At 40.4% G+C, this 144179-nt stretch overlaps 2 protein-coding genes across 16 annotated transcripts; both read left to right on the forward strand.

Moving 5' to 3' along the window:
- Nucleotides 1–53493: 53493 nt before the first annotated feature.
- On the forward strand, nt 53494–75069 carry RIPK2 (receptor interacting serine/threonine kinase 2). Of its 4 annotated transcripts, none has more exons than XM_075023549.1 (11): nt 53499–54238; nt 57588–57741; nt 58923–59078; nt 61385–61542; nt 64769–64818; nt 65170–65331; nt 68507–68592; nt 68770–68859; nt 69474–69579; nt 73060–73239; nt 74466–75069. In XM_075023549.1, the coding sequence occupies exons 1-11, from the start codon at nt 54051–54053 to the stop codon at nt 74789–74791; spliced, it is 1656 nt and encodes a 551-aa protein (XP_074879650.1). In that variant the 5' UTR covers nt 53499–54050; the 3' UTR covers nt 74792–75069. The 4 variants fall into 4 exon arrangements, with proteins under 4 accessions (XP_074879651.1, XP_074879650.1, XP_074879652.1 ...); XM_075023551.1 differs by lacking the exon at nt 53499–54238 and adding an exon at nt 54374–54686; XM_075023553.1 differs by lacking the exon at nt 53499–54238 and adding an exon at nt 54374–54591.
- An 879-nt stretch (nt 75070–75948) lies between these two features.
- On the forward strand, nt 75949–106422 carry LOC142029159 (Y+L amino acid transporter 2-like). Of its 12 annotated transcripts, none has more exons than XM_075023563.1 (14): nt 75949–76517; nt 76843–77041; nt 80114–80190; nt 81403–81577; nt 81710–81800; nt 87891–88408; nt 94154–94279; nt 97548–97692; nt 98085–98208; nt 98974–99077; nt 99390–99486; nt 100919–101068; nt 102835–103018; nt 103755–106422. In XM_075023563.1, the coding sequence occupies exons 6-14, from the start codon at nt 87907–87909 to the stop codon at nt 103844–103846; spliced, it is 1524 nt and encodes a 507-aa protein (XP_074879664.1). In that variant the 5' UTR covers nt 75949–76517; nt 76843–77041; nt 80114–80190; nt 81403–81577; nt 81710–81800; nt 87891–87906; the 3' UTR covers nt 103847–106422. The 12 variants fall into 12 exon arrangements, with proteins under 12 accessions (XP_074879664.1, XP_074879665.1, XP_074879658.1 ...); XM_075023564.1 differs by having other exon boundaries at nt 81713–81800; XM_075023557.1 differs by lacking the exon at nt 81710–81800 and having other exon boundaries at nt 75949–76198; nt 76372–76517.
- The last annotated feature ends 37757 nt before the right edge of the window (nt 106423–144179 follow it).

Genomic DNA, 144179 nt, shown 5'->3' on the forward strand with positions numbered 1-144179 from the left:
CTCTGGTGTGGGGTCCTCCAGGGGCTGCAGGTGGATATCTGCTCCACCGTGGACCTCCATGGGTTGCAGGGGAACAGCCTGCCTCACCATGGTCTTCCTCACAGACTGCAGGGGAATCTCTGCTCTGGTGCCTGGAGCACCTCCTCCCCCTCCTTCTTCACTGACCTGGGGGTCTGCACCAAGGGTTGTTTCTCTCACATATTCTCACTCCTCTCTTTGGCTGCAGTTGCCGTTGTGCAGCAACTTCTTTTTCCCTTGTTAAATATGTCATCCCAGAGGCACTACGACCATTGCTGATGGCCAGTGGCAGGTCCGTCTTGGAGCCAACTGGCGTTGGCTCTGTCGGGCATAGGGGAAGCTTCTAGCACCTTCTCACAGAACCCACCCCTGTAGCCCCTCCTCACTACCAAAACCTTGCCACACAAACCCAATACAGGATTTCTGATCACAAGTTGAGTTCTTCGTTGAAGGCTATAGAGCCAAAGTCAAATCTAAGCACTTGAATTCAAATTTCTAGCACAGAGTCTTGCCAAAGATGAAGTTTTGACGTTTCTTCAAGCATTTTTCTTGAACCAAGTTTGATGCCGCAGGTGAAAAATGACATTAAGCCAGATGGTATAGCTGCAGAAGCTGTATGAGTAAAAAGAGAGTCCTAGAAAAGGAAGTAAATTTAAATGCTAAAGAATAAAAATAGAAAAAAAAAACAACTACAAAAAGAACTAAACTACACTACAGAAAGGTTTGAGCAGTGCCCTAAGTTACAAGTAAAATTCAAGCTAGTGGCTGAGACAAGCTAAGACAACACAAGAATGCACAGGGAATGGACAGAAGGGGGTGAGGAATGCCACTGTACCATGGCTGGGGTAGAACATGGGCCTCCCCACCACTGACCATGTATGTCCTCACCCTGGGAATGTACCTACAGACAATCACTTAGATGAGAAATTTTAACTATACAGAGTATTATACTCTGGCAGGTGGATCACTTGATTGAAGCAATGCTTGTCTCTATAGTGACAGCATATAATGAAAGCAAGATAAGTATGTGAGTTGGTTGTACTTTTGAAAGGTACTTCTAATTCCTCTCCTTGAAACATAGTTATAGGTGTTTGATTTCTTAACAGAAAAGGCAATCACATCACAAAACAAAGATGAATGTGTCTCTATATTTCTAACATGCAGGTGCTGAAATATTTCTTTCTCAGTGTAAACACGCACAGTGCCTGAAGCACAGCTAGTTGCAGCAAGTTGATGGGTACCAAGCAACACAAAGTGGTAATTCGTCAGCATTGCCAGGCTGCAGACTCAAGGTGGAGCAGCAGCTGCTAACAGGTGCTTTATACTATAAACTATTATTTGTGTTCAGCCTCTTCCCATTCATTGCTGAGGAATGGAAAATTTGATGTTACCACTCCCTGCAAACTTTTCACAGTTTAAGTCCCTGCTGCGGTTCTGTTACAGTCAGCGTATGTTGGACTAGAAAGTACAACACAGAAGTACAGGTGCAGTGTTTGCTGAAGTTATGACAAAAATGGACAGAAAGTTATACAAGCTATGAGGTAGGTGTGGTTCATCTGCCACAACATGGACAGGTCAACTTTCAACAGAAAGAATGAAGGTTATGGTTTCATGCAGCCAGAGATGACTGACTGTCTGAAAACACAGACTCTAATGGTGTTTTCTGTGTAAGACAGCAGAGATGAACCTACCTTTGTCACTGGCTCTGCACCAAGAACACAAGATGAAAAGCAGGCATTACCATAAACTGCTGCAGGTTTCAGCAGTCCCATTCCTCTACAAATGAAATAGCAACAACACTCTTTAACCAACCCTAGCCTTATTTTTGACTTACAAACATTTGTCTCTGCACTAGTCTTGACTTTTAAATAAAAATAACACAAGAGAGTTAACAGATCAAAGGACCAAGGAGGACTATGATAAGTAGAAGAGCATTTTGTTATGGAGTTTTGGGTTTAGTTTTGTGGTTTGGGGTTTTTTTTGTGGTTTCAGATAGGCTATTAAGTCTTTATTTTTTTCAAAGTGAAATACTTATTGTGAAAGTTCTCTCTGTTTACACTGCCCTAAGATAGGAATGAATTTTATTCCATTAAACATTTCTTCCAGTAATATACACAGTTTTATAAAAGTAATAAAAATGGTTACTAAATAATGGTTGCTAAATAATGATTCCAGAAAAGGTTTTACAAACAGCAGTAGATGCAAGAGGTCAGGAGTGAAAAAAGAAAGAGATAATTCAGCCAAGTAGGAACAAGCTGCATGAAGAAGCAGTATAAAGTGGCCCTCATAAATGTAAAAAAATTGTTAGGTTCATATAATCTAACCAACAATTTAGTTCTAGAAAAAAAGTTTCTAAATTAATTTGTACACCACTGGAAGGAAATTTATCTTCAAAAGCACTGACATAGGACTAATCGAGTAAATGTATGACTGCCTTAAATCAACAAGTTTTTAATTCAAGTTAACAATAGCTCTTTTTCCGAATAAAATTTTTCATAGCTGTAAGCAATATTAGATCACATTTTAGGACAAACAGCCTACACCATAATGGCCATTATTGAACAATCATAATTTTACCAAAGCTTTTGATATTTTCCTTATTGTCAGAAACTTTCAAGATTCAGAGCATCAAAGTGTCTGACTACAAAAAAAAACCCAAAACCTAAGTAAATTCACATGAACATAAACTGCTTTAAAAATACCCCAAAAAGGGCATCTTTGGAATAAACTTACATTCTAATATTATTTTCTGTTCTGTTTTTCTTAGGACATAAATATCTCTTAGGTTTCAACATTTTATTTATAATGCAATTAAGATGTTAAATCTTGATAAATAATTTAATTAATTAGTTAATATTAGATGTGTAAACTTTACTGTGAACACTCAGCTAGACATCTTATCATGTAAGTCCTTTCCTATCCAAGACTAGAATTTTCCATTACTGGAAAGAAAGAGATATTTCTTGTGGATAAAATATTGTAGTTGAGTCTCTGAATATCTCAGATTCTCAGGTGCATAAATCTGTATTGAAGACTTATCAGAGTTATTCAGTTTACCTATTTCAAGTTAGGCTTCCTCCAGTGAGAGCTACCCAGGCTTTGAAATAACATTCAAGCTGCTGTGACCTCATTTATACCATCTTCATTTCCATTGCACTGAGGCAACTGAGGGAGTACCTTTGCACAATATTAAGCTGAAGTACTCTAGGAATTGTTTTCCAAAGAATTACAAGAGTCTTTCTTTGCCCTTCCTGTAATCACAATTTGGATCCATTGGATGCTAATGGAAGACTACAGGCACTAAAGTGGCATTTCAGTGCTTGTGTTAGTGCTTCATTTGTGATTAGCCTATACTATCAAAGAGTCAACAATTTTGAATTAAAAACACCGTTTTATGTGCCTGTGGGCATAGGATCTTGGACTGCACATAAACTCTTCTCGGTGGAAAAAACCTACTAGTGCAGCCTCAGGCAATTATTTAATCTCTTCATATCCCAATAACTCCATCTGAGAACTGGAAATCATAATTTCTCTCCCCAACACTTTATATGCCTGATCTGTTCCAAGTTCTTGTAAGATCAAAAATCAGCTGCTGTAAATGGAAGAAGTTTTCTAATTCAATTCAACAGTTTTTAGATCAGGTTTTGAGACACAGAGATGTGAGAAAACAGTCGAGTACACTGGGACCTGTATATTGATTCAATGTGTAGGAGCTTATGTATCATTATTAAGTAAATCATCTTTGTGAAGAGGTACAAAAAACATTTTCAAAGTATCCCTTACCTTTCTTCCCTATAACAATATGGCTGTTTCCCTATGTCCAGGAAAGAGGAACCACTGTGTCAGTTTTGGCAATGCTTAGTTCAAACTATATACATGAAAGGGACTTGATTCAGCATTGAAAACTGCTGCTACACAAAGTGTGCTACAAGAGAGCAAACTTTGTTGTGTGAGTTCAGTATCTATGCAGCTGAAAAACTGCAAGAGGGAATTAACAAGCACTGTGTAAGTGAAATAGATAATACTTTAGACCTATTTTATTCTGGATATTGGAAAAGTCATTGCTGTCACTCCCTGTAAAATATTACAAACTCAGTAAATAAGAACACTGTCTAGCATCACATCTCTATCTGTCATGCAACAACATTGTCAGATAACAGCAACTAGAGGGGAAAGTAGAGATCCAAGTCCAGAATGTACATATTATGTACATTATTAGTGGTTATTTACTCATCCACTGCCTAAATAGCTGTAGTTTGCATGATTTTATCAAAGCTACAATACACATGCAGTCAATACCCCTCAATCAATGCTACTGTTTCTCTTCTTTTCACACAATTGCAATTGAGCCATTTATCTGTAGAGCTGATGATGGCTTTTCATATCAATATTATTCAGCTCTACATGTGGGCTGGTAAGGAATTAGAGTTACTAATGATTGATACACACCTCACTGGAGTCCATGCAAGACCTGTATTGACTGTTGTGGACAAAAACATCAGGTTTTTGACTCCTCTACCAATGCCAGCTAATGAACTCCAGCCTACAGAAGAAATTCCTCTTATTAGGCTCCAAGGGCATCAGTTTGTACTTTCTGTTCATTTACTTTTGGGGACATGGCTAGATTATCTTTAAGCTCTGCTCTGTCATTATTGTGTAGTGGACTCACTTATGCTTTCCTGTGTTCTTTTTATTTATACAGCTGAATAACCTTCTGCTGTTTGTTTAATTTCCTTTTCAAAAGTCTGGCTTGGACTGACTTTTTGGCATGTCTCACATTATCCCCATACTTCTTGATCTCCTAAACATAATTGCATTGCTAAGCAGGACTTTTTCCTGTTCCTGGTAGGGTGTCTACTTACTCCTGTGATTTGCTTTGTGGTTTTTATTCATCCAGTGAGATCCGGAGCCCTATCCTAAAATTTCCCCTGGAGTTCAGAATGTAAATTCCACACAGGTTTTTGTCCTTTTTACACAATAAGATTTCAAGACTCCAGTTGCTATTCCTTGATCTTTTCAATGCAAGTGACTTCACAAATCTTAACATGCTCATTCACACCCCAGATGCCAGCCACCATGATATTTCCTCAGCAGTCAGAAAACAACTTCTGGCCACACAAGCAATCAAGAGACATAATACCTTCTAACAAAATGCATGCAGCAGCCCACCAACCAGACAGCTCATCTTCCACTGACAGCTTCTTTGCACTGCCCACTTGCCCTAGTCTTAGGTTACTTGCCTAACAATATTCGCCCCATCTACCCTGGCCTCTTTGTTCATTTTGGGCAGATGTCATGAATGTCAGCCTGTCACTGTTCAAAGAAGGATCCACAGATCCATAACCGAGGTCTGTTGTATACTCACTTAAGAATCTTCTCTAAGAAATTCACATATAATATCTCCCCTTGTGTTTAAAAAAATTTGGAACTCTCCTTTTCTATACATTTGATATTTAAAGTATCACATTCATGGTATTTATGGTTTCAATGTCCTGTGAAAACCCATAAATTTTAAGGATTAAATCATGTCATCAAGCAGAGCTTTTTCTATCCATATACATCCTACCTGGAGCCAAAGAAGACAATTCATCATGCCCACAAACCGCTGACCCATTTGCCTGACAATCCCTAGGAAATAAGTAATAGGTCACATTAACTCAGGTCATGTTAAGGAAAGAGGTCATATTAACCACCTTTGGATAACCACGCTTGGGTATCCATCACACTATGACCACTTTGCAGGCACACCCTGCCATGCATCAGGGTTGTGATGGAGGTGACTTGTTCCTTTTCAGCCAGCAGCTGCTTCCTGACCTTTCTGACAAAGAACTTGCCTAGTGAGAGCTGCTCCCTTTTGTTGATGCCATTTTCCCTGAGCACTGTTGCCTGTTCTTGGTTTGATTAATGTCTCCTTCACCTCGTCCCACTCTCTTTTCAGGCTCGCACACGGAACTTTTTATACTTTGTACATGGAGGGTCCAGTACTTGCCAGCTGACCCCCTGGCTCATTTCCATGCTCCCTGGCACCACTTCAACATCAGTTAACATTCTTTTGGCAGCTCACCCTGACATGGATATTGGTGAATCCCTCTCACTCCCAGGGAACAGTGAGGCCAGAAGTGATGCTGGCCACAGCCAAAACAATATACAGAGCAGCCAGGAGTGAATTGACCCTTGGTTGTTTCAAACAAGAGTTGATGCTTTGAAAATGGATTGCACATTGGGCCGTATGGTGAGGGACATTAGAATGACTGGAACCACTCACCTAGGAGGGTTTAACAGCAGGGGCTTCAAGGTCTGAGGGGCAACAGCAAAGGTATGTGTTTAGATGCACTGAGAGGGTTCCAGTGCTCTATAATTGCAGTGGAGGGATATAACTGCTATGATGAAGAATTAGGCTGGTAGGAGGAGCAGCAGTGGCCAGGAATGCAAACTTCACTCTACAGCCATTCTATACCTGCAAGGATATCTTGACTTCTCCAAATAAGTGAGATTAGGCTACAAACCAATAGAGTTGCTTCACTCTACAAGAGAACAGTGGAAAGAACAGCTTGAGAGGTGCCTATGGCACCAAAACAAAAAATTTACGAGGTATTTTTAAGAAGTCTTCTAGCTGTGCATACTGCTGCTTGGCAAAAGTACTGAACAAATCTTACAGCCAATCTTTGTTAAAATGTCACCATCTTTAATGCAAATAGGTTTACTTAGTACACGACCTCACAAGAAGTGCAAAAGTGGGTTATTGACTCAGAAAATAAACCTATTAAGCTTTAAAATGCAGCAAGGACATTAAAAAAAAAAAAAAAAGAAAAAAACACTGTACAAACTTCATTAGAAGCAATACCTTCTCAAAATGTAAAAAATTTTGGACAGTAAGTACTGCAAAGCTTTCATTATCAATGCCATTCGTATTGTTTATGCTGTGTAATTATGTTTAAGACTAGAAAAGTAAATGAAAACTACTCAGTGAACCCATTAAAACAGCAACATTATCTGAAAAGCAAATTCTAATAATGCATAAATTTAAATCTCATAATAATCTCATAATAGGAGAAGAACTCCTATTATTTCAGTATATACAGTGCTGGCATGGGATGTAATTTAGCCTGAATCCCACAGCTCTGTCAGACCAACCATTGCCCTGAGTACCTTGATAAACTATGAGGAGAACAGATGCATAATAAGATAACTCAGACAGCTTGCTAAAGTTTCATCTGCCAGTGGGACCCACTTGGTACAGCCAGAGCCCTTTGCCAAGTCTACTTTCTCACACTGTATAGATGTGAGATGTGTATAGGTGGCATTGCTCCAGTAGCAGCTCTCATCTTCTATCCAGCTGCTACTGGTACACACAATCTCAGAAAGAGAGCTTCTAGTATGCATTAATTACAAAGGCCTACAAAGAACAATAGGACCTACTAACTACTCCTTAGGAGGTCATTCAGCATTTTTAAAAGCCCATTTTTAAAAGCACTAGAGGTGGCAAAACTCAACTCTGCCCACCTAGTCACAGAAATGGTTGAGGGCAAAGTGAACCTTGACCTCAAAAGAATGTGAGGGCTCAACATCAGAAATCAAGCCTAGGATTTATTAAGCTCTAAATTTTTAATTGAAAACACTGACACTGTAGAAATATTGATTTTCTTATGGGTAGTTCTTGAAATCATTGGACTTCTCTGGCTGTGATATTGGAATTTTCTTTAGAAGGGGTTTTTCTACATATACATTTCCATTGCAGAAGCTTAAATCCTTGCTTGAATTGCTCCTCTAAAGCTAGCCTAACCTTGAATGAGTCATGCTGTGAGAGGGCATCTGAGCTTCAAGTGAGTTGGATCTGCTGTCCTTGGTCATGTATGTCTCTATGATTTCTAGGAAGTTCATCCCACGGTTCTGTGCACTGCAGCAAGCCAAGTTTTTCTATCATTTCTTTGCTTAAATATAGTAGGAGGATTTTCTGAAGTTTCTAGAGGGTATTTTAGCCTCCAGATTTAGCCTGGAGAAAAGAAGGCTTCAGGGAGACCTTAATGCAGCCTTTCAATATTTAAAGGAGCTTATAAGAAAGATGGAGAAAGACTTTTTACAAGGTCCTGTAGTGACAGTGCAAGGGGCAACCATTTTAAACTGAAAGAGGGTAGATTTAGATTGGATATAAGGAATAAATTCTCTATGATGAGGGTGGTGAGACACTGGAACAAGTTTCCCACAGAGGTTGTGGATGCCCAGTCCCTGGAAGTGTTCAAGGCCAGGTTGGATGGGGCTTTGAGCAACCTGGTCTAGTTGAAGATGTCCCTGCTCATTGCAGGTCCCTTCCAACCCAACCCATTCTATGATTCTGTGATTCTATGATTCTATATCCTTGTGAAAAGGCACAAAGGACTAGCAATACCAAAATACCAGCTTCACCTAAAAAGCAGAATAACTCTGCTAGAATTACTTACATTAAGATTTTACATCCTCTCTTTTTCTCCACCTCAGCTGTTGCACAAACACTCAGTGTTGCTTAGAAAACAAATTTATGGGGTCTTTGCATAGGGTAGACCTTACAAGCAGGAATCAAACCTTTCAAAAAGGATGGTCAGTCTAGACTAAATGGTACCATGAGTCTCTGTTGCAAGGGTCCTTGCAATGGCCCATTCCAATGGATTGGGTGAGACTCCCCAAACCGCTGTGCTGATGAGTTCTTATGATCCAGAGGTTTACTCTCTGCGGTGCAGTAGGCAGCCTCTCAGGGTCTGTACTGTGATGACATGATTCTGTGTGTTTCTTACTGGATCACATACCTATTTATTATGAGTCCTCCAGCTTGGTATATCCCAAAGTTGTCCTTCAGACTTAACAGTCATGTGTCTCAAAAATTTACAGATTCTTTTGATATATTTTATGCAAGTAATGCATATCTTGCATTTTTTAATATTTCTTCATTAATGCTCAGATTATTTCTGCCATCTAAGGAGAAAACATTCAGCATTTCATTAGTTTGGAGGTTTCTTTTTAGTGAAAACATAATAAATAATGTCTTAAAGTGAAGAAATAATGTAAACATTTATAAATCATGATTATTCAGAGACATTCCGACTTTATTATTTTAAAACTCCCAGGAAGTAACAGAAATTCTTTTGGTATTTTATATTAGTAAACAATTCTCTCTCTCTTACTTTGGCTACCAAATACATGTGAATAGTATAATTGTGAAATGAACTCTTTAAATGCAATACATTAACCTTCATTAACAAACAGCCTTTTGCTTAAGTAGTGAAATAGTGCCCAAATACTCCACATTTCTTACTGCAACAAATCAGCATTGTCCAGACACTCTAACTGAAGATTACACATGTATATGTACTTCTGGCTAGGCATCCTAAAAAAACCAACTCAAAATTATGTTTAGGTGTACCCTACTGAATTAAGCTGGCTGATTCCGTATTTTGGAGTTTGGGTTTTGTGAAGCTGAGATGTGATAAACTGGATATAAACTGTTTCCCTTTTATAGATCATGACTAGGGCAGGGGTTTTTGTAATATAATTTCGATCCTAAGGTGAAAGACAATGGTCCCAAGTTTAGAATGGTGGATTTAGTGAAAATTTTGCTTCTGTAGTGAGCATGGAGTCAAGATTTCTGGATTACGGTCTTGGAGGCTACTAAATTATTTGTAACTTTTTATGGTTTTTTTCAGCATTACAAGGCTGGATTATGGTGAAAATGAATGATTTTTATACCAGATCCTTCAAATCAAATACTGTTCACTTAGTCAAAACTGAGATAATTTTCAAACTATATAGTTTCTCCAGTCGGCTATCAACAGACTCCAGAAAAATAAGTTTTAGAGCCTGAATATCAATGAAGAAAAAGTTCAGAAACAGTTTGAGGAAAAAAATGTTTTAGCATGGGATTTTTTCAGCACAAAACCAGACATGTCAATGATATTTTTATGTCCTTTTTATAGTAAGTTGCAGAGCAAAGCCAACCAATCTGCAAAAATTGCACATATACCATAAGTGAGCAAATATTCCTCCTATTGCCTGTGCTGTTTGATCTCGCAGTCTAGAAAAGAAGCAGAACTATATTTAATGACTCCTGCAGCCAGAATTTCAATTTAAAAAACCATCCCTGAGCTCTATTGTTCTTTGAAATATGAAACCCCCATCTCGTTTTCCTGCTCAGAGAGCTTGAAACGGATGACGGCAGGATCCTTCCATTAAATCACTGACAGGTACCCAGCTGCCAGGATTCTAGCCGGGAGCCAAATTCACAGGGGTCAGGGGTGCAGGTGAATGTTATGCATCCACAGACAAGTATTATAATAGCCAAGTACAGAAGAGAAGGTTTTCAAGAAGCAACCTCCGCAAGGATGTCAGAAGCAGAGATTAGGGAATGGGGAAGATATGCTTCAGCCCCTTGTACTTCCACGGTAGGTGATGATGTCTATAACTGAAAGCAGTCTAAGGATACTGTTAAGAGACAAAAATACTGGGGACATTTTGTCAACATCTTGATTATCAGGTCCACAAAAATAAATTATTCATAGTTTGCTCGTGTTCCATGTCACCATCACAAAACAGTTTTGTTAGTACTGGCTTTACTATTTCATTTCTTGGACTGAATAGCAGATTCTTCACTCCCACAGAAATATTCACACTTTCTGTTTAAAAGAGAAGCTGACGTTCATCACTGTAATGCAAGTAACATAAATACTACTTCTTTTGGAGTTTCGTCTTTACCTGTGCAGAAAAAAGGAGTCTTCATGTATATTCCTATGTTGTGGGAGTAAGGGATAAGATAACACAGAAGCCAAAGCCCCTTCAGCTGCACTCACCCCAGTAAAGGCTCAGACAGGTTAATGTGGGACAGATGATAGTGGAAGACTTTGCAGAGCTGGTCAAGAAAAGAAGATAACCGAGTCCAGAACTAGAGCATTGCCAATAAAGAAAAGGTAAAATTAATAGAGTTTGTAGGCACTGAATGGGGTAATAGGGAATCTGGATATCTATGGAAGCAAAGCAGGAGAAAAGAGTAAAAGATTTCAGCAATATTCTGTGCACGACAGTGGTACTCCTGTGCTGGGGTGAAGCACAGTGACTCTGATAATAAGGAGTTTGTCTACATCTCCTATTTAGCATTCCTCCCTATTTTCCCCTGCTTCATGTTTGTGTGCTTCGAAAGATAGGTGACACCAATTTATACTAGCTTGAACTTATTCCTGCTATATGCACTCTGTGAGTAGCTTATTTAACTTGAAATGCAAAACCATTTCACATTCCAGGACCGAAATGTCTATGCAGATAGAGTAAGAAGTGAGCCATTTGCAGTTCAGATGATGGGATGTAATTTCGTAAGCGTTTAGTGATAGGAAAGAGTTTGTATATATTCCTGTCCTAGCCAGTCATCTTAACTGAATTTAAAATTTCAGTTACAATATCCTTTAAGTATGGCCATCTCTGTTTTATAAAGATAAACTTTATTTCCTGAAAGTCCCTGGTGAAGCATTGTGTTTTCATAAGTGAGGTATCTTGATTACATTTTGCAAAGAGGGATTTCTGTCTCTATCGCATTGTAACATAAATCACATATCATGTATGAATGCATCATTTAAAGTCACATAGGTTTATGGCATACTGTGACAGCTTGTTCTCTCTAGAGTCTGCTGGTAGTTTGATAATGGTCTTAGACCTTGATATTAGTGCCTTTAGGCAACTGACCTATACAGGACATATACCAGCAAATTATGTTGACTGTAAGTAAGAGAAGAAACATACATGATGAAGATAAATCTTCCTTTCTTACTGACAGAAGAAAGTGCTAAAAAGTGTCCCTGATTACTGATATACAGACAACCTGAAAAACTAAAAGGCTGCTTACAGTGAAGTGGCAAAATGCTGACGGAAAATTGCTTTTGGCAGCATGTGAGGAAATGGGGAAGCGAAAAAAAGACAAAAGAAAAAGTCATGTAAAACTTCCTGCCTGCATAAAAATCGCACATTGACCTTCCTGTCTTTACAGAAATTGCAAATTAAATATTTTATCCCTCAGATTTATCATTTCTAAGTGACTAAAATTTATAAAATGTTTCCAGAATTGAGCGGTCATTTGTGCTAAAAGGCCCACAACATGACACTAATATAAGATGGGCAATTGCAAAAGTCTCGTTGCAACAAGGCATTGGTAAAGGTCTCATTTGGAATATCATGCACTGGGCTGGTCATCTATGCTCAAGAAAGATAAAATTGAACTGAAGGAGAAGCAGAAACAATCTCTAGCATTGATGAAGTAAAGAGAAGGCCTTACAATGAGACGTTGCAGAGCTTGGGTTGTTCAGCCAAGAAAAACAAGAGATGGAAGAGGATATGAGGACTCTAAAATATGTCTTTGGATGAATATCAAGGAGACAAAGAATGGTTCAAGCTAAATAGAAGCACTAACATAAAATCAAATTACTGTAAATTAGTACTGAATAAATCTATTCTGGAAATTCCTAATATCTGAGGAGCAAAATTTTAAGAGTATCCACATAGACTATGGGAGAAAGTGAAGCTAAATTTGTTTTAAGATTAACTTCAGTACATGTATGGAAAGAGCTGTATAACAGAGTAAGAAAATGTCTGGGACTAGGATGTTGGTGGCTCACTTCAGTTCCCTAGACAGAGGCAACTAGTGCCATGTCCTTGCACACTGCTCCTGGCCTCCAGCTGCCAGTCCAGAGTTCTTCTACAAGATCTGGGCAGTATTTTCCAGACCTGTGCAGATCTTTCAGCTAGGTTACGGCATCTCAAATGGCATTAGGTGACCATGTTTATGCTTCTGTATCAGGCTGTGAGCATGGGCAATCAAACTTCAGATATGTCATGTGTTACATAGGCAGAGACGTATCCTAAGTAGCTGGATCTTTATGAGCTTGTATTGCACCTATAATATGTTCTCAAGGCCTTTTACTTGTCACATTTGGAGGCCAGGGAGAATTTCCCCAGATGAATGCTCTAGTTGCTAGGGGAGGCAGGTTTTGCTTTCAGCTTTGAAGCTGAAAAGGTTCGCCATAGCTGCAGGGAGGAAGTTTACAAAGGTATATTTCAGGGTCATAGTGCATTATATTGCTTCAGGCTGGTGCTAAGGGTTAAAGAAGATGTTGATCAAGATAGGGTTTTTCTCCCAAGTTTGACTTAAAAGGTCTTTTTTTTCTCTTGCCTTTCTGTATAGAGAGGAAAGTGGTCAGTCTTTGAGCGAGCTTTGTTTAACATAGACTATGCTAGTACAGAGGCTGGAGATGTTCTGTTTCTCACTCGTGCTTCCCATGGCACAGCCATGAAACTTAGCCTGTATAAGACTATAAATTCAGTACAGGGTGATGGAGATGCTTTTCAGTCTAGGGTATTAGGTACATGTGGCGTCTCTGCAGCCTTTTGAACTAGAGGTTTTTCCTCAGTTACCCAGAGTTCTGGATGTTCTGACCTAGAGGAACCAGACTGTCTACAGATCATGACCTAGACTGTCCCTTTCAGCCATATGCTCCTATTTTGATGTCCATATCAGCATAATAATCAATACAGAATGCTGGGAGAACTTGCATTATGCTGCCCTGAATTTTCTGTCAATTCTAGGGGTATGTATTTTTACACCAATTAGCTAGCTCCTGGACATTTTTTTCCATGTGTCAGAATAAATAATTGTTATTTTATTTTAGATGTTCAGTGTCTTTGCTGTGGACTGGCTCTTTTCAGGAAACATCTCAAGGTGAAGGATTTTTTAAAATTATTTATTTCTTTTTTAATAAAAGTCAGATACATATTGGACATACTTGAAAAAATTCTCAGAAAGGTTTGTTGCCACAAATTAATGGGAAAATGTATACCTGACTATCTTTTCCCAGCAAAATGAAAACTGGGGTCTCAAGATCTTGGTCCTTGGGTTCAAAAGTCCTGTCGGGAGAGGATATTTGGGGGGAAGAAAGACAAAGCTACTTCCTGAGACAGCAGCGGCTTCAGGAGGAGGCTGAATGTAAATCCCAGTTGTCACGGGAATGTGATGCTGAGTCAGAGCATCCTTATGGGAAATGCCCCAGTTTAGGATGGGCGTGGGTTTACCAGGGAAAGTGAGCCAGCATGTAAGCCATGACGCTGATCCACCATCCTCCTCACCTGGACTGGAGGAAACAGGTCAGGATCCCAGTGCAGAGAGCTGTAGTTATTCTTTCCTGTATCTCAGTCATTAGTCACAGCTCCCACCTGAGACCTGGTAGCTAACTTCATGTGAACCAGGCCAAAATCAACAGGCTAGCTACCATCACAGAATGTAGGAATATATTAAAGGAAGCAGGAATTACAATAGCTATCACTTCTCATATTTTGGTTTATTGCCCTGTCACTGGGAATAGAGGCTGCTGGAGCTGAAACGAGTGTACACAGGTACAACTGTTTCTCTCTGCTCTGCTGTGTTTAAAGCCACTTTCAGGGGTAGTTGAAAGCTCTCTTTGACCTTGCCCTGAAATGGGCTAGAAGTGCCCACCGGGGTCCAACAGACCTCAGTTGCTTACTTTCTGGTGCCGAGCTGAGATGGAGACCCTGACTGAATCCATATGACTGGGCTTTGTGGTCATTGACATGTCAAGTCTGGATACAAATTTAACATGTCAGCAGGTACCTTGATGATTGAGCTCAGGACTAAAGTTCAGTCATGAAACTATTGAAGCTTCCCCTGGTGCAGAAAGGCAGGGCAGAGGAAGTCTGAAGAAGACAGCTGTGTTTGGCTAACAACTGGGGAGTGCTGAATTGTGAGTAGGAAGATTACAGCGTACAGAGTAGGGATTATTTTATTGCCGTTTTCTTATGTCATGCAGTGTTACTGTGAACAGTATCTTGAAAAGGCTGTTGAGTCACCGTCTGTTCCTGCTCGCAGCTCCCAAGAGCAGAACAGCAGGTACAGAACGTAACTCAGGCTTGCTGAAGCAATCCCAGCTTAGCACACAGGCATCTGATATCCAAGCACTCTTTTAAAAGTGTAAGAGCCACCACTGGATTCAATCCCAGGCAAGTGACCTCCTCTAAAGTCACAGCCAGATTGAACAGTGGTATGAGTGGAAGGACAATATACTTTCCTTTATTTCAGAAGTCCTTTTAGCTTTGTGTTAGCAAAAGACTAGTAACATTTCTGTTAATAAAGCTAATGTCTCTTTTTTTATGGATTCATTGCATATTTATAGGCTTTGGTGCCTCTTCAAGGAAACCGATAGCACCTCCTGCTATTTTCTTCATGATAGTTATATCAGTTTTAAAAGACCTGATTAAAGAGCTTGTCTTTAGCATTGTTTCCAACTCTAAGTAGAGCTTTCCTTACTATATATCCTTTCCAGAAAAAGCAACTTTGTATCTCCTGACAATGTAAAAGGTCCAGAAAACAATATCTAATTCCAGAAGCAATGTCATTGGCCTTTTTGTGCATTCAGTCCACCAGAGCACTGCTATCAGGTGCTGCTTTGCACCATGTTCTGGTGAAAAGACGTCCAATAGAAGAGTTCCCATCCCTTCAGGAATACAGAAACAAACAAGGGAGCTCAGTAAGCACAAGCTGGAGGTAGAAATAAACTTGAATTTCTGGAGGTATTCCTTCTTTTTCACATCTGGGAAAGTGGGAATCAGAACATAGGTAGGATCTTTGTTCCTGACCTGCTCTATCAGTTAGTTCATTCTGTTTTTTCCACAGCTTGAATTTTCTTTCCCCTCTTTCATTCCCCAGGGAGGTTCAGCCTATGAACCCCAAAGTAGTGCTTACCTGATTATTACTATCCTGCTACAGTGGCACCACTCAGAAGGATAACTACTAAAAACATAGGTAAAAGAAGGGCCAGAATATAGCTCCTACTGCTCTTCCTGTACTAACTAAAGTCAGTAGAAAGACTTGCACTGACTTCCCTACATTTTGGTGAAGTTGAAGTTTTATAGCTTGAATTTGGAAACTGGGACAAAGAAAATGAACTGTAACCCAAGATCTGACCAACACAGTGTAAAACAAAAGAGGGATCAAATACAAAGCTGAAAAAAATCTTTGAAACATAAAGAATTTGCACCCTTGAATTAACTGCTTGGAATTAAACATCTTTCTAGCCATATTAGCCATCATGTGGCAAATTCTTTTTGTCCATTAATAAAAAATCAAAATCAATCATGATTTTAAAAAAAATAAGAATGAAATTTTCTTATTCCATTTGGCAGAGCACTGAGCAGCAGGCTATTTACACAGGTAACATCATCTCACGAGTCTTACCTTCTCGATTTCCACAGTTGCCCTCTACTTTAATTTTGACTTTCAGGGTACCACTTTCCTCAGACCTATGTCCCTGGCCTTACTGCTTTGCCAACAAATGGTTGCATGAATCAGTCTACGGAATAAAAGGCTGATTTCTGGAACGCAGACTTATGGAAGACAACTGATAATGAATCACTGAAGTTGGTAGGTGTTAGTCATTAAAATTTTTCTTAATGAATGAATCTCACAATGGCAAAAGCAGTACTCAGCAGACAATAAGGGAAGCGGCAGGATGTACTCACGCAATGCATGGGAATGATGTGACAAAAGACACCATCATCTAGGTTGCAGCAACATCTGCTTCTGCTCATTCTACAGAATTGCAAAGGGTTTACCTTTACCACAACATAAATGAGCACAGAGAAAAATAAGAGGTGATAAGGAATATTTGCTTCCACATGCCACAAATAAAGACCAGGTACACTAACACAAAATGAAAAGTTAGGGTGTAATGAAAGCTGAGTTCTCACAGACCTTGATGCATGCATAGGTGTTCAGGTCTCTTTTGCAAGCACCTCTTGGATCAGAGACAAATTACTGCATTTAAGTCATTTAAGCTATGTCTACCTCACCAGGTAGTGTGTTGCAAAAGGAAAGAATCTGGGAGGTAGAAGAGTTGGTGACAAGGATGTGACATCCACACCCAGTTTAAAGGTTTTGATGAAAACTATATCTAGTTTGATCCTACTCATTCAACACCCATTAGCAGTTGGAGTGCAGGTATCTTTCTGCAGCATTTCAATTAGTTTAGTTTCATAAAAAAAGAAATTCAGTCTGCATGCTCCAAGACCATTCCACAGTGTGAACTCTGAGGACAGAGAGGGAATTCATAAACTTGCTCCTGATCCAAACTAGAACAATAAGGTCCATAGATATGTCTACCTCGTGTCTATAATGTCTACCCAGCTGTATCTTTAGGGCATTCACATTTGTGAGGCTACATTCCCAGCCTCCTTCAACTGCAAAGTAAGATACCATTATTAAGGTATTATGACCCAATAGCTCTTACATTTCTTTGGCTGTGGTTTTCTTGAAGCCCATAAAACAGAGTCATATCTTCCTTTCTGCTAAGGGCCTGATTCACCACCTGCTGAACTCTGTGAAATTCTTTCTGGTGACTTCAAGCAACTGTGGAACAGCCTCCAGGTAAACTGCTCACTCAGTTGTTTTGAATTGCATTTCTAAGTGAATTTAATTGCTATTCAGTAGTGCTGCTTTGTCTCAGAACCAATGCAGGACCTATTTTGTATTGGCAGGAGCAAAGATTCTTTCTGCTGAGAAGACAGGAGATGGTACAGAGCCAACTACACTTTCTGTAGTTCCAGCGCTTTTCCAACACCAACACCTTGGCAGCTGCTGCAGCAAAGTCTGACCTTAAGCACAGTATCAGTTATTACATCTACTGTTCTCTGCAGTAACATCTTTTTTTCACTTTTGCCATGACTAGGTGTATTTTGTATTGCCCTTTTTCCTCTATTAGCCCAAGTCTGACAACAGTCTAATTTCATAGCTGGTACAAATACTGCTTACATTTAACAAAGAGTCAAATATTCACCTGTGTGGAACCCACAGTTACTCCATGCTTCATGTTGGTCTGTCTAATACTTTTCTTCCCTCTGTGCCCATATTTTTACACCGTTACATCATGAGGCACGTAACACAATAAAGTACTGCCAGCAAAAGCCACATCTCTGTCCATGGAACATATATCCCTTTCCACTGAGCAGTTTCTCTGCTGCAACAGGTTTGGTTCATATCCTCTAACTGAAAAGCAGGTCCCTGGAGGAAAGTGCCTGCTGCTCATGAAAATACACTGTCAGGCAAAAATTATGCATTCTTCAATTTTAATGTTTAATATGATTCCATGATGACCCCCAGCCCACATATCAGGAATTTCTAACCTAGATGATGTTGGGCAACAGAGGGAATTACTTAAACAAATGTTCTTTTTGTTCAGCAAGTCACGCCCTATACTTTCTGCCACTGAGCTTTTTTATTTCAGAGTAGGTTTGTTTGAAGTAAAACTGACAGGCAATTTTCTGATTAAATAATTGTTTGTCAGAAACTGTTGATGTGTCCAAATAGAAAAGTATTACTGAGAAGCACTCATGCTACTTTCAAAGGACAAGGCCTATCTGGTCAAATTCAGAAAGAAGACAGATGTTCACTGACCTTAAAAGAGTTTCAGGCAGGCACATGGGAGTAAGAATCCAACCATGACGTTCTTGCTTTGCTTATTTATTTCAGTCCATGGATCTGAACCCCACACGCCTACATACCCAGCAGGTTTTCGTCACTCTGGACTGTTAAGTCATCTTCCCTTATGCTCTCTCCAAACAGATAATGTAGTTATCCATGTGAAGTGGAGTATCTCCAATAGGAATGACTGGGAGAAACACAGAAATTTATGCAATAACTTGATTTAGGCATTTGATTAAAATCTACCATTCTGGGGTTCAGATGTCTGTTTCAGTAACAGCCTACAGAAAGGTAAACACATCGAGTGAAATGTAGACAGAAAAAAAGACAGAAGTTCAAATCCCTTGGCATGTTCAGACAAAACAGAGCCTTTAAGAGAGATCTAGACTTCTAGCGTGCCAGCTCTCAAGATATTACAAAATACGGGATAGATAGGTCTGCCCTTTTTTACTAGCTACTTTGAAGTGTCCTAACGTCATTTCAACGTATAATATCCACACAGCCCAAGACATCAAATCTGCATAAACAATCACAAGGGAAAATGGAAAAAAAAATTTCACTGAGTTCTTGTTTAATGCAACTATCCTGGTTTTGGCTAGGATAGAGTTAATTTTCTTCCTAATAGCTGGTATAGTGTTAGGTTTTGGGTTCAGTACCAGAAGAATGTTGATAACACACTGATGTTTTCAGTTGTTGCTAAGTAGTGTTTATACTAAGTCAAGGATTTTTCAGGTTCTCATGCCCAGCCAGCAAGAAGGCTGGAGGGGCACAAGAAGTTGGGAGGGGACACAGCCAGGACAGCTGATCCAAACTGGCCGGAGGAATATTCCATACCATGTGATGTCATGTGCAGTATATGAACTGAGGGGAGTTGGACTGGGAGGGATCACTGCTCGGGAACTAACTGGGCATCCATCAGCGGATGGTGAGCAATTGCACTGTGCATCACTTGTTTTGTATATTCCAATCTTTTCATTATCATTATTGTCATTTTATTATTGTTAGTAGTAGTAGTAGTTTCTTCCTTTCTGTTCTGTTAAACTGTTCTTATCTCAACCCACGAGTCTTACCTTTTTTTTTCCCAATTCTCTCCCCCATCCCACTAGGGGGTAGGGAGGGGGGAGTGAGTGAGCTGCTGCGTGATGCTTAGTTATGGGCTGGGGTTAAACCACGACAGCAACTTTCTGCAACACAGGAGTGGGAGAATGAGTAATGTTTTGTGCTCACATGATCCTTTGAGATCTCATATTCCTTTAAAAAAGTTAATAAATTCATCTCCATGGATTCCTTGAGGTAGGTATTACCCTCATTTTGAAGATGAGAAAAATCTAGTATGGAGGTAGAAAGTTCTCTGTACCAAATAAAAAGTCATTGGCAGAAGTGCAAAGAGAACCTAAATATGTAGCCCTCAGCCTTAACTATGACATTATCCTTTTCCATTAACTGTTCTTCCTTCCAAAGGTATTGCAGTCAGAGTTGAAAGGAAAGATACTCTTTCACCTCATCTATGCTGAGGTTTCTCCTTTTCTACTGTTCCACGAAATGGGTTCAGGTACTGTCTATAAAGCAAGGAAGAATTACCCAGATCATCCAGTCCTCTTTATTTAAAGTGTGTCCCTAATCAGAGGAGTTTGAAGTATTTTGGGCTTGGATCTCCTTTCCTAATGTTGAAAAGACTCTGCTGTACACTGGAGAAATTAAGGTGGGGTTTTTTTATAAAAACTTTTTGTTGTTATAAAAACATCACACTTCAACAAGCTATTTCAAGGAATCAGTTTCTTTTTTCCAATGAAAACACATTTTGCTGAGAAATTTCTGATCACTTGACTTTCTGAATAAGTTAATAATCTGGACCGAAATCCTGAATTCCTTCCTGAGGGATATTTCATCCTTTCAAGGATTTGATCTGCCAAATAAAAAAAATTGGGAGTACTAGAAATAATAACGGTTTATCATTTGTATGTTGTTAGGAAATCAGTTTTATTCACAGTGAAAATCCCCCAGGAACTTTCTTTTGACTGCAGTGACATCTACTGGTACTCAGAAAATTTTCTGAATATGAAGTAAGAATGAACATGTCAAAATGACACTGGGTATGGGGCCTAGCATCTTGATGTTTTTTTCTAAGTAGGAGAGCAGAAAAAAAGCAGTTGTTCTAGAGTTCAAGCATGTATCATCCCAAGGACTGCAGGCTTGCTCATGTTTCTTGATGTAAGAATAAATGGTTCAAGTGGAGAGAGCACAAGTTCAACAGTGTTTTAAAAGGCAAAGAAACCAGATCACCTGATACACTGGGAGCAGATGATTGCTCACTTTCTATTCTGGAGTGAATGAAAAGGAAGAAAAAGACTGTACCAGCGGGAAGGATTCAAGAATACAGAGGGGTCTACAGAAGCCGCAGTGCTGGCAGAGGTAGCAGTAGGCTGATGCCTAGAGCTGTCAGACATCTCCCTTCCCAAGGCATTGACAAGAAACACGAATACAGTGAAATAGCACAGTGGTAAGCTAAGAAACTGAAATCCTGTACAGATCACCCTTGAGCATCCAAACCCCATCTCCTGTTTTCTTTGCATGGTGCACAGTTAATTACTGCCCATCCCCTCCAGAAGACGGGATCCTCGACAGCATTGGGGATGGCTACATCCTCCTGCTCTTCACTAACACAGTCCTTGTTCTGCCTCTACCTTTCAAATAGACAGTGGACGCTTAAGAAAATACTATATAAGAGCTAAGGATTTTTAGAAGATACCCAGATAGGTATTTTTCAATGTAAATTCTCCTCTTCCATGTTTTGTTCTTATTGGATTTAACTGTAAATTTATAAGAAGAAGCATATAAGATATATTACACAGATGAAGCATCACAAAACATGCCTTTGGGGCAACACAATGTATAGTAATGCACTCAAAAGTTATTTATACATAAGGATCCCCCTCATTTTCTTTCTCAGGCAAACAAAATCTTGTATACTTTAATTGCACTCTATTTGGCAATATGCACAATGAAGAAAGTATTTAAAAATGTGTCCTTTTTTCTTAATAATGCAGAATAATGACATAAGTATTTCGAAAATCAGTACTGAATATATTCAGATATCAAATACTTACTAGGTCTTTCTTAAATGACTGAGAAATGTGTCAAGAAATATTGTCCAATTGCAATAATTTAATGCTAGTCAAAGTCAGAAAGCTGCATTGTCTCATGCATTAAATTATTCTGTTCCCCTCTGCCTTTCAGTTAAAATCAAGAAGATGCATGCTAATAAGAATAGTGGGCCATCTCCCCAGACTTTGCAACCTTCCACATTATCCATGAATCTATCCTGTAGCCATTTGGCGAAGCACTGGGAGCAAATGAGTTATGAGTCATGGGAAGAAGAAAAGGCATGTCACAAATATTGAAATTAAATGCAAAGGGAAATGACAAGTACTGGAAATATGACCTGCCTAACAAGCGACAGAGAGTAAAACAAGGCAAATACTGGAAATAGCAAATAATACAAGAAGACAAATACTGGGAAGAAAACACAATAAAATAAGAGAATGAAAAAGAAATACAGAACTAATGGTATCATTGATCCTAAGGAATTTTGAAAGGGTAACAGAAAAATATTGAAACAAGCAAAGCTCTAGGGAAGATGCTAAATTAAGGCACAGTACAAAATAAAAGATCAAAAGATTCACTTAGAGGCTTGATCAGAAGCATCAGAGTTGTCATTGATGGACTCTGACTCTGTCCACTGTTTTTTATGTAATTTCAGTATAACCTATTCTACTCTAATCTATTTCTTCCAGGCATATACATACATGCAGATACTGTTTTCAGGACTGTGGAAGGTTTTTAAGAGCTTTGGCCACTGTTTTAAATATGATCATTCAGACTTTGATTTACACCTTCAGTAGTCTTAATGACTTGCAGAAACTACACTTGCTAAGCAAGGCAGAAATTTCTCCAAGTTCATTTATTGATTCTAAAGGAAAAAGAAAGAAGAGAGCATGAAACTAAAGATGAAAGGCCACAGTCTCAGCTGAGATATATGAGTGCAGTTAGATGGGCTTCTGATTTATATTACTTAGGAAACTCACCTTGAGGTTCTGTCACTGTGAGAGAACTTCTGAGGGTGACAGTTGCTAACAAGGTAAGGTCTAAGGAGGAAACAGGTTTGTAATTAAGAGCATTATTTACTCAGCCTAACCTAAGGCACCTTCATCAGGCACCTGCTCTGAGTCACACTTGACTGGACACTCTGTGTGCACTGACTTTACATGGAACCAAGGGAAGATACACCAAAACTGAAAAGGCTTAGAAGTAGCTACACCAACACATTTATGAAAAAGGTTACTAGTGTGAAACGTGACAATATTGGAGATTTTAAGGAAAGGTAGAAATGAACTTTCCCACCTCTCATGGTAATGCCTGACTTCAGTGCAACTAATAATGGGATTAAATTGAGAGTGAAACTTCCATCCTTTAAATAACTGTTAGCAGCACTGTAAAGCCCAGCTGATTTTAGAGGACACTCATGAAGCATTCTGAGAACAGGGATCGTCCATCTTAATGCTGTGGTCACATACCTAAGTAGCTTTATATATAGGCATAAAACTAAAAATTTATATAGGTGTCTGATGGAACGAGACTAGGAATTGGAAATTCAGACTTTTTCTCACTTGCATTGAAAATATTTTACATTGTTACTTTGTATTTTCAAAGGGTCTTCAAGTGAAGAGCATCATCTACGTGAAGTAATAATCCAAAATACTTGAATACAGATAAGAATCAGCCCCTAAGCATAGCCTACAAACAAATCTATCTTTTTGCCCTTTTACTGTATTTTACAAGAAGTTTTAGTGTCTTGTCAATATGATTTGTCAGTTGAAATGTGATATTTACCTTACTAACTTTTCTGAGACTTTTTGAAAAAGTTTGGATTGGAGGACAGAGGGCTTAATATAAAATATAAAATGTTTCATATTAACAGCAACTTTCAAATTTAAAAAAAAAAGGAAAAAAAAGGTTTTGAACCCAAAGTAACTCTTTTAGTGGAAAAATATCATGACTGATTCCATATTACTGGCAAACAGGTATTATCCAGAGAAGCAGATATGACAGGATTCCAGATTTTTCCTTCAATTAAATTTATGAGCCTATTTAAAACAGAATAGAGAACAAACTTGGAATATACTTTAATTTTATTTAACAAGACACTACAGCTTGAAGCATGAAGACAGAAAAAAACCTCAAGATATTGAGTTACATCAAGTATAAATATAATTTAATAGATTAAAAATTGCTTTTAGAGCGTAAACAACAGGGAAAAAATAGTACAAAAATAGTACAAAAAATAGTGGCTATTTCTGACATAAAAGATATGTTCTGTTTAAAAGTAGCATCAGTTGAAAATGTGGTTCTCTGTACATTAGATAGGACAGAAGACATTAAATCAAACTTCTTCAAAGTAACAAAGAAATGGAAAGATTAGCTCTTCCCTCTATCATCAGCTATTATCATGTAACGCTCTTAAAACATAAGTCCAAACACTGGACAGCCCTTGGCACTAATTAACATCCTATCTATAGGCTACAAGGAACAACACAGTTAGGCACTTACATCTCTGCTTGAGTAGAGATAAACTGAAGTATTCACTTTATTTGACATAAGTTTAAGTTGATAGCCATATAGTCAAGCCCTATCCACATGTGGATATCCTTACTCATCATGTAGAGTATTTTCCTGAATCACACACACTGTAAAACAAGGTAGGAAACAACCTACAAAGCTTTGTGGGTTGGAGCTTTGGAGGTAAGCCTAAAGCCAAATTAGTTGCTTATTTCTAGTACTTTCCTGTTGGACCACATTCTGGGCTGACTCTAGGCTATTCTTCCTACTCTTTCCCAAGAAATGGGTTGATTAACAAGACCTTCAAAGGCACAATTACCCATGACAAGAACCATCTTGGAGCTCTGTAGAGTCATCTGTTCCCTATACCCCTGTGGTGACAACTTCTGACAATATGCCACCAGATCCAACAACTTCCATTCAGCAACCCAGAGGTGCTTTTGGATCACACTGACAACAGGGCAAGCAGAATTTATAAAGCCCATATAACAGACACTATGTGGGTGGCACCGCTTTCTCATTTAGGTTTCTTACAAACTGTATACACTAAAATGACTGAGTGTATACTAACCTACATTAAAAATGGAAACATTGGTGACTAAGGAAGATCTGATTATTTGATTTAATTTGATTTAATTTTTTAATTTAAAAATTCCATAAGGAGAGGAATTAGAAAACCACAAAAATGAAAATAAGTTATCAGAAAAAAAACAAAACCAAGCAAAAATAAATGGCTAAAATAAGTATTTTAACTTACGCTCACAAGCAATATATCAGATACAGGAACAAGCACGCTATATAAAGGGTTTATTACATGACATCTAAAATGCATCTAAGAGTAAAGATGAATTTAGAATATATAGAAAATTACACAACTAAAACAAATAATATAATAACCAAGAACCAGAATGACCTGTTCTAGACTTGTGATTCACGAAGTTTGACTTACTGCACCATAAAGATAAAAGTGAATAAAACAGTAAAACTCTCATCAAGACAAAAGAAACATTAAAATTATGATAATTAAGTAAGAAAGGCAACTAGAAGTAAGAAGACTACAATGATAGTTGATCTTTCTAATATTTATAGAATTTTTTGGAATACAATGATTTTCAGTAATATAATTGCTTCCTGAGTCAACAAGCCACCAAAAGGAGTTTGTTTGTAGGTTGTATCATCACAGTCAGGGACTATAATATCATGATGACATCAGATATAATAGGTCAATAGATTACTGAAAATTCAACCTTACTTTACTGAATTTTATAAATTTTGTCTCTGTCAAACTAAACTAGTCTATTCAGAGAGATTATCTTTACCACTGATTTACCTTCTATATAGAAAGAATTATCTATAATTACTTAAGAGATGCATGTAACACCAAATTGCAGCAGTTTCGACCCTGTCCAGGTTCCCTTAAGCAGCCGGGTACTGTGAGATACAATTTGTCAATACATAAAAATGAAAAACACAAAGGTTTTTGTCCCCAGAAACAGTAATGAAACATGGGCTTAATTGAATAGAGTGATTTCCAAGGCTAAATTCCAAGGCTTACAGGTTTGCATAGGGGATAAGTCATATAAAATTAATGCTCAGCTACATGATTCTTGAACATATCAAACTTTTTGTTATGTGCTGAGTTTGCACAGCCAGACTAATGTATATGGGACTACCTGCTTACACTCTGTGTTGTATTATTTGTTTATAAAAACATAAATAAACACGGCTTCAGTCACGGTTTTGTGTAATTCTTGCAACTTCCCTGCTGCACAAGCCTTTGAAAACATCCAGAAGAGAAAATGAGAATATTTAAAATGAGCTGAAAAATTACATCTGAGAACTTGCTGTAGCCTAATATGAACTTTTGCTGAATAATGATACTGATTATCTATTTCAATGACACACTTTGAAGGGGATAAGAAAAATGAATATGAAATAAATTATGGAATAAATATATATTTTAAACTCAAAGAGAAGGTTACTGTGGCATTTCAGGCCAACAATACCTTCCATATCACTACAAACATTCTCTCTCACATAAATGGTAATAAAACCAAAAAAATCACAAGCCCCTTTCTGTTTCCTTGTGGATAAATCCACCTACAGAATTAATGCCAACCAAACCAAAGATGGCATGTCAAGACAAAAGCATTTGTATTTTAGTCTTCCACTCATAAGTGCTGGAAATAACAAGTTTCCAAGTTTATACTACTATGCCTTTTGTCCAGAGATCTTGATGTGCTTCATAAACCTTAACTAAGCTTCACAGCATGACTACCAGTCAGGCAGAAATTATATCATTTTCAGAAAAAGTGTGGCATGGCCTTCATTCCTTACACCTCTGCTCTGATTACATACTGCATTTCTCCACTGTGATGTATTGTGGAAAAATATATAATAGCAAAGCAAAAGGTCCCAGTGTGCCCAACCTCTATTAGTTTAACTTTCTTTGCTTTTATTTCTTACTTTTTTGATAATACCTTACATTAACTGTTGCAATTTTTAGCTTTATTACTGAATTCATATATGTATACCTAAACTGAGGTTATGGCTAAGACACGTTTCTTTTTTTCTTCTTTTTTTTTTTTTTTTTGTTTTTAATTAGAGTTATAGTTTAAGTTGCATTTTCCCCTAGAATCAACTATGGAAAATATACATGAGAAAAGCGCACAGAGACTACATAGATTTGTAAATGAATTGCTACATGAGTTGTACTTTCCAGAGCACAGATCCTCTTTTTCTACGTTTCCATGCATGTAGAACAATATGACCACATTTTCTTTTGAGACATCTGAACACCTCCATAAAAAAAAGAGTACCATATTAATAAGTGAAGCTTTCCCTCCTTCAGAGTTTGTGCTTCATTTAAATACAGTGCTATAAAGCAAGCCACCATTTCTCCAGGACAGACTGAGGAAGTGAGAGGGGTATAATCATCAGCTTTTTGCTAATTGCAGTTGCAATTTTAGTGATCCTGTGATACATCTGACCAAAAAACACCTTCAGCTGAAAAAAGGGGTTTGGATACAAGCCATTTGAACTGAAGTTTGATATTATATCTATAAATTTATAAGAAAAACACATTTACAAAATAATTAAGAAGAAACTGCTGGATTTAAACCAAAGTGTAAATACTTTGAAAGGGACACTAAATTATGAAAGCATATGTGATCAACTGTCCTAGGTATCTATGGTTCAAAGCAACAGTTAACAAATATGGCTGAAATGTAGCATATGCAGCTTGGTCAAACAAACATAAATCAGAAGAATTTACTGTGCAGTACTAAAACTTTGTAATAAATTCTAAAACTTGTAGAGTTAAGGAGAAGATCCTCGGGACTGTTATTAAAACATGGAGATGGGAGTTATTGTGCAAAACTTAAACTGTAAAGCTCAAAAGAAAGACATTTGTGATAAAGAGGCCAAAGTATTTCACAGAAAGATTGAGAGAGCATTGTCCCAACTTATTTTAGGTACAGAAGATGTTAGTATTTAAAATTGATGAGGAAGGCAACATTTTCTGAGAAGCAACAAAAGTCAAAACAAAATCAGAACTGGTAGTGTGAAGTAGTATCTGTTGTAATAGACCAGGTTTTCTCAAAAGGACAGTATAAATAGTACTGCAACCCCAGTTAGCACAGGATCCCACCATGGGCCCTCCTGGTGGGGCACGGTCAGTACTATCAGGTTCACTTGCAGGCCAGGAGATGCCTGTATCCGTGGCCCTCACTGGTGTCGTTCAGTGATGAGTGGGAACCCAGAAAAAGCTCTTTTTCTAATCTTTTCATGGAAGTATATATATATATCAATGTTGATTAAAAAGTTATCCGTAGGAATTTTTAGCTTACATGTAGTTATTGCAGCATCTTCTGAGAAAGCATGCATATGCAGGTCTGTGTCTGTATGTTTGTCTGCTTGCATTGTTTTTTCCTTTATGAAAACTTTATGACTAATAAATTCAAGCTATAATTACTGAGTTTTATTTTAATAAAAGAGGTTATCTATAAAGCTAGATATAACTATCAATCACACATAGTTTTTTCTAGCAGGATATATTTAACTTCACTGTCATTAAAATGTAGGAATATCTATGAAGTATAAATTGCTAGCTAAGGAGTGAATCTATCTATGAATGTGTATTTATTAATCCCATTACCTACAAGGTTTACTCTATAATGGGGCTCATGGCTGTCACAAAACTTCCTTATGGCCCTTCTCCCTGCCGGGTATACCTGCACTCTGATGCTGGATGGCATGCCATCAAAAGTGTCACTTTGGGTTATGCGGCTTTGCTGACTGGCAGGAACTCACTCCAGCGTGAGACAGCCGCAGTGAAATACCGCCTAATTGGGAGCGTCACTGCACTGGGGACAGCTGATGGGCTGAGTCTTGCCCAGTGCAAGGTAAGCAGCTCCCAGCCCTGCCACTTGCCGCAGCAGCCGAATCCTGCCAGGCTAGAAACATGCCCTATTCTTCCTCTTCTGACAGGTTCGTCACGGGGATATTGACTGCTTGCTCAGCTGCTTTGCTAATGCATACGCATAAGTTCCCTGGCTTGCAGCGTGGCTGTGCCAGAAACGGGAGCGTGGGGCACTGGACTCCTGGCTGCACTCAAACTGGCCCAGCCCTGTAACTGCATCAGCACGGGGCTGTGCCCCAACACCCTTTTCCTCCACTGCTACAGGTAGCAGTGAGACTGAAACTGGAAATAAGAGAAGTGCCATTATCTCCCTTTCATTAAGACCTTCCTTCATCTTATTGCAAAAAAAGGAAAAAGTCTTCCCCAGTCTCTCAGTTCTTTAATTTTATGGCAGGAATTTTTTTTGCCTACAGGTATTTTGTGTTACATGATATGGTTTGCCAAAATATTATTTTCTATACCCGTCTTATTTTAAAATCATTTTGCATGCAAATAGAAAAACTAAGCTGATTGCTTGCAGGCCACAGAGTCTGAACTGAAAAATATGTCTCCAGATTCTAGGTATATGCTATTTACCAGCTTAGCCTCTGTACAAATTCAGTTGACCCTCCTGAGACAGTTTGGCTGCTGAAGAGATAGTAAGAAATCATTAAAATTTTTATAATCTGCAAAATTTTAAAATATTTAAGAACATGCTGTCATGGCAATAACTGTTCATGTGATAGCAGCTCCTAAAAATACTCCTGAATTCATTATATGATTAGCATATACGTGATTCCCAAAAGAACCATTTCATAGAATTGTACTTTTGAGGGCCTACTGCCAGTGCATTAACATTTTTGATGCTATAATATCACTCGAAGAAAGTCTCTGTTATGAATAGAGACATTTCCTTTGCAGTGAAGTGGATCTAACTGATTTACATCATCAAATCCTTTTTGGCCCCTGGGAAAATCTGGTACCTCATAAAATGATGTAGTATGGGCAGTGCCCCCACACTGTAGATTTTATCAGTAACAGTAAACTTTCACCTATTTCTATTAACAACGTCATTAAAATCAGGTCAGACTTATGGTTTCCAAAATGGTAGATTCAGCATTTAACTCACAATAGGACTTACTTGTAATAGTGAGGGAATTCTGCTGCTTTATTCACATATGGAATAAAGAAAAAATTTGCAATCTCATTTAAAAATTGGCCTCCAAAGGGGTATTCTGATGTTCATCTGGAACAGCATAACATAATTAAATGTGATTTTTATACACAAAGACAGAGTTTCAAAGAAAGGCATATAACTCCATATTAAATCATCATGAATGCTTCACTTGTAAAAAGTTGCTTGCCTGAGCATTGTGTCAGTAGCTTAGTTATGTTCTTCTGCCTGACATGTGGAATAATGTGTAACACTACGACACTGTTGTAGCATAAGCTTACTCAGCACTTTTCTGGTGGCAAAGTGCATGTCCTGGTTTCAGCTGGGATAGAGTTAATTGTCTTCCTAATAGCTGGTACAGTGCTATGGTTTTGAGCTAGGTATGAGAAGAATGTTGATAACACACTGATGTTTTCAGTCATTGCTAAGTAGTGTTTAGAATAAAGTCAAGGATTTTTCAGCTTCTCATGCCCAGCCAGCAAGAAGGCTGGAGGGGCACAAGAAGTTGGGAGGGTACACAGCCAGGACAGAGGACCTAAACTGGTCAACGGGGTTTTCCATACCATGTGATGTCACATCCAGTATATAAACTGGGGGGAGTGGGAGTGGGGGGATCGCCGCTCTAGGACTAACTGAGCGTCTATCGGCAGGTGGTGAGCAATTGCACCGTGCATCACTTGTATATTCCAATCCTTTTATTATTACTATTGTCATTTTATTAGTGTTACCATTATCACTATTAGTTTCTTCTTTTCTGTTCTATTAAACTGTTCTTATCTCAACCCACGAGTTTTATTTTTTTTCCGATTCCCTCCCCCATCCCACTGGGTGGGGGGTAAGTGAGTGAGCGGCTGCGTTGCTTAGTTGCTGGCTGGGGATAAAACACGACAGTGCGTTAACAGTAGAGTTGTCACAAATTACCTGAGACAAATGCATATTAATAAGAATTACCAGGTCTTGCTGGTTCATGGTGACTTTCATTTTCATTTCACAGAAGGGCAGTGATTAATGAAACCTCTGTGTGGGGGATACGATTAGGGAAGAGAAGCCCAGCTTTCCAAATACAAGCAAGATCTGTCCGTATGAGACATCAGGACTGAGCTGTGACTCACCAGACAGAGAGCAAGAAGTGAGGGATGAAAAAGGAGTGGCTCATCTGTTGGAAACAAATTGCAGGAAATCACTGCTCCAGGACTGGATCTGTCACCTACATGATGTATGAGCCTTCAGAGGCAAAGGCAGATGTCTCCCGAAGATATCTACAACCGCTATTCTAAATTAGTTTTATAATAGAAAAGCCACAATAATTCAGCTTTTCAGGACTGCCTAATCACAGTCCACCCATGTGATATCGCTTGGACAAGACCCTCAGCCTGCTTTGTTCATCCTGGGTAAATGGGTTGGAGCAGAAAAGGTCCTACCAGTTGCATACCTGCTTATGTGAAGATTGCTGGAAGACAACTACAGTGGCTATGCAAGGTCTGTCGGAGGAGGTAGTACAAGAATAATGGAGGCAGAGCCACAGAACACAGCCACTAACACTTGTACTCTGCTGTAAGACTCAGCTCTGCCTGAATTTCAAAGGGTCCTCATTTGACTTCTGAACTTAAAGCATTCATCTTTTCCAGGCATCTGGACAGGTAGAGCACAGATTTTTACCATGTGCCTCATCAGGAAGACTTACCCTTCAAGAGATGTGTTTCATCAAACCACCACAGTACTTAGCACCTTTCCCTCAGTGGCTGTTCTTGTTTTGCAAGTGTCTGTGGCTTCCAAGCTGTTCTGCCAGTGATAAAGTAAGATGGAAAATGCAGAAAAAAAAAAAAATAAAATCCCACTCTTCAGGATATGTCTTCTTTGGCAAAGGCAGCACAAGCTTTCTCATACAAGCTTTGGCTCTAAGGGGAAGAGAAGGGCAGAGCCATTTTTTCCATGGCTAAATAAGGTTCCCAGGAGTTCAAGCTATGCTGAGAGAGAACAAACTGTGCTGACAAGCAACTAGTCTTTAAGACTTTATGCATTTTCTGAAGAGGCCATAAAGAAATACTTGACTCAGAGAAATGTATATATGTCTGAAATATCTTCACCCTTTGTAGCCCATACTTCTTCAGGGCTTTAGACAATCATACCTAAATGGCACTGTCTTTCAGGCACTTGCTCCCCAGGTTTTCAGGGTTTCACCTACATGAGTACACTGAAGGAGTCATCTCTTTAATCTCTTTCTTGCCCCCTTAAGCCCTCCGTGCTGGCATGAAGTTGAGAAATATAGAATATGACCCAAGTAATACAAAAGCTGCATCCATCAGCGTTTATTTTGATTTTCCTTTCATAAACAAAGGCAAATCAGATAATACAGCAGAAAAGAAATAATATCTGAACAATTATTTAAAAATACTTTTCACATCTTCTAATCACAAATACAATTATTAATAGAAATTTTTGCCAAATAATTACCTAAGCTAAGAATAACTTTTTCCAGCTGCTCTACCAAAAAGTCAGGTGTTCTCCTCTATCACTGTAAGATGTACATGAAACTTAAAACTGCATTAAATAAACAGCTCTACGAAAAGAAAAATAATGAAAGTTCTCTTGAAATGTGCTTGTGTATCAGGGATAATCACTAAAAATATACTGATATGTAAAAACTTTTACCCATGGATTTGTAATACAGATGGCACCTTAAATTAGCTAGTTCAGATTTTAAAGGGATTCTATGAAAAATGAGAAATGCAGATTACAACATTTTATTATAATTATATTCTGCAAGTACTTGAGGAACACGCAGAAGAAAAATCTGTCCCCGAGAGTGTTTTAATAAAGCTGATCATTTATACAGCTGTTTGAAAAGATGTGTCATGCTGCTTATCTGAAATGTCACATTCACATTCTCAGTAATATCAAAACACAGCTAATAAGGCTTTTTCAAGTATGAATTCAAATGACAATAGTGACATCGAGTGGTCATTGTTGTTAATTGCTGCTGTGTATTGCCATGAAACCCCTGCTGTAATGGAAATGTCTATGTGTAGACTTCAGATAGTATACAGTGCTAAATCAACTAGCACAGCTTGTACAGCAACTACAAAGGTGAATTCATTGCAAATTGTCAACGTGCAGTTTAAATTCACAGTCAAGCATTTTAAATGTAATCCTGTGTACAACGCAGCAGAGCCCATAATGTTTTTGACGAAAGCACAAGCAGAATACAAAGGCAGAGCATCTGCCACAGGATGGGCTACACCCTTAAAAGGTTGGCCTCAAAAGCCTGAAGAACATGGCCTGAACCATACAAGCATTCACACATGTGCATAACATCAGGTGTGTGACCAGCACCAAATTCGGTGGCTAATTTTTGTCTCCAGAAGTGCTTCCCCACCACTTGGTCCTGGTGCTTGCTCTAGCATTACTCAGGCTCTGTGCTGACGGGAGACCCACTCATGCCCATGTGTCCCTGCTCCTTGAATGCTTTATAGCTGTGCAAAACAATTTGTGTGTGCAGGCTGGATGGGTACCAGAGCACACCATCCAACCAGTTCCATTGCCTGGATAATCAGAGAACCAGCACATAGGCAAGTGCTCTCATGCCTCAGAAGCCAAACTCAGTGCAGCAGATGAAGTCACCGAGACTACCTGCATAATTAAAGTTAATCATGCACATAAGCGCTCAGCTGGCTGGAGCCGTATGCTTGGCTTTTGGCATGGCTGAGAGGGCTTCACTGTACAGCAGGAGGGCAAAGATCACTCAGTAGTCAGGGATACAATGAATGCTCATGTGGTTATTTTTGGTGCTTATTGATCCACATTATGTTCCTAATAAGTTGTTTCTTTCTTCACCCCCTTCCCAATGACCATGGCCACAGTATGACAGAACTTCTACTAAAATTCCCCATCTCTTTCAGTTCTCTATTACTTTTTTTAAATAGTTTGTTACATTTCTATATTTAAAAGCACTATTTCCTTTTTATTGCCTTTGCTGCTTACATGTTAAGGTTGTAGCCTGAGCTGTAAGGACAGATATCTTCTGGCAGTGACAACCTGTCAGAAATCACTGGAGCTTTTCACAGGTTTGAGTGCACATGTGTAGCTCTCATCCAGAGCACGTTTCAGATAATTAATACACTCTTTGCTCAAATATACTTCCATATCATGCTCTGCATCTGCAGGCCATGCCTTTAACAAAAGGCTCTCCTCAGTATCTCGACATATGTTGAGGTAACATGCTAAAAGTGCAATGCAAAGATTGATCTTCAGATTTCAAGAAGGGAGTGATATTTTGCCTGTATGAAGTGCAACCGTTTCTGCATGTGGTGTGAAACTTCAGAGGAATTTGAAGAACAATGCAAAAGAGGATTTTTTTTTTATATATAATCATAGTAACAGCCCATGTGGATAAGCAACTCCTTTCTCAAAGACACACAGTATGCACAAAATGTCCTGATCATTTGTTTGTTGTTTTCCTGTCCAGATGTCCCCAAGTCATTATTCACTGATGTGCTACATTGGAAAGAAACAATTTCCATAGCATTTCTGTAAGAATGCTAATTGACAGCACTACACAAATGGAAATTTACAATGGAGCTTAAGCAGATGGAAAACACTGGTGGGCTTTGGTGTGTACACAGCAGGGTGAGGTACCAGATGTCCTTCTGCAACTGAGATGATTCTTGCATGAACCTGCAACAGTGCCCTCCCTGGAGCACCCCCAGGGGAGTGACAGAGATAACCAGCACAGGAGAGAGGGAAGAAGGCTCTCAAGCTCCCAAAGGATGTACAAGCTTGCCTTTCGTGGTGGGTTGACCCTGGCTGGATGGCAGGTGCCCACCAAGCTGCTCTATCACTCCCTCTCCTCAACTGGACAGGGGAGAGAAAACATGATGAAAGGCTTGTGGGTTGAGATAAGGACAAGAGAGATTGCTCAGCAATTACTGTCACGGGCAAACCAGGTTCGACTCAGGGAAATTAATTTAATTTATTACCAGTCAAATCAGAGTAGGATAATGAGAAATAAAACCAAATCTTAAAAAAAAAACACATTCCCCCCACCCCTCCCTTCTTCCCAGGCTCAGCTGCACTCCCGACTTCTCTCTCTCTCTCTTCACCCCAAGCAGCACAGCGGGACAGGGAATGGGGGGTGCAGTCAGTTCATCACACATTGTCTCTGCCAACTCCTTCCACCTCATCCTTTTCCCCTGCTCCAGTGTGGGGTCCCTCCCATGGGAGACAGTCCTCCACAAACTTCTCCAGTGTGAGTCCTTCCCATGGGCTACTGTTCCTCATGAACTGCTCCAGCATAGGTCTTTCCCACAGGGTGCAGTCCTTCAGGCACAGACTGCCCCAGTGCGGGTCCTCCACGGGGTCACAACTCCTGCCAGAAAACCTGCTCCAGCGTGGCCTCCTCTCTCCACGGGTCTGCAGGTCCTGCCAGGAGCCTGCTCCAGCGCGAGCTTCCCACGGGGTCACAGCCTCCTTCAGGCATCCACCTGCTCCAGCATGGGGTGCTCCAGGGGCTGCAGGTGGAGATCTGCTCCACCATGGACCTCCATGGGCTGCAGGGGGAAAGCCTATCTCACCAAGGTCTTCCCCATGGGCTGCAGGGGAATCTCTGCTCTGGCGCCTGGAACATCTCCTCCCCCTCCTTCTTCACTGACCTTGGGGTCTGCAGGGTTGTTTCTCTCACATATTCTCACTCCTCTCTCCGGCTGCTGTTGTGCAGTTTTTCACCCTTCTTAAATACATTATCACAGAGGCACTATCACCGCCATTGATGGGTTCAGCCTTGGCCAGCAGCAGGTCCATCTTTGAGGTGGCTGGCACTGACCGTATCGGACATGGGGGAAGCTTCTAGCAGCTTCTCACAGAAGCCACCACTGCAGCCCCCCTGCTACCAAAACCTTGCCACTCAAACCCAACCCAAGACAACGGCAGTTTTGTATTAAGCGTGCTACAGTTATAGTAGTTAAGTGGCAAGCTTCTGTGTGGGTCAGAGTTTTGCTGGCTGCACTGCTTATCTCTTAATGTATGTCATGTAGATGCTTACATGCCTAAAAGCATCACCACTGAACATTGGAACAATGAACAGGAGGGCAAGGCTGACAAAATTGAAGTAGCTCAGGTGGACTTGGACTGGGACTGTAAGGGTGAGCTATTTGTAGTTCGATGGGCCCACAAAACCTCGGGACATCTAGAGAAAGATGCAACTTACAGATGGGCTCGTCATCAAGGGGTGGACCTGATCACACAGGTCACTCATGAACATGAAACACGTGCCACAATCAAGCAAGCCACACGAGTAAAATCTCCCTGGAATAGAGGAATAGAAGAATTAGTGGAATAGAGAGCAGCAGCTATGTTTTTGATATGGCGAGGCCTGGTAAACTGGCTATATTGGACCACTGCCACAAACATGCCAGGGCAAGTGCTACATACTCATCATGGTGGAAGGAACTACCATTTGGCTAGAAACATACCCTGTAAACCATGCCACTGCCTGAAACACCATCTTAGGTGTTGCCTTGAAAGGCAAATTTTGTGGTGACATGGTAACCCAGAAAGAATTGAATCAGACATTGGGACTCATTTCTGAAATAACCTCATAAACTCCTGGGCCAAGAAACACAGCATAGAGTGAGTGTATCACATCCCCTAACACTCACAAGACTCTGGAAAGACTGAAAGATATAATGGACTGCTAAAAACTATGTTGAGAACGTTGGGCAATGGGGCATGGAAGCACTGGGATATAAATTTAGCAGAAACCACTTGGCTGGTTAACACCGGAGGATCTGCTAGCCGTCCTGGTCCTGCCCAAACAAAACCCCTACAAACTGTGGGAGATACGTCCCTGTAGTACACACAGGGAAGTGGCTGGGGAAGGTGGCATAGATTGTTCCTCCCTTGGGAAAAGGCAAATCAATTTGTGGGATTGTCTTCACTGAAAGACCTGGCTGTACTTAGTGGGTAGTGCAGAAGGATGGGGAGACACTCATCCTTGTGCCTCATTGGGGGAAAAATAATCTCTGATGTGAGTTATATGTTGTAGGAAGTAACGTAGCAGGAACAACCTGAACCGACAAACGGTGAGCTTCACAAAGAACCCAGCAAGTGCAACAATGAGCCAAACCAAGCCAGTGTTGATGCCCAACACTCAAACATGCTGCTTCTCCTGTCCTGAGCACCCATCTTCACAGATGGGGCCCAAGTCATAGCCTGTTCTTACAAACATTTGGAGGAGTGGAGGAAACCCATGGAATGGGAAACTAATATCTAGCTGTTAAGAGATAGGGGACAGTACTTAACGAGAATGTATAAATCTGTATGTTGGGTATAAAGATAGCTTAATTATGTCGTATAAGCTGTGTTGCTAAGACGGGAGTTCAGTAATGATAATTAGACACAAAAGGATAGTTAGTGGATGTATAAATGTATTAAATTACGTGGGACCTGAGCATGACGCAAATGCTATGAAATAAGGCATGGAGATTGTATTGGGTCTGGCTGGGATGAAGTTAGCTTTCCCATAGCAGCCCTCACAGTATTGGCTTTGTATATGTAGCTAGAAAGGTGTTGATGACACACCAGTGTTTTGGCTACTGCTGAGCAGTGCTCCCACAGCACCAAGGCTGTGTCTCAAAATCCCCCCACCCCCAAAGGCCAGTAGGCTGGGGGTGGGCAAGAGGTTGGGAGGGGACATAGCCAGGACAGCTGATCCCAACTGACCAAAGGGATATTCCACACCATACGACCTCATGCTCAGCAATAAAAGCTAAGAGAAAGGAGCAGAGGGAAGGAGGCACTCATCATTAAGGCCATATTGCCCCACCGCTCCATTGAGTGCTCAGGGCCAGGCTACACATACAAGGCCGCACTCTCGCCCACCCCCAGCCCATGGCGGAAGCTGTCTCTGCTCCTGCATGGTGAAGGCTGGCAGCGGCTGACGTGGGGTCAGGGGGCTGCCACCCCTCGCAGACCCAGGGAATACAACCAGTGGTGACTGTTGGCAGCAGCGTTCGGTGGCTGACGGCCCGCTCCCCATGCCCTCAGCCATGAGGCGGGATGGTGTGGGCGGGGGGCCGGTGGCACGCAACTGCCCCTCGCCCCGCCGGGGCCTGGCGCAGGCCCCCGGCTGCCCTGCGCAGAAGGAGGAGCACTGGCGGGACCTGGAGGAGCTGCAGGCTGAGCTGGGGGGCGAGCGTCTCCAGTCCCATGAGCTGCGACACTGGGCCCAGCCTGAAGGCCCTCCTGGGCAGCGGGGCCATCAGGAGATGCAGACATCCCGCTCCCTAGAGGGAAATGGGCCCCAGGCCCTGGCCGCAGCCAGCCGCCACACCGAGCCTTGGTCTTTCCGGTTGGCGCTACAGGAAAGACCTCCCAAAAACCACAGTGCTGGGCAGCAGACGACATGCCAGGCTGTGGTGGGTGCTCTGCTCCAGGTTTCAGAGCCTCCAGGGTAAGACTTGGTGCTCCCTGGTAATGTCTGCAGCCAGCTGCTGGAGCAGAACACCTGCCTGCAGCATGGCCTGCAAGACCTGGAGAGACAACGTGGTGACCCTGAGATGGAGAACCGTCTCCTGAGAAAGACAAGCTCTCCAGAAGCGTGCAAGGAGGCAGAGAGGCTCCAGCAGAAAAATGCCAAGCTAGCTGCCCTCACCGAGCAGCTGAAGGAAAGTTGCAGGCATCTGCAGGACACCATCGAGCACCTGATGAATGCTCCAGTGCTGCTGCCCATCCAAAGCTCTGCTGAGGAACTGGGCATGTCATTGTTTCCTCAGCAGAGGGCTGGAGAAAGGAGAGAGCCTGCCAGAGCTTTGCTGGCACAGGCGCAGCAGAATGAATTCTCACAGAAGGTGACTGAGGAGCTTCAGGCCTAGCTGGCTGCAGACAATGAAGGCTCATATTATGTGAGCACCCTCAGCCAAAGGTGTGAGGAGTTAGAGGGGCAGATCATGGAGATGATGGATGAAAACACCAGACTGGCTGAAGAAAATTCTCACCTCCGTGCACAGATGCGCTAGGCACAAAAGGTTCAAGCTGAAAATGCTGACCTAAAGGGGCAACTGACGCAAGTGGCAGAGAAGCGAAATTCTGTCATCCAAGTCATCAGCTCTCTTCAAACACGACTGGAAGATGCAGAGCACAAACTGAAAGCCATGAGAGAAATGCAGAAAGTGCTTGGGCATAAGTGAAGAGGGACCATGAAGACGCCATGCAACTGTTTCAAGCCCAGGTGAGTGAACCAGAGAATTGCTTTCAGAGCCCCTCAGAGTCAGCTTGGGCAGAGGAGTCCTGGGTCCTGCCTTCTTTCAGAGGACCCTGCAAGGGAGACAGAAGAACCGATAGCAAGCAAACAGTCCATCATCCTGCAGTCTCTGGGACAACAACCAGGAAAGCTTCAAACATTCATAGCTCAATACAAATACGATCCTTGTGATGGTCCCAGTGAGCAGCCTGAATTAGAGCTTCCTCTAACTGCTGGACAACATGTCTTTGGACAGGTGGATGAAGATGCTTGGTCTGTGGGAGAGCTGGCAGACAGCACAAGAGGATTCATCCCCTCTAATTTTGCTGAAGAAGATTCAGATGACAACCTGGAAAATGAGACTTGGAACGATCCTCCTTATTATATATTCGGTCTCTCACCTATTTTGGAGGAAGATAAAGAGGATCTAGATGTGGCTTTTGGGGGCTAAAAAGCACAGAAACAACAGACTATAAATAAACATAGTGTATATGACCTTCCAGAATTATGTACAGAAAAGAATTCGTACTTAGAAGTAATAATTATTTTTTTTAGACTTTTAGATTTTCTAGATTGGGGGGACCTCTGGAGGGCAGCAGGGGCCTCCAACAGGCTCCAGCAAAGCCCTCATAAGGCCCCAGGGCACTCTGGAGGCTAATTAGGGCCCCGCATGGGCCCCTGCAGACCCCAGCAAAAGCCCCTGGGGCAACTCTGCCGTGTCAGAGCACCACTGCTGTTGGCAGCAATGGGGACACTCCTGTCCAGGTTGGTTGCTGTGCATGTCCTCACCATGGGAAGCAGAGAAGTGAAACAGTGAGTGGCATTGCCCAAGAGACCATCAGCACAGGCATTGGCCATGGGCCAGGAAAGGATGTTTGCGGGGCAACTCAAACCCATTGCTGCCCCTGTGTTCACACCCTGGAAGTAGCTGGAATGAATGGGCTTGGCCAGGGCTTTCTAGAGCGTCCCCTCGTCCCTTCCCCAGCCTGATCTGGCCCTGCAGGCCTTTTGGCTCAGAGATGCTTCTGCTGGCTTCCTGCAAGTGTTGCCCATTAAAGCACTTCCAAGTGTGAAGTCTGATACCTGGCCATATGACTGCTAACGGAGCATCTACACATGTGTATGTGTGCAATTGCTGCTCACTCACAAAGCACCCCAAGGAGCGTGGGCTCGAGGACATCCCCTGTGCTTGTAGCTTGTGCTCCTTGGGAGCATTTCACTGGCTGCTTCTTCTACAGCCCACTTTTTTTCTGGAAAAGAGTGCTTCTTGGGTCTGTCCCTTCGGCTCTTCCTAGAACATAAAGAGCACCCAGGCTTTCCTCCTTCCTGGACCATTGCACACCACACTCCTGTGCGGTCCCCCTCCACGTCCCTTGCTAGGCCTGCCAGCTTCACCTCCAGCCCTAGGGAGGTGATGGAGCAACAGATCCTGGAAACAAATTCCAACTTGTCCTGCGAAGCACAAGAAGATGATGCAGAGCAGTCAGCATGGATTTACCGTCAAAAGCAATTCTGCCTTACGCCGTATCACATACAAGGCAGGAAAGTCAGCTTACTCATAGCAAATGAACCTTCCAGGGGCCAGTGCTCGGAGGGTGCCCCCTCCCGAGTTCCAGCTGGCCACTCATCCTGACAGAGGACTACAGCTCAAGTTTTACTGCATCCTGAACTACCATCAATTTTCTTTGGGTTTCCCAGAATTTCCACCAGCAGCAAACCTCTTTTTACCTTACCTGTTGAACCCTCCCCAAGAATGATGCTGCCCCTGGTTTTCATACCCTCCCAGGGAATGCGGATTCCGCCAGGACAATCGGGTGAACTCACCCCATACTGGCTGTGTCATATGTGACAGCCATGCTCCACAGGTCAGGAATCCGCAGAGTCTCACCTGGGTCACCACATTGTTACCAAAACAGATTTGCTTGCATTTTTCGTTTCTTCTAGTTTGTGCATGGGTATGGGACAGAAGGCAGCAGAAGTATGCACTAGCTAAAACCCCTTTTTTATTGCCAGCAGTAAAGGTGGCTCTGTGCTGGGAGCAAGAGTAGGACCCCGTGCTACAGCTCTTGATTCCTTATAAGCAAGCTGAAGACTATTCGCATATTCATTTTTACAATTTCCATAACCAATTGGCTCTGGCCATGACATCGTCTGTTACCATTCTCTTCTGAGCATTTGTACACCCAACCCCCCCCCATGAAAGTGTGCTTAATACATGTTCATTAGCTGAGTTTGCACAATTTTGTTGCAAGTTTGCTGCTTTCAGATGGCTTGGCCTGGTTTCTTCTAGCAGCAAACCCACTTGTAAAGGCAAGGTCACTGTCAGTCAAGTTGTATTGTGCATGTCTTGGGAGACATCTTTACATTGCAGCTTTATCTTCTGAGACACATCGCACCTCTCCTTTGTGTGCAGGGGGAGCAGGACACACCATGTAAGGCTGTACTGGGCCTGGCTGGGATGGAGTTAACATTCCCCATAGCAGCTCTCACAATGCTGTGCTTGTGCTTGTAGCTAGAAAGGTGTTGATGACACACCAGTGTTTTGGCTACTGCTGAGCAGTGCTCTCACAGCATCAAGGCCGTCCCTCCAAACCCCCTCACCACCAAAGGCCAGTAGGCTGGGGGTGGGCAAGAGGCTGGGAAGGGACGTAGCCAGAACAGCTGACCCAAGCTGACCAATGAGATATTCCATACCATATGACCTTGTGCTCAGCAATAAAATCTAAGAGAAAGGAGGAGAGGAGTTGGCACTCATCATTAAGGCGTTTGTCTTCTGTAGCAACCACTATGTGTACTGAGGCCCTACCTCCCAGGAAGTGGCTGGAAATCGCCTGCTGATGGGAAGTAGAGAATAAATCTTTTTGTTTTCTTTTGCTTCCGTGCATGGCCTTTGCTTTTGCTTTATTAAACTGCCTTTATCTCAACCCACAAGTTCTTTTTCATCTTATTTTCTTCCCCCTATCCTGCTGAGGAGGGGAGTGACAGAGCAGCTGGGTGCGCACCTGGCAGCCAGCCAAGGTCAACCACACCTTTTCACAGAGCAAGACCACAAAATCAGCTCTTCCCTGCAAGAACATTACTCCAAGGTACTTCTGGAAGCACCCAGCCCAAGTGCAGCCCAATTTATTTATTTTTGTGTAATTGCCTCTCTAGGTGCCCTGGCTGTTTCCATCAATAAAGCAATAAATCATCTGGATTATTTGTACTTTGCGTGACACCAAAACAAGGCTGGCTGCTGCAAATGTAACCAAAAGCTTAGAAGCAAGCATCTACTCAATAACAGAATAAAAATAAAATCTCAACTAGTGCTCCAAAAAAATGTAAAATGACCATGATTTTCAAAGAAGTATGGGACACTTGGACATCTGAAGAGGCTGATAATTCTTTTTTAATGGTCAGGCAGACACAGCACATAAAACCAGCAACTTATAGAAGAGCAACATATTATGACACTCATAAGCACAGAAGTCTTCAGTGGGTTTAACACCTTCCATAAGCCAACCTGAGGCTACTGTCTTCTTCCTGCAAGTCTGTTTGAGTCGACGGTCTTATTAAAAAAAAAATCAGCCAGCTAACAATTGCATAATAAATGAATAACCAGAACTCAGAAAGATTTTTTACTATCAGATGTATAAAACCCATGTAATCTTACCTGTCCTTGTCCTTGTTATTTTTGCCCTCTTTCCCACCTATTCCTTGTACTCTTCAATTACCTTTGATCAATTCTGACACTGTTTAAGAAAACAGAATCTTTTGTTATTGTATTAGTTTAAGTACAGATATTTCTAACCCAAGTTTAAACCTTTGAGTCCTAAAGAAGTAATAAATAACAAAATTTAATGAGTATTTTCCTACAAGAACTTTAAATCCTTCCAGACTTACAGAAGCAGGTTAGACTCAAATTTCCAATCTCAACTTGCCTCAGAAGATCTTACTGAAGGAAAACTTAAACAGGATTAACCTCCCATTTTGTAACCCAGAAAAAGTGCAAACAGCAAAACAAACTTCTGAATTGTTTTAAAACCACAATATTTTCTGATTTTAAAAGATAGCTATTTTTCAAGTAGTGAAAATCTTCTAAAGCCATACCATCTTGATAGATTCACCGGAACTAATTTCTTATGACAACAGTTCCTGTAATGTCAGTACCACTGACTAAATCACAGTTGTTTTCTTGGCAAGCATCTACAATATTTTTATTGATGCTTCTATGCTGGAGATGAAAAGGATTCGCATTCTGCATATTTCCTCTGGTATTTCATCTTTATTTTGACTATATGTACAGCACAATTACTACAGCATGAATACTGTCAATTTGAAGGTCATGTTCTAAACTAATTTGCATCTGGTGCTCTTAAAACTTATTCTGTATAAAACTTTTGAAAATTTGGGTTTGATAAATTTGCTGAGATATGCCTCTATACCAGAGATTTTCATTTATTGGAAATATTTACACAGAAACATATTTCCAGTTTAGCAATTCAGACAAAATTTCTCTTTTTCATTGAAGACCACAAGGTGGCATGTGAAACATACAATAAACATACTTGAAAGAATACAGTAGAAAACTAGTGTGCCATTCTACCAAATGACCATTACCTGAAAATTCAAACAGTTTTAAGATGCAGTCTAAATTCTTTGTGGAGTTTTGTCTTTTTCAGTCCAAGCTCTTTACACTGTAAAAGGAATAAGGTGCACAAGCCTTTTATTAACAAGGAGGGACTATTCTTTCTAATATAAAAGTATATTAGGACATTCTAACACAGAAAGTGGGTCTTGTTACCCACAGAGATAAAATAATGAACAGTGTAAACTTCAGAAAATTTCTTCCATGATTTCCATTCAACAGCCATAAGAACCAGACAGACCATCGTGTATGTAGCTGTGGTGTGCTAAATCTTCATTTTAATGAAAAATTCATTAAGAGTTTTTGTTAAACATTGAACTACATTTTAAAATGTAGAAATACGGCATCTAGTACCATTGTGCAACACCATGGAAGGTCTGAAACTGTTCACACTGATGTCTGTTTGAGTACAATGAAAAAAAATTTTCACTTATCTCACATACTTCTGAATTAAGCAGATTCAGCAGATGTCTTTGGGATGCCTAAAGGACACTAAAGTTGTGAGGTTGTTAACTGTTAGGAGCTAGTTGTTGGGGTGTCTTCTTTTCATACGCTTTATCTGAGATGGTAACATCACATTTTTGCCATTGCCAATAAAGAATATATCATGTTGATGCATCTAGTTTTCTGAATTGCACTCCAGGGAAACACCTTCATTCTGCAAATCACTTTAAATGCACTCCCAAACCCCAAAAATGTGTTTCTGCCCCATCCCAACTACCATCTCAGCCTGTCTGTGCTATTTTCCTCTGTATGATGGTGAGGAGTCATAACTCCAGGCCTGTTAAATCTTTACGTATGAATCTTTCATATATTGGCCAAGTGTCAATGAGCTGATGAAAGACCCCCACAGAAGAGGTCCATGTGCTCCAGCCTAGAGACTTGGGAAAGGGTCATGCTAATATCTATAGGCATTCAGACAATTTGAACCCATATGACAGGTGTTTGGTACCCTGCGCATGTGGGCTGGTAAGTGGGGTCCTCATTTAATACCTGTTTTACATATATATTGTTCATGAAAATATTCTACCTTCATTTTTGTGGGTTTTTTTTTAAAGATCTTTTTCTGGAATTTACCCTCTCCCACACTGTTACATTTGTGCTGAAAATATGCCTTACGTTATTCCCAGATGACACATGCTCATTACGTATACAAACAGGAAGAGAGGGCCATGTGTTTATGCTTGAAAACCAAGGAAATGATTAACAGGGTTGATTCATTCTGGCTTACTATAAATTCCTCAAGACATAAGTACTGTGGCTAAAAGCCATAGACCTTCAGCAGAATAGTCATTAGGAATTACCTGCTCCTCCTAAATGAACAAGAATTAATTGCACTTACTAACAAAATGACTAAGGCTTGGATTATCAGTGAATGGGGTTGAATGTTGTAGTCAACAAATACCAGGGAGGCTCTATTTCTGTCTCAAAAAAAAAAAAAAAAAAAAAGAAGAAAAAAAGGTGTTGCCATAACCATTAGTTTTATACAAGAAATATGACATTTCATTAAATGAAAGAGTATCTATTGCAGATGGTTCAGAATCACAGAATTTGGGCAAGATTTGACCTTGCTCAAGCATGAAGGGTTTCAAAGCTGGACCTGGAAACTGGGGCTGTTGCTTCTATTAAGAATTCAGTCTTGTACTGTACCAAGTATGCTCAGTTCCTACAAGTCTTAGCTCCTCATTTCACTTACAGATAGTCTGCATCTTAATTTGATTTCAAGGCACATAGCTGTTGTCAAATAAACATACCAATTTTTTATCCTTATTGAAGTGCCAACACAAAACACAAAAAAAGCAAATGCAAATGTTTAACATTTCCAGCCCACACTTGACCACTTGACCACCTGGTTCTATGCATCCATTTGATTATTACATAGACCTCTGCTTGCAGTCTTGAAGTAATGAATGTTATCTTTTATGACTCTATCATGACTGACAGCTTGACAGCTATTCAGAGAGAATTGTAGCTATTCAAGCTACAAGACAGAGCTCCAACAGATTATGTACTTCTGGGAACTGTAATTACAGACCTGGGAGATTTTTGACACTCTAGGCAGTGCTTTGCATCAAATCTGCCACACTTGTATAACAGTTGAAATTTAAAAAGAGAAAAAAGGGGAGAAAAATATATTTTGCTCTAATGCACTGCTGAAAGTAAATTCTTCAGCCTGCTCTCAGCTGAAATCATTTTGTGGGAAACACCAAGAACATCAGCATTTTTGACTGAAAATCAAAAGAAGGTTAAAACCTATAAGCTAGGGGAAGGGGGAATCTGAAGTATCTGAGGAAATACCCCAGCCTAAAAAATGAACATAGCCTGATCCTGAACATTGTAGACCACTGAGTAACTTATATTACCTGTGCTAGTAAATTCAGAGGTGTCAGGGAATGCTCCCACACCCTGGTACTCAATCTTCTGCCAGAAGATAGTTCTGTTAGAAGTCTATTAGAATAATCCCTTTTGGCTCATGAGAAATAACACTAACTAAGACTCTCCTAAACAATCCCCACGCTTCAGGAGTTAGAGCCAGGAACTATTCTTAACAGGCATTTCTGATGCAGATTCTCTGTTTTGGATGGATGACAGTCATCCCATGCTAGCTGGCCTCATTGCTAAGAAATGGTCCGGCGCATGCTTAATTTATTAGCATGGATTCAGCACCTAGGATGGACCTGGGCTCCATGTGGCCTCAAGGAATCCAAGACAGCACATGTTGAGAAAGGTACAGAAAAGTACCACAGTGTTAGCGTCTAAGCAGAATCCATCAAAATCTCCCCTTCTTTCCCTTCCTCCCTCTCTACTGAGCTTTTGCCTCTGCATTATTTCCACACAGAAAGCTTCACTGGGTTCATGCCGCGCAGGTAGCTAGGAAGAGGACTGGCATCATAAAATTGCCTACATCCCAGAAGCAAAAGGAGAAAAGAGGAAGCTCAGTGAAAACAGCAAATAAACATGGAAATTATTAAAGTGTGGGGTGGCTTTGTTAAATTGCTAGTGCTGAAAGGAAATACCATTTATCTTCAAGAGAGCACCAGGATTTATCCTGACATTATACTTATGATGTGTGATCACCACATGGGCACCAGCAGTAGCGCAACATAAAAATAAAATCCCAAGTGACTCAGAAGTATTGTACTCCCAAGGCTCCCTCCCTCCCTCCAAACGGCGAGAAAAGCTCCTAGCACCTCTGCCCCTTGATTCAGTCAGCTGGGCAGTGTCGACATGCTGCAATACCTGGATACAAGTACTTTCATGCAGATCTCTTAATGCAAAATTGTGTAAACAGTCATCTAAAACAATACGTAATAATTTCCAAAAGAATTCAGATGTTCAGGAATGGCCCAGCTAGTGTGTGGCACATGCTAGCGAGGAGAGGTTGGTTAAGGCTGGTAGAAGACTACACAGAAGATTGCAAAGGGTGTTGGTTTCCACAGTGCTCCTCAGTTGTAGCCCTCATTATCAGTAGATCTGAGCAAGTGTATCATTATACTGCCAGGGTGGCAGCAGGCAAAACGGGATCTCAGCCAGAATTTAAACACCTGATGTTTTGTTTCGGAAAATATCAGGACTGGAAATGATTTCTCACTGGTAAGAACAAGCACAACTGAAGAGGTTACTACCAAACTCCTCCTTTCCTGCAATGTAGATAGTATAAAACATTCAGACAATATATTCCTTTTAAAAAAAGCTATTATAAACCAAGTATCCATTCTCTCTTCATTTAAAAGCTTGAAAAATCCACCAAAAAAACCCAAGGACAAAGGCATTGTAATTACTGAATGAGAAGTCATTTTCTAAAACAGGGTCCTTTATACAACTCTAAATATACAAATAAAATTCAAGGACTATCAAGAGTCAAGAGAAAAATAATGTCTTTTTCCCAAATGTTTCAGAGTATTTAATAGGTAACAGGGTCTATCATGTTTAAGTCCACCAGTAAAAATATAGTAAAGCTGTATGAGAGATATAACAGCTAAATACACAAGTCCATGTTCTGACTATTGCCGCGCTTTTATATTCCTTCATATGATCCTGTAAATAGTTTTATCTAAAGTGATACAGATTAGTGTATTTAAGACTAGCATTTTCCTGTCCTCAGGTTAGTCATATCCAGTAAATCTTGATAACTGATATTAAATGCTATATGTTCATAGGAAATTACATTAGTGACCTGAACAAATGCTCAATTATCTTTACGAGACATAACCTCTTTCACTATTTGATGTTAATCACTTGCCATTTGCTTTTTTACTAGCTTGCTAAAAATATGGCAGCTTGCTATACAATCCTCCCCAAATTTTGTGGGCAAGACAATAATTACATTTTGCTGGGCCTGACATTTTAATTCCTGCCATAAAAACAATCCTACTTGCAAAATACCTGCAAATATCACCAAAAAGAAGAAGAAGAAAAAAAAAAGTAGCCTAAAAAAAAAGGGGCAGGCCCTGACAGAGCCAAAGTAAGGCTGTACTTATGCGGCAGGACAGATGGTGACCATCAGAGTTCTGGTGCCGCTGTTTGGTGGGAGCTATTGGTAGCTGTCCTCTCTGAATATTGCATCACTTTGTATGGGAAGCACTGCACCAGAAGATGAGGCAACTGAGGAGGGAGAATATGATGCACAGGTAGGTGTCTTCCCAGCTAGGTCACAGCTAGGTGACACAACTACACTAAGATCCATCCTCGATCCCAACACACAGCCCAAGTGTTTGATATAGTCCAGTGGGTTTGCTAGTGTTCCAGCTATTGAGTTCAGAGAGAATCATTTGATTGTCATCTCTGATTTTCAGCATAATTCCAGCTGTTCCATTAAACCCAGATATACTTACAAAGCAAATGACCAAAAAGGCCAGACCTAAGGGATATAGACAGTATAAATTACACTTTGATAACTAGGAACAAACCAGAAAGTTATTCTTTCTGCAAACTGGCATACAAGGAGAAACTGCACTGAAAGAAAAGTACTTGAAACCATGACAAATTGAACTCGAATTATTTAGGGAGAAAATTACCCCTCTTTAAGCTAGGATTAAATAATTTTTTAAAATTGCATCATGAAACCATAACATCTTTAAATCTGAACATCTTGCCTTGACAACAGAGAGATCCATACAACTTTCTCTGCTGTTGTGGAAACACAGTCAATCTGGTGAATTTCAAAAGCAACACAACTGGATCTGGTGTTTAGTGTCCATAAAAATGAAGGCACTAAAATTCTTCCGGATGGAGGGTCAAGATGGAAACAAAATACTTCAGAAAATTTAGTCTTTCTATTAGTAAAGACATGCACATTTTTATATATGTATATAAGAATATAAAGGTGTGCATGCACATCTATGCATTGGAGGCCTGTCTTTGAGATAGAAACAATGTATATGAGTTCCAATGATGCACAGAAAAAAACCCACCTTTCTGTATTTTGTACCCTCTTCTCAACGCCTGTGTGAGTACCTGTTTACGGCAGAAATCTAAAAGCTCTTTCCACCCCGGGCTGCCCACAGGGAAGAATGTCAGAAAGCAAATACCACCTCAGTCTGGAAAATGTGTTTAATTTTAGTTGCTATTTCAGTTGATCTTTTATACAGAGGTACAAGGCATGAAAAGCATTTTACAAGTCTGTATCATCATGTACTGAACACACAGTAGCTGCCCTCCTGGATTTCACAAGCTAAAGACTAAGCTCACCAACATAGCTGTCACACTTTCAAAACCAGTTTTGCCAAATACTTCTCGAATTCAGGAAAGAGAATTACATTCATTACAACACTAATCAAACCATGAGGAATATTACACACAAAAAAATACCCTCTTTGCTGTGGACCTTTGCTTATCTCATTACCAATGTGGACCTTCAGAAAATTCTCAGAAGAGTCAGAGCAAAGACTTCTTAACAAGAATGAAGAGGTCAGTGTGGGAATTCTCACAAGTTAAAAATTCAAAGAAACCAAGAGGCAGCTGTTTATCTGTTACATGGTCTAAATACTGTTTCCATCATTTAGAAATGGTATTTAACAAAAGCTTTCATTTTATCAGAAGCCTCGTCTACCTTAGGAAGCCAACATGAATAGGGATCCTGTCTGCAATCATAATGGAAGACTTTGAAACTTCTCTTTGAGTATGAAGAGTACTTTTTTATTCTTATGTCCACTAGATAACAAGCAACGTGAAAGGTACAGCTTGCTGTACCAGGTCATTTATCACCTGACACAGTGCGACAGATGGCAAATTACAAATTACATCACCTGCTCCTTCAAATGTAGCAGCAGCACTGTCATAAACAGTGTGGACTTAATTAGGCCCCTGTCACGGTTTAACTCCAGTCAGCAATTAAGCACCACACAGCCGCTCACTCCCCCCCACATTGGGATGGGGGAGAGAATCAGCAGGGTAAAGGTGCGAAAACTCATGGGTTGAGATAAAGACAGTTTAATAGGGAAAGCAAAAGCCGTGCACACAAGCAAAGCAAAACAAGGAATTCATTCCCCACTTCCCATGGACAGGCAGGTGTCCAGCCATCTCCAGGAAAGCAGGGCTCTGTCACCTGTAACAGTTACTTGGGAAGACAAATGCCATCACTCCAAACATCCCCACTTCCTTCTTCTTCCCCCAGTTTTATTGCTGAGGATGATGTCATATGGTCTGGAATATCCCTGTGGTCAGCTGGGGTCAGCTGTCCTGGCTGTCCCCCCTCCCAGCTTCTTGTGCACCCCCAGCCTCCTCTGGCAGGGCAGTATGAGAAGCAGAAAAGGCCTTAACTTAGTGCAAACACTGCTTAGCAACAACTAAAACATCAGTGTGGTATCAACACTATTCTCATCCAAAATCCAAAACTCAGCACTATACCCGCTACTAGGAAAGAAATTAACTCTATCCCAGCCAAAACCAGCACAGCCCTAAAAAAGTTTATTGCATAAATAACACATGAAAGGTGATTATCAGATATTCTACCCATTGGTTTTATTAGTATACTATGCATCTTCTCTATTGTCAACTGTACATCTTCAAACTACAGTTTAAGGGGTCTGTGCTTTGCTAAAGGCCTCTGCAATAACAAGCAAAGCTGTTCTGACATGGTCTGACAGCCAGCCCTAGGAACAGGAAGAAGACACAAACCTGCTTTCCCCCATCGGTCCTGTGCTCAGGCCCTGGGACCTAGATTCTGACTTTCTGGTCCATATTCTTTCTTTATCCCAGGATTATTTGGATAGAAATAATCAAGTTAATTTATCCAGAAAGTCTATTTGCTTGCTGCTTTAGAATTTCCTACAGATTTAACTCTTCGACGTGATTCCAGAAAACTGGGGTGGAAAATGCCAGTGCTTTGAGATACAGATATGCTCAGGTTTCTTCTAGGTGAGCGTTGTATCCCACTAACACCACCAGACAGGAACACACAAATTAGCACTGGCACATGCAGCTTTGCTACACATTGTCTCCATCACCCTTTTCTTCTTTTAACAACCACACCTTTGGGAAGTCCATCACGTACTCTTCACTGATGTGGGAGCTCCAGTTCCTCTGTGAGTGAAGTCTGAGGTGTCACTATGGTTGCATAGACAGATAGATGGAGTTTTACAAGAAAATGCTTATCTTCTCAATCTTCAGTATACTGAAAGCATAAAAACTAATCAGAGTTCACCATTTAGTCACTGATTATGCCTAAATCTGCCATTGATTTTTCCTGCAGGTCATTTTGCACTTATTACAAGAAGGGATCCAGTTTACATTGAGAGATACCAAAGGGATTTTAAGTAAAAATCAGTAAAACCAAGAACAATAAAGTTTAGATTTTTTTTACATGTGGTGAACTGCTGAAACAACCTGGATCTTATACTGATTGAGAAATACACTTACAAAGGCATTTCTCAAAAATTGTTAGAAGTGATTAAAAAGAAAATCAACTGCATGTACTATGAGTGAGTGTAATACAAGTCTCTCAGATATGAGGTTGTGACCAGTTTACAGCTGGAAACAGAAAGCCAACAGGTATTGTTATGTGGCTTTCCTGAACACCATTGCAGCATCAATTTAGAGCCAATTATACAGTTAATCTAAAAATCAGAACACCACATATAATACTTTAATTGACATCACATCATATTTGAGTCTTACAACAGTTAACAGTTTAAAAACAATCTCAAAGGAATATTTTAAACTTTAATTTGCATTGCAATTACTTTGTATTTTAGCTGCAGTTCATGCCACATAACTTCAACAATGAAACCTTAAGCCAGCTGTGATGCTTCTTATGTCATTTGAGAGAATGCCTTTTACTATCCTAGCGAAAAAAAGGGGAATTTCCAGATGCAGTAATGGTTTACTCTAATTTTTCCCTTGGAAGCCCCTGCTTGTCTTGGGAACTCCAAGTCACGAATTTATCTTTTTGGAACTTCTGTTTCGGTGTGCCAACAAAACACGCAGCTCACCACAGTGCTACAGCCACAGCACTCAGATCAAATGGAGCATTCTTCTTCCCTGTTCACCCTTACCAGCAAGCTTGCCTTCAAACTCTGACAAAATTCCTAGAGATCTGCAGAAAGCAGCAACTAACTACTTAGGCCTGTTACTCATCCTGTATTCCTTTACTGTGATGAAAACATCAATATTGCTTCCACTCAGCTAGCAGAAACTAGCCCAGTGCTGCCTTAGCGTGGTCCAAAACCCACTGACACTGACGGAAATGCACAGGCTCTTTAGACAATATATAAGGTTCTAAGCCACAAAACCTCTCTACATTTTATAACAAAACGCTTAGTTAAGTAAAAGACTATCATAATACTCTTGGCACTGTTACTGATCTGTCACTTTTTATAATCACTACAATTTTCTTGGTTTTTAAGTTAGTATGCTTAAAATTATAAATATAGATTAAATCAACACAATACATGGCAACAAGATGCACAATAACTTTTTGTACAGTATCTTAAAATTTTTAGTATAGTGGCATTTGTAATCTCTTAATGGGAAATACCATAAGTATATATTTACGCAGTGGTTTTGTAGTACATGCTCACTGTGTACGTCCATCACATATTATTTTCTTCAGGAAACAAAATCTTTCTTGTATCTCAAAGTTGAAATAGTATGACAAATAGCACTACTGACATGGTAAATACAGAGAGGGATATGCATAAACAGATACCCCAAACCTGCATATTGCAAACACTGCATGAAAATTACACTTCTGGGAAACCACCTAGTGTGTCTGAAGGACACAGGCTAAATGAAAACTGACACGAGAGTAAGTCAGCACTTGCTTTATATGGCTGCTCAGTATGTTAATAATGCTGCAGCATTTGGAGGATGTAAATCGTCCAAGATGTAAGAAAACTGGAAAAACATAGCAAAGCTATCTGAAGTACTAGGACCCAGAGAGAACTGAAAAATAATTGCCATGCTTTAAAATGCATGCTGTGAAATATTGCACAATATCATAGTCTGAAAACTTAGCTGCTTTCCCTCACTCTCTGGTCCCCAGCCATTATTAGGAGAAGAGAGGAGAGGTGAAGAGCCACAGACGTTTAGCCCAAGGTCCACGCACGTGGAAAGGTCAGAGGTTTGCTCTATTTACCTCCATTTCATCCTGCAGAACTGTCACTCCTTATGGAAAGCTACAGACTTCTAACTTTAATTTAAAGCGGGTTTTTTTTTTTTAGCCTGTGAGAGCTTGGTTTGGCGAACAGGCCTTGCAAAACCTTCCCGCGTAACGCTCATGCAGAACTATCACAATCCCATCAGCCGATCAGGCAGCTCCCTGAGCCGGGGCAGGGCTGCACCAGCACTTTCTAGAAATGCCAAAATTACCTTTTTGTAACGCCGCTATCCTAAAAGAAAAAGAAAAAAAAAAAAGTCTTCCTAGGCCAGACTCGGAGAGGACGTGCCTGCCGCCCGCGGGAAGAGCTGGCTCCCCCTTCTCTCCCTCCCTCCCCCGCGCAGCGGATCCACACCCGGAGAGGCGCAGACCGCCGCTCCGGCGGGCGGCGCTCCGGCCCGGGGTGGGCGCCGGCGGCCCGAAAAACCTTTCGGCCGCGGGAGCAACACCGCCACCCCCGCCCGCCTACCCGGACGGAGGGGGACGCTGTCCCCTTCCCCCCCGTCCCCGTCCCGGGGGATGCCTCCCGGCACCGCGCCCCGGCCCCCCCCGAGGAGGAGGCCGCTGCCCCGGCCCCCCCCGAGGAGGAGGCCGCTGCCCCGGCGCAGCTCTGCCGGGGGACTGTCGGGACCGGCACCGCGCTCCCGCCGGCTCTCTCCGGGCTTTCGTCCTCCCCGCAAGCCTTCACCGCGGCGGCCCCCCCTTCCCCGACCCGGCGACCCGCGGGAGGCCGTTTTCCTCGGGGAAGGGAAGTCGCTGCTCCGCGGGGGCCGAGGGAGGAGCGGGCTGCCGGCCGCCTGCGGAGGAGGCGGGGGAAGAGGCGGGGAAGGAGGCCGAGGGGAGCGGCCCGCCGGGCTCCGCTGCGCCCGCCGGAGAGACGGCGGAGGGCGAGGATGAGCGGCGAGGACGGCGGAGGCCGGGTGGGGGCCATCAGCTACGCCCTCCCCTCCATCCCTTCCAGCAAACTCCCGGATTTGCGTTTTATCAGCCGCGGCGCTTACGGTACCGTGTCCGCCGCCCGCCACGCCGACTGGAGGGTCCCGGTGGCCCTCAAATGCCTGCAGGGGCCGCTGCTAGACAGGTAACGGGGGCGGGGAGGGGGAACGCCGGGATGGGGCTTCGGGGGGGGCGATGGGGGCGGCGCGGCCGCCGGGTGAGGGGGGAACCCCCTCACCCGGCGGCCGCGCCGCCCCCATCGCCCCCCCCCCCCCCCGAACCGAGCCCCCCTTTCCCCTAAACCAAGAAGGAGGTCCCCACGCTGCCGCGGCGAAGATAGCGGGGTGGGTTTCTCGGGTGTCAGAGACCGGGCGTCTCGGTTAAGGCAGCGCGGCTTTAAATTCCACGGGCAATGGAGATCCCGCGAAGCGTGATTCAGCTGGAGCCGTGAGGAGGCACGTACCAGCCCTGGAGCTTCCCCTCTTTCGGTTATTGGAAGTGAGTGGTTTCAGTCTCGGCGTCTGAGACAGAAAGCAGATCGCCTCTTTGGAAGGGTTTTTCTCCTGCCGTGTGCACCTTGGTTCCTCCTCAAGGTGGGATTTGCACACTTCAGCTTCTTTCTCGTCTGTTGGCTGCTGACCATTTTGCTGAAGTATCAGCAGGGTATTAAAATACAGTGAATACTATGGATCTGTTGTTTACAGAGAGAGACAGAGAGAATATAAGGAATATACTACTATATCCACTAGAGATTGTTTCTAGCTCCTAGAAGAAGTTTCTCCGAGCCAATGCACGATTTATATTTTTTTTCCCCCAGATCTCACAGTACTGAGAGAAGCTAATTAAAATAATAGGCTTGTAGGCCCCCACGTACAACTGATACTTTCCATAGCTCTTCAACTTGCAGCAGTTGTGTTCCCCATTTCTCTTGGGCCCAAGTGACAGCATGTTTATTACAGGAGCTGTCACTCCATTTAGGAGAGCAGCAGGTAATAATTTTTCGTCCACCTCTACCTCATTCACTCCCTATAGTGCCAGTTTTTTATCTTATCGGTGCGAATTTGCCTCTTCTTAGGCTGTCTGAAGCCTGCCTGACTGTAAACCTGCCTCTTGTGTCTTATCTAGATGTCTTTTATCTTTACTGCCTCAGGTTTCTTTGATCTAGTGTTAGGCATCTAGGCAGAATAGCTTCACTCAAAATAACAAGGCTTCTAGTCTTGTGACTGAATATGCTAGAATATAAGATAAGTTGTTTTAAGCTATCTCGCCTCTTATTCCCCAGGTGTGTACACAAAGGCTTTATCTCTGAAATCTTGCCAGAATGAACTGGAATCTCAGTTACGTTATTAAGCAGGAATATTGTGTTCTCGGATAACTTTATTGTTGGTTGTTGTTTTTTTTTCTTTAATTTAAAAGTCTGCTTAAATCCCTACTAATCAGAAATTATTATCCTCTGAATTCAGTTGGGAGAAAACAGCAAATATTATTTTTAGTCTTGCAAGAATTTAGACTAGTGTGACATCTAACCTGTGAAATTATGATGAAAAGGGTAACTGAGGTAATCAAAATAATTCAGCCACCTACATATATCAAGCAAAGCTTGGAAGTGCTATGAGAAGACCGAAAGCTGTAAGAGATGTGTTATACCCGAGTCTCTGCAGCAAGTGATTTGTCAGTTGTATAGCAGGCAACATAAAATGCCATCCTGTAAGTGCTGTCAAGAAAAGGGAAGTGTTCACGGGGCAGTTAATTCCCCAAACAAGAAGCCTGCGCTGTGTATCCCAAAACTTGCTGTATGACCAGCCAAAGAGCAAAGCCAGCTGGGAAGCGATTGTGGGCTTGTATTAATTTAGGCATTACTCAATGCCGTTCTGGTATGGAGCAGACAAAGGTGAAGTGAGTTACAGACACAGGAATAGACCTTGATATGTTGCAACTCATTTCCTGGCTACAACTGAATCCCATGCAGATGTGCCTCACAGTCTGGGAAAACCCCTAGCTTTCTCAAACCTAGTCTTTTCTGGAGAGAGGGAGGAAGGGAGGGAGTTGTGTCTTTTGTCCCATGCTTTTCTGGAAGGCTGCCTTTTTACTTTGATCGTTTCCTAGAGTTTCCCATAACAGAAGCCTTTTTCCGTCACATAGATAAGGACCAACAGTTGCCCTTAACTTCGAATTTAGATGGATGTGAAATTTTCCTGTCGTAAAAGCAGCAGGCTTTAGTTCTCCAGGCTTCCTCTTTTCCCCCTATACTCTGACCGCCTTTTCTTTGTGAGGGCTAGATCTACATCAATGGGTCCAGACTGAGTGAGCTCTTCAGTGTGTGCCCCGAGCTTGATGGATGCAAGCTGGCTCTCACCTGGGAGCTGTATAGTCACACTAACACAGTACTGTGTTGAGCAAATTCTGATGGGCATAGCCCTGGCTTATATGCAGCCATGCCCCAGCACAGCTGTATTGCTTCTGAATCTGACTGGCTCACATCCAAAGATCAGTCTTAGATGTGCTGTAGGAGTCCTGTATTTGGATATCCTAGTCACGTACTTGTACCTGTACCAGTCTCTGCTGGTATAAAATCTAAATCTTCTTTTCTTAGAATTATCCTTCATGGTCCAGGTATCTTCACTGTCAACAAACCCATTTTTTTCAAGAACATTTGAGATATGAGGCATACCAAATAGTTTATCATTTTTAGGGATAGAAGCATACTCAATCTTAAATAAAACTTGAGCTTCTCGAATCCACATGCTGCAAGGTCTGAATTTGTAAAGATGCATCAAATTCACATTTATGAGGAGGTTTGATGTAACAGAGAGCCCTCACACAGCCAAATTCAGGCATCCAAACATCATGAGGCTGGTCCTTTCCTGCTTCCTGTGCAACCACAGAATGTTTTTTCCAGGGGGTGCTTCAAAGCAGGGGCCCAGTTTGAAGGAACAATTTTATGTGAAAACCATACATAGTTGGTCATTCCTTTCCTTCAGAAACTGACGGTGCATTCCTTTAACCCATATTATTTTAGTGCATGTCAGTGTCCACTAAATTTAAATGGTTGGAGAATTGTGAGTATTAAAATCTCCACTCTGTAGGAAATTAATATTGAGCTTCAGTGAAAACTCAGGCTTTGAAGATGGGCAGTAAAATAGGACAAATGTAGCTGGTTATTACCGTTATGGTTACACAGGATGATGAAAGTTGCAGTTCTGACTGTATCCTTATTTACTGGAAACATGGATGAAATGTGTGATGGAAATAGAGAGATTTGTGTGCTACAACAAAACTGGGGAAGCTATCTTGTATTTGTATTTGCAGATTCTAATTTGTCTTACAGCATCTTGTTATCAAAACAGCATAATAGGAAACAAATGGTGAAAGGTGGTGGTACTGCATATAGATACATAATTTTTTAAAGAGAATATAGTGAAGCCAGCATTTGCTTTGAGTTTCCTAGTATTGGTATGGTAATTTTTGTTGTTTGTTTGTTTGTTTTCTTTAAGTGATAGAAACCACCTTCTAAAAGAAGCAGAGATATTGCACAAAGCCAGGTTTAGTTACATTCTGCCAATTTTGGGAATTTGCAACGAGCCTGAATTTCTGGGGATAGTAACAGAATACATGACAAATGGATCATTAAACCAGCTTTTACATGGGGTAAGTGTACTTGCAGTCTTTAAATACAGTCCCTGGTTGTTTCAAATAGATTGTGATTTCCATACTTAAGGGAAGTAGTATAGTAAAGTGTATTATTAGTAATATTTCAAATTAAAGGACAGTCATTATCACTAGTAGTTTTTGGTGCTCAGATATACTTTCTGTATCCCAAAAAGACAAGCAAACTCAGCAGACTTTAGTTTTATTACACTTTTTCCTTTAATGTCATGACCTATGACTGGCTTTGTGTCGAATTATTATATATAATCACTTTAAAAGCCTCTGTTGTTCTCTAATTAGAAGCTGAAATATTATGCTTACTTAAGCCTGGGTTTCAGAATTATTGCCAATGTAAAGATCACACAAAGATGAGGGTTTTTTCCTGAATTTGAATCTTTATTAAAAAAAATTAAGATTTTGACTTCAGTTTGTAGAGGTCAAATATTGCTAATCTAAACAGATATGGCTATTTCTACCATATCTTACTCTCAGGGCTAAGTTCTCCTGTGCTGAACTCTCAGTTGCTCCCACTAGCTTGGTCTGAGCATCCAGTGTTGCTATTGTAAAGCTACTGCAGTTTTGTCTCAACAGCACTGCAGTCTCCTCTGTACCTTCAGTCAATACATATCTCATGCCTTAGAGAGCTCAGCTGTGTGTTTTTCATAAAGGCTCTAGTGTCAATGTAACTTTTAAGATTTCAGTTGAGTTTTACTGCCTTTTTCTTGGTGTATTAATATTTATAAAGGTAGTATTTTGTGCCTAGTTTCACCACAGCTTTTTTTTTTTCCCCCAATGTCACTTGAAGATATGATTCTTTCCTTCCTTTGTGTAGTACTCATAATCTGTGGGTTGCAAGTTTCATACAGGAGTTCATCTGTAAATCATATTTCTATATGAATGAGTAATGTAGTAAATGTCCTACATAATGTATAGCAGTCATAAACTATTATGTGAATGCTAGGGAATGGAAACATAACACTGCATGATTAACACTTATATATTTGTTTTAACAGCTAACCAGTCTTAATGCTCAGTTACAATTTTTTAAGGAGTTCATGTAATATGTTTTGAAAGATTACTGCTTGTCAAAGTCACTTCCTTCTTATTATAAAAATGTCTGTGTTGTGCTGTTAGATCAGAGCAGAGGATTATATTCTGGTTTTCTGTTTTTATCTTGGCAGAAAGATGTATATCCTGACATTCCCTGGTGCCTGAGATTCCGCATTCTTTATGAAATTGCTTTGGGAGTAAACTATTTGCACAACATGAATCCTCCATTGCTGCACCATGACTTGAAAACCCAGAATATTTTGTTGGATGATGAGTTTCATGTCAAGGTAGAGTTATTAATTTTCATGTTCTTCAGCATACAGAATGAGCGAAGTAGAGGAAGAAGAGTGAGGATGTGGCCATACAGAGGGGATGTAATTGTATGCTAAACATTTTCTTCTATCCTTGCAGACAGAACTTTTGAGTTTTTCTTTTGAAAACTCTGCTTTGCTCAAGTGTGGATATGATCCATCTGAAAAGACCAGAATGCCAGAATTCGGGCTGTTTCTGCTATAGCAGTAGCTGATACTCGATAGCAGTGACAGTCTCATATGGCAGCCTTCCAAGAGTAGCTATGTCTGGCCCTTTCAGAGAAGAAAATAGAAGGTGTTCTTGTCTGAGGTGCTGAGACAAGTTAGTACTGGAGGACAGTAGGTCAAATTCAAATGTTAATACCCCATTTGAAATTTATCATGCAATATGTACGTATATGTTCTGTTAGTGTAGTATAAGAACACGTAAAACATAACTGCAAAATCTGAACATGTTGGAAGGTGGCTTTTGTGAAGCTCCTTAGAGCAAGCAAACGTATGCAGAGAAGTGACATTAGTTTAAATCTTTAGTTCTGCCTTTTAAAGTATCACTGCCATGATGTGAAAAAGAGACTAAAAGTACTTCTGACAAAATGGTTAGGTGCTTCCATAATTGCAAGGGTTGGGTTTTTTTTTTTGTAAAAGATCTTCTGTTTTTAAAATTGATAGAATATACTATTCAAGTAAATGAGCAATAAGAGGTATTTTGCACTTAATTTACACTTGAATGGCGAAAGCTTCAGTTGTTACTATGAGATTAATCTTTTTGTGAGTTCTTTGAGTAAATATCAAAGATCCAGTGCTGATTTGTTCTTTCTCCATGTCAAAGACTCTTTTCTTGGCAGCAAGGTGCCTTACGCAGCTTTGTCTCCACTCACACCCTCAGCAGGTCGTACCTCCTCCCACTCAGTTGTGCTGGTATTGCCATCTCTTAAGCTTCCTGGTAAACCTGATTGGGGAACTGGTTCAAGTAATTTTTTTATCCACTCTCTTTTTTTAATCCCTAACAGCATTGGTGTGGTCTGGTGCTCTGCCTGACCCCATCTAAACAGTTGCTTTGCTGGAGCAATTGAAGGGAAGAGGTTAACACTTGCATACCTGCTCTGCCTCCTGTAAGGAGTCTCTGGAAGACTGTCCTTAGGGGTTTTAAGTGTTTTTTTGGGGTGAAGCAAGATTCTCTAAATTAAGATTGCTGGCAGGAAATGCAAGAAAGGTTGTCATGCATGCCAAATAGAAGAAGTATTACATATGTACAAAAGTAACACCATTCATAGAGTGCTTCTGGCAGTCCCAGATCTACTGAATGAACAAGAAAACACAACCAGTTACAGTGAGGAAGTCTTGATGAGAGTGAGTTGTAGAGAAAAAAGGGTTATTTTTTACTGTGGATTTTGACTGTATGCTCTCCAGAAAGCTTATTTCTGTTATCTTAGCTGCTACAGTGCTCGCACAGGCATCTTTGTTGAAAATGTTTTTGCTATTATGCAAATCCTGGACAAGTGCAGAGCTCATAGCTGGCTGCTTATCTTTCTCCCTTGTATGCCAGACACTCCGCAGCTCAGCCCACAAGCTTATTCTGCTGGCTCTTTGTCTCCCTACCCGTAACCTCATCTGACATCTTGCTCCCTGGCTCGTGGATGTCTGGGAATGTAAACTGTGGTCAATTAATTCTTTATGTAGATGTACTGTAAACTCTCTAGGAAGGGACAAGGCCCCAGAGTGCACAGTAAGGAAAATGTTCAGCAACTTTTTGCAGCACAGAATTTCAGCTTATCAAAATTATTAATTCAAGATTAATATTTCATAGTTTTGGGGGTGAGGTGGAGTGCCCTAAAATTTTTCTGTGAAAGCAACTGTCTTTGGATATCTGCAAGCTAAGTGACGTAGAGCTATTATGATTTATACTAAATTTGTGCTTTCTTCACAACCAGGGAGCTAGAAGTACTCAGTCATTTTTTTGTTTCCTTTTTTTAACCAAAGAAAGTGATTTTTTTTCATACGGGACAGACTTCCATAGGAGATTCCCCAGACATAGAGTATATGAGTCCTTCCTTAAAAGAACAGGATAGGGCAGGGCTATAGGGATAGCATGAGTCATGACCTGGGAATGTTTTCTGAACTGGAGCTGGTGTTTCTTGTTGCTAGGACAACCACATACTTCTTGTGTGTCAGTTAAGGACTTTAAGTGATCCGTTCTTTCGGGCATATTTCAGGAATTTCTAACAATGGTGAGCAGATAAATCTAGTTTTTCTTCTCAGAACAACTGATTTGTCCTTTCCAGATTGCAGATTTTGGCATGTCAAAATGGCGTGTCATATCCATGTCGCAATCACGAAGTGAAACCTCTTTGCCAGAAGGAGGGACAATTATCTACATGCCACCTGAAGATTACAATCCCAGTCAGAAAACCCGTGCAAGTGTAAAACATGATATCTACAGGTAACTCCTGTTGTTCTCAAGTGGGCTTTGCAGTTTGAATTCAGATTTGATTTACAGAACTTAGATTTTAACATATTCTCAGCAAATCTATTCTTTTCAGTAGTAGTATCATAGATGTATAAGCAAAATTCATCGGGGAAAAAAAGAATTGAGTGGTAGCTGGATTTAATGACTTGTTTCTTTAGGAAACACTGTGACAAGTGTAATGCTCCAGAAATTAAGCTAGAACTATGGAAACAGACAGACAAGACAGGTTTCTATAAATCAGCGTACACATACAGACAATGTAGGGAAGGAAAAAAGCTGTTCACACTGTTAACTTGATGCACATACCCTTGTAATTTTTGCAGATCAATTAACATAAGTTGCAGAATGTACTCGGGGGAAAGAAGAAAACCTATTTTTGGAAAGCGGTTAGGAAAAATCAGGGTAATGGGGTTGGAGAAAGTATTTAGAGAGATCTCCTTAAGGAATAACTTTATGAAAGTTCAGGTAGATTTACGTCAGTCAATTCTGAATTGTAGAACTAATAGAATAGGAAGTGGTAGGGTGGCGGCAACCCATATAACAAAACGGCAATTGCTCTTAGGATATTGGAGTTACAATTAGCTAATCTGAAAAGGCTTGGAGAGCTCAAAGATTACTTGAATGATTGTGGAGGAAATTGTCACGTGTAAATGGAGTTTTGAGGAGGCCTGAAGAGGCATATCACTGTGACAAAGTCCATCTCTCTGTTGCACTCTACCACCTTTTCCTTCAGCTATCTTTGACAGGGTTATATTTTGGTGAGAGATTAATCAGTCTCAGAGGGTCTTACTGACTTTCAGGGAGACCACTTTTTCTCTTAATTATCCCTTACCCTTAAGGGGCACATGAAGTTCCTTGACATTCCTGTCCAAAGAATAGAGATGGTAACATACCTGCTTTCCTCACCCTATAATGAGAAAATCTGGACTAGGAAGACATCGAAAAGGAATAATGGTATATTATGGGGAAAGAAGTATCAGTGTGATGTTATCTCCTCTGGCTTCTGATTTTAGAGGATTTGGAAATGTGGCTGGTGGCTTAATGAGTGAGTGGAGATGAGGAAGACCGATATTTGTTAGAAAGAAAAAAAAAAATGCCTGTAGAGGAATAACAACCAAATGGGAGAAAATAAGAGAGAAAAGATCAGTAGAAGAGCTTAGAAAACTGATAAATTAGGAAGGAAAGAGATTATTTGAGATGAGAGAAGAGAAACTAAGACAACATTGTAAAGAGACGGCAGTTCAAGGCGGGAAGACGTGAAGGCAGACAGTGAAGGAAATTACCACCAGAAAGGTCACACAGGAAGATCTGTGCTCAGGATCAGAAGGAGATGCTATGAAGCAGAAATAAGAAAGGAAAACATGAATAGTGTAAAGGGGAATCATCAGGAAGTGGTATGCTGCAGTGTTGTAGAATTGAGAAAATAATCTTTAATTGTAGAGAGATTCCAAACTGAATGAAAGGCTGGATGTCTGATTAATTGACCACAGCAGATACAGCTGAAAGTTGTTTAGATAATGAAGCTAATTTGTGAGGAAGGATATTTCTTAAAGAAACAAATCTTTTAAGCAACAGTCAAGTAGCATTAACTTTTACAAAAGGAACAATTTGCCATGCCAAAAAAATCAGGCCTACATGAATTTCTCAGAAATGCATTAAAAGTAGGCTTTCTAACAGGGAGGACTGCTTTTATTAAAAGTTACTTGAATATTTTTTAACATTGATGAATGTTAAAATATGAATGGAATAAGTAATTAGGAAAGCTCAATTGAAATGATTGATTTTAAGAGTCAGTTATTTCGTTCATTCTTAATTTTTTTTATTCTTCCTGACTGGTAGCTGTTAGATGATGTAATGCTTAGAGGCAGTTAGATGTAACCTGTATGCAAAATCTGGTACTTCTTAGTGGTGTAGGAAAATACTGTCTTTGTGTACAGTTATTTCAGTAGTTGAGCAAACATTTAGTCTGATAACTGTAATTCTTCTTTAGCAAAAAAATAATCCTTTGCATAGTTTCATTTTTATTGCTTCAGTGGAAATTGGATTTCAGGTTTTTTGAAGTAACATTTTAAAAGCTTTTCAATATATTTTTAAATTGATTTACTAAAAAAATAAGGGAGAAGAGGTAAGTTTGTAAGGATATGTTTGATATTGGAAATTAGGTTCTTAAGCAGTGAAATATTTTTGCTCACTCATTTTAGCTTTAGAACTACTAGATTTATTCCGCACACCAAATTCCTATTCTTAAAGAGGAAAGCCAGACTCGGGGGTTTTACGTTATTTTATTTTCTTTTATTTGCTTTAACTGCATTGATTATTTTTTTAATAAATTAATTCAATGCTTCCTTTAAATGAAATCATCTAATCTTATTTAAATTACAAAGTTGTTTAAAGTTACCTTTTTTAATATATCCTGATAACTGAGGAGAGTGACTAGTCTACTAAAGGTGGAGCAGGTCTGTATTCACTGAACCACTTCCCATTCATGTTGATGTGAATGGAAAAAAATGTCACTGGTTTGAGTAAGCAGATGCATGTTTGGTCTCCTAGCTATAGTTCAGGGTGGTCTTCCCGAGAGTCTCTTTTGTAAAGTGAATGCTGTATGTAGGGTACATCCCTCACTATAGAGAAGATTGCATATGTTGAAATATGTCTGTCTGTGTGGGAAGCTGGGGTGTGCTTCCCGAGTGCAAGTCTGTATCTTACCTGACTCTTTGACTTTGTGTTGGGATAGAGGTGTGGGTGAAAGCCATCCTCCCTGCTAGTACCCTACTTCCCATGGGAATGTCAGAGAGTGTCAGTCCAGACTGGGGTGATGCCACAGTATTGCAGTTAGGACAGAGCAGTTGGGACTCTGGGGCTCACTTTAATTTGCTTACTGAGATTTAAGCTGCATGTACATAGTTCATAATGTTTTAGCAGAGCAAAGCTAATAGAGATTTGGAATAGGAGTTTATATGCCATGTACCTTTTTTGTACTTAATATTACTAACTAGTTTTGGTTGAAGTCACTGGTTAAAATTCCTGCTAGTTTTCATATATTCAGATCATTGTTGTAGTTAGCTATAGTCAGTCCCATGTGCGGATGCGCGATCGTTCTAGCAAAATGTTTTTAAGAAAATGTAAAGCTGAGAACATTGTGTTATTAAGCGTTGGTAATCTAAAATAGTGCCTTCTATATTTTTTACACTTTGAACAGTTATGCAATTATTATGTGGGAAGTGATGTCCAGGAAACAGCCATTTGAAGGTAAGGCCATGTCTTCCTTTAACTTATTTTTCCAGCCTTACATAAAGACTAAACCTGAGACCTGGGTACCGTGGGACTTCATTTGAGGGGTTACTTTTTAATGATTCAACTTGTAAGCTTGTTGAAGAATACTTTGAGTTACTTTTCAAATTAGAATCTTTTTCTGTATTTTTTTTTTTTTAATTACAGTGTTGCTTGATAAATTAAAAATACTTTTTTTTGTAAAAAAAGAAACATAACCTGATTTTGGTAAACTAGAAATACTATGTCTGAAAACTAAATTATTCCTCCTATAGTAAGCTATTTATATTGCATATATTTCTAATGACTGCACGATGTCTATTTTGACAGAAGTTATAAACCCCTTGCAGATAATGTATAGTGTGTCACAAGGACAGCGACTAGACTTAAGTGAAGAAAGTTTATCAATGGACATTCCTCATCGAGTGCTCATCATAAGATTGATAGGAAGTGGATGGGCACAAAACCCAGATGAAAGACCGTCGTTCTTAAGTGAGTTTACCTTGCATAATGAGAAAAGATTTTTAAATTGCCAGATTTCTGTTGAACATGGTACTTACAGAGGAAGGTTATAGTCACAAAAGGGAAGTGGTAAAGATATCAAGAGATATATGTGCTCAGTCTTGTAGCATATGATAAGGTGCTTGTTTACTTCCACCATGCCTATAAACAAACTTTCCTGAATAGAACTACGTGCATGCCATAAAACCAAGTTGTTAGTTGGAGTCTTGCCTTTGCCGTCTCTAATTTACCTGTAAAAGAACAGCATGTTTTGTTTAACTACTTGGACTTGGGGGGTTTTGTTTATTGTTGAAGGGAACTTTTTTTAAGAAGGTGGGGAAGAGAAGTATAGAATGAGTACTGCAGGATTTATGAGCAAGCTGGCGAACACATCAACAAACCATTGCACATCAGATAATCTATAGTGACTTCACCTTGCATTTGCATCTCAGTTTAAATCTTTTTCACTGAGACTGTCTTTGGCTGTTCCACCTCCCAGACTGAGCAGGAACTGGTTGAACCCACACACTTTTTTCTTCCCATCTTTCCTTTGTTCAGCTTTTTGTTGATGAGACCAAATATAGATACCTACAGCCTTTTTTACAGGGGATTGCAGAATTTAGAGAAAAAGACTGAAGCGCGAGCTTGTAGAGATTAGAGTGGCTTAGTGTGAACTGGAAAAGTTTTGTTTTGATTTTTGCAAACCTGTGTTTGTTGCACTTAACCAACATACTTGGTGTATGTGGAGTCCAAATTCATCCCCCATAACAATTTCTCCTTAATATGCTTAATTTTGTGGTGACTTTCAGTTCTTGTTTGGCTATTGTGTAAAAGTAATTCCATCAAAATTGGCAGAAAGTGATGACCTGTTTTCAGCTGTGAAATTTGCTCTTGCAAGTCTTGCTGTGGTCACATATGTCAGTGTGGTGAAGCTAACAGCGGTTCCTGCAGCTATCTCACTGTGCTCTTTTAATTTGCGTGTGCTTTAAAAACTTCTTCCCTGCACCTTTAGAAAACATGATCCTGATTCTGTAGGGAAAGCTGAATGACCTTGGAGAGGCAAAAATGTAGAATAAGAGTGTTACTGAATTTATTCAAATGTAGAACAGTACAAAGAGCTCTGTCTTAAACAATTCTATATTTTAAGTTTCTCACTGCTTAGGTTGAATATACAATAACTCAAACCTGAAACAGTAGGGATTTTTAGTTGGTTCTGGTGGGTTTTGTTTTTAGGGTTTGTTTTGTGGGTTTTTTTTAATGTTATGAGTGGAGACATCTGTAATCTTAGTGTTTCATTTGTAGCTTTGGTGAACAGAAGTTTGTTTATTATTTTGAAAACCTTTATAGGTATACTTCCTTTGAACTGGAAAGTGTGTTAGAAAGTTGCTGTTCAGATAGCTTACAAAGAAACATTCATAACTTCATTTTTTTGCATCAGTTTGGCAGAGGACAAAATGGAGACACGTCCAAACACATACAGCATCTTCATGTTCAGTTTACAGTCCAAAATTAATTACATGACCTTTTTTGAGGCATTCTTATTTTTGCATTAAGAACATTTTGAAATGTCAGGTTATTTTGGCATGAGTCTGGTTTGTAAGATTGTAAGTTGTGGATTTTTTTTTTCCCAAGGAAGGAAATACATGTATTTGGTTTTTTTTTTAATCAGAAAGAATAGACACACCATGATATTTCCTTATGTATTCTTGTTTTCCTGTGTCAGTTAACCAAAAAAGAATAGCAGTCAAAGTCTGTGGTCACACCGAAGGGATAATTACACAGGATATGTACTAAAGTGTGAGATAATTTGGGTTCTGTTATTAGTGCCGTGTCTGTAGTAAGATTGTCTTTGAAGAAAACATGCATTGCTTTTTCCCCTACTTTACTATCATAAAAAGAAAGAGGAAGTTGCAAAACTGTTGCAAAATTAGGGGAAGTAAAGTTCACTGATTGGGAAATTTTGCAATTACCATAGCACGGGGGGGGGGAACCAAAACCCCCGAGCCCCCTTTTTGTTAAATAAACTTCAGGTAGAAAAGCTCAGTTAACCTGTCTGTTCCCCTTATAAAGAAGGGATAAAGACTGCTTATCACCATGTTTCTGCATGTACTTGGAATGTGTACTTACAATTAAGTTATAATCAACAAAAATTAACAGTGTAATATTTCAGTGTGGAAAATGAAGTGCCAAACCTGTAAAACTCTGTTTTAGCTTATGCAAGAAAATTAGAATGCCAGTATTGAATGTATGTCTTAAAGATGTTAGTGGAAAAAAGATAATATGGGAAAACTGTGGTAAAATTATAGTAAAAAATAAAAATATGTTAATAAGGATGCAGCATGACAGATTGCTAGTATGGTAAATGGATTTTGCCGAATGGGTGGACTCCATAGAAATGCAGTAGAATTGTGATATGCCATCATCATTTCCTGAGGTTTTGTTGTACCTGAGCACAGTTTCAAAGAGACATTTTTATAATGCAGTCATCTCAAAATTTGAAATACTTAGTTTTGTAAGCCTTTCAGCATTGGAAAGCAAGGGAGCATAGCACAGGTTGTCACTTGTTTATTGGGTGGTCCTGTGTCTCCCTATGTGAGCAGATGATTTTAACTTCTCTGACTTGCTGCCTTTGGTGAGCATGAGGACACTACCTTTTGGATTCACTGGATGTGATAGGTCAGTGCCTTGACTATCACCATCTTCTCTGGCCCGGTCGCACAGCATCTATTCTGGATTTTGCTGTGGTGGGTTGTTTGTTTATTTTTCTCATACAAATCTTTAACACCTCTGCTGGAGCAGGAAGGCAGTGACCCACGCGGACGTCTTGTGCTATTTGGTCCTATTTAGCAAACCAGGCTTGCTGGGTCTATCTTGAAATATAGCAAACCCGCCAATGTATCCATTCCAGGAATGCAAGACTAGCGGTCAGGCACAGTCCTGGATATGGGGTGCTGAGGTGGCCAGATCAGGACAGGGTTTGTTTTGGTGATGTGAAACTGTTGCATTTGTAACAGGTGAAAGCAAGAAACTTCTGTTTCACAGTGTGAGTATTCTGATATGTATCAATAGGCAAATTACTTTTGTAAATGTAAGAAAGTAGCTTTAGTGAAATGAAAACTTAATTTCCACCTTAAATCCTTCAGCAAAGTACTCTTTCTTTGTTTAGAATGCTTAATAGACCTTGAGCCAGTCCTGCGAATGTTTGATGAAATAGCTATGCTGGAAGCAGTAATTCTGTTAAAGAGATCAAAGGTAAGTGGCTTTTGTTACAGTCATGAGTTGGTCAAATAAGTTGTAACTTTTGCTTGCTAAAAGAAATGTAATCTCCTTTGTCATTTATCTCATCTCTTATCTGGCTGAAACATGTTTGTACAGAGCTGTCATCTTGTCATAGCAGAAATTTAATACAGGTAAATATGTCTCTTGCAGTCACTATATGAATCACGATGTATTTTCAAGAGTGGAAAGAAAGCAGATATGGAGCAGATATCTCTAAATATACCTCTAAATCCCCAAGAGGTAAATATTTTACATATTGCATTTGGTATGTCGGCGTCATTAAAGATCCTGAGAGCTTTAAAGGGTTGTTAACTTAGTAAGGGGGAATTGTTCTGCAGTTTACTTTCCTATGCAGTCAGGAAAGGCATAAAGCATTAGTTGAGCGGGGTTTGACAAATGCATAGACATATAGGCGAAGATAGTAAAGGGTGGGTAAGCAGAAATAAGAAGGGCATGTTTGGTATATCCTCTAAGTGTGGGAAAGCCAGTCCCTCAAGGAGGAATGCAGCACACAATGACTGCAACCTGTAAGAGACTGTCTTCTACTCCCTTACATCTCTGTGGAGCTTGCTTATACAGGGCCATATAGATTTGCTTTTACATTTTGATTCTTAATGCTGCTTCTTTTGATTCATACTAATAATTAAACTTCTATACAAAATTGTTGTCAGCTTTGGAAAAACAGAAGTATTAGGATTACATAGATTTCTTCTTTTTTACTGTATTTTAATTGTGCTATCTATTAAGCATTTAGATAGTAGGGAAAAGACAGTGATGGGAAAGTACTATGTAAATCATTGCAACTTTGTATTTTTTTTATGTGCATTTTCATTATACAACTGGAATCATTTCAGGAAACATATTCTGGCTCCATACGATGTGATGCACTTCCCCTTCGGAGCATGTCTCCAGATGTATCAAGACTCAAGTCTGTTCCCAAGTGTAATGTCCTTTCATCAGGTAGGGATACTAATGACTTCATATAAATTTAAGTTGCCATTGCAGCTTTACACTCCCACTGTAACATTACGTTTGCATAATAGATAGTTGGATCTCCGTTTATGTCAGAAAAGTGATGTGTTTTGTAAACTTAGTGCTCTTGGTAAAAAAATTAGAGTATTTTAGCTCTGATTTTCTGTTCCTGTCACTTGAGAAATCGTCACAGCTCACAGCTTTAGTTTTCCTCTTCAGGGTTGTGAGTGCCAAGATAGCATTTACTTGTCCCTTCAGACTCTTGGCAGTTTAGGTAATCATTTGTGAACTACTTTTAAAGATAAAAAGGCTAAACCTTTTGAGGTGCTCCTAAAGGTGAGTAAACTGGAAGTTTCTAATGCAGCCCAACCTCTTGATTGCTTTTGATTCAATGACTAAAATGGCTTTAATAAATAGATTGCCTTGCAAATGTATCTACACAGACCTTTTGTAGCTGTCACGTTTTCTGAATAAAAGTTGGCAAAATTCCCAGACAAAACTCAATTTTGAGGTTTTGCTGACATCCGAAGCCAGAAAAATACGATGGGACCCAGGTGAAATAGCAATACATTACGAAACTAAAACTGCACTTGAGTTTCTTCTCTTGAAAGAATGCAAACATGTATTTCAAAAGAAAGGAGCATCTTTTGGCTTTGCAGGGACCAGTGGTGCGAAAGCAGACAAGACTATTGACTTCACTGCTATAAGTAGGGCATCAAAAAGTGTGCTGAAGTGCTGCAAAACTGGAGGTGCTCTGGTAGAGGTAGGAGGGCACAGGCAGTTTCTTTTCCACCTCCTGTTTGAATACATCCACAATTCTGGGCTTGTACTCAATGTACTAGAAAGATATAAATACAGCAGGAATTCCAGGGAAAATAAATTATGGGAGGCTTAAGGAATTTGAGTTATGGGGGGAAAATGGCAGAAAGCAAATGTAGTGTAGTTTGGCTGTACCTCTACCCAAGCATTTCTCTATACACACCACATAAAAATCTTAAAGGTGAAGAATAACTTGTGGTTACCAAGCTTAGTAGGAATGTTGTGATGAATTTTAGAAAATGGAATATTAGATTGAATACGAGCATGGACTGTAACTGTAATCCCATAAGATAATGATAAATGTCAGCCCTTGCTGCTGGTTCCTGTTAAAAATTTTCATATCTGCCCATGGAGGTCATTGATGAGTACCATGTGGTGGTACTGTTAATCTGATTGATCAGTTGGTGGTCCTTTACAGAGTCACTGCTTAGAATTTGTTGCATGTATGTATAGATACTGTAAAGACTGTGAAAATAGCATCTGCAAAACCATACTACAGCAGAAGTGTTTGTCATTACTTTGCCAATATCTGCATCAGGTAGTTTTATAATGGAAAGCAAGACTGATATTCTTCTTACTTTGCCTAAATTAGATGCAATTGTTTCAGGTGACAATCTGTTCCCAGGTAGCTGTTGGCAAGAGATGAGTGTGTCATGGCACCAAGGCAGAAGTTAATGGCTATAGATTTTAGTTGAGTTGTTTTTTCCACCAATACAATTAGAAGACTTTTTCAGAAACTTGCTCCTTCAGAGTTAGAAACTGCCTTCTAACTTTCAGGCTCTTTGATTTTTCTTCCCTAGCCAGCTTATACACACATTTGTTCATGGGCATTGCTTTAAGCTTAAGTAGCTCTTTTCCCATTTTATTTCTGATAGAGAGCGTAATCCTTTAATACACTTTGTTTTGCTAGACAAGCAGGATACACTCTTTTGAAGTCCTGTTGTAAAATAAGCTTCTTCATTCTCCTGGTATCCTACTAGTCCTCTCTGCACATGCTCTAATTTCAGTCATTGAACTAAGGCTACCAGACATCTGTACTTAGTATTAAAAAAGAGTTATGACAAGTGTTTTCTTCCTGAAATAAGAACTTTACTTAACATACATTAGAATTTTATTTTTCCTTTCTCACAAGATCCTTTGTTGTAGAATAATCTACCTAGGTAGTTTTTTTTCCTCATCTCAATTCCAAATCATAAACCCCAGCTTGAAGCAGAAAGTCTAGATCTCATGTTTTGTGCTACCAAATTTCCACTTCTTTTACTCCAGTCTTCTAGGTTAGCTAGGTTATTTCTGAGTAACCTGAGTCAGCCTGTTCTTTCTGAATAACATCTGCAAATTTCATTAACATTTCTATTTTTTATGCTGTGGTCACTGGTGAAGTTCATTCTCCCATACTAGTACAATCCCAGTAATTTTGTCTTTAATGCTATTAAAGATCTGTGTGTGCCTAGAGTTCTATAACAATCCCAGCAGAGCTGTTTAAAATCCTTTTCTAAAATGATCTTTCACTCACACCAGTTGTCTCCTAATCCTTTCTCATTCATGCAGTAGATAACATCTGCTGCTTTACACTATATAGCTCTGCCCAGCTTACTTTCTCTCTCTTTAATGGAATGAAATGCTAGTTACTATGAGTTCTAGTCCACCATTTTTTAAATAATGAGAGTGTCATTTCTTTCACGTTTTCCTACTCCTGCTCCTTTTACTTATAGCCATATTCTTCCACAGGTCAACGCTCTGATCTAGCAATACACCTTCAAATACCCCCCATTGGATGGGTATCTATAAATCCTGAGCTGTCTAGGGGGCTACTTGTTCTTATTGCATCTTTAGATGTTCATCTGAATTCTTACATCTTCATCTCTGGTTCTTAGCCAACATCTCTGAAGCTCTTTATCAAGTGACACTGTGAAAGTCTGCTGTGAAAACAGTATACAGAATTAGGCATATGCCCTGTTTCTCATCAGCTATTTGTCATCTCTTTGAGTCATTCCTACTGCTGCTTTCATATCCGTCATCTTTTTCTGCCATAAAAAATCCTAAAAATAGAAACTATTAAGCTTTCCACCTAATAAACACCCTTTTTCTCCCTTTCTTTGCAAACATTTACATGAAGCTTTCTTGAACTCATATGCTGTTTTAATGGACTACCAAAAGCTTCCATTGGCTTCCAACTGAATGTTGGTCTTGATGTTCTTTCCCTCCACCTGAATCTTTCTTTCAATCTTTCCACCTTTGTTAATGCTGCCAAACTTCATCAAAATAAATTAGTTGGCTTTCATGCTGACTCCTAGCTAGCTCTCCAAACGCTTGAAGGTGTTATTTTGTTCTTCCAGTCCCTACAAAAATTTTGTCATACAGTGCTTTTTTTTTTTATGTTCACATCTACTGGATTTATTCTTTCAATGTTTTTTTAAATAAAACAAGACCCTCAAAACCCATGGTCAAGCCCTAGTAAAAAATAAGGGACATAAAGGTACCTAGAACCTGAGTGTAAGGAATAATGTGTTTGAAGAGAATTTAGGCTGGTTATGACTTGTTTTATGGAATTAACCTAAACATTCTCTGATGGCTGTGTTTTATTTGAACATAGAAGTAATACAGCTTGCTCTTTTTTTTTTTTTAACCTCCCTTTTTTTTTTTTCTAAGATGGAAATTCTGGGGTTCTACACTCTCTCAGCAGTCAGAGCACAGATGAAAATATCTCTGTAACTCAGACCGCCAAACTTCTTGAGCATCCATACAGTTATTTTCCCTCATCTGACAAGAGTATTTCAGGTGCCTCAAATTCTGCATCATATATGCTGCGGTCATCACCAATTCCTTCAGGTACAGCAAACACTGATTTAATTCCAAGACCCACAATAAGTGTCCTAATATCCAATATATGCATGTATGAAATGGAAACTGGAACTGTTGTTTATCTGTAAAATGAAAACAAAGCATTCGACACATTAAGAATGCAAGTAATTCTGCCCTTGTAGCCTTACATTACAAAGTAAGTAAAACCAATGTAAAATATGATCTAGTACATGTACCTGTAGCTTCTAGCTTTTTTCTCTCCTTTTAAGCAAACTTAATTCCTGCTGCCTTGGGTCTTCTTTATCCCATTCCCTTTGCTCATATTGTTTCTCCTTCCTACTACTGGTGTATCAGTGCTGCAGTCCAGCAGAACAGGAATAAAAGTTAGCTTGAGTTTAACTCATCTTGTTGCCTGTCACTTCTCCCCACTTTTTAGGCTTGTCAGTCTTCCTCTTAGTAATGGTGAGGCAAAGAGAAGCAGCTGCTGTGTCAGCATCTCACCTTTAATGATCTGTGTTACTTGAGAGCCCACTGCATGATATTCCTATGCATCAAATAACTGTTAAAAGTGTGCTTCCAAAAAAAAAAAAACTCAAAAAGAAACTTTAATGCGTGATTAATTATTCAGAGAGATATTTTTGATGGGCCATACAATAACATGCAACTCTATAAAGATCTGCCACATCATCCCTCTTCTGGAAATATGAGAATCTGCAGCTTTTCACTGTACAAATCCTCAGCTTGAGGAAAATATGCAGGAAACTACAGGGATGGTTTAAGTAAACTTCAATAAAAGTCCCACTGCAAAGTGAAGTTACCACCTCGCTCTTTTCAGTACCAGGTCAGGTTGAACACTGGAACAGGAGGCCCACAGGGGCTGTAGAATTCCCACCACTTGGAGATGCTCAAAATTCAGCAGGAAAAGGCTCTGAGCAATCTGAGTTATCCTTGTAGTTGGCCCAGCTTTGAGCAGGCCATTAGACCAGATGTGACCTCTTTGAGGATTCTTTCCAACCTAAATTATTCTGTGATTCAAATAAAATAAATACTCTAACCACCAAATCTGACAAATTGGAACATTTTAAATGTGGAATACAATATGCTAAAAGCATGTTTAGTATTCTAGTGTATTTCTGACCAAAAAAACAAGTTTTAAACAGCTCTTTCTCAGCTTGTTCTTTATTCTATGGTGCTATATATTGACAGACAGTTACAATACTGATTTTTTTTTTTTTTGTCCTCTCCAATCTCAGATTTTGTTTTGGAAACCATACAACAGAATGTAGCTCATCAATGGATCCAAAGTAAAAGAGAAGAAATCATTGATCAGATGACTGAAGCATGTTTGAATCAGTCACTGGATGCTCTTCTGTCAAGATTTTTACTCATGAAAGAAGACTATGAACTTATAAGCACCAAACCTACAAGGACATCAAAAGTCCGACAACTGCTTGATACCTCAGATAGCCAAGGAGAGGAATTTGCCAGAATTATAATACAAAAGTTGAAAGATAACAAACAGCTAGGACTTCAACCTTATCCAGACATTGTATCTAATTCTCTAAGACTTAATCTTTAAATTTATTCTTTCTATATGAAACCATGTGAATATTTCTTACAACACGATTCTTATTTCTATACAGTAGTTTTATATATGTACTGCTTTGTCTTTACTATGCCTTTGCAGAGTCTCAGAAATGACACTGAGTTTATCTAGACTGCATTTGGTGAGTTACCAATTAATCAGTTGGAATGCAGTCATAAAGCCAAACACTTGACACTTGTTGACTCAATTCATAAAAGTATTTTGTTTATACATGACAAAGAAAAAACATTAAATATTCCCTGTTTTACATATTTTCTGTTTATACATATCCTTTCCTTTCACCTCACAGGCTTGAGACAACCCATCTCAACTTGGAGTATTGGTTTTTCTCCCTCCATCTGGTCTTTCCCATAGAGGAGGAAAAAAAATCTAGGTGCTCTATTTTGGGGCTTGTGTGCTGTGTGTATAATAAATTTTTTTCTTTCAGCCATACTGGTTACTCCTCAAGATACTGGAGAAGAGCAGTAGGTGGGAGGAAGTTTACATTGCATTTTTACAGGATTTGGGTTTTTATGTTTTGTTTTGTTTTTCCCATTTTGTTGCCAGGGCAAGCACTTCAGACCACTGCATCAGAAGAATGTCAGTCCAAAGAGGAGCCTGAGGGCAAGGAGGACATTGTGCTGTTCACCTTTGTTCTGCTAAGAACTGATACATTAGAAAAGGTGCAGCTAGAGCCTTTTACATTATTTGGTTACACCTGCTTAAACTCCTCTCGAAATCATAGTATGATGAGATCCACATACAGCTTATACAAGGTGTGAGGGACTGTGCTGAGTTGCTGACTCACATTGCTGCTGCCTCAATATCCTGCTGTTGTAGGGGAGCATGCACAAGACGTCCCCGAAGAAACCACCAAACCCGCGCCTGCCAAGCTGTGCTTGCCCGATAGGGTAATGAGTTCTGTGGAAATGGGTGGACTTTTCCGAGAAATTGTGGGGACTGGGACAATAAGAGAACTGCGTACTCCCCTCTCATCGACGGAAGACCCGAACCTGGAAGACATCGGAAGGACCGTGACACCTGGATCTGAAGGAAAGACACGTGTATTGGGTCTGGCTGAGATGGAGTTAATACTCCCCACAGCAGCCCTCATAGCACTGTGCCCTGCATCAGTAGCTAGAAAGGTGTTGATAGCACACCAGTGTTTTGGCTACTGCTGAGCAGTGCTGGCACAGCATCAAGGCTGTCTCCCCAACATTTTTGCCCTCCCCTCAATGGCAGGCTGGGGCAGGGCAAGATCTTGGGAGGGGACACAATCAGGACAGCTGACCTAAACTAACCAAACAGATATTCCATACCATATGACGTCAGCTCAGATATAAAAGCTAAGTAAAGGGAGACAGAGGGGGGGCATTTTGTCTTCCGGAGCAACCACTACAGGTACTGAAGCCCTACTTCCCGAGAAGTGGCTAGACATCGCCTGCTGATGGGAAGTAGAGAATAACATCATTTGTTTTTTTCTTTGCTTTCGCACGCGTGACCTTTGCTATCACTGTATTAAACTGTCCTTATCTTGACCCACGAGCCTTTTGTTATATTTTCTTCCCCCCCAGCTGAGGAGGGGGAGTGATAGAGCGGCTTTGGTGGGCACCTGGCATCCAACCAGGGTCAACCCACCACACTGGCAGCAGAGGAACCTGACCCTCCACCACCAGCATTGGAACCGACTCAGTGGGACGTTGCTGGCTTCATGGTGGCGGTAACTAGTCTTGCTACCTCTCTTCCGTTCTCTTGCTTAGGTCTGCCTCTTTTTCTCCTTCCTCCCTCTGTTCTGTCGCAGTTATTGGTTGTTGTAGGAAATAAAAGTTGTAAGGTTGTGCAGCATCTGACCTTGTTTGTGTCTTAATCTCACTCTCGGGATCATTTAACAACCCTCCCTGATATTGGATCGGGACACAAGGGAACCCTCAGTTAACACCTTTTTACATTTCCTTAGTTAATGACTCCCTTACCTTTGTCATCTGCTATAAATACTTCTCATCTCATGTTGCTGGATCAAACTTATAATTCAATTTTACTTTTAGTATTTACAAGATGAGCAGTAGTTTGGGTCTGTGCAAAGATCCAAGTATGCACTGCCCTGCCAGGCTGGAACTGATGTGCAAGTGTATCTTCTGCCATGACCTGACTTAACCTTCTTTGGACGACATCTCTGCTATCTTATTTGTCTGAAGGATGGTGCTAATATGTTGAGGCACAAATGAGGCCACCTGAGAGGAAAAGGTACGTGGTATTTTCTTCAGCTCATTTCAGAAACTCTTAGTGACTTTACCTAGGTGGCTTCAAAACTAGTAAAAAAATTACTGGTTTTAGTTTGTCGGAACACAGCACAAGCAAATGATTTTTACAAGCACTAATAAACGATTACAAATTCTGCTAACACTATCTAAAATTTGGGAAAATCCAAACTTCGTGCATCAGAAAAGCTGAAATTTACTTAAACTACCATATAAAAAGGAGCAGATAAATGAGAAATCCTAAGCAATGGCTGTTTGGAAACCTATGGAGATGTAAGACCTGCCCCATTTCAATGATTCAGGCTTCAGCGTGGCCATTACTAGTTGCCAACAACTTAGGTTTTTTCCATATCTGTCTTATTTTGTGAACTGAATCACAAGAATACAATGTATAATTTCTTAGAAAAAGAGGGGGTTTAATTTTTTAAAAGTAAGTTTTTGGCAGAAACTTGGAATTTGCATTTTATCCTGCTTCTCCCTGAAGGCTGTAAAATTCAAACTAGGTAGCTGAGACCAGCACAATGGTGCAATGAATGGTTGTGCTTTTTGTAGAGCAGACCTGAAGATGCCTAGCAGGGACAGGCTCTGAAGAAAGCTGCCAGCCTCGCTAGTGGAAGTTTGGTGCTGGAACTGTGTGTTTCACTGCATGTCACATTTTAAGCCATATTTGTTCATTATTAGTAGTGCCTAAAGAAAGATTTGTGTCATGCAAGGTAGCAAAATAACATTTCTTAGATGTGTGTCCAAAATTCATCCTGTATTAAGAGCTTTCCTGAATTATGGTTTTAGTAACTAGAACAGAGGCTTCTTTAGAGGTATCTTCTTACGAGCCGATATGTTGTTCTTGTAGTAGGGTCTGCATGAGTTGCAAACTTTGTAATTTATTGTTTTTAATTATGTGTAAGAAGGTAAAAGCGGTCCTGCTATGTGTAAAAAGCCTTGGCCTGCCAGGTGGCGTCTGATGTCTCACGTCTGGGGGTCTGCATCTTCTTTGCATTTCCCAACTCATGGAAAGCAATTTCTGCCTTAGAGCAAACAGAACTTGAGCACAGCACAGACGCCATGCATCCTAGCTTTACGTGCTGTGCAGAGTACATGATGGTACCTGTACAGGCTGGCAAGCTGATCTAAATTTGTGATTTGTGCCGTTGATCCTTCTCGGTGCTGCTGCTGCACCTTTGCACTCAGCTGCCTCTGGCAGGTTCTGCAGCCTGCCAGTGTGCCCACTGCAGCTTTTCTGCCAGCGCCCCAGGAGCTGCTGTTCCCCAGAAGCCATGGGGATGAGTGGAGGAGCCCTGAGGAATGAGTGGGACGGATCCCAAAGCCATTCCAGGTGCTGCCAAGGCAACTGTGGTAGTTACCCACCCTTCAGACTCCTCATAGCGGAGAGGAAATGTTGGACGTAGAAGATGAGGACCCACTGGTAGGACACCTGGCTGAGGGGAAAAGAGTGTCCTGCTGCTTTCTGAAGTCTCCCTGCTGACTCTTGCCTGTCAGTAGGGAACTAGCTTGGGGTTAGTCAGTAATTATAATGACATATCTGGCCTACAGAGTCACATTCAGGAATGGTGCTGTCACACTGCTGCTATCACTGTGGGCTGCGCCTCTTCATGTGCCATCACCCAGAGGTGGCACAGCTGCAGGATAAGTAATTTTCTACCCTCAGTCCTGAACACACATGCATCTGTAAGGCCATGAGTGTTGTTCTAGCCAAAGCTCAGCCCTCCAAGGAAATCCTGAGGCCACTCAGTAGAAATCAGTCCTATCTCCCTTTTCTTTCCTTGGGCCCTGAACCTCCCTCTGTGAGGGAGTAGAATCCATAAACCTGCCCTCTCGTGTTAGGCAAGCACAGATTTCCTCAAGAGTGAAATGGATGAGGGGGCAGCCACAGTCAGGACTCGAGGGATACAGAAGAAGGAGTAAGGAGAAAGCTTTGGGGTAGGCATGGGGAAAGGGAGGTGGAGGCTGCATACCTGATCCATACTGGGCATCTGAACGGTGTGTGGAGGTGACAGATGTATGAGCCGATATGTCAACGTCTGCCGCTTCTTCTGTTGTTTAACTCCAGTGCTATGAAAGAGGAACAGAGTTTCTGTGCAACTGGAACACTCAGCACTGATTTTGGCTGTGGCGGCAAGCCCAGGGTCGGTGAGGACAGTCAGGCACAGTCATGCAGTTCATGCACAACCTCTCTGTCAGGAAGAGACCACCACGCCGGGGGTCTCTGCTGCAGTCATGCCAGATCTGTGGATGTGGCAAGTGGGACCCTGCTCTGTGAGAGAAAGGGTTGCGAGCACTCGGGAGGACTACCGTTTGGAAAGCTGGTTGGTTTCCCCCTTGCACCTTCCAATGCACAACAGTATTTTGTGCACTCCTCACTTCTTCATAGCAATTTCTAAGAGATTTTTCAGCTTTTTCATGCTGAGGAGGAATGCTGCTGATGTTTCAGAGCACTGTTCTTGCTGACAATAAAAGCTTTTCTCTGAGTTGTAACAGCTCATTGAGAGCCCTTTAAAATGTACACGTAAAAAAGTCTGTTTACGTGTACATGGGGAAAAATAGAAACGTAGGACTATACATACTATTTTTCACTTGTTACCATTAGATTTCATATACCATTTTAGCACCTAGTCACTTAGTAGTGGCTGATCCTTGTGTTCTGCTCCCATACCTTGAGTTACCATGGTTGGTAGACATTCCTTGGTGTGGTCTGTGCACTATGCTCTGTTCTGCACCAACTTCATGGGAAAGTACGTTAAGTATCTGATTTTACCAGGATGACACAAATGGTGGCCTTTGTTTGTCATTCAGACTCTTGCGACTAATAGCAGAGGGTGTTTGGCAGTATTTTTTCAGTCAGGGTTAATTGTAAGTGCGCCCGTTGTAGACGGGGACTGCAGGAGCCTGTGCTGGCTGAGCACTAAGACGCAGGGGGCAGAGGTAAGGGGCAGGAGGGAGCAGAGGACGTGGCAGAGGTGTAGCTGAACTGTTTGGTGCATCTGGGCAGTGGTATGAATGAAGAGGGCTCTGGAAATAATTGAAGTCCTCTTGTTTCCAGTGCAGAGTATGAAAAGCCTTCCTGAGCAGTAACAGAATTCTAGGAAAGAAACCAGAAAATGTCACAGGCTTATTCAGGCAAGTGTACCTCGCTCTGCTGTTGCATAAGCGAAAGTGTGTATGTGTAGTTATAACAGAAGAATTGCTATGAGCAGTAAGTTGGCACAGGAGAATCCTCACTGTAGAAGTGCCAGTCAAATTCTGCAAGACTAAAAATGAATGAGAAAAATATGTTATAAAGGAAGTCACATTCACTTCACGTTATCCATCCTGCTTACTTAAAATGCAAGTAAGCGTAATCTTCCTTTGCAAGGGAACTAGATTTTGTGTTCACAGAAGAAATGTTCAAGAAATGTTTTTCGTGCACACTGCATGCTTTATGATTGCTCAATGCTAATTTATGTGCTGTTACTGTAAATTTGTGGGAAATGTCAAGTAGGACATAACCATCAGGGGTAGACCAATAGAAATATGGGAAACATTAATGAAGAAAATGTTTTGTTTCGTGTTCCAACATGTAGCCTCTACAGAATTGAAACAAAGGGCTGAAGCTGGCTCAGGAGGGGGATATATGAACAATATAAAGGTGCTCTCCAGCTCTAAGAAGGGGCAAATATCTGAGGAGAGAGTCTGTCAGCATACCACATAATCAAAAAAACAGTTTGGTGCCCCAAATCAGAAACAGAACAAATTCAAGTTCAAATTTCAGAGTGAAAGTAATTATGCATTCTTCAAAATATGCATTCTGGTTTTTAGGCTATAGGTTGTTAACACTGCCCTGACAGAAGAAAAATGTTTTAAGATGACAGAGGCCCTGATTAAGGAACATGGCTCTCAGCTTCCCTGTTCTTCCAGCAGAGAACAACATCCCTGCAAAACAATTCTGTTGCCAAAATGTTTCTTGATATATTATAATGTACGTAACCACAGCCTTGCAAGCAGCTGGAATTGTGCAATCTTTTCGGGCAGACTTAGAGAGCTCTCAGGGATAAATAACCGTCGTTCATAGATAAAGCAACTTGGAGGCTGTTTATTCAAAATACTTGTCATATACCTGCTTTGAATAGTGTTTTTAAAAAGCACAGCCATTTCTGTGTAAACATTAACTGTAGACCTGTGTCAATCTATCACAGAAGCATGTTTTTCCAAGATGTTACTTTAAAAGGAAGAAATAGGAGGAGCACTGACTTACGATAGAAAGATTTGGGTTGGTTTTATTATTCCTTTGGGTCACTGTGGGTTACAGTATGGAACGTGCAACATGATGCAACTCTTCTGCTTGTTTTCCAGTTGGATTACTGAGGCTGATTGGAGGGATATCTGTGTGTGAATTCAATTATTTCACTTTCCTGTGTGGATTAGTAGCCCATTCTGATGAAGTCCTGTTATCTGGTGCCTCAACTCAGTCCAGTGACTTAAGACTCTTAACCTGCTGGATCAGCTCCTTGCAGATGCCCTTTGACATGTGAGTACAAATTTTTGCCTTACTAGTGGCCTTGTCGTTCATGGAAAACAAAAATCCCAGTTTAGTGCTCTTGCATTCATTAACTTCGCTCTGCCCAGAGGACTTTATTTTCTGGTTGTTTAATTGTTTCAGTAGATATTGTGCTGTACACCATACTGGCTTTCCAAAAGTACTTCATAGATAGGGCAGCATATTTTTCAGAAGACAAAGCTGAATACACTGGGTAAGTAATTTCTTTCTTTGCTTGTTTTTTATGTTAGATTTTTTTTTTAGAGCTTATTTAATTAAAATAAGATCTGAACACTAGATCAGCCTGTTGTGTGTATCATGCATCATGTTATTAGAAAAGTCACAGATATATAATTCTCCAGTTAAGGAAAATAACTGCATTGATAAATATTTAACAATGAGTAGATTAAATTTAAAAGAAAATATATCCAAAAAAGTAAACAGAAAAACATTAGATTGTCTGAAATGAAATAATACCTGTGATTTTCAGTTAACTACCACTCTTTGCTAATCTCCCCACTCTGAAAATCTTTCTGTTTTGGCAAGTTATGCCGTAAGAATAAACATCATCTTTGTGTACAGTGTTAGTAAAAAGCTGTTGTGGCTTTCTAAATTAACAAGAAGGAATTAGACTGCATTTGCTTCACACTAACATCTGGGAAAGTGTTGTTCTTGGTTTCAGTGACACATGGATGAAAGATTTTTTTATCGCCGCCCCTTCCTTTTGTCTTATTTCTATCACAACTTTGTAAGGAATAGAGAGCAGCTGATATTTAAGCTGACTGCTTCTGCCTGCTAATGACCTCAGTTGAGGCTGTTTGGAGAAACCACATTCCAGGAGAGTCTGGGATCTTCTTTCTTGAAAGCTCTTATTGATTTTAGTGTTCATGCTACTGTAATAAATAATGGCTAAAGGCAAGGCTAAACCGAAAGTGGGAGAAGAGGCAATTCATATTAGTATTAACCTACTTACCCATCCTGGTGAAACAGATACATGCTTATTTAGAGCAGCAGCTAGAGAGTCACTATTCAATTACAGTAGCCTTTCTGCTAAAGGAAGCAAGCATATTACCTACCCTCTGGTAAGCTGCTACCTTTTCTTTTTAATACCTTTCTTAGATTTGGTCTACAATAGCTTCTCTCTCAAATATCCTCTGTGATTTGCTTTGGGGTGGGAATGGAGTGCTGAGGGTAGAGCAAGTCCCTCCTGTGGGAGAAGCAGCCTCTGCCCACAGTAATGCAATTGGAGCATGTAAAGCTATTCAGTGAATATTTTTATAAACATAAAATTTAAAAACTAAAAGGAAATATGCTCATTTCCTACTGAGTGGGATATGTTTTCTTCAGAGGAGATCAAAGTGGATTTTTTATCGCTGTTTGGTGGTTTTATTATTACTAAGAATGTTTTATTTTACGCTGTTCCTTCATAATGCATAAACTTGTTTTGTTTGCTTGATGTCCTCTCTCACTGGAAAACGTTCAACAGTATAATCTGCCACGAATACTCCCTTTAAGACCTGTTGATGCTCATGCTCAGCCACAGTGTTTTGAAGTTTGATCTATAAATTTTTGGTCATGTTGAAAACTGCTGGCTCATCGGATTTCATATTCCAATAGCTATTAATATAAACTTATATGGTTGGTTGGGGTTTTTTTTATGTTTGGTCAATCTGCTACACACAGGAGAAAATTACCCAGAGTGTACTTGGAGAAAATAACAGATTGCTCATGACTTTTAAAATGGCTTTCTACACATATATTGATTTCTAATGCAAACATAATTAAAACATGCTAGATTTTGGTTTTAAATGTCATCCTTAATATCATTAGTTTTCTAACTGAAACTAGAAAATACTGGGGTTTTACCGGTTTTCTTGCCTGGTTTGACTGCGGCGTTCATTGATGACATAGCAGACTTTCATTATTGAGAAATTATGTGACAGTAGACAACAATCACCTAAAGAAAAGGCCATGAAATTATCTGAAATAATATTAAGGAGTAAATTTGATGTCCAGCATGTTCCAACATCTTTGAGAGGAGGTGACTTTCTAACTGCCCTCAGTTTCCAAGGGAATCTGCTGAAGGGAACAATATTGGGTCTCTGAGAGAGATCCTCTGATTTATTTACTAGTATTTCTTGAATTAAAAGTGGAGAATTTCAAAATGTCCTAACAAATAGAAGGAGCTTGGTCCCTCTGGAAGTCTATGGAGCAGTTCATAAGATGTCACACTCCCATAACCCCTGACCAAGCCTTGCTTAATCATTTGGCAAAGGTCTCCTCAAGAAGGAGGCAATCACTCATGAGGCTGTAGATCCCTGAAGGATGGGAAGTGTCTGATCTGCCCTGCTAAACCAGTCCTGCACTAATTTATGGAAGAACTGTCTTTGGTTTTAACTCTGGTTTTCAACTACTGTCAAGCTGTCCCTTCTTCCTTCACTTTTCTGTATGAATTCTGGCAGTGGCTTGACTAAAAAATGAGCTATTGAGAATTACCTGTATATGGTGTTATTGTTTTCTTTAACTTCTCAGGTGTCCACCTACAAGTTCCTTTCTGTTGCTGTTTGTGCATACACGTAAACACAAGATTGCAAAGGATTTAGGGCCATTATGCCTGTCTGTGCTTGCAAGGCATTCTGCTTTTTCTCTAAGATGAAAATTTTCCTCCATTTGTTGAGGGAGACCCTAAGGAAGAGCAGGACCTGCATGAAAACAGGGTTCTGAAGTTTTGTCATAGAGATCACTTGCTGGCACAAGTCACAGGCAAGTGTTTGCAGCTGTCTCATTTAGCCTGCTGCAGCCTCTGAGGCACATCGGCATGTTGACGCCTGTCTGAATCTCTGATTTCCAGAGAGCAGTAATTCTTTTGGCTTGTCACAGTCCATGGGGACCAAGAGAGCAGGGACCTTCCTTCATGTTACAAAAATCCTGTATTATAATAGGTGACAAATCCTTACAGTGAATCCTCTAGCAGACAGGAATTCAGAGTGGCTTCCCGAGAATGAAAAGATTTATATAATGCAGTAATTAAAAAAGGGAGGTTCTTTGCATTCTTTGCATGCATTGCACAGCATGCGGATGAAGTGACAGCGATGACAGTAGGGCAGAACTATGGGCCAGGTTCAGTAGGAACAAAATAGCAGAAACTGTCTATGAGGGAAAGGGTTAGACCATGGCAACAGACATTGGGCGTATCCTCAAATTGTTTTCATCCCTGCCTGGATTGTAACAGCAGTAAATTCTTTACACAGTTGACAAAAAATTTCTTCTCATTTTGCTGTTATATGGGAAGATCTGTACAGGAGATTACTTCCTATATTCCACTATTTTTTTAATAGCATGAAGACTTTGCTGAGAACTAGCATGAGTCCTGGCTCAGGCAGACTCTGATTATTTAAGGAAGACATAGTTCTCAATAAAGAAATCAGTAACAGCTTCAACATTGTGACCCTACTGAATGAAATCAATGCACTGCCAAAGCCAGTGGGAATATTGCTATTGGCTTGGGGGGGTGGGGGAGGGACAGGCAGAAGCTGTTTAAAATATTTTGTTCTCAAATTGCTACTTTCTTGGAGATTTTCAGCGGATATAAATTAGGGTAACTTAACCACAGTGAAGTTACACATCTTGGTTATGGAAACTGAATCTGTTATCCTTTGATTCTCAGGCTGTACCTATTTGTGGACTTAATTCAGGTTAAAAGTTTTGCTAATGGGACATCTCTCAAAGTACAGAAGTTTGAACTTGTTTCTTCTTCTAATTGTTTTTCTTTCAAAATGGTTTCATCCACAGTCACTTATTTATGAAAGAAATATTTCCCTACATGGCTCTGGTTAACATTTTGAGAGATCTGAAATAATCTTTTGTCAGCACAAGAGAGAAGAAAAAAATATGCAAAACATTGTGTTACTTAAGAAAATAATTTAATCTTTACCTTAGTGCTCTCCTGAAAGCTACAGATTGTAAAAGTTCTACTAAACTCAAGTAGCATTGCCAGTTTAAATGCTCAAATTCCATTTAGCTACCAGGTCATCGTACTAGACATCAAAGTTCAGGTTTGATATCTTATACACAACTTACCTGTACTAGTGACAACCTACCAATTGCATTATGTATCCTACTTTACAGGAAAATAACTTTATCTCATTTATCAGTGAGACTTTATTTCAGGAAAACTGATAGCCATTGGTTTTGATCACTACTTGCATAGCTTCACATTCACATGACCTCAGGAACAGCTGAATTTAAAATTCTCACTCCCATTGAGCTGTACTCAAACATTTATGTCTTTTGGTTCAGAGCCAGAGCTCTGAATGACCCACATTTAAAAATAAAAAAAAATACTAATAAATAAATAAATACATAATTCCCAGATCAGGCACAAAAAGGACAAGGTGATTTTAAACCATTTCTGCTGCCAAAGTTGCATTAATACAGAGTTCTGCCCAAATTTCTAGCTTGCTGCTGTCCTGGTGGGCTCTCCGGACAGCTGCGATCACGGGAGGGGGATTCTGCCAACATTTCACATAGACATGGAAAGCAGAGACAGAGCCAGGAGGTTCTGGAAGTACTAGCTCGTGTTTCGGGGGGGTGGGGGTGGGTGACTTCTTTTCCCTCCTTTCTTTCACAGAAGCAGAAAAATTGTATTCATAGTAGTAAACTGGAAATGCTTAACAGGAATTTTAAGGAAGATACATGACTGGTGTATTGGATGCCTGGAACTCCTCCCCCCAGGCCAAGGTGACGGTTTTTATTCTTAGAGGGACAAAATGAGAAGTAAGAGGAGTCACTCATGTGAAGAGGAAGTCACCAAAAGATGGGAGACTCAGCAGTCACTCTTGAAAACCTATGGCAAGAATCAATATTTAACTTTACTCCAGTGTTCCCACAGTGCTCCTGCGGTTACAGAAAGTGCCATTGGGATGAGAAAAGCATTTAATCTTTAAAGAGAGTTTCACATCTTTTAATCTTTAATCCTCATCAGGCCTTATTAGTTATTTGATCAACTAAGAAACTGAGTTGCACCAAAAAAAAAGCTGGAAAAGAACACATATAATTTTAAATTATTCAGCGCTGCTAAAACAGACATACTTTGCAACAGAAAGCAAACCTTTCAGGAAATTTAGAGAGGGCAGGTTGGTTGATTTAAACTGGCCATTGACCCAAGTTTTAACAACATAAATTTGTGATCAAATGTTTTTGGCTAGTGTTGCGTGGAGGAGCATTGTTCTTCTCGGAGAACTTGGCTTTAGCCCATAGGATTTTGAGGAATTTTTCTCTGGAAGTGTTTTAGAGTGTGTGTGGAGAGGGGAAGAGAAGGAGATATAAATTTCTTTTGAGACAGGCACCAAAAAAAATTCATTGTTCTAAGTAAGCATCATTATGAGTCAGCAGGACCCGAGTTGAGACAGTTGGCTGCAGTCCCGGCTGTTACATTTCCCTTCCCCATCCCTGCGGACCGCAGCCCCAAAGAGGTGCGATGTGTGCACAGGGCTGGTTTGTCGATGCAGCTATGCAGTTATGTCATTCTTCCCAGCTCCCAGCGTACTTGGATCCTGCCCTGTGAGCACCGGAGTGGGAAGCTTTTAAAGTCGTGTTTTGTTGGACTTCCTTATACAAAAGTGTTCCAAGGACAAGCTGTTCAAAACTCAATCCCTATGCATGCTAGCAGCTTCTACCTGGAAGTCAAGTGAGGTTGATAACTAAACAAGCTGCACTCTTCACTGCAGCAGCTATCTCATCTCTAGGAATAGTTAAAGCTCTTTTCTTTATCCTCATATTAACATTAACCTCCTGAGGTTGGAGTTTTTGAGTATCATCTTCTCTCTTTTCTCTTGTGTTCCTCAGCAGGTAATTTTCAGATGGATGTGATCTAGTGAAACAAATAATGATGAAATAAAGTTCTTCCTGGGATGAGAGCAAAATTTAGGGAGAGGTATACCTGTAGGGGACAATCCAGCTGTATTAGGACATGTTTCTAGGGGTACAGTGTCTCCTTCTTCCCTAAGGTAACTTCAGTAACATAACATAGAATTACAATTCAAGATAAATAATAAAAGTGAACTGAGAGTTCATGAAAGCTTCAGGATCTATAACCAAGGACAGTGGCCTCACATTTGTCCGTTAAAAAGGTACAGAACAGTGAAAGTTAAGAAAATTCACTGGTATGTGGTTCCTGGACTGCAAGGTAAAAGCAAGCAAAATAATTGTTCTTAGTATTGTTTATGCCTTGTATGCTAATTATCTTATCCATGTCTCTGATGCCATGTGCGTTACAAAAGATGTTTTCTCCTCTTGTTTTCAGGTAATGATAGTTGAAGATGCCAGCCCCCTGGCAAATATGCTGCAATAAAAAATCCAAAACTAAGAATGGAAAAGCTGAAATGGACAATATGGCAGAGAAAAGTGAAAAAATGCAGATGAAAAAAGAAATCACATTACTAAATGGAGTTTCTTTAATTGTAGGGAACATGATTGGCTCTGGGATATTTGTATCACCCAGAGGTGTTTTAATGTACAGTGCTTCCTATGGACTCTCTCTAGTCATCTGGGCGCTTGGTGGGATGTTTTCACTGTTCGGAGCTTTGTGTTACGCTGAATTGGGAACATCCATCATTAAATCTGGAGCCAGTTATGCCTATATCCTGGAAGCATTTGGTGCTTTTGTGGCCTTCATCAGACTATGGTCTTCCTTCCTAATTATCGAACCAACAACCCAGGCAGTGATAGCAATCACGTTTGCCAACTATATTGTTCAACCAATTTTTCCTCATTGTGAGCCGCCATATGATGCAGTCAGGTTGATTGCAGCTGCTTGTATATGTAAGTAAATTTATGATTCCTACAAGTTAAGAACTATAATTGTAGGTGCCCAGAGAGATTTTTCTGAATTTCTATTCCTTTGCCTTCTGTGTAAATAATCATTGCCTCTCTAAAACATGTTCTTAGGAACTAATGATCTTTTATTCAGTTGGATTTTATTTGGGGCTAGGATTATTAGAGGGGAGAGGAGAATTACAACAATTTGGCTGGGTGAAACTATGACTGCTAATTAAAGATACATATATCTCTATGGATCATTGGCCTAATTGGCACCCCGCATTTGGTCCATGCTCTCTCTCCCCTATTTCTTGCAAATCAAAAAATATGAACAAAAAAATCTTAAAATTCATATGGAATTAAACATACTCTGCCTAATATGAGTGTTGTCTCTAGAGAAATTGTGTAGTGTAATCAGACACTCTGCAGAGTTGACTTCATTGTGACTGTATGTCTTAGGTGAACACAGGGATAAGCATTACATATCTATCCTCCAGTAGATGGACTGTACTCAGATTCTTTTCCTTATAAACATGGGTTTTTCAGGTTAGGGTATGTGTTCCTTTGAGGCTGTGCTATAGCATGATCTTTTAAAAATGGCTTAAATGGTACAACTCAACAAAAACTTCCAAAACTATAAGTAATTTTAATTAAAGATAATATAATGTATACAGAAAATTCTGAAAAGGTGTTTTCTCTGCATCCCTGGCTCTTGCCACTGTGGTGCAGAGGAAGTTCACTTCTGAAAAAGGGTCCATGGTATAACTTGAGACCACCATGACCACTCAGCAGTCTAAAAGGCAACTAATCCTACCCCAAAAGACTTTATCAGCTGAGATTCTCCACTTGCACAGGAAAGCAGTTATTTATTAGATCAAAATTTCTTTCCCCAGCGTTCTAAGTGCATGTCATGAGACCCCAACACTTGTGAGTAGTCTTCAAATGCTGATGTTTCTCTAAGGCTTCCCTTTCTTAGTTATTCTTTCCATAGTCTCTATGTGACACAACTGCGTGCTCTAGTACCTCTGATTCCTGAGCTGATGCCCCAGGTGTGGCTGGTAGCTGCTGCTTTCTCATACAGCAAATTAGTTGCATCACCACTGACTAGGCTTATAACAAGCATTTCCAGTAACAACCCCAATTGCTGGGAAAATTGCAGTTTATTATATTAACTGTGATACACAATTCAGCAGTGTCAGATAGCAAATTTATTACTAGCTTGAACAATTTTTTATAAGGCTCAGTAGCATGGATTTAATTGGCATTTCACTAACATAGTGAAGAGAACATATTTAAATCTCTCTATATAGTAGAATTTAGTGGGAATTCCATGGCAAGGTCACATTGCCTTGAGTTTAATTACACTCTGCAGCACATGATACCTGTCATATGTCATATAGACATGCAGTATATATGTCCTTTGTGGTATTTCAAATAGCACTTTATAGCATCATAAATGACTCCTAAATGTTCAGTATTAAAAAGTTCAGTCAACACTTACTTTATAATTTTTAAGAAATAACCCTATAATTTTAACAGTTACTGATAAATACTGTTGTACTTTTAAGAAAGAGGTATATGGTTAAGTTCTACTACAGAGATTTTTTTTAAATTATAGAGCATAAAAATCTTCTTTCAATGTATAGGCCACGTTTAGAATCATAGAGTCATAGTTTGGGTTGGAAGGGACCTTTAAAGGTCATCTAGTCCAACCCCGTTGCAATAAGCTGGGACATCTTCAACTAGATCAGGTTGCTCAGAGCCCCGTCCAGCCTGACCTTGAACGTTTCCAGGGATGGAGCACCTACCACCTCTCTGGGCAACCTGTTCCTGTGTTTCACCACCCTCATTGCAAAAAATGTCTTCCTTTTATCTAGTCTGAATCTACCCTCCTTCAGTTTAAAACCATTACCTCTTGTCCTATCACTACAGGCCCTATTAAAAAGTCTGTCCCGATCTTTCTTACAGGCCCTCTTTAAGTATTGAAAGGCTGCAATAAGGTCTTCCCAGAGCCTTTTCTTCTCCAGGCTAAACAACCCCAACTCTCTCAGCCTTTCCTCAAAGGAGAGGTGTTTCATCCCTCTGATCATTTTTGTGGCCCTCCTCTGGACCTGCTCCAACAGGACCATGTCTTTCCTGTGCTGAGGACTCCAGAGCTGGATGCAGGACTCCAGGTGGGGTCTCACCAGAGCCGAGCAGAGGGGCAGAATCACCTCCCTCGACCTGCTGGCCACGCTTCTTCTGGTGCAGCCCATGACACGGTTGGCTTTCTGGGCTGTGAGCGCACATTGCCATCTCATGTCCAGCTTTTCATTCACCAGTACCCCCAAGTCCTTCTCCAGAGGGCTGCTCGCAATCCCTTCATCCTCCAGCCTGCACTGATACCAGGGATTTTCCCAACCAAGGTGCAGGACCTTGCACTTGGCCTTATGGAACCTCATGAGGTTCACACGGACCCAATTCTCAAGCTTGTCCACGTCCCTCTGGATGGCATCCCATCCCTCAGGCGTGTCAACTGCACCACACAGCTTGGTGTCCTCCACAAACTTGCTGAAGGTGCACTCGATCCTACTGTCTATGTCATTGATGAAGATATTAAACAGTGCTGGTCCCAATACGAACCCCTGAGGGACACCACTTGTCACTGATCTCCATCCGGACATTGAGCTGTTGACCACTGTCCTCTGGATGCAGCCATCCCACCAATTCCTCATCCGCCAAACAGTCCATCCACCGAATGCATCTCTCTCCAGTTTAGAGAGAAGGATGTTGTGGGGCATGTGTCAAAGGCCTTACAGACTTCCAGATAGACAAGATCTGTAGCTCTTCCCTTGTCCACTGATGTAGTCGCTCCATCATAGAAGGCCACTAGGTTGGTCAGGCAAGGCTTGCCCTTGGAGAAGCCATGCTGGCTGTCTTGGATCACCTGCCTGTCCTCCACGTGCCTTAGCATAGCTTCTAGGAGGATCTGTTCCATGATCTTCACATGCACAGAGGTGAGGCTGACAGGTCGGTAGTTCCCAGGGTCCTCCTTTTGGCCCTTTTTTTAAAAATGGGTGCAATGTTTCCTTTTTTCCAGTCATCAGGGACTTCACCTGACTGCCACAACTGTTCAGATACCGTGGAGAGTGGCTTGGCAACTACATCAGCCAATTCCCTCAGGGCTCTGGGGTGCATCTCGTGAGGTCCCATACACTTGTGTATATTCAGGTTCCTCAGGCGGTCACAAACCTGATCTTCTCTTACAGTGGGAGGGACTTTGCTCCTCCAGTCCCTGTGTTGTGGTCCACCCAGTCGAGAGGCGTGGGAAGAGAGGTTACCAGTGAAGACTGAGGCAAAAAGGTTGTTGACTACCTCAGCCTTCTCCTTGTCCATTGTTACCAGTTTGCCAGGCTTGTTCATCAGGGGGTACACTTTCTTTGACCTTCCTTTTCTGGCTGACAGACCTGTGGAAGCCCTTCTTATTATTCTTTGCATCCCTTGCCGAGTTCAGCTCCAGCCGCGCCTTGGCCTTCCTGACCCCATCCCTACACACCTGGGCAGCGTCCCTATACTCTTCCCAGGATACCTGTCCCTGCTTCCACTGCCTGTGGATTTCCTTCTTGCCCTTTAGTTTGACCAGCAGGTCTTGACCCAGCCATGCCGGTCTCTTGCCTTCCTTTCCTGATTTCTTACACGTGGGGATCGAGAGCTCTTGTGCTCTATGGAAAGTGTCCTTAAAGATCTTCCAGCTCTCTTCTGTTCCTTTGTCCCTGAGGGCATTTTCCAGGGGTTCCTCTTGACTAACTCCTTGAACAGCTGGAATTTTGCTTTCCTCAAATTCAGGGTGCTGACTTTACTCTTCACCTGACCCGTACCCCTCAGGACTGTGAACTCCACCAGTGCATGATCACTGCAGCCCAGTGCCTCCAGTCTTGACATCCCCAGTTAGCTCACCTGCATTGGTGACTATCAGGCCCAGTATCGCATCCCCTCTGGTAGGGCTGTCTAAGAAGTTATCCTCAATGCTCTCCAGGCATCTCCTGGATTGCCTACAGCTCGCCGTGCTACTTTTCCAGCAGATGTCGGGGTGGTTGAAGTCCACCAGCAGGACGAGAACCTGCGAGTGTGATGCCTCTTGTGGCTGGAGTAAGAAGGCTTTGCCAATAGGCTCCTTTTGATCAGGAGGCCTGTAGTAGACACCAACCACAAGGTTCCCTTTGTTGCCTCGGTCTCTAATTCCTACCCATAAGCTTTCAACCTGCTTGTGCCTATTCTTCAGAGACAGCTCTTCACTATATCCACTTCTTGACATAGAGGGTTATCCCTCCGCCCCTCCTTCTTTTACCAGAGCAAGGTTTATAGAAGTCATTATTTACAGACATTTAAAAATTATATTCAAACCTGACCCTAGGCATGAGAACAATCATTATATGACCTACTGGGGTTTTTTAATACCAGAATAAAAACAACGTTCTGTCCCCATTGCACAGTATTGGTATATTAACAGGAAATAGTGGGGGCAAATCAGGTCCCGCTTCTGTAAATAGGTCTATTATTACGTTGACAGCTGACAGGACACTCTTTCAAATATGCATGATCACTCATGATAATGAAGGCAAGAAGTTCTTTGAGCATCTGTGGTTGGATGGTAATTTCCTTACTATATCAAAAGGTTTCTAAATGGTTTTCACTTTAAGCATTACAAAATCCTTTTCTTTCCTTTCAAAACTGAAGTGTAGATTATAGGCAGGTCAAAGAAACAGAAGCAAAGACCAACAAGAGTGCTAGAGAAGAAACAGGCCATTCTGATCCATCCTTGAGAGCACTCTGCACTGCCCATGCTGCATTTGTCCTGCTCTCTTCTCCAGCAGCTGGGCTTCATATCTGGTACTAATGCATAACCTTACCTTTCCTCATCTACCTCTGTTTTGAATTATGGAAGTGCAAGAGAGATAAGTTTCCCATGGGGCCATGTGTGTGTGCTAGAGAGAGAGGAGGTGGGCATGTGGCTCAGCCCCTGGCTGGACCTGCTGCCAGCCGAGCAGCAGCATTCATCACAGCGCTTTATCCTCTCACTGGGGTTTAACTTCTGCGACAAAACTGAATACAAAGAATATGGCAGAAGGAGGAAAGGAGAACAAGTTGATCCCACCCACCCTCTGCAACCAGCTACTTTGCTATTTCTATTAGATTCTGTCAAAATTGAGGCTTGAGAGAACTCTGTAAGTACTTCTGTAATCTTCAGACTCAGGGTCAAAGTGTGAATGACACAGCTTCTAAGCCATGGGTACACAGTAACAGTGTGCTGGCCTGGCTTAGTTCAGGATCTTGTCCACAGCATCCAAACTTTTTGGTGCAGGAGCTGTCCTTACTCTGTACGCAGACTAGAGCTCAAATCAGCATGGAAAACCAGGAAAAACTTCAGTTCAAACAAAAGATATAAAGACATCTCACCTTCTGCATGTGAGCAACTCTGTTGACTTTAATGAAATTTAAAGATGACTTGAAAGGAGCAGGAGTTAGTCCTAAAATTCAAAAGCTGATGTCTTTTGTCATGAAAATAGTATCCTTCAGAAAACAATTGTGTAAATTTTAAACCAAGTATTTAATTCATTTTAATAAATCTAGGTGGTCCTGAAATGGTGAAATTTCATTCTATTTTATTCCTTGAAAGACGGGTGGTATCTGGAAGGATGGATTTGAAATATACTTTAAGTGATGTAAAACATACAGTGCTCCTTTCATGCAGATTCTTTTTCTCTGCAGGTTCCTTAACATTTATTAATTGTGTTAACGTGAAGTGGGGAACCCGTGTACAAGACGTTTTCACATATGCAAAAGTTATGGCTCTTATCTTGGTGATATCTGTTGGCCTTTACAAAATTGGTAAAGGTAAGAATAATTTTCATTTACTTAAATTCTTAAAAATGAACCATATATGAGTTTCAAAATCTGTGCAGGAAGATCAGACTGTTTAACACTTACATATGAAGTGTTGTTTATTCTGGAAAAAAATGTCTATCATAGGAAGATCAGAGGAACTTTATGGCTTGTTAAGCAATGGGGGTTTAATTATTCTTCTGTCCTTAGTGTGGCAAACCAACACACGCCAAGTTCTTCATTGCTTGGGCTGAAGAGCAAATAGCAGCTGAATTAACATCAGTTTAGTGCTAACTAGTTTAAAGTCAGCCTTGTTTCCCTGACTCATGCTTGTTAAAGGCTAATGTTGCTACTTGTCCTATGACAGGACAGCACAGCAGAAATTGCTGGATGCGTCCTTTGCATCACTTCTCACCCCCAGCTTTCCCTGCCCTGCCCATGGCAGAGAGCCACTGGAGTGCCCTGCGAGGGGAGAGGATCAGGAGGGAAGGAACTTCTCCTTTCCTTCATTGGTGAGAGCGCGTACTTGTTCCTAGAAACAAGGGAGAAGGCTGTAATAGTGCAGTCCTGTGATTCACTCTGGTATTGTAAGACATCACAGGACAGATGAGACACCTCCTATCATCAATAGCTGGACTGAACTGAATACACTGGAAGGCTGGAGACTAGTTTATTCCGGTGCTACCTCTGATCTTTGCATATGACAATAGATTTGCTTTTATTAGTTTGGGGCTCTGGTACAGTGAAGTCTCTTCCAACTCTAGCTCTGTTGCTTAGTTACTAAGGTTTCTCCATTTTCCTTTCCCATGAAATTCTTAAATAGCCATTGTATCTTTATTCAGTTGAAATAAAGATTGTTTCCCCTCTTCAGTTTAGGAATTGTCTTTTTCTCTTGCTGAAACTATCTTATAAAACCTAACAAGCATGCTTGCTTTTCCATGTTTGCTGGCCTTCTCCTTTCCCTGGCTGCAGTTGCATCACCTGTTATGCTGCAAAGCTACACCAGACTTTAAGAGAGCTTTTTTATTTAGCCATTGTCCGTGCATGTCAGTTGTCACTGGTTTGTTCAAGTCTAAAGAAACCTGAACAAACGAACCCAGTCCTAAAGGCAGGAACGTGAAGATGCAGAGGAAAAGCATTGCTTCAGGGCCACAGTTAAGTGAAGGAGTAGTTTCCCTCATAAAGCTGCTGCAGTTTTACAAAGGTGTGAGCCTGTGATGTCACCCCTATAGCAGTTTTGCCCTGTCCCCACAGTCACAAATTTACCCGTGCTTTCGAATCTCCTCCTTCAAAACTCCCAGCCCACTCACTGGTGTGCAGCTGCCACCATGCAGTTTGGCCCAGGGGCCGTTGCCTCTGCTCCTGCATCCGTATAGCCCACGTCAGTTCCTTTGCATTGCTCCATGGGGTGAGGGAGGGTGAAGGTGGAGAGGAAACATTACTGTGAGGAACACAAACTGCTGAGGGCTTTTACTGGCAGTAAAGGTCTCATCTGCTTTGTTTAAACAGAACCGAGCACTTAAATATAGAAAGGACCGGGAGGAGGAATAATGTAGACTTCTGGAGGAAGCTGTGATCAGGTCAATGCACTCTTTTAAACTCAGCAGCTGTTTTAACTAAAAGGACAGTGTCCTGGTTTCAGCTGGGATAGAGTTAACTGTCTTCCTAGTAGCTGGTGCAGTGCTATGTTTTGTGTTCAGTATGTGAAGAATGTTGATAACACACTGATGTTTTCAGTTGTTGCTCAGTAGTGTTTAGACTACAGTCAAGGATTTTTCAGCTTCTCATGCCCAGCCAGGGCACCTGACCCAAACTGGCCAACGGTGTATTCCATACCATGGGACGTCCCATCTAGTTTAGGAACTGGGAAGGGGGGGGGCAGGGAATCGCCGCTCGGGGACTGGCTGGGTGTCGGTTGGCGGGTGGTGAGCAATTGCCCTGCGCATCATTTGTACATTTCAATCCTTTTATTACTACTGCTGTCATTTTATTAGTGTTATCATTATCATTATTAGTTTTTTCTTTTCTGTTCTATTAAACTGTTCTTATCTCAACCCAGGAGTTTTACTTCTTTTCCTGATTTTCTCCCCCATCCCACTGGGTGGGGGGGGAGTGAGTGAGCGGCTGCGTGGTGCTTAGTTGCTGGCTGGGGTTAAACCACGACAGGACAGTTATGACGTTTTAGCCCTGCCGTATTCCTTCTGGTGTGCTCAGATACGCCTCTTGTTTTAAAACACTGTGAATGTATCTGATTTTGAGTATGAGCTGTCTTTATTAAAAAAAGCTTTTCTTGGTCCTTTTGGATTTTTCATTTTCTCCCTTCCAGCCATTTTCTTCCCCAAAATGTGTGTACATCTTGTAGCTTCACTTTCCTTGGTTCAAACAGTCTCCTGGTAGTTACTGCTCTTCAAAGACTGAATTGCTTTTGTGGTATCTGTAAACTCCTTAGTTTAACCACAGGGTGAAATTGTTTCACTTTACAACAAAGACCTTACTTTCTTCCCTAATAGAGGTTTCAGCATGTTTCTGTCTTCCTTAATACTTAACCCACTTCCATTTATATTAGATAGTTGACTTTCCTTCTGCAAAGTCAGTAAGGCCTTTCTTCCCCTTTCCAGAATCACAGTGAAGGCTCACACAGTTTCGTTAACATTTCTCCTATTTTGCAGCATTCTGCAGGTTGTCATCTCAACCAATTGAGGTAAACTAGAGGAGAATTTTGAAAGGAAAGATTTTTTAAGTCTCCTCTCTTAATTTTGGGGAACACCTTTGTGGGGCAGAGCATCCCACTGAGAACCATGCCTCCAGGAGTTCCTCCTCCAGTGGCCACTAATTCATCTGGTGAAAACAAAAGCACAGATACAAGGAAGAAATATGAGACAGATTCAGGAACTGAATCTGGGTTTCCCAAGTGCCTCTGCCTGGCTGACAGGGCGTAGCATGACCTCAGTATGGCTCCTCCTTCTGTAGGCTAGGCAGTGATGCCAGGAGACAAGGACGCCGTGAATTTTGGTAGAACCACACAAGTCACATCCAAATACCAAACATGGGAAAATGTCTTCTGTTGTCTCCCTGTACAAGTGTAGCTGTCTGAACATCTGACTGAAACTTTCCCATTTGTCAAGTGAAAATATAAGCTGTTCACTTTTAGAAATAGTAATGAAACCTGGATGCAGTGGGGTTTTATTTCCTTTTGGGTAGCTGAGACTTTCAGTGTAGTGTCCTTCTACATCATAATCCTTGAAATGTAACAGGCAATCGGTCCCTTTGGTTTGTACAGGAGAAACAGAAAACCTGAGAGCTCCATTCAAGGGCTCAGCCACAAACCCAGGGATGATCGCGCTGGCTCTCTACTCTGCCCTCTTCTCCTACTCGGGATGGGACACACTCAACTACGTCACCGAGGAAATGCAGAATCCCGAGAGGTAAACATGTTCTTTTCCTTTGAATCGCTGAAGTGTCCTGGTAAGAGAGGTGATGGCAGGACAAGCCGCTCTGTATTTGTTTCTGACTGGGAATTAGTCAAATTGCTCTTAAATTGCTTCATATAAAAGACAGTATATAAAATTTACAGGTATAAATGTACATTTTTTTTCTCTAAAACTTGTGACAGACCCACAAGCAGTCAACTAAGCTGCTTATGGAATAGTTCCACCCATGGCTGCACGTTATTTTGTAACCCCATGATTACAAAATGATGGGTTACAAAAAGTGATGGAGGTATCCATTCACAAACGTTTGAATTTGGGAACAATCTTCTCTTTAAATATTCCTTATTTAAAGAACATGAAATAATTTTGCCGTTTTCCTTTTACAGGAATCTACCTCTTTCTATTGCAATTTCAATGCCTATTGTGACTATTATTTACTTGTTGACTAATATCGCATACTACGTAGTGTTGGACATGTCAGCTATCCTCACAAGTGATGCAGTGGCTGTGGTAAGTTGTATAAAATAATTAGAACACAAGTTACTGTATGGATGACACTGCAGAAGAGTCTCAGGTAGCATACTTCTTGGCAAAACAATTCAAATATTTCCATGCTGAAGGTTGTTGCTTTGTTTTAAACTTTGTTTTCATGTAACAGCACCAGTATATTAGAAGGTGCATATAAAGAGCATATCCAATAAATCTGCTCTTTTAAAATCCTCTTATATACTCTGTAAATCCTACTCCTAACAGTACTTCATTGTAGAAGATGCTTTGACAGGGCCAGACAGAGAAAAAGCTATGGGGATTCTGGGTGCTTTAAGAACCAAGGTTTTTTGCTATCATTCTGCTGTACAGTGTATGATGTTTAATGCTTCAGGATCACAGCAAAATTTTCAACACAAAAATGTGCAGTGAAATGCTTTTTAAATCCTTATCAATATTTTATACAAAAGTACAATTATTACTCATGGATTACTAATGTCAGAATTTGTCAGAATACATTGAAGTCAATACATTTTCTTCCATTATCTCATTGACTTGGTCTAGGCTTAGAAACTTTTTTTTAAATTCTTTTTTTTAATGTATCTCCATTTTTATTTTGATACTGATCAGTTTTTCCAAATTCTAATTTCCCAAGTTGTTATCGGGTGTCATAAGAAAGCATGGGCTATGGCAATATATTTGGGCTGGTGTGTTTTCATGAGAGTTTCTCAGGATTGTCCATACGCTTAAGGTAACAGGCATCACTATTATTTTCTTTTTCTGTTACAGACATTTGGCGGTGAAACCCTTAGTTATGCTAAGTGGATAATTCCTATAGCAGTGGCCATGTCTTGCTATAGTGGCTTAAACTCATCAATAATTGCAGCATCCAGGTACGAAATGTAAGATTTATTTTAAATAACTGAGAAGGAATTATTTATTATTAATCTGCATTCTTTACTACTACATCGTAAAAGTGACACAGTTAATTGTTGCCATGTCCAGTTGTTCATTTATGATGGAAGGATTGTTATGATCTGACATGTCTTCTCAAGATCAGCACCAATTGATAAACTAAAGCCACTTGAGAAGACAGCAGGATTTACAACACACTAATAAAAGAATTAATGCTGCCTTTGTCAGAAAGCAACAAGCTATTCCTTGGCTCACTGACTGGTTGAGTTTTCTTATTTCTTTTTTTTTAGGCTTTTTTACGTTGGAGCCAGGGAAGGACATCTCCCTGACAGTCTGAGCTTGATTCATGTAAAGTGCCTCACACCAGTCCCTGCTCTCCTCTTCAATGTAAGTGACAGCCCGGCCCCATGCCTGGCGGGGGGGGACAGCCAGGGGTTCGGGCCGGGGGAGTATAACACCTCGCCTCTGCCTGATGTTTCTCCCGGGCTCCTCCTGCGCTGGAGACATCTTCCTCAAATGCTCACAATTTCTAAAACTCATTAAGGGTGGTTTACGTTATTTTGTCTGGTGGGGTTTTTTTCAGGGGAAAGAGAATGGCTTGATTCACATTCATATGCTCTCTGAACAAGATTAGTGAGAAGTGCAATAGCATTACTTAGAAAACAGAGAATGGCTAAATATGTAACAGTATAGACAAGAGTTGTTTAAGTCTTTACGTGAGTTTTCAGAGTGTCACTGGAGAAGAATATGGCAGGAATATTTCTGAGACCCTGCCAGAGGCTTATTTTCTAGGACTCTAGTTATAACAGGAGTGACAAAGCACTTAAAATTAAATTCCTACCATTGGATGCCTATAGCCATATTGAGTTTTTCTCTTGCTGTCACTATACAAATGAATCTTGTGACACAAAGTCGAGGAACCATAAGGTATAGAATTAGTGCAAATGATCTTAATAAATAATCCATAAATCTAACAGATTAAAATAAGGGGGAGGATATGCACAAACAGAGAAGGTAGAATCATTCAAAAGCATTTCACTGCTGTTTATTTGAACGTGTATTTTATTTGGTGTCTTCCATTGCCCTGTGTTACATATGGTTTATAAATGGATTATTATGCCAGTCCTGTTTGACATCAAATGATTTACTACAATTTTTAATCTCATTATGAATATGCTTCTCAGAGGGATTCTTTTTGCACCAGTAAGATGAGCTATATTCCCTTAATACACCACCATTCACGTTTTTCACAGTGGAATTTCGTTCTGCTCATCTGTTAAGATAGACATTAAATTCCTGGTATTTTAGGTCTTTCCATGCAGGCAGTATAGCACACCTGCATACCACAGAATTTTCTCTAATGGTCTCAGTGTATGAGTGGACTGTGAGAGCCTCCAACAGTGAAACTAAATTAAGTTTGCTTTCAAACTGAAGCCAGCCAGAACAGCAGGGTAAGCCGCTGCCGATAGAAACCTTCTTAGCAGCCTTCACCATAGTGCAGCAGCGTCTGGGGCTCCTCATCTGGTCGTCTTAGGAGGGTTTCCTCCTCCTGCTGAAAAGTAACTTCTCAAACCCGACACCTCTTCAGCCAAATGTGGTGGTCTCATTGCTGTGTTTAAGGAAGAGATACCAGCACGTTTCACGTGGCATATTTGCAGATTTCTCAGAGTTTTAAGTACATCCTTCTTGCAAAGGCCCGATCTCGTAAGTCCAGACAAATATATTGGAAACAGGCTGGTTTATAACTTTACTACCTCTTTATTTTATAAGACATTTCTTTATTTTCACATTAAAAAGTCTTTGTTTTTATTACTTCTAGGGCTTAATGACTTTGCTTTATCTCCTTGTGGAAGATGTTTTCCTCCTTATTAATTACTACTGCTTCAACTACTGGCTCTTTGTGGGTCTGTCTATTGCAGGACTAATATATTTGAGATATACGCAGCCACGTAGACCACGGCCTATCAAAGTAAGTAAACAAGAGAGGAAACAAGCCCTAAAAGCCAGCTAATGCATGTGTTTGTGTGATCCTTAATACCACACCCATAACATTGCCAGTTATGTTATAGACTTATTTATCAGCCATAGAAATCCTTTCAACATACAAGGTAAGAAATGAAGCATCAACACCCATTTGAGTTGCCACAAGAACATCTGTTCTGGTACCTTTGCTATGAGGTTCAAATTATATTTACCATTTTGTTTTTCCTTTCATTCAACTTTATAACTATACTTATTTCAAAATAAAAAAGGAATAAATAAATGCCTGGGGTCCTTAGCCCATCCTGGAACAACCCCCATTTGTATTGTTCAGAGCAGACCTCAGTAGAGCTCCTGCAGAAGTCCAAAAGCTTGAATAATCAAATATATTTTGATTGTTCCTCCCACTGCATAGGGGTCATAGACAGTAACATGCAAGTTTAATGACAGACTGTAGAAAAGCATCTAGCTATCAGTTAGGAGAGGGAGACTGCACAGAAACAAAACGTGCCTAAAAATTGTTTCTAGTTTTAATCCAGTGATTATCCAGGAAGCAGGGACGGAAATGCACAGCTTCCCACAGGCACACAAAACCACACGCTGGCTCCCATTTCACTGTGCTCTGTTGGCTCCATGACCTGCATTTTGACTCTGCAGTGATGCAGTAAAAATTATGAGAAATCCAAATTAACACCCAATCTAAACATTTCTTCCTCATCACTCTCTCTTCCTAACCTCCTGCACAATTTTTACCAACACTTTTTTTTCCATCTAACTCTTACATTCTGATTATAAAAAACACATGGTTCAAACAAAAGCATAAAATATCCTAAGCATCTACTGATAGAAAACTTTCCAGTCTTCCAGAGCAGACGAAATTTTCCTGAAGAACGTTCACACTTCATTTCCAAAATCTGCCCCAAAATACATTGAAGATAGAGACTAAATCTTGCCTTATTGGCAGTTTTGCTACTGACTCTACTAAAGTAAGGATTACAGTCAGATTATAGATAATGACTGGTTAATTCCTATCAGCATTTGCCAGCTTAGTTAATGTCACAACTCCGCATACACTTTTTCCTTTTCTGAAATGTAGCAGTGGGTTTCCATTAACTTGCATTTTTAACCTTTATAAGGAAAAAGAAATATTTATACCAGTAAACTCCCAGGAGTTTCAGCTAGTATTCAAATGTCAGCTCCTGGACTGTTGAGAAGGCTCATCACTACAGCCAGTGAAAAATATTATAGTGAAAAATAAATCCATAAAGAGGTTATTGCAACTTTCCTTATTTGTGGTATGATATTTGTTAAGTGCCCAGGCACTTAGTTCTGTAGCATCAACATGGTAATTGAAAGTCTAGCTGAGTTAGTTCCTAGTCAAAACTACAATTAAAAATTTGCACTTGAAGTTAGAGGGAAAACTACCTGTTACTACTCAGTTTTAAGCACTGCTTTCAAAGATTGATTCCTTACTAATTGGAAAGGAATTGACCTTGTCCAGGCCTGAAAACAACAAAATGGTCAGATACTCAGATGTGTACCAAATAAGAGGTTCTCAGCGGCATACACAGAAGCTAGAAAATTGTACTGACTGTAGGCAGTCAAAAGATTCAGTTCATAGTAGTCATATAGTCAATAGCTGTATTTTTGTTATTGACATGTCTAACTTTAATCTGCAAAGCCTGACATTTTTTACAATAGAGTATTTACTGCATGTTTTAATAAATGTTGGATTTTTTTTTCTTTTCTCCATAGCTTAACCTCTTCTTCCCTATAGTATACTGTTTATGTTCCCTTTTCCTGGTCATAGTTCCTCTCTACAGCGACACAATCAATTCCCTTATTGGCGTTGGTATTGCCCTCTCAGGCATTCCTGCGTATTATTTGGGAGTCTATCTGCCATTTGATAAACGACCTAAATGTCTACAGTGGCTCTCTGGTAAGCAACATCATCTTGTCCTAGTCAGTGTGCCAAAATCTTGAATGCTTGTTCAGAAGAAAGAGTAATTTTTCCCAGAATCCTTTTTCTTTATGAAGTTTTGCTATGCTTTTATATATGGCATGTCTGAGATCATTTGCTTCACCACATGGTCCTGAAAACAAAACCATGCATACCTGTACAAAATAGTCTAATATGTGGATATAATATAGTCATCTAATATTTGTCGTGTTGAGCCATTTCAATACATCAGCTCAGTAAAAGCCATGTAGGATTGTGAAGACTGAATGTATGCAGTTTGATACTCTGGAAGGCGGAAATACCAGGACACCATTATTTCACTTTATGTCAAAGGAATCGAACATCTGAGTCAGAGGAGTCTGTGCATTTCTGTAAATTATGAAATAATGAATTATTGGCCTGAAAGGTAGTTTCCACTCCTCAAATTCAGGCAATCTTGAAAAGCAAAACTTTAATATTTTTATTCAGTTTGAACTCAGCTATCAATCTGACAATTCAAAGAAAATGTTGATGAAAGTCTGATTAAACAAGACTTTCTGTTAAATTATTAAGCTCCTTTTGCCTTTAGTGATTCATAACATGTGCTTAATCCAATTGATTAAGGTGTTTTAAGATTTTCCTAATATCTGTGTAGTGCTTTCAAATCCTCAAAATCTGTATATTTGCCTAAGATATATTATAACTTTGCCTCACACATTTTTGCTATGTATTACAGCTACAACAACAAAATATGTTCAGATGCTCTTCTACTGTGCTCTGTCCGACCTGGACATAGACATGGAACCTACAGCAGCTAAGAGTAAATAGAGTTGCCTTGACATTGAGAGTTATGCCTTGACATTTCCCGTCTGGAGCAATTTTTATCATCTGAAGTTCTCCTCATGTGTTCAGTTATACTAAAGCACTAACCACTGTACTATGCATCATTTTGATGTCTGTTAACTTGTGCTTGTTTTATGAACGACTCTATTTTACAGGATTTTTTTTTTTAATTCTGTTTGTTAATAGTGAGTTATCATGTAACACTTTGAAACTATAAAGCACTGTATGAACAAACATTTATTAGTAGATAAGTGCTAAAAATTAGATCAATTGCAAAATCATAATAAAAAGTATTAGGCCTAGTCACAATCCTAACAAATAACTTGATAAATATAACAAAAGACAAACCAAATATTTGCAAGATTCAAAACCTGAGTTGGGAAGTAGAAGCCACAGTGTACTTCTAAAAATGTAACTAAATTCTTAGCCAAAGTAAAAAATATATAATTCAAACTGGTAAACATGCTTTGAGTCAATGTAGTATTAGTGTTAAACTATTCTAATGCATAATTCCTGGCATACATAGTTTACCAAAAGGAGAAACCCAAAGTTTTCAGTCATTTAAATTCTGTGAGAAATTGTCATTTGACGATATCCCACATTCATTACCCTTTTGCGGAAGAGGTATTTTCAATGAATAAATTATATCATTGTAGCTGAAGTACTTTTGCTTTCCAGCAGAACAACCTGCTGTGGAGCACTGTAAGGAACTGAGTCATGTACCAGCTAGCATATATTCAGGGAAAACACTTCACCTTTTCATACTGTCCATTGCTTGCCTAGAAGTATCAAAGCTGTGACCCCATGAATCACACTAATTTTTTCCACAGTGGAATTTATTTAAGGAATTCACAAGGAGAAATCAAAATCGATGTTTACAAAATCCCTTGAGCCCCTGCCCAACCCTTCAGGCCTCGCCAGTTCCAGCTGGCAAGGTAACCTGCAGGTCTCCTACGGAGCATCCAGAGAGCCTCCAGCACCGGCTGCCGGGTCTTCAAGTCACGTCGGTGCCTGTTGCACAATACCCAGCACAGGCACGTGCACCGGACAAGTGCACCCACCCGGGGGTGCCATGAAAGAAAAGGGCAGTTCAGAACTAGGATCGTTCTCTTGAACATTAAGTTTTTCAGTGTGGCACGCAGGAATGTGCCACTAGTCCTAATTCTTAGTCTTCTGAAATGGAACAGATGATAATTGTCATTAAAAAAAAGCCATCAGCCTTGCAACCTAGACCATAAAAACAGCTGCTCCAGCTCTAATATGCTTTGTTGATATGTAGTACCATTTGTTATCCTTGTTGGCAAGTCGTACTTCCTTTCTGTAATTATATTTGAATATAACATACATTGTTTCTAATTTGAGTTTCATCAGTCCTATTCAATTAACCCCAATTAAGGTAATTTAATCTTATACAAGTCCCTGTAGCTTCTAGCATTATTGTCTTTTATTGATGTCTGCCCAGAGAAAGAGCAATGGAATAGGCAATCGTTGCTACTTAAACCTCTCTTTATTCCCTCCCCACATTGTGAAGTCATTTGCAGGATTGTGCCTTCGCGCATCTCCAACACAGCGTTTGCTGACAGGGCTCCTGTGAAACCTTCTATTTGCATCTCAATGCCATCTGCTGTGGCAGTTTCCTTTCAGCAGGGTTTTCTTTTGATACGAAGTATGAACAATAAAAATGCACTAAATTAAGGTAAACAAGAAGATGTTAGAGATGCATGTTTTGCTTTTTGGAAGCCACAGCTTTTGAGCAGTAAAATCACTTAAGTATCACAATCGCAAAACACGAAGAGGAAAGAAGACCTAGGGTGTAGTTTAGTTAGCCCAACTCAGAACATCCCACGTACTCTACACACACACAACACATGCCTCTATTACAGTATAGCACCATTTTGATCCTGCTCTACAGCTGTATGGAAATATTGTGTGTTTGCCCTGTCTCTTACAAAGCACTGGTTAACAACAGAGCCGCCATCCCAGACTGTATCAGGGCACAAAGAGAGTACAAACCCTACAAGTCATTACCAAAATAAACATGACAGTCTTTGCCTCCACAGAGTTCAAAGTCGTGCTTGGTGCTGAGCTATGTGTCACGCCGAGACAGCACTGTACCGTCCTCTGAAGTTTTTCCTTGCAGGACCAAAGTTCCTAAGTGATTTGAGACACCTGAGGTGACATCTCGGGTGATAACAGCAGGCACTACAGGTAGTGTAATAAGGGCTACAGACTAAGACCATTTCCATGGAGAATTCCAAGCTGAGAAATTTCTTTGTCTGTTTTTTTGCCAAAATCTGTTTTTGCAGGAATCTGTTAACTTTCCAGGCATGACGAAGCCTTTGTTTTCTTTCTTTCTGGACAGAAGGAAAGTAGTAGTCAGATGCAACGTTATAAATGTGAATAATGTTACTGAAATTCTCTATGGACATCGGAATCTCAGAAATGTTAATGTGTTTGTTGATTTTTCACTCCTTACAAATAATGCGTGTAAGTTATTGTCAAATATCTAAAGGAAGTCATAGAAGCTGAAATGTTTAAATAAACATTTGATCCTTGGTAAATGCTGTAGTTGTGTGGCTTTAAAGCATAAAAATAGTACTGTGAATGAAATTTGCCCTGCCTGACATCTCACAAGTCAGTTTGCCAGGAGAGCAATGAGACTCCAACTCTTATTTGTGTTCTCTGTAACACAACAAAATAAGCATTTATGGAAGGAAAAATTTCTAGTTACTCCAGGTGGGACTCTTTCTCACTGCAATTATGAGCAATTCTTTACCCAAACACTTTCTTGTTCTAAGAGTAAACACATTTTTTTTACATTATTCACAGATGCTCAATTATGCAGTCAAACAATAAACAGTTTTTACTTTTTCAGAGACTGTCGTGGCATCCAGGCTAAGTATCTCATCACTACATAACAAAATATTAGGAGGAGGCTGTTTGACATCTAGTTTGTCAGCTGGCATCTCTGTGGTGGAAGGGAAAGGGGTATGGGTAACACTGGAAGCTTGTGGAAGACGTAGCCCATGGCGGTGCAGGCTGCGCTGCAGTGCGTAATGGGAGCCTGGCAGGCTGCAGAGACAAGAGACCCTGGAGAACAGCCCATATGCAGAGCTCTGGAGGGGTCTTTCAGGGGCAAAAGCTGGGCCAATACAGTACTTGGGAGTCGTACTAGCTCTTCTTTAGGAATCAAGGAAATACAGGATTCTTGCTTTTTATGAAGAATCACAGTTCTTTGAATAAAAACGGGAGAATTGGTATCAGATTCCATTTCTGTGTCAACAAAGGAAAACAGAAGTTGGTGTTGACAGAGGAGAGACTATCAATCAGCCACAGAAAGTCTGAAGATGTCTGGGCTTTGCATGAGCCTGAAGAGCCGTAAGGGCTATTGTGTGCTCCCTGGCTATAAAGGTGAAGAAATACCTTCACACATTAGGTAGGTTGTGTCTACTGAAGTGTGAAACAACCTGAGAGATGCATGACCTGACACTGGCCAGGTCACAGCTCTGTTACAGGATGAAGTGCCTTTGGCGCATTTGTGACTTGAAACTGAAGACACTTCCTACATATCTTTTCTTGAAATTTACCTTCGTTGTGTAACAAGAACTTTAGAAGTAGTATTGCACAATCTTTTAATCTGTAGTACTAGATCTGTTAAGTCCCTGTTCTCTAGCTGATAAGCTACCAGGTTTTGTAAATCTTCCCCTTTTTTTCCTGCAGGATTGATTTTTGACTTATGAGGAGTGGCAGCCAAGCAACTATGTGAAGTGCTATAATTTTGCAAGTGGCTCAAAAGCTCTGAAATTAAAAAAAAAAAGAAAGGCGAATGAGGAAAATAAAATGCAAAGCTAAAAAAGATGCCACACAGTAAGGGGAGAATAACTTCTTTGTCTTGTATGGTAGGACCCTGGATTGTAACCACAAAAAATTAGAAGTACTTATTTAGAAGCACACTTTTAATGTAATGGATGTCACTGAAAAACATGAAAGATGCATGGGCTACTGAAATGTGTGGTTATTAGCTACCTAGAAAGGTCAGTATTAGAGTCAAAGGAAGGGACTGGAATTTGGTTTACCTGACCATAGTTTTGAAACAGGAGATGTCAACATTAAGGTAAATGATTGTAAGTCAATCCTCTTCTAACAGGAGGAATAAATGAGAATGAATTGGTTCATGGTACATTTCAATAAAAAAACACAGTAGAAATTAGTAGGCATTTAAAGAACTGGTCACCCAAAACATGCTCTCTGTCAAGTGATGGAACTGAATATACTTCAGCATACAAACAGTACAAAGATTAATTCAGCAATATATTTACATAGTGCTCAGAAACGTTCATTTCACATAGCCAAAAACAAGTGTGAGCCACACCTGCTGGGAGGAGGGCAAAGAGAGTTTAAACTGGAAAAAAAACCTGCTTGGGGCTGTTTAAGAACATTCTACCCACATGCAGAGACCAGAAAAAAAAGAAAGGAACATGCACTGCTTTAAAACTGTAATAAATCCTTCTTCTTTAGTGTCCTGGTTTCAGCTGGGATAGAATTAACTGTCTTCCTAGTAGCTGGTGCAGTGCTATGTTTTGTGTTCAGTATGTGAAGAATGTTGATAACACACTGATGTTTTCAGTTGTTGCTCAGTAGTGTTTAGACTATAGTCAAGGATTTTTCAGCTTCTCATGCCCAGCCAGGGCACCTGACCCAAACTGGCCAACGGTGTATTCCATACCATGTGACGTCCCATCTCGTTTAGGAACTGGGAAGTGGGGGGCAGGGATTCGCCGCTCAGGGACTGGCTGGGTGTCGGTCGGCGGGTGGTGAGCAATTGCCCTGCGCATCATTTGTACATTTCAATCCTTTTATTACTACTGCTGTCATTTTATTAGTGTTATCATTATCATTACTAGTTTTTTCTTTTCTGTTCTATTAAACTGTTCTTATCTCAACCCAGGAGTTTTACTTCTTTTCCTGATTTTCTCCCCCATCCCACTGGGTGGGGGGGGAGTGAGTGAACATCTGCATGGTGCTTAGTTGCTGGCTGGGGTTAAACCACAACATTTAGTGAGGAAGTGCAAAGACTCATTAAGAAATAGAAGACAGACAAATTTGATGGTAATGACCATAAGTTCAAGGACAAGTTGCTGAACGAGAGGCCTGACCGATTTGGATATGCTTCTACAATAGCACAAAAGAAGAATTTCAGAACCTGGTTGCAATGACACAGTAAATGCTTGGGTCAAAATATGCTTGTTATGATGATATTACCTTATTTCTGATTAGCCATTGCTCTTGCCCATACCACGCCATCACATAAGGAAACCTGCAAATTAAATTCAGCTTTCTCTTACTATCTTAGGACCTAGGTCCTGTTTGTCTCAGCGTGTGTGTGGTCATGGAAGAGGAATTTAAAATTTCCAGTGGAGTTACATTTGACTCCACAAAAGGGAGAACTCCTTTGCTTGATGCTCTCAGGAAAGAAAGAGAGCCCCTTGTTTTGAGACCTTCTGCTCAGAGCAGCAGAATCAAAGCCATGTGTATATTCCTGCTGACAGCAAAAGTCCTGAGAAGGACAGCCTTAGCTCCAGTGAGGAGTGTCAGCTACATATTCTGAATAATGCTGTACAACAGCCTACTGTAAATTCAAGTAAGGATGAGGTTAAAGTGCCTTTGTGTCTGTAGCAGAAGAAAGATTTTCTCATCTTGGCTGTTTCCTATATATAACAGTATGTATAAATACCTAATTCAAAAGGATGATGAACATCCTTTTCAAAACTTCCACATTAAGCATAAATAATAAACAAGCTAATAATAGCTAATAGATATTTAATTAGCTATTTTATGGAAATTTAAAAAAATGTTCTGTTTGAATGTCTGAGCAGTTCTCTATCCTCATACTTTCCTTTTTTCTTCTTCACCTTTTTCTCAGATAAAATTTGTGAAATCTCCAAGGCCCTCTGCTATTTCGTAGTAAAGAGCTATTTATAAAGACACCCTTTGGAAAACACAGTGCTTAGGTCAAATCACTTGCCTGTTAACCTCCTGCCAATATAATGTCAGTACATGGGCAGCTATAGCCTTTGTTCTATATATATATGTTATTTTTCCATATGAGTCTGTTGAATTCACTTCTGCTTTAACTGCCTTCTAGAGTAATGCCCTAGCTCTATCCACTTAGTGGAATAACAAACCATCCTTGCCTTTCATCTCAGTTTATGATATCCATCTGCTGCCAATAATTCTCTTGATACATTAAGGTACTCTGAATTAGCTCCTGCCAGTAATAGCTGCAAGTGAATAATATGCACAGAGCGGGCAAGATCTCTATAAGCAGTTGCCAGCAAAAGATAGCAGTGGAGAAGGGTATGCAGGTTTCATATTCCTTTCTTCATTTTCCTTATTTTTCTCTCAGGCAGAGCACCTGTATTATTTGTAGTGCTTGCTACAAATCCAGACGGTAAAGAGATGTATATTGGCCTACTGACCTCCCTCCATAGACCTCAGCTATTCATTCTTCAAAATGTGTTAAGCAGTAGAAGACTTGACAGCGTTCCCACTTTCCATTCATGCCCTCGTTTGTCAGCTGTGCAGAGTTTCTGAGCCCCATTAGGTTGCTCGCTAGGTTTGGCTAACAGCATGGTGGCACTTAGGTCGTTTACCATAGTATCACCTTACACCCTTGCATGGCACAAGCTTTGCCTCTTCCTTTTTCTGTGGAACACACGTTTAGGCAGGACTGTTTGGACCCACTGCATCTGAGGAGGAAGTTACTGATGCTGAAGCAATTCCGATTGACCCAAAATGTAACTCCTCACCTTCTGATGACTATGGCTGCCAGGAGGACATCAGTCCTGGCTTCAGATATTATATTGGCTCCTACTTAGCAACAGATGCCAGTGAGCATGATTTATTCCTAATATTCACTGTAACTAATAAGTCAAATCCCAGATATACTAAATATTGAATTGAGACCTTCAAGTCACTAAGGTGTTTCTGCTTTTCTGGGACAGTGCAGATTACCAGACTTCATCTGTGCTTTTGTACAAGTGAAGTGATGTAACTTTCTAAGAGCTTTGAGGCCTTTTGGAGAGTAAGGTTTATTCAGTAATCTATATAATCTATATAATCCAATTCTTCTTCCAGGTAAGAATTTGGCTGTACAACAAACATTCAGAGACCATTGGACCACTGTCAGGGTCTGACCAGCCTTAGATGTTGCTGTAAACCCCTCTTTTGGGGGGTCTCAGGAGCAGCAAAGAATGAGGAGAAGTGAGGAGATAAAAACTCTCTAGAATAAAAAGAATGAAGACGTTTATTCTGTTCAGCAAACAGCAATTATTTTCTTCCACAATAAAATGCTAAATGAAGAAAATCAACCGAGTACCTTGCACACTCAAGGAATAGGTTTATTTCTCCACAAGACAGGACACTAGAAATCAGGAGAGACTGAACTGCCCAGGAGAGGTTCAGGCAGAAATGTGATTGTGATTTTATCCCCTCTACTCTGTTAGACTGACTTGTCCTCCTACGATTTATCAAGACAAACTAGGTAAACATTCTGACTTTGAATGCAGGAAACATTTACTTTTACAAACAGCTTTACAAGTAATCTAGCTTCTGCCTGGGGACTAGTAATGTAGTAAACGACTGCCAAAATAGCTTTAAACTGTGGGAGTGTGGGGCAGAGAAAAGTATCCAGGAAACTATTTCTTTTTGCTTTAAGGCATTTCATGAGCTGACTACATGAAGTGTCTGGTTTAGTGAGTAATTATGAGACACATACTACCATATCATTGGGTGCAACCTGCAAATAGCAGCATAAAGCTTGCTAAAAAGCCATGCTGGCTTTACAGGAACTATTCCAGCCTTCTTCAGCCATGCATACTCTGAAAGTAACACTATTTTAAGATAGGGGTGAACAGTGTTAACTCATTCTCACATATCAATTTGGCAAGACTTGGTCTGACCAATTCACAGTGGATGAAAAGTATTACAGTCAATGGAGATGTATAATTAACATTACCTGAGGATATAGCCATCTTTCCTTTTTTTTATTTTACAAACAAAATGGGCATTTTTCATAAGTCTTTCTGTGTTTATTAACTTACTTTCTAATGGACAGTAATAAAAGGAGAGTAAACAGTCCAGCACCTCTCTCAGAGAGCTTGGGCTTTTCTTACAGGCTGAGTGAATCTGTCACTGGTCTGTCACTCTGCCCAGTTCCACAGTCCTACCACCACGTTGGGACTGAAAGTGCTGGTGCTCTCTGACATGTCAGACATCTCAGGGAAGTGGACTGAGTTTGCTCAGTCGTGTCTTGATATTTTTAAGATTTTTTTGTCGCTTTTTTCCTAGTTCCCAAATCTCCCCTCATTTCCTAGGAATATAGACTGAGCAAGCTTTCCAGCAAGCCCATCAACACCAGTCAAGCTGTTGATCAGATCAAAATCCCTGCTAATTGTCACGCCTTTACATCCTAAGTGATGTTACACTTAAATTAAATGAGCATAGCTGGATCCAAAAGAAAGGGGTTCATAAAAAGTATATGAGCACAGCTACATACTGCAGCATTGAATGACTTTTAGTGGCTCCTCAAACAGGCCATGCTGAACTCTCCAAGAAGGCTCTAACAAACTTTCCTGTATGTCTTGGATGCCCTGAGATGTGCATAGGGAGAGCTAGGTGCCTGTGCACCAGGAGCTTCTGTGATTACCAGCCTAAAGAGGGGCAAGTAAAGGCCTGCCACATAAAACTATGCAAAGCCACATTTTAAAGGTTACAGGAGCAAACCTATTTATTTTCTATTTTTATGGACAGATTTCCACTTCCAAATGCCAATCTGATTTTATGTATGGTCTAGATATGCCACTGAAAGCTGTGTCATACTTTACCTAACAAAAAAAAGAAACATAATAACTCTGTTTTCAGGGCAGAATGAGGCATGAAGTGAAAAGGGAAGAGAAACAACATAGAGGGGATGCTGGGATTTGCCAAAGAGTTTTATGACGGTTTGCTTGGAGACTCTTCAATATGCCTAGAAATCAATCCCAGTAAGTCAAGTTTTCTGATGGGGGTTTCTCAGAGATACAGTCCACCATAGAGAAACTGTTCCTGGATTTCAGTTATTTTCTTGCTTTCCCTTCTCCTCAAGCCCTTGTCTCTTTATGTTATACATATTATACTTCCACTGCAAACAACATGCAAAAAGGCTGAGGGCACAGCCTTAGGTACTGGCTTCAATTTAATTTTCACCAGTTACATCATGGGATTCACCTTTCTCAAAGGAGAAAGAGGGTCTTTGCTCATGAGCTAGCATGGCTCATTGACAGGGTTTTAAACTAGACTTCAGGGGGGGAGGGGGATAATATTAGCCTTGCTTGTGACAAGCTGTGGCATGATACACTGAAGTTAGAGGGACAGGGTGCTAGCAAAGGCCCTCAGCTTGTTGCTCGGAGCTGTGCTGGGTACACTGGAAAACACATGAAGCCTTACAGAGATGAGCCGGGTGCTTCTAAGGTAGTAGGAGCCAACAGAGAAACACCTGTGAAATATCTCAAAGGAATTAAGGTCTGTTACTCTAGGAAGTTGACACAGCCAACAGCCCAGCTGAAGTGCCTCTGCACTAATGCACACACCATGGGCAACAAACAGGAGAAAGTGGAAGCCACTATGCTGCTAGAAATCTATGACCTAGTTGCCATTACTGAAACTTGGGACGAATCCAATGACTGGAGGATGTTCAGAAGAGACAGGCAAGGAGGGACGGGCAGAGGGGTTGCCCTCTACATCGAGAAATGGATATAGTGAAGAGCTGTCTCTGAAGAATAGACACAAGCAGGTTGAAAGCTTATGGGTAGGAATTAGAGACCGAGGCAACAAAGGGAACCTTGTGGTTGGTGTCTACTACAGGCCTCCTGATCAAAAGGAGCCTATTGGCAAAGCCTTCTTACTCCAGCCACAGGAGGCATCACACTCGCAGGTTCTCGTCCTGCTGGTGGACTTCAACCACCCCGACATCTGCTGGAAAAGTAGCACGGCGAGCTGTAGGCAATCCAGGAGACGCCTGGAGTGCATTGAGGATAACTTCTTAGACAGCCCTACCAGAGGGGATGCGATACTGGGCCTGATAGTCACCAACGCAGGTGAGCTAACTGGGGATGTCAAGACTGGAGGCACTGGGCTGCAGTGATCATGCACTGGTGGAGTTCACAGTCCTGAGGGGTACGGGTCAGGTGAAGAGTAAAGTCAGCACCCTGAATTTGAGGAAAGCAAAATTCCAGCTGTTCAAGGAGTTAGTCAAGAGGAACCCCTGGAAAATGCCCTCAGGGACAAAGGAACAGAAGAGAGCTGGAAGATCTTTAAGGACACTTTCCATAGAGCACAAGAGCTCTCGATCCCCACGTGTAAGAAATCAGGAAAGGAAGGCAAGAGACCGGCATGGCTGGGTCAAGACCTGCTGGTCAAACTAAAGGGCAAGAAGGAAATCCACAGGCAGTGGAAGCAGGGACAGGTATCCTGGGAAGAGTATAGGGACGCTGCCCAGGTGTGTAGGGATGGGGTCAGGAAGGCCAAGGCGCGGCTGGAGCTGAACTCGGCAAGGGATGCAAAGAATAATAAGAAGGGCTTCCACAGGTCTGTCAGCCAGAAAAGGAAGGTCAAAGAAACTGTACCGCCTGATGAACAAGCCTGGCAAACTGGTAACAATGGACAAGGAGAAGGCTGAGGTAGTCAACAACCTTTTTGCCTCAGTCTTCACGGGTAACCTCTCTTCCCACGCCTCTCGACTGGGTGGACCACAACACAGGGACTGGAGGAGCAAAGTCCCTCCCACTGTAAGAGAAGATCAGGTTTGTGACCGCCTGAGGAACCTGAACATACACAAGTGTATGGGACCTCACGAGATGCACCCCAGAGCCCTGAGGGAATTGGCTGATGTAGTTGCCAAGCCACTCTCCACGATATCTGAAAAGTTGTGGCAGTCAGGTGAAGTCCCTGATGACTGGAAAAAAGGAAACATTGCACCTGTTTTTAAAAAAGGGCCAAAAGGAGGACCCTGGGAACTACCGACCTGTCAGCCTCACCTCTGTGCATGTGAAGATCATGGAACAGATCCTCCTAGAAGCTATGCTAAGGCACATGGAGGACAGGCAGGTGATCCAAGACAGCCAGCGTGGCTTCTCCAAGGGCAAGCCTTGCCTCACCAACCTAGTGGCCTTCTATGATGGAGCGACTACATCAGTGGACAAGGGAAAAGCTACAGATCTTGTCTATCTGGAAGTCTGTAAGGCCTTTGACACATGCCCCACAACATCCTTCTCTCTAAACTGGAGAGAGATGCATTCGGTGGATGGACTGTTTGGCGGATGAGGAATTGGTGGGATGGCTGCATCCAGAGGACAGTGGTCAACAGCTCAATGTCCGGATGGAGATCAGTGACAAGTGGTGTCCCTCAGGGGTTCGTATTGGGACCAGCACTGTTTAATATCTTCATCAATGACATAGACAGTAGGATCGAGTGCACCTTCAGCAAGTTTGTGGACGACACCAAGCTGTGTGGTGCAGTTGACACGCCTGAGGGATGGGATGCCATCCAGAGGGACGTGGACAAGCTTGAGAATTGGGTCCATGTGAACCTCATGAGGTTCCACAAGGCCAAGTCCAAGGTCCTGCACCTTGGTTGGGGAAATCCCTGGTATCAGTGCAGGCTGGAGGATGAAGGGACTGCGAGCAGCCCTCTGGAGAAGGACTTGGGGGTACTGGTGAATGAAAAGCTGGACATGAGCCAGCAATGTGCGCTCACAGCCCAGAAAGCCAACCGTGTCATGGGCTGCATCAGAAGAAGCGTGGCCAGCAGGTCGAGGGAGGTGATTCTGCCCCTCTGCTCGGCTCTGGTGAGACCCCACCTGGAGTCCTGCATCCAGCTTTGGAGTCCTCAGCACAGGAAGGACATGGACCTGTTGGAGCAGGTCCAGAGGAGGGCCACAAAAATGATCAGAGGGATGAAACACCTCTCCTTTGAGGAAAGGCTGAGAAAGTTGGGGTTGTTTAGCCTGGAGAAGAAAAGGCTCTGGGAAGACCTTATTGCAGCCTTTCAATATTTAAAGAGGGCCTGTAAGAAAGATGGGGACAGACTTTTTAATAGGGCCTGTAGTGATAGGACAAGAGGTAATGGTTTTAAACTAAAAGTGTGTAGATTCAGACTAGATAAAAGGAAGACCTTTTTTACAATGAGGGTGGTGGAACACTGGAACAGGTTGCCCAGAGGGGTGGTAGATGCCCCCATCCCTGGAAAAGTTCAAGGTCAGTTTGGATGGGGCTCTGAGCAACCTGATCTAGTTGAAGATGTCCTTACTCATTGCAGGGGGGTTGGACTAGATGACCTTTAAAAGTCCCTTCCAACCCAAACTACTCTATGATTCTATGATACACCTACATAGCCTTTCTTGCATAAGCCCTTTCATGGGCTTAGCCAGTTGTGCATGTCTGTGTTTCATTTAAGGCTGAGTTTTCATCCAGCTCAAGCACACTCAAGTCACTGTAGGTGGCTTTGATTTTGGGGGATCTGAGATGTAACCTGTGCAATGACAAGCAATTTATCTACCTCTTTCTAAGTCTCAGCTCTTTAAAATGATGGTAACAGAAGTTCTTCACAGCAAGATTGTTCAAGCAAATACATTAAAAATAGGATGATGCTTAAGTACTTCAATAATAAGACTTTAATATGTACATTTTTTAGAGCTGCACAGTGTGTAATACATCAGCCAGACTTTTCTAAACCTTCATGTAATATTAAGGATATAGCTTTGCATTAATATTTCCGGTTGCTGTCAGCTGCATTATGGAAAGGCTGTGAATTCCCCTTTGTTTCAAAAGGTTTTTAGGATAGTAGAGGTCCTATTTCACACTGCTGAGTGTTTCTAGAAGGAATATGGGGGCTCGGATACCTACAAAGGCAGCTGTAATTCAGTACACACCCTTTTGGTACCCATGCTGCTTCTCCTGTCGCTATGGAGAAAGACGTGAAAAGATCTTTCTCAGTACAGAGACTAACATAGCACTTAAAAAAAACAGTCCTGGACCCAAAGCCTTTCCCATTTTGAGGACATTCTGGCATCAAGTGCCCAGGCGATGCAGGGCGAGATCTGGGGAGAAGGCTGCTCCTCTGCAAGACGATGCTGCACTGCCGTGGCGGGGCTGCGACCGTGAAGGGGAACCCAGGGCTGGGCGCAGGAGCAATATGGGGTGAGGGGGGGGGACGCGCCCTGCACTCCCCTCTGTGTCCCCCCCACACCCCGCATTGCCCCCATGCCCGGGTGGGCTGCTTCCCCATGCACCACTGCCCACAGCACTTGGGAGCATCCTTGGCCCCTCGCCTTGCTTTCACTAGACATCAACAAAGTTTCCCTAATTACACTCCTCGCCTATTTCTTGGACAGGGATTTGGTTGGGGGCAGGGAGGGGTTAAACATCATCAGTTTACACCAGCTGCCATCATTGCAGTCCTACAATTTCTCAGAGCTCTGCGAAAATGCCAGCATTGCCATCTGGTACCTCCCATGCCATAGGTTTTACGTCCTGTTGACATCTGTAGCATTTCTAAAACAACCTACCACTGTATTATTTAAATTCCAGGTTAGAGAGAGGATGGGGATTGACAGCAGTTCTGTTTGGGAAGATGTATCAGCACAGGCTAAGGTGGGGTAAGACAGCCTCCTGAACACAGCACAGGCAATCCATTTCTGCTGATGGTTCAGAGCAGGGTGCTTTTGCAAGATCAGGTCCCTAGAAACAGGACCTAGGGCAAAAGTTTGTGACAGTGAGTCACCTTCATGCCTCCAACACCCTGGGCTCAAGCAGCGCTGGTTTTCAGTTGCCCTATGGCTCTATCACATTGCTTTAACAGAATTAGCAAGGTTGTAACGTAGGCATGGTGATTAGGAAATAATCAGCTGGGAATGATTTCTCTGTGTGAAGTAGGGCCAGGATATACATTTCTCAGGCCTAAGTGCACTGTAGGGCACTGTCAGAGAACTGCTGTGCTCCGGCTGATCACAGGCACCACAGCGGTCCTGCGGTGCCACAAGCATCTGAGGATAAAGGACAACAGCTTGAGGAGAGCTGAAGATGATAGCTGGGTAGACCAGGCAGCAGCCACGCTGAGGATCTGAAGGTGTGCACAAGGAGCCTTCTGCACAAATGGGACAGACACTCAGCATCTGACAACCAGCACAGGAATATCCACACTCTGACATCTACTGGGATATAAATGATCATAATTAAGTAACTCCTGCTTTGATAGACTGGAGGCTGATGGTCCTTAAGTGGTGTGAGCTAAGTGCCTGTGCTGTTCAGCTCTGAGAGGGTCAGCAGGGCTGGCCAGTGCCTCTGGGGGACAAGGGAGGACAGCAGCACTTCGCTGCCGGTATTGCCTTAACATTGTTCAAAAGTCAGAAATCAGGCTTTCAAATTAATAAACCTAAAAAAACCCCACGAGATCTAAAATAGCAGTGTTGAATTCTTTTCTGTCAGGCCTTTTAGTTTCTCGGTTTGTACTTTAGTCACATTTCAAACCTTCCTCTTCAATAATGAGGCACAGAAATGGTATTTGTCTGGGTAGGTTTGTTCTTTTATTAGTTACTTTTTGGTTTTAAAAGGAGAGAGTACTACAGAATCAAAAGGTTCAAGTTTGGGGTCTAACCAAAAACATGGAACAGTTTAAAGTGAGAAATACAATTAACAGATTTTAACAATTACTTTCATTATGAAAGTCAGAATGGAAGGCAATCAGAGTGCAGCTGTGGTCATCCTGCAGCTTCCAGGTCTGGCTGATGGGCCACTTCTGGCTGCACCTTCTCAGCACTGCCCCTCACCTCCTCATTAAAGTCCTTCCAGACATTGTCACAGGAGTGCAGAGGGCCAACAGTAAATGAGCTGATGTGACACCAGGGAAGAAATCAGCAATGGGTGTGCAAGGATAACATCAATCTTCCTGCAACAGCCACACTAGCAGAAAACACACAAATATTTAAGAAAGCCATATACCTGTTTTTTTCCTGTCTCTCTTCGTATACCAACAGTTTACTCCTTCTTTTCAATTTCTTTCCCTTGCCTTTTTTCCCTACTCTTCCTTTTTTTACCATTTCACTGCCACAACTAGATTCACTTGAGAATAATTTACTTTATACAACAGTATTAAGGGCAGCAATTTCTTTTCATCACCTCCTTTTTCCCCTCCTCCCCCTCAAAATTTGCTTTAATGACTTGTCCTAATTAAGTTTGAACAAATTCTTTATTATGTTCCCAGATTTTCTGTGGTGTGATCACTTAACCTGCAAATTATAATTGCAGGTTTGGTACCCACGCAGACTGATTATTATAATTGGTACCTGCTATGTTCCTTTTAGTTTTCATTATAGCTTTACAGTCAAGAAAGCTAAGACAGTTCCATTTTAGGAATAAACAGGATACACTGCCCTAAAAGAACCATGTTTGTGTTCCAAATCCATATTGCTTTCATGTAATTTCTTTAACTTTTAAAAAGAGAACCTGCTGAGTAGTATCTGGTAAGTGTTTAAGAATTAGACCACAGTTTAAAATAAAACTGGTACTTCTGAGCATATTAGAAATGGATCAAAAATCAAACCAATGTTTGTGGGGCGAAAATGAGTTATTCTAGCTGAAAATCTGACCAAAGTTATTTTCAAGAGGCAGCTCTGCCTAATCATTGCATTAGTAAATCTAGTCCTCTCCACTGAAAAGATGAGTGAGGGATGGTGCAGGCCTCCTTGCAGTAACTTAACTTTCTTGCACCGTTCCATATAATGAGAAGAGCCATTTGAGACCTGAGCTAATGACTTCATAGGAATGCCCTGCAATGCAGGTAAAATTCAAACCCAATTGATCTGAGTTTGGTCTACAAAGGAAAGGATGAGCAGAAAAGTGAAAGAAGGCTCTAGAACAGTCAAAATAGGCTCCAAAAGCCTGTGGTTTGTCTTTAGGGAAGTGCATAAATCCTGGATATGGATGTAAGCTTCTTGCCCCTGCAAGGATGGTTGGCAAACACCATTAAAAACTGCCACTTCTTTTTTAGAAAAATCATACTTCTGTAAAAAGTTTCAGACATGAAAAATAAATCTAGTAATCTTCACAGAACTTGGCTTAAGTTTAATTGGTGACCATTTAAGATTATTTTTTTTCTTTCATTCACTCTGAACTCAGGTAAAAGGGTTGAAGAAAAGTTACTGAATTAGAAAATTATTTTAAGCTGTGATATTTTTTAATTACCAGCACATCACTGATGCTGGATAAAAATAGAACCACATTTTCATCTGCTATAAATGGCTGAAGTTAATACAAACTGACACTGCTCTATTGCCACTTAATAGTCTGTATAACCAAGACATGAGGAAGTAATTTACAACATTTTTTATTTTTGTCTTTGATTGCTTGTAGTACCTCTTGTGCATTTAACATTTTGTTCCCAATAGCACCCAGAAACCAGCTTAAAAGTTTTAAAAGTTATTGACTTAGTGTCTGTACCTATAGTCCTTTACTGACCTAGGTCAATAGTCAGTAGACTTTTTGCTCTGATTTAATTCCAAACTTTTTTCCTTACCAGACCTAGCCTGACAATTTTGCTCTGCATTCTCATTCCTGAGAGTATGTCTGTATTTTATATTTCTGTCTGTATTCACTCCTGTGAAGTGCAGACTTGCCAATGGAACGGAGATTTGCAAAGGTCTCCTACAGCCTTCACCCACACATCATTTCCAGCAGCAGGACTCTCGTAGTTCTGTGCAGGCTTGAGTCATGTGGGGCTTTTCCTGCATAATGCTGTTGAGAAAGGCAGTTAATCTTACTGGTGAAATAGTTCTTGGTACCAGCACTAGCTCTGCCCTATGGCCATTTTATGTGGTGTATTCCCAGGTTAGTACAACTTTCTCAGTGCAGTCATAACAGGGACATTCTGCAACTCATCCAGCAGAGTCCAGCAAAGCAGTACTATTTTCTCCCTTCCACATTTCCTTTTCTCTCCAGCTATTGTCCTCCCTTCCTAGGGAGCTTGCAAGGAAAATTCTTTACCTGTTCTTCCTTCCATTCCCTTTCTGGCTTGCTAATTCCTCCTTGCTACTGCCCTGATGATTGCCAGCTAGCACACTGTTCTCTCTCCTTTTCAGCCTTCCTCCTCCTTTTCACCCAGTCTTGTTTATAAGCTCTGTGGGATATGGAAGTCTCCTGTTAAGTGTTTGCACAACATATTGCACTTGTGATTGCTGATAGTTGTTGCAAGGCTATTGTTTATAATGCATGCAGTCATCCTAAGCTATTTGCAAGGTCAAAATTTCCCTATTTTATTGCATATTCACAAACTTTCAGCTAGAAAGCATCCCTGACTGTTGTTACCATGGCTTCACATCACGGAAATAACAAATCACCCCAATGGAGCAAACTGTTTCCACTGGTTACTATGCTACTTTGAAAGGATAGAGACCCTGTTGCATCACACAATATGTCTGGATTAATTTAAAGCTGTAGCAGTATAGCCACTGCCAAGCCTTTCACAATGGGTAACATGCTAAAATAATAAAAATTAGAGTGGGGTGTGAGGTCTGCTGAAAAGTTTATCATAGTTGTTGTTACCTAAGGGGCACCCAGGTTCCAAGAACAGAAAACCTTCAGTGATGCTGGGGAGGAGGCTTTCCCACAACCACTGGCACAGAGCGGAAAGTTCCCTTTGTAACCCAGGGAGGGCCACTGCTGGGACCAGATGAAAGGCAAGCGATGGCAGCCTGGAGAGGGCCAGGTGGGGAAAGCCCAGCCGCCAGCAGAGAAGGAGACCCTGGTCTAGCAGGTCCCCATGAGTGAGCCACATGGCTGTATCAGCTCTTGTTGGAAATGGGTGGCCACCCCAGTACACATGAGAGTGTTCAGAACAGGTCTACACCCTAAGAAGAGCCATGTTATTTAAAATGAATTAAAATACAAATCAATGAAGGCAGACTTGTGCCAACAAATGGTAAAAAATGGCTGAGAAAGGCCTGATATCCACACGTCTACAAAACAGTTTCCTTCAGGAAGAAGTAGGCTGCTAGGTCATGGAGCTTGGTTTACTGATTGTATTGACACTGGCTTACTCAACTAATTAAAATCCTCATTAGTGATCTTAACTGAAAATCTGCTATTTTCAGGTCAGGCTTCTGCCTGCGTTCATTTGTCTGATCCTGGGGTTAAAGCGCAGGGACTCAGCAGCAGAAAATAGCTTTTCCCAGCTACCTCACCCTCTTCTGGTGCGTCCTTGATGAGAGACGTGATCTGTTTGACTTTCTTTGCCAGGTTGTAAATCTGAAGGGAAGAACTTCCCACTTGTCAGGCACACAGAAGCTAATTTTCTCATATTTGAAAAATAAGTGTCAGAGAAAAAGGGATTAGTTTTATTTATTCAACTATTGACATAAGTCTGAGCAGTTTGTGAGCATAAACAGGGTGACTGGGTAAGTACCCAGAAGGCTTTGTGTTGCGATAGATTTTAAGCTGTATACACACAAGTGATAACAGCGCTCTAAAACACATGACTGAGGTATCTGGCAATAATACTGTTGTGTGCAGGCAATACAGACTTGCCCAATTGAAAAAGGAGAGTGGAGGACTTGCACATGGAGGTGTACGGGACTGTATATGAATACTGTTAGAAGTCAAGCACTGAGTCATCAGCTTCCCCTAAATCACACTGATCAAGTAAGTTTTTCATGGCTTGCTGTCTTTAAAGGTCCGAACACCCTTGTGTTCTTCAGATAATCGGTTCACAGTATTGTGTTTCTGCAGTGCACTTCAGGATTTCTGCCTTTAAAGAGGTTTTTCTGAGCCACGTTTACTAAATACAACTGCTGAGATTCATGCTGATTGAAATAGATGATTCTCTGTCAAATACACTGAATGTGCCTACTTAAAACAGAAATGGTACATTAGAGTGTATGCCATCTACCTCCTCCCCATTCTTTTATGAACAGAGTTTAGGCTGGGACTAAGAATATTTGATAAATGTGTTTCTGCAGTGAAAACCTTACCCTGTTATCTCATCACCAAGGATGTTTTGTGGTTTGTTTGACCCATGTTTGAATATGTTTAATCCGTAGTTGCAAACACGAAAAACAAAATAGTGAAGAAATCTTCCCTTCTTTTTTAATTACTATATGGCTATAATGTATGACATCTCTTTAAACACTGCTGACTAATATTCTATTTTCTAATTAAGAATTATTATCAATTCCCCTTTTTAATAAAGGGAAAGTGCTAGTGTAAATTGTACTTTTATAGTAAATAGCTTTTTAGATGTTGCATTACTGGAGAATAATTGTATAGTACTCTCAGCTAACGGCAAAACTACATGTTTTCTATTGCTTTCTAAACATGGAAGAAAAGCTCTTTTCCAGATTACTGTCCTAGTTTCAGCTGGGATAGAGTTAATTGTCTTCCTAGTAGCTGGTACAGTGCTATGTTTTGAGTTCAGTATGCCAAGAATGTTGATAACACTGATGTTTTCAGTGGATGCTAAGTAGAGTTTAGACTAAAGTCAAGGATTTTTCAGCTTCTCATGCCCAGCCAGCAAGAAAGCTGGAGGAGCACAAGAAGTTGGCACAGGACACAGCCAGGGCACCTGACCCAAACTGGCCAACGGTGTATTCCATACCATGGGACGTCCCATCTAGTTTAGGAACTGGGAAGTGGGGGCGGGGAATCGCCGCTCGGGGACTAACTGGGTGTCAATCGGTGGGTGGTGAGCAATTGCACTGCACATCATTTGTACATTCCAATCCTTTTATTATTGCTGTTGTCACTTTATTAGTGTTATCATTATCATTATTAGTTTCTTCTTTTCTGTTCTATTAAACTGTTCCTATCTCAACCCATGAGTTTTATTTCTTTTCCCGATTTTCTCCCCCATCCCACTGGGTCGGGGGGGGGGGCAAGTGAGAGGTTGCGTGGTGCTTAGTTGCTGGCTGGGGTTAAACCACAAATCTGAATATTTTATAACTCTATATGGGTCATCTGGAATTAAACCTTTTTTAATATATCTCAGGTAGGCTATAATCACCCAGACATATTCTGAATCATGATATCAGAGCCCAAAGAGAAATATCAGTAGGGGAGGGGGATGGAAAAAAGCCCTGAGTGAATAGAATATGTACTTTGTCACTAAGCTAAATGATGTATTAGAAAAATTATTTGCAAAAGAACAAGTGTTTCTTCAGTCAAATATTTGTATTTCCTTATATAATATTTCAACAGTCCTAAGTGATAACATTAAATTTTAAAAGCTGCATGGTAGCATTAAAAATGCCTATATTCTATTTTATTTTCCTTACTGAGTATTTTCTACCCATAAACCCTAGATAAGAAACATCAGTAGAGCTGCATCAATCAAGCCAGGGTTGTCAAAGGGGCTGAGTCGCTGGCCAATGTAACTGTACCGGCCATTTCATTACATCAGTGCGAGGTAAAGCCTTGCCAGTGCCGCGGTGCTCTGGGGCCAGCAACTACTGCATGCCCCAGCTTGCAAGGGAAGCCATTCCTCCACTCTCAGCCAAACCCTCAGCAGAAACATCCCCGTGTTGCCCTGGGAAGGTCCATCTCAAAGCTTTAGGGCACGGTGGTGACTGAGGACAAACCACACAACGAGATTGCGGTGCCTGCATCCTCCTGAGCGTGCTGGGTGGGTGTGCTCAGCAGTGTGTCCTGCGCAGGATGTAACTATCTAATACGGCAAATTCCACGTCATCTGGGATATCTGTTGAGGCTGGGATCTGGCCGATGTCTGAGCAATCCTCCACAGCCTGAGCCCAGGCCCTGAGCTCAGTGTCCTGCCCATGGGGGAGGACCCTCAAGGGTGTCACCCTGGGAGAGCCACTGCAGCTATAAAGCTTGAGGACTGCTTGTTTCCAGAGACTTTGTCTTCCAAAGAGCACTAAGAAATAATCTCATGTTATATGCTCTATTAAAGATACATCATTAGCTTTACAAATGGCTTTCCACAAAGTATGTCTCCACTTGGAAGGAACAGAAAGACTCTGGTAGAGCCAGATGGAAAATATAGAAAATACTGTGGGAAGTTTTGTCATGAAAGAATACATAATTTTAAAACAAAATGTTTCTCCTCAGTATTTTGAAATCAGACTATGAAGTACAGGTCACAAGAGCTTTTATTCTTAGATGAGCATTTCCTAAATGCAGAGAACACCAGCACACTACAGTACCATTATTAAATACATCAGGCTTTTCCATGTTTCTCATGTTGCTGTAAGATCAAAAAAAAGGAAAGACATTTGGGAAACATATTGTCCCAGCTGGAGATAAGAAAGTTCCAAGGTATGAATTGCTTTGGATGTGGCTGACTTCTGGTGAGAAGCAGAGAATGACACAACTTCAAGGTCAGGAAGCACTAGAGATGAAGAACTGCTGCAACTCCCCATGCTACATCTTTATTATTATTAATTTTCCTGTGGAGAAGATATATCCTTATCTTCCCCAAAAACCACAGTCTGCCCAGACTCCATCTGTCCTTACCACTCTAAGCTTTTAACCAACCAACCCTCAGAAAAAGTGCTGCCCAAACTTAACCCCAAACTGGCAGTTTCTGGGATCAGTAACCAGAGGCTGCCGAGATCCTTCTCTCAGATGTGACACAGTGAGACCATTTTCACTGCCATTTGCAAAATACTAGGTCTTTTCTCTTGTGTTCCACTAAGGAATACGACAGCTTTGTGGAACTTCTCCTACAAAGCACTGTTATCCCCAAACCCCGAAGAATCACAAGTGCTCATAGCACCGCTTCAGTAAATCTTCCAAGTTTTAATACTAAATAATATTGTTAATATTAATCAGTTCAATACTGACATTACAAGCATCACAAAGGCAAACTGCCCACCTGTACTGTGTCCTCCATGAAACTCTAAAGACTTCCCTCTTGTGGACAACTTGGTCATATAAGGGCAGAATATACATCTGGAGATTCAGGGAACAAGGATTTGAGGAAAACTTTTGGCTGAAAGAAGACATCATGGGACAGCTTTAGAGAAACCAAAGAGAACTGAATTATAAATCATTACCCAAATAGAGGAGGCATTTCTTGGAAAAGGCCAAAGTACTCTATACAGTTGTCTGGTTATTTAGACACAGATTGGATTCCCTACAGTGAACAGGACAATGTAGGCTGTTCACTTAAACGGTATAGACATTGTATTTCAGCATTGCCAGTAGTCACCAAGAATCACCATCAGTAGCAGAAGTGAAAAAGGTCAAAATGGAGATGAGGTTAACAAATGTTAACAATGATCATACATTGATCATCACGTTGGGCTCCTAACTAAACAAAAAGATTTAGGGAGTAGGTTAAATGCAACACTGTTAGCAAATCCTCCCCCACAGAGTGATTTAATTGATTGCGTAAATGCCATTTTAACTATAGCGCAATCAACATACTTGGCACATGGTGACGAAGACCATACAAAAGCTAATGTTAGCATCATTTATCCTCTTTTTTTTTGGTGCTAGGACCTCTTATTTAAAAGGCAAGGGCATATTCTTTTTGTTTGTATGTATTAATAATTTGATAATATTTTATTAGACTGACTGCCACAAGTAGAAAAGCAAGATAAGCTGCCGGATACACACAATGTTGAAATAGTGTAGTGGTAGCAGAATATCATCAAGCTCTTATACATCCTTCCCACTTGCAATTTCATGTACTGGAACCTACACAGATGCAATTGTTGAAAGATTTGTTAGAAGACAGTCCTGTTTTGAAACAGGGCTCTCCAGAACCACCCTTCTAATTATGCAGGTCCCAGCCTCACTAAACCCATTATGAGAAGCAAGCTGCCTGTGGCCAAAACAAACTAAATATATTTAGGCCCTTCCCAAATAGAAAATGTAACCAACACCTCTCCACTACCAGCACAATAAATACCCCTTAACACAGAAAAATGAACTCCTATGCCTGTACTTCTGGGGACATAATACATTTCATCAAGTGCATCAAATGCTCTCAGGGTAGCTATGCAGGTGAAACTAAGCAACTGCTGTGCACCAGAAAGAAGGAGCATATACAACATGTAAAGGACAGAAGCACCCAGTTATCAGGGAGGGAACATTTCTTAGACAATAATCACTGCATTTTGAATGTCTTAGGCCTGAGCCTCAAGGAATCCTACAGCATTTTCCAAAGAAAAACTTGGGTGCTTTCACAAATCTGCTAGATACCAAAACCCATGAATGCACAGAGAGTGCTTTTGTGACATTAGAATTTCCCACCACCTTGATGTCTTTCTTCCTCAGACTCCTCTTCCTCTCTCTGTTCCCTCCTCCGCCATTCTCTTTCCTTCAAAAACATCAGCTACGTTCTCTTTGAGATGGTCTGAGACACAGCTAATGTAATAACTATAAGGCAATGCTCTCAGCTTGTACTTAGCTTTGAAGTCTGCTGCTTCTATTTCAGACCTGAAGAAGGACTCACATGCCCAAAAACTTGTCTAATTTTGCCAGTGATACAAGCTGTTCTAATAAAAGATATCGCTTCCACCAACAAAATCTGTCTTGATTATGTCTTTAGGCTGTCATAACAACAGCACCACCACCATTATTCTTCATGTGACACAGTCAATCAGTAGATATTTTATTTTTTGTCTTTCCATAAGTGATGCATAAAGCTAAAATAAACCAGGCACTGTTTTTTTAAACTTATGGTTCAGAGAGAGAAGAAAAGAGCACTACAAACAGTACTCCAACCAGCAGAGCTGTAATTCAGACAGAAAATGTGTGGGCAGTGAAGGGGCAGGGGTGGGGGAACTTGTGGTTTCAAAAGAGATATGCAAACACCTGAATTAAAAAATTAAATTCAGAACCAGAGTAAGGTGAGAACAGGGAGGTATGTTCAACCAATGACATCTAAATGTCAAACAAACTCATGAATTAAGTCAGTATTATTTGTCGGAAACTTGTTATAAAGTTGAACTAAACTGAATACTATTCTTAATCAAACATAGAGAGTGTAAGGTTGAATACTTCTGCTTCCAGGTTTCTTTTTACTTCTTTTAAAGGCTAACATCTGCTAGAAGTGTCTTTCTGAGGAGAAACAGAAGAGAAAACTCGGCTGTAACAAGAGGAGGAGATCATTTGCCAAACAAACAGAGAGAAGAACACAAGCAAAGAGTGAAAAAGGACATAAGAAAAATAAGGCTGCCAAGAGAGGCAGCCTGTCAGCAGTGTTTGAATAAGTACACACTGGGGGAACGAAAAAGGGAGGAAATAAAAGACATGTAAATATTTTGACTAGATGTCCTTAAAGACAAAAAACTGGTGACTCTTAGAAACATGATGTAGATCAAAAGGACCTGGTGAAGGAGATGGAGGGAAATGACACACAGCAGAGTTGTAACCTCCATCCAAGACCATACAGCAAAAAGAAACATAAATAATAGCTTTACTAATTATGCATCAGAAACAGAAATTTAAGAAAGCTGATTTTTATCCGCTGTTTGCACATAATTTTCATTAGAAAATGTTAAAATTTAACCTCAAGCTTCAGTGGATGTTATAAACTCTACTTGCTTCTGGACCTGATAACTGTCTCACATATTCAGATTAGTTTAGTTTATTAAATGCCTGATCTGCTAAAGGTAAAGCAAACCCTGTCACATGAAACTTCTTTCATTGACTACTGTATTGCTTTTAATGAGTAACATAGACCTATTTCCCAAGCATCTATTTCCTTGAATAAGATGCCTATTTAAAGAGGCGCATGGGGTGATCTTCACACATATTGTCAGACGTCCAGCTTGGATCCATCAGAGTTTTAGTCACACATTCACTTTTCAGCCTTCTTTAAAGGACAGTCATAACAACCAGACATCTGAATTCCAGCATAAGCACATATCTGTACCAAGCATCATCTTCTACCCAGGTGCAGTTGTACTTGATAGGGAAGACAGAAGCAATTTCACAGCGTTGTCAGCGTTATAAAAAGAGGATTAGTCGAAAGGATCAAGAATGCCTGTTTCAGTGCTCCACTCCGTAGAGACACAGAACTCGAAACAAAAGCTTTGAGATATGCATTACCTACTGTATTTGAAAGACTGTTTTGTGCTCTTCCTCAGGGTATTTGAGACATCAGTCCTGAGCTCCCCAACACCGTCTGACCAGCAGGGAGGGGCCATGTCTTGAAAAAGGCACCAAACTGATCAGTGAGAACACAGTATGATCACAAGGTTTTCTGCATTAGTATTCCTCCACAAAATAACTCCCCTCAACTGCCCTGTAGGGGTTTCTTTTGTCTGTTTTGGGTACAGTAACCCTTGTCTTTGATCTTGTTTCCTTCTCACATATTGCTTTGAACTGCCAGGAGATCATTTTCACTTCTCATTTATATTTCAAAGTTTTTACACACTCATCCACACCGATGCTTGCTAACTCTCTAGCATCCCATTTACTTTTTTGAAGTTTACAGTTCTCCTGTAAAAAAAAAAAAAATTAAAAACCTACAGAATACCTAGCCTTGATGTCATGAGTCTAATTCCTTTTGTTTCACCTCTTCAACTTTCACACCACCTACAAGCAACTGCAATGCCTACCTCACTCTAAAACTATATACTGAGAGTCCCCCAAAACCTAAACTTTGTGGATTTTAAATCTCTTAAGTATCGTTGTTTATGTAAAACTGTGAACTTTTACCACAGTCTTGCCTTATGAAGCCTTAGCATCCTTTGTGACTACTGAGTCTAAGTTCTATTCCCCTGCAGCATGGACAATCATCAAGAGAGGGCCTGCTGAAACCCTACTGCATGTATAGTCATTCTTTCTGTGGTTAATAGTGTCTCACACATCCCCACAGAGTAGTGAGCTAACTACGCCAGTGGGTTAATATAAACCATTCAGCTTTTTCTCAAGAGGCTCATCAATTGCTAAAGATACTAGCATGTTACAGAAAAATGCCTACTTTCCTAAAATAACGCTGCTATTTCTTGCTTTGTGGCCTATTTCTCTATTGATATATCTTATGTGAATTTCAGATGTAGGTAATTTTAAAATTGCTTCAATAAGACTGTTTTTAATGGTGTATTACGTGAATATACAACCTTTGGTCATTTACACATCCCTCTCAAAACTACATGATGCCACAACAAAGCACATACAAACCTATAGTCTACATGCAGTGTCCTCAGATGTGTCTAAGCAAATAAAGAGTTCAGAGCAAAACAAAAGTCCTTTAGGTGCCTCTGAAAATTCCATCCTAAATCTCTTCCCTTTTTAATATTGAACAACTTTCATGCTGTACATTTCTGAAACTTCCAAAGAAACCCAAGAAATCTCATCTCTTGAAACATCTTATGCTCCCCCAAGGTCTATAAAGTTAAAGCATGAATAAAAAATCTATATTGTCATGGAAATGCATCAAAAAAGCTTTGCTAAAGGCAGACTCCTGCTTTAAACCTCCATGGACTTGGTTTCAGTTTAGGAGGAGTCCCTAGGGAGTAGCCCTTACTGGTGTCCCCAAGTAGCCTGTGCTGGACAAGACTACCACAGGCTTCAGGAGGACCTCTGCTGGCCTAAGGAATCCAGTGTCAAAACAGACAGGAAGAAGTCATGATTTTATTTCACCACCTTTTAAGAATGCATAATGGCCAGAGCCATTTTCTGGAGGTTTGGGGAAAAAAAAAAAAAAAATTACATTTAGCCAATTCACTGGCCGGTGTGTGGGGAGAAGATATGGCCTCTGGAAAACTTGAAAGTGTTTTTTACATAAGAATTCCTGTTGGATTTTCTGGTCATGCTTTTCATTTTCTGTTCATGTAATCATATTAATGAATTACTCTGATAGCAGCTTTCCTTCTCAAGAATGAAGTGTCAACTGAGATCATTCATAATCTGAAATATGTCCACATAGCAGCCAAGCTTAAAAAATGCTGTATTACAATTCCAAAATCTTGTCTTGAAAATTACTTCTGGAATTCAGCAAATGTATCAGCTTATTACAGTAATGCAAAGTCTGATTGCAAATGTATGATGTCAATTTTTAAAAAAACCTATTTTGGTAAATTTTGTATTCAAATTGAGACAATTTTTAACGAAGATTTCATTATAGGTGCTCTCAAAAACGAAAAAGAAGCAAACAAAATATCAATATTTTTGCTTTTTAGTATTTCAAAGTTATGTTCTTAATGCTGAACATCCACAAGTTGAACAGTCTTGTGTAAGAGACTGAATTCTTATCCTGAACCATTTGCCTCAAAGATTGTCAGGTGTGGGGGACTGGACCATCATCTCAAGGAACTGTGACCTGCTTATCTTGAGCCCTTTGTCTCTAAGATGGCCTGTTTAAACAGGACACTCCTGTCGATCAGGACGATTACCAGGCCATTGAGGCATCCAGAGGAGGAAACTGGGCTGAAGCTGATAAGATACTGGTTTCTGGTGTTGATCATGCGAAGGTCGTGTGATGGACGAAACCTGCAGCGCATGACATCATTGAAATATGCCCTATAAAAAACTCACAGAGACAAGCTGTGGCGGGGCCTTCTTCACCACCAAAGAACTGAAGACTGAGGACCAACAGGATGCTGCTGGATCCGTGGTGGTGACTATCCTGGCAACCCTATCCCAACTGCTTAATTTCTACCTTTTCTTCCATTCTATCCTATCACTACCATTTTCCACTTTTGATAATAAAACCTATTTCGACTATACGGCATTTGACCTCGTTTGTGTCTTAATCTCGCTCTTGGGATCATATCGAAACCTCCCCCGACATTGGATCGGGACATCTTGTCATTTAATATTTATAGAAATAAAATTAAACTCTTCATAATTCTGCCAATATAATAGAAATTTTACTGAGAAACATTTATTTTTATGATCGTTTATATCTTTAAACTGTGACATACAATCTAATTAGTTCAGGTCAGGCAACATGACAAAATTTAGCTCTCCATTAGCTAAAATCTGTTTATGTACGAGCTCTTTCTTGACTGACATACATTAAAGCAATTAATGGACAAGAGAATTTCTCCTTGCTCATTGAAATGCATGTCTGTAATAAGACTACTGTGCTGCTCTCTCTTAGGTAACCGAGCCACAATAATGAATAACCTCGTTTTCTACCAAAAAACAGATGAAGGTTTTTCCTTTTTTGCAAGTAGTGTCTGTTCAAACAGTCATGTTATAATGTGGCACCTGATGAAACATTAAACCAATTTTGAGATTTGCAGTGGAAACCTACTGCAAATTGTCATGGCTTACTGTGCCACACAAACCCATAACACAAATACAATAAAAAAGTGGCCTGCAGTGGAATATGGCCCCAACATCAAAATTCAGCATTTTCTCTTCTAAAATGAATTATTAGTAATATTTGCAGAAGATACTTTTAAGTTACTTTTGCTACCTCCCTTTTGAGGAACCTGTTGGTATGAACGGGTGTCTTACATAAATAAGACTTGCGGACTAAAATCTGAAAACACTTGTACCAGCAGCAGATTTAGGTATTGACATTTGTGCAGCTGACATCTCATTCCTGTTTCTGACCATAAGCAGACTGTGCAACGATGCATCCACCAATTAGATTATATTTCTTACTTAAAATAAAACTTATGATTAAGCTCTGTTGATGGGTACAGACAGTTCATCGTTATTTTATTCCTACCTGGCTGTGTGTAACTTTTTCATTAAAGGAGTGCTGTGCTTCTGCTAATAATGGCTTCTGGAGAGCAGTGCTTAGACACCGTCTTTCATTTATACAGCTGTCCTGCTTTCAGACCAGAGCAGAATTAAAATCTGGCCACCAGGGACTATGAGCAGAGCAAATACACACCAGTTTCCACCTGCCTATCTGGATATACCTTTTTATTTTTCCACAGTGACAGGAGATGCCTTATGTCACACGCATGCTTTTTTTTTCCTCCCCAGGTATTTGGCAAAGCATTAAAACTGAGGGTCAGTAAAGTAATATTGTAGTAACTTCTATAAGGACATCTTTTGCAAGCATAATAAAAAGTAAGACTCAAAGGCTGCTAAGGCTGATAAGACTGAGAATCCTTACAAAAATGTAGTTGCTTAGACCACCAAATCTGATATGGACACAGTTTTTATAACATCCCTCAGTTTTACATAAGTAAATAAAGTTTTGGCAATATTGTTCACTTGATCTGTCTAGCCACGGTGACTTTTATCACCTTAAGCACATAGCTTCTATCGTGTGCACTTGTCATCTGGTTGAATTAAACAGATTAAGTTATATCCTAGTGGTAGTTAGTTTTATTACGAAGCTATAATTTACTACTAAGCTGCACTTGCATGTCGTATTTTTCTCATTACTCTTTGCTCCAATTTGATAGCTCTTCTCAGAAGACGGGATTTCTAAAAAACAACCAGATTCCAACTGTTTCTACCAAAAGAAGGTCTGGATTCAAGGAAAAAAAGCGTTTACTAAACACCAGTTACTACCAACTGCAGATTTGGTAATTTAAGCTGAGCTCAGCTGACTTGTATGAAACAACAAATTGACTTACGGGCAAGAAAGACTTCTCACAACTCCCCGCTCCCCAGCTGCCCTGTTAGCAGCTGAAGTAGGGTCAATGGGTTTGTTTCTCCAGAGGAGGGAGAGGGAAGGAAAAGGAGAAGGGATGTTAGTAGTTTTTTAGCATAAGCCTCCAAAAAGAAAACAGAGATTTAACATACAGAGGACTAGTAATTGGAGTAAAGTATGCTACTATTTAATTATAAATTACTACAGACAATATATAATGTGAACATAGGTTTAATAACAATGACTACACACTGAAAACAAAGGTATGCTGACCACACCAGGGAACCAAAGGACTTACCTCTGTAATAGAGTACACAAAACACAGACAAGGATGTTCGTTCTGTAGTAGGACCTCCATTGCGAGTAAGACACTTCAGTATGTCCTGAGAAACTTGGAAATGAAAAAAGTCTCTTCTGCTTAAAAATTATTAATTTTGCAATGAGTGTATTTTTTTGCTAAAGAAACTAATAGACCCTTTAATCAGCAAGTATGGGAAGTGTTAAAAACCAATATTAAGAACACTCCTTTTATTGTCAATTTGAACAGTATGTCTTTACTTTCTTCTTTCTGGGCTAAACACCTCTTTACTTATGAGGTAAGTGGTACTTGTGCACCAGTCAGTTGAAAAGCCCTGTGATCATAAGACCATGAGATTTTCCAGTTATTTGAGTCACATTAATAACAGCTCAGCTAATTAGCAATTTTAAAAGGATCAACCCACTAACAAATTAAAAGAAGTATCTGTATACAAAGAGAGATTGTTCACTTTGGCTCCAGTCTTGATAGTAATAAATAAAAGCATCTATTGTGTGAAAGCAGGGAAATGTCTCATCTGTAGCGATAGGGATTCATTTTGGAATGACACAGTGGCAGTTTCTATTTTCTCAGTGTTTTGTGGAGTATGTTTTGGTTTCTGCTTATTGAGAGTGAAATTTGAGGTCAGAGGCTAAATGATGTCAAAATGCCTTCCAATCATTTGATGTGACAAGGCAGCTAAGCTGTTCAGGATGTCCCCCAAACACTACAAATAGGTGGCATTTAAGGGAATACTGTTGGTGGACTTACTGTTTCTGTCTGCAGCTTGTTATTCAAAAATAAAGTAACCAACAAGGACATCTCTGAAAATACTGCCATATCCCTCTAAGAGTGGAAATGCTTTTATTCTAACACAAAGAGATTGCCATAGAAAAAGTGATTCTAGAGGTATTGGCTGGATGCCCCATTGCCCCAAGCACTGTGATGTCTTTCATGGATGCTATGAAACATTTCAGTTTGCCTTGGATTAGGACACTGACAGTACAGAGCATGTGATCCCAGCCTCAGCAAAGCATTCTTTCTCGTTGGGATACAGCTCTGGAGTGATTTTTCCTAGGAGATTAGATGAATCTAGCTCGGGCATCTGCAGTACTTTTTTCTCTCACATAATGGAAAGCTTTTAATCAGAAATGCAACACAAGCTAGTAACAGGAGCCCTCTTGGTTTTCTCAAAGCAAAAACAAAGAAATCAAACCAAATAAACTCATTCCCTAAATATACAGCAGAGAATTCATGTAACTCAGAGAAAAAAGAGCCACATGTTCCAAAAAGAGATTGTTACCACACGTTCAAAAATTATTCTAAAGACAACCATGCAAGCTACTTGCTGGCATAATGTTATCCTTGTATCACGACTGAAAGCTTGTTAAAATGACTTCAGAATTGCTAGTCTGAAAATATCAGACTAGAGCACAGCGCTCTGACTTCCAGGGGTCTAGTATCAGGCACTGTGGAAATAATAGACGGTCAAAGCCACAGGGCCTTAGTCTGTAAGCAATGCCAAGAAATTATAAAGTCAGTAGATTTTGTAAGTGAACGCCAGAACAAGACACATAGGTGATGTATCAGCAATTTCCGAGAGGAAGATGATGGAAATACATTGCTTTTACTGTATTAAAAGCTATGGTGGTCTTTCATTCAAAAAGCTCTGTCATTATCTGCCAACGCCTGTGATGAGACCTTTCTGTCATTGTTTCATGCCGAGTGCAATAACCCATTGCTGCTATCAGTAACACCACAGTAGAAAAGGCAAAATTTTGGCTGGTGGATCTCCAAGGATTGATTTTAAACTTCCCACGAAGAGTCCAAGCACAGAGAGAGTCCTGTAGGTTTTGATTGTAGTTGAAATGATGTGCACAGTTATAGTCTGCTAAGATAAAGAGAGAATTTCCTAATGTGATGTTTTGTTGTTTTCAGTTGAAGTATTTCTAAAGTGTATGTTAGATAAATCATGATGAATAAAAGCAAATAAAGGAAAGGTATTATCACAAACAAGAAGGAAGAAGTCGTCCTGTAGGAAAGTAAGAGCTTAATAGAAGTGACCTGAACACATATGTTCATATGCTGGTGGTCTGAGGGAAGAGGAGTCAGAGAATGGGATTGGAGAAATAAAAAAAAGTTTTAAAGCAGAGAGGAGGAGGAGGGTATATCTGACATCTAAAATTAAAGCACTGCCATAAGTATCTTCAAGTATTTAAACCAAAGTCATGAACAGCTGAGGCTGAGTGGAAACTTTTTTTTTGTATAAAGAACATAGCTTAAAAGTGAAAATAAATTAGTCCATATCAAATAAAGCAACTTTTGGAAAATAAAAATACAAGTACCATATAATCATATAATAACCATACAATCAAGCAACTAAATGCAAAAAAAAGGTCTGCTTTTCATACTAAGAATTATCAAGATGAATAATTTTAATAGTAACTAGTGATTCAAACTCAGAAAAAAAATTAACATGAAGATGAAATTCAAAACAGATAAAGCATGGCTTTTCTCCTTCTCCTGTTTCTGATTTATTTTATACCAGCTTTTCAATGCAGAATTTACAAGCATAAGCAGGTCAGGGACCCAAAATGACTACAAGTGCAAATAACCAGACTCTACACCATTTACCTCACAATTTGCTGAAAATCCTTTGCTGATTTACCAATGTCTTTGCTCCGCAGCAGAGCTGCATAAGGCAACAGTCAATAGGAAAGATGATGCCTTTCATTACACCAGCTGATACAGCTGAGGCAAGGAAACGTGACTGGCTCCAGCTCCATTGATGCAGGTGGACTCTGCAGGGCAGGCAGCAGCTGGAAACCACTCCTGATTCCAGTCCCAGGTGGGTTAGAGGAGCTGCAGAGAGTCTCCTACCTTCCCTACTCTGCCAGGTCAGTGCCAAATGAGCAAGCCTAAATTCTGCCCAAGAGGCCGTGGAGTTTCAGCAAATTTGAAACAATCTCTTCTGTTTCACCCGAATGTGGGAAAGCAAAACTGAAATGTATCTAACATGTAGTTTTGCAAAGATGAAGTCACCGATATTGATTCCAACGATGTGTATTTCTGCCATTCCGCAGTGTGGGTGCATCAGGGGTATGCATTCAGAACCTGCATTCCCAAGGAGTTCTGGTTTATGGGTACTGAAATGCTAAATGCTTGCAATTGTTTGTTCTAATACACAAAGGCCAGTTGGCTGGCACATAGAACAGTTAAGCCTTTATTGTTACTAGACTTAACGTTTTCAGCAAGGTTGAATAAAGCTATTATCAGTGTGACTTTCATCTGTTGTTTCAGTAATATAGCATGGGGCTTTTTAAGCAAATGCAGAGACCTATGTGTATTACTGAGGCTGAGCCCAAAACAAAGTTGTACCAGAAACACTAAGCCACTTAAGAGCATGCAAAATTAAGAGCCTTGTCTGCTTCTGTGCCAATTGTTCACAGTAACTTGTCCCAAGAGATTTTCATGCAATCCCACTGAGGAGCTAGACGACTTTATTTCCATCGTGCATTCATCCAAAAATATTCTTTGAAGATGCAAATCAGTACATCTGGTTACCAGCAAACTGTATGTGACTACTGAGATAAATACAGTCTGGGGGATGTAACAGCATCTGCTTTTATCTGGTACTGAATGCTGCTTAATCATTTAAAATATAACTATAAATATGTCTCCCTATTGTAGTATTCCCCAAGATTACAATCCAGACTAATGTATAATAGTACTAGATGCCGCAGAAAAAAAGAAGAAAACATCTCCCTCAAAGTCTGTAGAATTCAGTACTCGAGTGACAAAACAAAGGACAGAGTGATGAAGATCATCCTGTAAGCACTAGGATAATATATAACGTCATAAGCATTTTTAAAGCATTATTATTAAGTATCCATTAGATTTCATTTCCCTACTTTTTCCATCAAATTAATTGTTATTTTTTTCCTTCAGACATAGCTGCTAAGGTGAAGCAAGTCTTACTGCTGGGGGCAGGTAACGCTTCATGGTTCATTTTGATGATTTTGATTTTCTTATCTAATTTCACCATCACTGTGTTACTCATGCAGATTTAATGCAAAAATCAGATAGCCCGTTTGGGGGTGGGGTTTCTTATCTCTCTTCCACTTCTTCTAAAGTTGTTTGCACTTCCACAGTTGAAGATTCCCTAAAGCCATAAAAACTACACCATCAAAATCACACGTTTCAGTCCCAAAACATGAGTAGGAGGTGGCCAAATGTTTAACTTTGCTCTACAGCCTGCTGAAAAAAATAAAGATTTTCAGTGGTGAAACTGCTAATTTTGACAGACTGGAGTGCTCTCCAGTGAATGAATGTCCTTGTATAATACTGACCTTTAAATTTCTAACAAGCAGCTTTTTCCAGGCTTTCTTTTTGGAATTTATGACAGCTATTGCAGGTGGTCTGTGTTCTGGTCAGTCTTCTGTTTCAAAAACATGTGAGCTTAGCAAATATTTCCTACTATTCTATTTTTCCTTTGTCTTGCGGATTCTCTAGTTTAGCTGCATTTGCCACTCCTCACCTTTGATATTAAATGCCCTTTGTTAAAAGAACGTATGAGAACAGTATTGCGTCAGGTAATTTGCTTGGTTTTAACAGGCTATATAATGCTGCTTTGAAATGTGAAGGCTGTAATGCAAATGAAAAAAAAATCAAAAACATATCTATACTAAAACATATCAGATGTACTCATGACTTAAAAAAATATGTAGGACTCCTCTTTTAGAAATTGTGATGGAAAATTTTACTACATAAATCTAAGGAGGGAATCTGACAATATTTGGATTCAAATTTTACTATAAATTATAGCCCCTAAGGAGCATAACTGCATGAAAGAAATTGTGGCCCTTAGCATTTCACACTGAGAGGTCTGCATTTACTCTCAAAATGTGTCCTTGAAGTTGTAATACATTCTGCATTTTCTCTAGCTTGAGGTAAAGAGGAACAACTGCACTGGAATCCACTAAATACAGCACATTTTATGCAAACTGCTGTTGTATTTACAGCAATGAGAGAGGAATAATCATGCATTCATACAAATAATTCTTTAGCCCTCGTACAAGAAAATCAAATACAGGGACAGAGACTTTAAAAAAAAAGAAAAAAAAAAGATAAACTGTACCTTAGTGGATTGTGGAATAATCCATTTATTCTCAGATAGGAAAACATATAGTCAATACTTATTTATTTATGTGCCTTTAGTTACAGATTTTCTTAAATTGGTCCTTAAAAATACCAATCTAGTGCACTACATACTTTCTTTAGAAAAACAAATAAGCTATGAGTACAGTTATTACTGGCAAACGCTTCCAAAAATTTTGCCAAGTCACCACCCAAGTCAAATCCTATTCTATCCTCAAACACATGTAAAACGTAAAACCAAGTGCAAGCTGCAGACCATTCCTGTGGTCTGAAAAACAAGACAGGACACAAAACAAAAGATTGAGTTACAAAAGAGTGAGGAAAGTTATGATTAGGCAGGCTTATGAGAGGTTTGCTAATATATTTGGTACAGAACAGAAAATCCTACTGTTGTTTCTAAAGCTTTCTGCAATACCTGTTAATTGGCTGGTTTGCTTTTTGGACTGGATTTTGTCATTTTTTTAGGACACCTATGTGTAGCTAAAGTACACACATGCACATAGGCCATGTGAGCTCCCTTTTGGTTCCCTCTCCTGTAATCTGCAGCCTCCACTTTCCACTCACTTATCCCATTACGGACTGGTCACACCTCTTATTGCACTATTTCAATTCCAAGATCCTTGCAGTCTTATGCCTTTTACAGACATGAAGCAGTTAACAGATGTGACAATTCAAATAGTGTGATTAAAAATAATAAGGCACATTCAAATACAACTGCAAAGTGTGGTCAAAGTGTTGTTGCTACAGAGGTGCAGCTATAACCAAACTGTCAGTGAGTACTCTACTCTTAAAATTTAGAGATCTAACATTTAAAGGGATAAAACCTTTTGTATGGCTCTTCTTTTGGTTTCCTTTGGTGCCTCATGGGAGGAAAGGCAGAAGGTTTGAAATACATATATGGTGGGTGTTGGGTACTGTGAAAAGTGACTTCCCTTAATTTTCAGCAATTGCATCTCCCATTCTGTGACAAAGCTGCAAGCCGCTGGCAGTAGAGCAAAAATTCCCCTACATTTGTCACTTTTAATTATTATTGGTCAGCTTTAGGAAATGAGAGTGTCAGAACAAAACCAGAGACTAACATTTTGATCATCTGGCAACAGAATCAAAAAAGCATTATAGAGTCCTAGCTACTCTCACTGAAAGTGAGATTCACCGCTACATAAGTGGTTACAAGGCTTAGTGAAATGCCAAATTCACAGTAACTGTACTTTTCACCAAAATATTTTGATCATCTAGCCATTTTTTTTTTCATTCTCACTTACAGAATTTAGTTTACAGCACATATTGAAAGGCCTAATCAGTAACAAGGCTCCAGGACAGCAGTGCCCACCCAAACACACAAGCACGCATCACTCTCCTAAGAATGTAATCAGAAATAAAATGCTACAAATAGCAGTGGCAGATAATAGGAAAAACAGGAAAGAAAAAACAGCTCTGATTCTAAGACCCTACAAGTAATTACATTGCCCAGTTCAATGACTGAAAGCTTTTATTTTCCTTTTTAATTAAACACCTTTAAGAGCTATTCCTGGATGCTCCACCTTTCACTACTTGATACCCTTGTTTTGATGTTTCTCTCTCACTCTCTCCTTCACTTCCCACTTGGGCAACACAACAAAAGTGTGATTCAAAGAAATGTGTGAAGCAGCAAAAGCAATAGGATGCTTGTGACAGCTGGATTTTGAATAGATTAAAGGAGGGAGGAATGCAGAAGCCACAGCAGAAAAAGTAGGTTGGAGTACAATACACTGCAACCTATTGTAACTGAAGAATTTCAGCTGTTTCAACCCCTGGAGTTTTGTCCTTGTTTTGAAAACTATTGTTATCGTTCTTTATACTATTCTTCAAATCCCTTGTGCCTTCATATATGCCAGCCTTGAACAGTTTGCTTCTCACACAATCCTCTCCTCACGCTTTTCAAACATCCGTGTGAGTACACAAAGCTTCCCCATGGATTTGTCGCTATCCCTAAGACACGCAACCTGACTTTCCTAATAGGCAGGTTCGAGAGTGACGGGCAACAGTCTGTGTGTTTCATAACAGAAGAACTGAGAAACATGAAATTCATGATGAATTCCATTGCAATTTTGACATCTCTAGAATTGTATTACTCTTTTTCCAACGTCTCCTATGACAAGCCTCAGTCCTCGACACAGTGTGCACCACTGACACAGAGAAGGCGACATGCGCGCACTGGCTACTGTCAGGAACAAGCTGCACATTCTTACACTTAGATAAAAATGCTGTTTGCATCATGGCATTATATCTAAAAGAAATTAAAGCAACACAACAGAGCTAGTCCCAAGTATTTAAGAAATTATGAATCAGACCTACAAAATATATGGAGTTGAAATTAATTTATATTTAAGGAGTTACTTTTGACAAAGTTTTGGGGCAATCAGAAGTATGACTGAGACACATTTTCCATATTTTGGGGGGATAGAGGATTAGATGCCACCTATATAATAATTTGTCTCCAGGAGCTGGACTTTGGTAAAATAATAAGCATAAAGAAAAATCTGGCAGTACTGGGGGAGGGGTAAGTTCTACTCTTTTAAAAAATACTTATTTATAAATAAAAATGCATGTCCTAGAGTCTGTATATATAGGAAAACTGTGAGGTAATAGGAAGCCTTTCCTAATTAAAAATTGCAGAATTGCTTCCCCAAAAATGAATGTGCACCTGGATAGTTATATATGATATAAAGTAGCATTATTAGTTGTTAACATTAATATTATCAGTAAGCTTAGGTGGGATTATTTACAGAATAAAACATTTTAAATGAATGACATTAAGAACTACTAGTTGTATGGGGAGGATATCTTTACAGGAATTTTGCTACAGGCTCGAAGTATGCTTTCATTTTGCTCCGGTTGGGTACTGAGCTCCATCCATCCCAGTGCCTCCACAGATCAGCGTAAAGATGTGACCCCAGCACGGCCCTTCAGTTGGTTCTGTAGGGGTTGTTTACAATACTGAGGGTTAAGTCTACTAAATATTTTGTTTTATCATGGACTATCTAGTTTTTACAGAACGGCCATTTGGTATCATGTTGCTCTTGGAACAAAGTAAAACATACTGTGCAAAAATACAGAGATTAAGAGTTATCTATCAAATAAGGAACAAATATATATTCTCTATAATACCTATTTGAAGAACACTAGTGCAAATTTATCGAACCATAAGAGGCCTGCTTCATCATGCTTCAGTGGCCTAGAAGCATGGTGGCATGGTTTGCAATTTTGGCATAGTTATAAGCATGTCATTAAGATTGTTCGATAGCAAATTGATTAAAAGCAAGCCGTCGGTCCAAGTTTCAAGTAAGAGGAATCCACAACCACTTTCACTCTGCTCTGTTGTTTTTGAATTTGCTCCTGTACTGCAGCATTTTGTATTTCAGATCAGATACAGAATGCTTTTGAATAATTCATGCCTCTGTGCAGAATGTTTTGTCTTTGTTATTTTTCCTTAACATAATACAAAAGTAACCTAGACTTGGAAGGGCAGATGTTCATCTGTGTATGTAAGCACTGGCATGCCTCTGATTTTTTTCTTGCAAACAATAAGTATCTTGTGCTTATTACCAAAGGCAACTAAAGTTACAGCTACATCTAGGAAAGACTCAGAGCTGTCTGACTGCCTACCAGAAACAGCGTGCTTGTATTAGTAGAATAATCCATATACCCAGTATTTTCTATGAATTCTTTTTTTAGCCAACTAGGCCTAGTTTTATGGTAGAACTCTTAAAAACATAAATGAAATACATCTAGGCAAAATAACTTGCATGAAAAATAGGACAAACAAAGGTGATATTTATAAGAAGAAAGGTAGATTTGCATGAACTGATAATTTATTATATTTTAGGCTTAGAACATACAGTCAGTCCTGGTCAAATAAATAAAATAGAGATGCAACATTATGCAACAAACTGACAATGTCTTTTCATAGAGCAATTTAAAATAATGCATATATATTTTCCAAGTATATTTTTCATGGAAGCTTGTTGTTTTTATACAGGCAGATAGTGCCAACGGCTCCTTCAAAGGTCACACTAGAGAATTCTAGAACTGCAAAAGGAAACAGAACTTCCAGACTAATTATATTTCCAAAAATACCATTTGCATATTTTATCTACAGTTTATTTATTATTATAATTAGAGAGGAGGTAACGATTTTGCTCAGAAAGAGGAAATTCTCTAAATAAAACCTCATATTCATTAAAGGCTGTAGCTAGTTAAATGTATGCACCATTAAAGACACAGGCATTACTTCCCTGGACTCTTACTCGTATTACTTTACTGTGGATAATTTTGTACACTTACACCAGAGCAGTTCACAAATCCAAAGTTAAATACAAACTGTACAGAAGATTCACCTGTTCTACTGCTGAAACAGTTGCCTCAGGGATTAAACTGATAAAGTTTACAGAACAGGTATAGTATATGCCATAGGATATGTCCTCAGCCAGATCTTTCTACACACATGCTTATTCTTGCAAACAAATCTATGGCAATTTTGAATATATGCCTTTTGCCTTACTCAGGAGGATGTCATAAAGTTTGTTTCATGCCTTGCAACATGCTGACTTCCACACATTTGTTGGAACCACCAAATTCTCCAGTTCCGAGTCTGTAACTTCTGGCCCTACTACTCACAAGTCTTTTAAGCACTGGAAACTGCTTGCTCCTTTACATCCTCTTTTCTGGCACCTCGCCCCTTCCCAGCCCCTTCCCAGTCTCACTTAATAGTAACTAGGTCCCGGTTAGCTATTCTGCCTCCCAGCAACATCGTCTTTCAAACACACTTGAGGTGTACTTCCCCTTGTGGCAAAACAACAAAAACCTTTGAATGTTCAAAGATGATAAAGAATATCCAGTTTTCTGTGACAATTGGCACAGAGTCTGACTGTGGGTGGTGTGACAGGCTGGAGTGGGCCTGCTCCTCCCCACCCCACTCAGTACACCTGCAGCCAGCTCCCCCCGTGCCGTCCAGCACCGGCCATGAGGAGGAGGTAGCTGCTACTCCGCTAAGCGCAGAAGGAGACTGGCAAAGTTGTACCATCTGTAATTGGAAAATCTGGAGTTATCGTCACAACGAAGTTCTCTCTCTGCATTTTTGTGCATTCTTCTCTCTAGGTATTTGTAATCAGAATGGTTTTTATAATTTAACAGATTTTTACAAGTGTCTATACTAGCAGGTTTTCATGCCAGTATTCATACCTCTAAATGCCTCAGGAAACTGATGGTCCCACGCTCGCCGACAGTCAAGCAGCTCCTAGAAGGTTTGGCATCACTCCTAT

Source organism: Buteo buteo, chromosome 3 (assembly GCF_964188355.1).
Source record: "Buteo buteo chromosome 3, bButBut1.hap1.1, whole genome shotgun sequence".
In the NCBI taxonomy this organism is placed as follows: Eukaryota; Metazoa; Chordata; class Aves; order Accipitriformes; family Accipitridae; genus Buteo; species Buteo buteo.

Excerpts from the sequence above, each read along its gene's own strand:
- RIPK2 (XM_075023549.1), top strand. The coding sequence starts at position 54,051 with ATGAGCGGCGAGGACGGCGGAGGCCGGGTGGGGGCCATCAGCTACGCC. Across the intron at positions 59,079-61,384 it reads ATGATGAGTTTCATGTCAAG|ATTGCAGATTTTGGCATGTC; the intron begins GTAGAGTTATTA and ends TGTCCTTTCCAG. Across the intron at positions 73,240-74,465 it reads GTCATCACCAATTCCTTCAG|ATTTTGTTTTGGAAACCATA; the intron begins GTACAGCAAACA and ends CTCCAATCTCAG.
- LOC142029159 (XM_075023563.1), top strand. The coding sequence starts at position 87,907 with ATGCCAGCCCCCTGGCAAATATGCTGCAATAAAAAATCCAAAACTAAG. Across the intron at positions 94,280-97,547 it reads CCTTTACAAAATTGGTAAAG|GAGAAACAGAAAACCTGAGA; the intron begins GTAAGAATAATT and ends TGGTTTGTACAG. Across the intron at positions 97,693-98,084 it reads GAAATGCAGAATCCCGAGAG|GAATCTACCTCTTTCTATTG; the intron begins GTAAACATGTTC and ends TTCCTTTTACAG.